Here is a 112,795-nt window from a genome sequence, read left to right as displayed (position 1 = left end):
ATGGGGGCACGTACGCGTGCGTGAAACAGGCAGGAGCACGGTCGTGCGCCATTGCCTCTGATCACTGCACCACACATCCTATATGTCGCGTGTTGTCTGCAACAAGTGCGCGCGCAAGCGTCCTTCGTGGTTCCGTCTGCATGCAACAATGCGCCTGACCGGCCGGCCTGCAGCCAAGCCGGCGGCGGCGGCGGCGGCGAGTAGTCTCCGGACTCCGGGTCCGTCTTGCACGATGCACGGGGAGAGGAGGGGAGGCCGGCCGGGCACCCCACCCCTCAGGCCTCACGTAGTAGTAGGCCGCAGCCCACCCACGGCCGCCGGCGACGCGCTGCCGATCACTCGTTCGCTCTCCGGTTGACGCCCTCACGCGCAAGCGCACAACCGACCAGAGAGACTCGGACTCCATTTTCTCCATTCGCGGAGGCCATGGCGGTCGTTGTCGTCCCGGGATACCTGGCAACCACCACCGGCGATCGACCTATCGATCCAAGTCGAACGAAACGAAGCCCGTCAAACCGCGCGCGCGCGGCAACGGCAAGACGACGTACGCCACGGCCGCGAACCGGCCGGGACCCACTCGCCGAGTCCATTTCTCCCTGCTGTCCTGAGAGGCTTGGACTCGGTCGCGCCGACGGAAACCAACAATAATTCGATGCGATGGGCCGTGTGCGTGTGGCTGCCGTGTTGGCTTTCGACAGCGCATGGATGGACTGGACCTGGACGGACATGTGATGTGATGATATCCCTTCCGCCTCCCGGCCCTGACGCATGACAAGCGCTGTGCAGCGAGCCAGCGACAGCGATTCCGCGAGGCGCCCGACCGATTCAAAGGGGGGCCGAGGACCGCTTCAAAGGGGTTGGCTCTTCTCGCAAGAAATGTGTAGCGGCGGGTTTAGCAGCCGGTTGCCATCATTGGTCCAAGGAAGGAATATTGCCTGTCTGGGTCTGCCGTTGATTTGGTTTTTCCATTTTGTTCATTTCTACGTAAAATGAGACATGGACAAGAGCTACTAGCTCCATCTGGGAAACAGCCTCTTTTTTCAGAGGTTGGGGAGCTTCGTTTAAACTAAATATATCAACTATTTAATAGTATTTTTCTTTTATAATAAATCAGCGAACAATATTTTTACCATTAACCACACTGAGATAACAACACTTCAGTTCTGATTCCCTTCTGGTTGGAGTTTTTTTCGCAGACGAACAATGTAACCACTAGCAACTAAACCTCGCTCGTTTGAAAATTTTAATACAAGTTGTGTCTTGTCCAAACAGCTCAGTGAAACTTTACTTTTCACCGAACTGAGGCAGTGAGGTCCTTGGCACTTCGGCAGAAAAGAGAAGACAGGTACAATTTGGGACTTTGTTGCACAGATTCGTCAAGATCCATCACTCTCACGAGCAGCGACAAACGGAAGGCTTCAATCTAAAGTTTGGAATCGCTGACCACGCGAGTGTTCAGATCACTGTAATTTCATTTCATCCATTCATCAATTCAAAAGATGAATCTTTTTGTCCTTCACTCCTTTTTCTCTTTTCTCCACAATAAAGTAGCTAGATGGGCTATGCAGACTGCAGAGTCTACCTCCGAGATCTCATCTCATTATCAGAGCAACTCCAGCAGTAGCCCCCAAAACTAGGCCTTTATTTTTAATTTGGGTGCTCCCCTACTTTTCGGGGCTCAACTTTTTTACTTCAACTCCAACACTAGCACCCAAATTTGGACCCCCAAACCTATTCCAGAGAGAATGATAGAAGGGACCCACTCGTCAGTGTCTTTTTATTCTTCCTCTTTCTTCTTTCTTTGGACATGGACACAATTAGAGCATTGAGCCGGTTACCGTAGGGTGTCATGCACATGTAAGGGTAGAGAGAGAGGGAGCATGCGCTGGGGCTAGGACACGCGATGGAGGATGGGAGCTGCCCTGTTGGGTCAACAGGAATGGGGTCTGGGGGAGAAATATGAGTGCCCAGCTAAATATGGGGTCTGGAGTAGGGGCCCTGCTGGAGTAATGTTTTTAGACTGTGCACCCATATTTAGCTATTGGGGCTTGAGTAGGGGCCTGCTGGAGTTGCTCTCACGCTAGGAAGAAAGTTCCGATGTGCAACAGGTGATTCGGCAAACAAGTGATCTCGCATCCGTGACGTTTGGAACTGAAAAAGGTTCCTATATTCCAATTAGAATTAACAACCTCGAGATTTATTGGCAAATGTTCTCTTAGTGATCGGGTTTGTATGCGCATGTTAAGAAAAGAAAAAGAGTGTGCATATGTATTTATGGATCTATTCCGTATTTCGGTGTAATTAGAAGAAAAAAAAATCAACACGTACAGAAGAGGTAAACGAAGAAAAGTAAAGTGTCGGCGTTAGCAGGAAACTTCTACTGGCAGTGCTTTTATGGCCTTGTTTAGTTCCAAAAAATTTTGCAAAATAGGTACCGTAGCAATTTCGTTTGTTTGTGACAAAAATTGTCCAATCATGGATTAACTAGGCTTAAAAGATTCATCTCATCAATTCCGACCAAACTATGCAATTAGTTTTTATTTTTGTCTATATTTAATACTCCATGCATACGTCTAAAGATTTGATGTGACGGGGAATCTGAAAAATTTTGCAAAATTTTTTGAGAAGTAAACAAGGCCTATGCCGTGAAGGCGACAACCAGACCGAGCCGTGAGTCCAGCACTTGACAGAGAAGTAAAATCTTTTGTATTGCATAACAAGTTAATTCCATCGCTATTCATCATCGTAACGGATAACCAGATAGAAACGATTGGGCCTCTTTCACCTGTTTTTTCTTATGGTACTACGAATACAGGGACAAATTAAAGGAAGTGGCGTGTGAGAGTTGACCTGGTACACAAGAACACGACGGCAGAAAAGTTGGTGTTCAAGTTGACTAGGAACCGTAGACCGATGTGGCTTGCCTAAAAATCTTGCCTGGTTTTGGCTAAGCTATAGATTAGCAATCCTACTCTCTCCTAGCCACATGATCCGCGTACTAAGGGTCTGTTTGATTCCTCTTGCTAAATTTTAACTAAACTTATCACTTTAGTAGCTAAATTTTCAAACACACTGACTAAAAATGAGCTAAAATAGTATAGTCTCACTAGTCACCTAAGAGTAATTAAAATAATTTTAGCTAATTAAAAATTTAGCAAGACGAACCAAACAAAGCCTAGCTGGAGTGTTGTTATCTTGTTCTCTGCTGCAAGCTTAAGTCAATCATGGTGGTTTAGGTTTGTTAGCACCAACACTCCAACCTAGCTACTACTACTCAAATGCAAGTGTTCATATATATGCTTTATGATAATAGAGAAAAGTTTTTGGTTCATTGCACTAGGTTAATCTTCAACAACCTATACAAGTAGCGGTTCTGGATACATATAATATATCGACCGATTATTCGGCTCGCTGAGAAACAACGCTTTTGTGGCTGGTATATACTTTTTGCTATAAGTGCTTTGTGTCTTGGTATGGCGGCGGCAACAGCTGAAGCACTGTCGTAAAAATACAAACAAGTTGTGTAAGTCACACGGTTATATATGTAGAAATGATGCTTGCATATTTCTTATAACATCACATCCGCTAGTATATTTTAGGCATACCAGTAACCGAAGTACTAGTCAAAGAAATCAATTGGACAATCCAAGTCATCGCTGCACATGACATGCTAACGAGGAAACACCATCAACTACGTGTTATTAAAATAACATGGACGCAAATCAATACGACTAGCTATAGCTTTTGACTGGTTTAAGGTATATATTTTCAGTCAAGATTTCTCACAGAAGATCAAACGCGAAAGAGAAAACATCTGCTTCTGCTCAATCTCGGTTTAACTCCTGTCTCTTCATTTAAACAAACTATCTTCTTCAACTCCATGAAAAAGGAAATATTTGCTGAGTTCATTTGCATCCAAGGCAAGCATGCTATGCTAAAGGCACTGGAAAAAATATCTGATGGAGCACGCTCAATAAATAAGATAGCATGACCGCTGCAATTGCTCTTGCTAACCTCTAATAACTGCGTACACACGGACGGCGACACGGCCGCCGCGACACCGCGTTATGAGCGTCCGCTGCTGTGCTGTGCCTGTGCGTGCGCCTCCTGCGTGTGGCAATAGCAGCAGCGGGCAGCGGCAGTTGGTCACCGTGGACGTGGAGCCTGCAGTGGACTGGAGACTGGACCCTCCTTGCCGCAGCAGCTCCGCTGGTGGAGTGGACGCCCGGCTACTCTGCTCTCCATTCTCCAAGAAGGCATAGGAAGAGCAAAGCTCACCCACCCTGCCCATCGGCCATCGCGTCCTCTCTCTCACTCGCTTCCCCCAAATCCACCGATTCCCTTCGAGAGGTCAGGGCCTCTGCGCCCGATTCCGTGCCGCCTCGCCGATCCACCCGCCGCAGGTGTGTTCTCTCGCGCCAATTTCCTGTAAAAATGCGTTTCTGCGGAGAAAATCTCTGGTTTCGCGCAGAAATTTCGCGCCTTGCTGCTGACTTGGCGCTGTTCTCATGGGTTCTGCAGGTGGGCGGCTTCACTGGTTGGAAGTTTAGTACTGCGGCCGGGACCTTTGTTCCGAGCTGGTTCATTTTCGTGTGGATAGGTTTGGTACGGATGGGAGGCGGCGGCGCGGGGATCAGGAGTGTTTGGGTGCGTGGGAGGTAAGAGCCGCCGGTGGGCACTGGGGGATTAGGGTTTGGTTGGAGAGGGACCAACGAAATGGGGGGCTTTTGCTCCAAGGGGTCGGCGGTGGACAAGTCACCCAGCGACACTACGCTCGGCCCCGGCCGGGTGGTCGACCACCATGACCGTCTAGTGGTGAAGGAGGAGAAGAAAGCTGTGGTGGGGGAAGCTGCTGCCAAGAGGACACAAGAAGAGCAACATCAACAGCAGCAGCAGCCAGCGCCGCCACCACTGCCTGTATCGGTGTCGCAAGCTGCAGTTCGTGAAGCTTCCACAGATACCACTGCAGCACCATGGGATGGGGTACCACTACCACCACTGGCGCGGTTGCCATCGCAGAAGTCAGGGATGGGTGTGGCGAATAAGGCAAGTTTTCAGTACTTACTTGGGTGCATTATAGCTGAATCAATCGTTTCTTTCCTTGTCCACTAAAAAACTGAATTGTTTTCTTATATCAGTGTATTTTGTTCTTGCTGATAATGTTGCTTAGGGATTAGTGCACTTTTCTCATGGGGATTTTGAAGTTTCTTTTTTCTGTAGCATTAGCCTTTCATGATATCTTGAACTAGTGGATTATCTACTAACATCTTTGTGTGAATTTTAATAAGTCTTCTTTGAGTGCTTGGCAGCAAGGAACTTGTTATTCTCTGCTATAATGAATGTGTATGTTGCTTTGGATTTGTGGTCACACAAGAAAGGACCGAGCAACTAACCAATTCAAGCCCAAAAGTTTAAGCTGATGGGGAATAGTGGACAATTCATTTATACTTCAACGCCCCGCGGCCCCGCCTCACGTGTAGCGGTGTAGGATCCCTCAGGCCTCAAACGTGGAAATAGGAATTGGCTGCAGTTATTTTAGGAGTATTTAATTGTGCCTGCCAGGATTTGAACTCGAGAGTCGAGATATTTTGCCCTTATACTGACCTATTCAACTCAAAAGCTTAAGCTAATGGGGAAAGGCGGTCATTTCACTTAACTTCAACATAGGGGCTACTGGTACTGCCAATTGAAGAAAATCTTGTGCAACACCAGTTTGAGATGGTTTGGACTTTCCAACAAAGACCTCACTGGTGCATAGCGGGATCCCTTGATATGGGGGAGGAAGAAAAAAAGAACTTGAAAGGATGGAATATACCTAAAGATTTGTCCCTGGGTTGGAGCGCGTGGGTTCAGCTATTCACCAACATGAACCATTAATCAGCTAAAAGGCATTTTTAGAGTGTTGTTGTGGGAACTGCTGCATACTTGTGACTTGTGAGTGACTGAGAGTGCACATCCTTCAAATCCGATGCAGTTTATGCTGTTTTCATCTGCATCCTTATCACTTTGCCAGGATGTTGTTGTAGTTTTTCCTATTTATCGCCACACTACCATAGCTTCATGACTTCCAGCCATTCATAAAATGAATTGCTATGCTAAACCTAGGAAAGATGTAAATATGTGCGAGCTTTTATCATTGCTAAATTGAAATGTTCACCCTTAACTATTTGTCCATGAAATGTTCAAAAATTCTGTTCGGTCAGAGAGATCGCCAGACCCTATGCCACGTTTGATGTTTTATTTCCTTGTTGAAATAGGTTTCAGAAGTAAGCTCAATTCTGGGTAGAGCTAGTACTGCTGGCCTTGGAAAAGCAGTGGAAGTGCTTGACACACTTGGCAGTAGCATGACAAATTTGAACATAAGTAGTTTTGGATCAGGCACTACAACAAAGGGCAACAGAATATCTATTTTAGCATTTGAGGTTGCCAATACCATAGTCAAAGGTTGCAATCTAATGCGCGCCCTTTCAAAAGATAGCATAAAGCATTTAAAAGGAACGGTGCTTCACTCTGAAGGTGTTCAGAACCTTATATCCAAAGATATGGATGAATTACTCAAGATTGCTGCTGCTGACAAAAGGTTAGTGAATAATCTCTGATGATTTTATAAACTACAACAATTGTCTGAACTGTTTATTTATTTTATTTAAGTAGCTTCTACCTGGTTATATAGAAAAATTGTACTTCAACTTGTTTTTATATGCTTGTAGTTACTGAAGTTTTTGTTTGGTCCAACAGGGAAGAGTTGAAAGTGTTTTCGACAGAAGTTGTTCGCTTTGGAAATCGTTGCAAGGATCCTCAGTGGCACAACTTGGATCGCTACTTTGATAAGTAAAGTTCACTTTGGGCCCCTGCAACCTATAGAGTCAAAGGTTTTAGGGTATTGAAAAATAACTCAACGCTTTTATGCCATCAAACTCTTTCAGGTTGGCATCAGAACGGACTCCTCAACATCAATTGAAAGAAGAGGCAGAATCAGTAATGCAGGAATTAGTGTCCTCTGTTCAGTTTACAGCTGTAAGTAATATTTATGTACCTCGGAAGCAATGCCGTGTAGTGACTTTTGTCTATCAGGTTAATAACTGTAATGCAGCAGACTGTAAACAGCAAAACATAAATGCACAATCAGTCTTAAGATTTCTCAAAAGATTAATTGCATATCCTATGAAGAGGTAGAGAGGTCAGAGAGTGGTCTCAAATTGTTAGTATGTCACTAAGGTTATGCTCGCACTCTTGAGTCTCTGACTAAACTGTTCTTTCAATCAGTTATATGCGTGAAATAGTAATGATCTTAATATTCGTCTGCCTTTAAGCCATAAGCATAGTTTTATCCAAATTTAGCTGTCACTCTCCTGGCATCTATCAGTTCTGTTCTTTTCAGCATTTCTTTTCTCCAATTTTATGAACTTTATCACCTTTCTAACTTTTAGGAACTATACCACGAAATGCATGCCCTGGATAGATTTCAACAAGATTATCAGCGTAAACAGCATGAAGAGGATGGTTCAAGTGTTGTGCAAAGAGGTCAGTTCTTTTACATGACAATATAATGGAGTCATTTAAGAATTACATTGAAAAAGAAACAACTTTTTCCTCCTCTGGTTGGTGCTACTCATGTTTTGTTTTTTTATCATTTGAGAAAAGTTCATCTTGAACAGAACACTCGGGATTCAGGTCATTAGGAACTTTAGTTTGAACATAATATTCTGGATGTCTTCTCGTGACTGACTTTATAGGAGACACACTTGATTGATGAAGTCCATTTGACTTGGACAGTTCCATGCATGTATAAACATGGTCAAGGTATCTTTCTTATGTTGTCATCTATCACTGTCAGCTGTCTCCATATTTGCCGTTAGGTGAGCCGCAGCTAGTGTACTTTGACCAATATATCCAGGGCTAGATGATTCATCTGACAGTCAACTGCACCTGACAAGTCCAAATCAGCCAAAAATTTTTCTTGCGTCCGGCACTTCTTTTAAGGAAGGGATATAATCAAAATTTGTTCTTCTCAGGTTGAACAAAATGAAAATCCAGTAATAGAAGATTGTTCTTCAGGTTTCCTGATATGATGTAGATTTAAAGTACACTTAGCAGCAGAGACTGGATTTGTATTTGCTTATTGTTAACATGAACCTGAGTTGTGAATAAGAATAGTACCTAGGCAAGGCAAAATAACTCTGAATTTCCAGTACCTATTTCTATCTTTGAACATCAAGCATTCAAGCACGAGTATAGCTACTGCTACTACTTGTGCCACTTAATTTTAGTTCTTCCTATGCTACTGATGTAATCTATTCTATTCCATTCCTTTTAGTGGATTGCCTTTATTATCTTTAGCCATGACATTTAGCCTCTTCACCCCTCTTTTTCTTTTGGCAAAATGTATTTTACCCTTTTGGTATGCACCTCTGATTGATACCTGCCAATTCAGCCTGTATGCAGCCATGACATTTAGCCTCTTCACCCCTCTTTTTCTTTTGGCAAAATGTATTTTACCCTTTTGGTATGCACCTCTGATTGATACCTGCCAATTCAGCCTGTATGCTGTTTGATGAGTATACATTTTACAGTGTTTTGTTGTTGTCGTTTGATAACAGTGCTGAATGTGGCTCTGTTAATTTGCAGGTGATAACATGCACATACTAAAGCAGGAAGTGAAAAGCCAACGCAAACATGTTAAAAGTTTGAGGAAAAAGTCTCTGTGGTCTAAGAATTTGGAAGAGGTTGGTATGCAGCTTTATTTAACTGGTTAGTATGCTTGCATAATTGTGTAGTTAGAGTTAACAATGTAGTTTTAAGATTTTAGTCAAACATAATGTCATGGTCCTATTACTGTACATGCGCCTGCTGTTGGCCCAAGTTACTGTAGCACTCGTGGCTGGCGCATGTGGACAGTAATGTGCAAGCTTGTGCTTGGTTACTGGCCTGTTGAGTCTTCTAAAACCTTCTATGTTGTAAGGATCAGATCTAGGGTGAAGTTAGCTCCCTGTTTCATATAAAGAGAGGAGAGTCCTTTGAATGAAAGAAGCAGGAATTAAGAGGTAGTATGCTCTTGCTCTCTCATCTCTTCATGGTGGATCCCTTATCCATGCCTTAGCCGCCACCTAATATCATTTGCTGGCCTCCAACTCCTTCCCCAGTAGACCTAGGCCGTGACACATCTATAGTTTTTCATTTGTGTCAGAACTTTTAGCATCTCTCTTTGCATGTGATTATAGTTGGTTTTAACCAAACTCGTAGCTCTAGGAAAGCTTTCAATCCTGTTCTACTAATTCAAAAAATAATATTTGTTTCTCCTAGGTCATGGGAAAGCTTGTGGACATTGTGCACTTCTTACATTTGGAGATCCATAATGCATTTGGGCGTTCAGGTAATAACCTTTGTGATTATCTTATATGAAACTTTTGTACAGATTGAGCTGTTGGCTAGTTTATCATCTTGATTGCTTTTCTGCTGAAAGCATATGAGCTACGTAATTAACACATCTTGTTACTAGTGTGTCGTAAGTTATACTTCAGTTTCACCTTCTCACTCTAGGGGCACAATTTTGGGCATTGGCGGATACCACAATAGGTCATATCATTTTCGCCAAAGTGAGAACGCCTAAGAGAGGTGTTATGCATGTATATCCACGTGGGTGGCCTGGCCTTTTAGTGATCTTTTATTGCATGATGTGACAAGGGAATCAATTCAAGTTCTTACAAATCAACCTTCCTTGTTTGTCAATCCACTGGCATTTAGCAGGCCTCGTCACACTACCTCTTAAGGGACCATGCTCATTGATTTTCTTGGTTACAAACTGTATGCTTAAGGGACCATGCTCATTGATTTTCTTGGTTACAAACTGTATGATATTCATCTTGCTCACTCAGCATGGTAAATAAAACATGGACGCATTTCATTCCTTGGTTGAGCTGTCACCTGTCGTTCTCTTATCCCAGTTGTGGATCTGATTTACTGTTTTTGCTACCATTATGCCACAGCAAGAGTCTTAGGGGAAACAAGCTCACAGTTGTACTTGCACCTTTGGTCTATGAACATGGTTGAACTTTTTTATTATGTAATTTGCGTATAGTAGAAACATAATCTTATTTAAATTTTAAATATATTATGATTGTTACCAGTACTGTATTTATCATTGACTGAAAGTTGTCATCCTAATACTATGCAGACAGTGAAGAATCACAGGAACCTACCAAGCGACGTAATAGATTGGGTCCAGCAGGCCTTGCACTGCATTATGCCAATATCATCAGTCAGATCGATACTCTTGTAAGTTCACAGGCTACACTGTTCTATTGTTTTCTCTGTGTCCTGGATACGAAATTCAATAGGTCTTTCATTTGTATCGGAAAACAGTTCTGGTGCATTGCTGACACAATTTTGTCAATGTCAAACATCCATTACTCCCCAATATTTTTATTGAAGAAACGCAACTTTTCCATGAGATGGAGGATTAATGTTACAGGCCTACAGTTCATGGGGCAGTACTTGTAGTTTTGTGTGCCACACAAATTGAAGTTGTTGTGCTAAGAAACTCTTTTTTTTTTGCTTCTTTTCTGGTAGCCTAAGAAGGGTTGATCAATTGACAGGTTTCTCGTTCAAGCTCTGTTCCTCCAAATACAAGGGATGCATTATACCAAAGTTTGCCACCAACCATAAAGTCATCTCTCCGCTCTAAGCTACACTCCTTTGGATCCAAGGAAGAGGTATGTAGGATGGCACCCATGGCTTGAGAAATGAAAGTAGGCTGTAGCACTCAACATCATACTATGTTTGTTACATGTAAGCATGTAATTGTAAGTTTAATGCTTGCTGGATTTATGTAGCTTAATGTTTCTCAAATCAAGGCTGAAATGGAGAAGACCCTGCGGTGGCTTGTTCCTATTGCAAGTAACACCACCAAGTAATCTAAATTCTTAACTACCTTCATAACATGCAAAATAAAGGCTTCTGCTTATCCCTTTTTGTTACTGAGTTTTTTATGATCTGTCCATACCAGGGCTCACCATGGGTTTGGTTGGGTTGGAGAGTGGGCAAGTACTGGGTTGGTATCTGATTTTGCTCATTTCTATCAGGAAAGTTTATATGGCTAGAACATAGGAATAATGATCCTTTGTCTTACACAGGTCAGATGTGAACTGCAAGCCAACTGGGCAGATGGACCTGACCCGAATTGAGACACTGTACCATGCTGACAAGGACAAGACTGAAGCATATATCCTCGAGCTTGTTATTTGGCTTCATCATCTTATCAGTCAATGCAAAACTGCAAATGGTGAAAGATCTCCAATCAAGTCTCCTGTTCGATCTCCGACACAGAGAGGGGCCTCAATTACATTGTCTCCAAACAAAAACAGCAGCAATTCCTCACCTCTTCTGACGCAAGAAGATCAAGATATGTTAAGGGATGTCAAGTACAGGAAATTCATCCCTGGCATAAGCAAAAGCCAGGAGTTTGACACTAAGGAAAGGCATAATAAGCAAAGCAGGTTAAGCAAAAGTAACAGCCATTCACCAAGCAGTGGCAACCGTAAAGAGGTGCTATCAATCAGGAGGCTGCTTCCTGTGATCGACTTTGAGATCGACCGGACAAAAGCCCTTGATATGATCGATAGAGTTGACAATCTGAGAGTACAATGATGAATCTAGATTAATCAATGCCAAAGTCTGAAAATGCACCCTCAATCTATGATCCTGAAAATCAAGATTGCTTGAAGGATACAAGTAATCGGCCGAGCTGAGTTGGCATGCTGTCAGCACTTCTGCAGCAATGTGCCTGCTTGAGATGAACCGGCATCACGGTGCCCGTTTGAAGGCACCATGCGGCTAGAGATGGTGGCCATGCGCGCATGTCCTGGCCAACTTTGTATGATATATGGCAGGGTTAATAGGAAAGTGAAATTTTATTGTAAAAAGGGATTTGTTGTGTTACTTAGTTCATGTACAAGGAATGCAAGTTTTGAGAGGGGAGGGGGGAGCATCAAAGATCTGGCTGTGTTTCCTGCTGTTTTTGTTAACCCCAACAAATCCTTAGACATAGTGATCCCGCTTAGCTAATCAACAATTCAACATCGCTCGTAGTAGGCCCTGTTTGGGAGAGCTCTGCTCCTTGATTCTCCGATGAAAATTAATTCTCTGTTGATTCCCAATAGAATATAACACGGAGCAAGTGTGAAGTAGATTTTTTTAGCTCCTAGCTTCTAGTGTAAATGGAGTAGCATTTTAAGCGTTTGGTTGATTGGGAGTGATTCTCTTTGCGGTTTTGCTAGATCTGTTATTACACATATATTACTTGAAACCATATCACTCTCTCTCTCTCTCTCTCTCACCATATCACTCTCTCTCTCTTTCTCATGTCTTCAAAATAGCATTATTGACTAATTGTTAAATCTTTTTCAAGACCATTCTTTAATAAATTTAACAATCGACTATTTTAGAATCTATTGCATATTAAACCGAATGTATCGAGTTGAAAACATATCGACATCTATTTTATCATTATTTTATTAGCTGATTAAAGGCAACCTTATTGTTTTAAGCTACTAAATCACGGCCTAAATGTATAACCCCCGTCTCCTCAAGTTTGAGAGCTAGCCATCGGAAGCTGAGAAATCACGGCAACTTCACTAGCCGGCGGCATGAAACAACGACAAGATGATACTGGCATGCAAGTTTATGGACCACTTGGGAATTCTACGCTTTCACAAATTTCATAAACTGATTTAAAAAAATAAAACTGATAAAGCTGATTTAGGAGAAAGCCCCACCAAGTCAGAGCAGTTATAGACAAAGGCTATGTTTGTTTCCGCATATAAGCGCCTTATCGGAGACGAGGGTAGCTCCGTGCCCAGGGCTGGCTGGCTTCATCTTGATACATGAACATGCGATTCGTTTATGTGCCTTCTTTTTCTTGGCAATCCTTCTTGATTAAGTTTGTTTGACATCTTGTTTGCAGCTAAAAGATTGGAGAATTATGGGCTTATGTTGCTGCTGTTTGAGACGCCCTCTGATTTTGCACTTTTCACTTTGACGTGCTTTCTTGTTCCTTTGGTCTATGCAATCGGCCTAATGTCTCCGTTTTATTATTTGCCTCTTACAGGATATCTGGGCAAAGTTTGCTGATCCTCACCGAGCATCTTGTGTTAGTGCCTCCTCCATTCCTTGCTTTCCCATCTGATTGTTATCTCCTTACTTTCTTGTTATCAAATTAATTAAGTAGTCTTTGCATTTAGGGAAAGGAACGCAAGCTCATTGGCAATCCTTCTTGATTAAGTTTGTTTGACATCTTGTTTGCCGATGGAATTTGAAACTTTTGAGGACAAATCCAGAGCCATAAATGCTGATACTGGTGTTAACAAACGGCTTGCTGATATGATCTACAAGTGGCGCCTCTCAGGGATGAAATTGGCTGTTGGAAAACCTGAATATAAAACAATCATTGAATCAAAGTTGGTGGGTATTTTGCTCCTTGTCTGGTTATATTTTTTGGACAACTTGAGGGTCATTGTTGCTGCGACTTCTTTCAGGGAATACCATGCACGCACAATGCAATTGTGATGGAGGTAATGCGGGGGCATACAGCATCTAATGCACAAGTTAGTGCCTACAGAAAAAGCAGAGGTGGCTAAAGATGACAATGAGCCAAGGACTAAAAATGTTCTTGAGTCATTATGGATTTGATGTCGAACAAGAGATGGTGAGTTCAATGGTTGGAGTTGCCATGCTTTCTGCTTTGTAGCTCCCTGCCATTTAGTGTTACATTATATGATAGCTTATGTGCTGTGCACTTATAATCCTTTATTTTTGACAGACCCAAGTTTGGGATTTAAGTTTTCATAGAAAAACTTGCCTTTACAATTTTCTCTTAGTTATGAAACATCGCTCTTTGTATTTCAGCTCATTGAGCAAATTATTGCGACGTCATGTGCCTTGTTTGATTGTGATGCTGTTTACAAGAAGCATTTTGAATACCTGGGCAATGCTAGTGTGTGCTTTAAGAAGGTATCTGACATTAATTGTGAGAATTGGGGTGCACGGAAGCTTGCAACAGCTCTGAAGGTGGTATGTTGCCCTGAAGAAGAAGATTATTTTCATAAGGTAAATCACACTAACTATTTTGTACTCCGTCCCAAAATAGAAGTCGTTATCGCTTTCCAAGAAGTCAACTTTTCTTAACTTTGATTAACTATATATATAAATACTAATATTTATAATACATAATTAGTATTATCAGATAAATCATTAAATGTACTATCATAATAAATTTATTTGGAGATATAAATGTTGCGAAATCTTCTCCAGACAAATCCCACCTACAAGATCAACGACTTACAGCACATGTCATACATATTAGACGGCCCAGATTAAAAGTATGATCACGACCTTACATCTCTACTCTCCGTCCTCAGCCTCGCGCGTATCTCCGTAACTCCGATAATTGAAATCTTCTCCAGGCAAATCCCACCTACAAGATCAACGACTTACAACACATGTCATACATATTAGACGGCCTAGATTAAAAGTATGATCACGACCTTACATCTCTACTCTCCATCCTCAGCCTCGCGCGTCATCTCCGTAACTCCGTATCTATCGCAACTCCGTATCGCAGAAAACCGACCCCGACCGTGGAGGACCGCGTCGGGCTGCCCTCCATTGGCGGGGCGGCGATGGAGGTGGGCAACCTGCACAAGCTGATGTACCGGTTTGTCGGCTGCCGCGCCGCCAACGCCCGCCGCAGGAGCGCGTCGCCGCCACCGCCCACCTCCTGCTCCTCCTCGCTCCCCACCGCGCACTGCCCCAGCGTCCCGTCGCACGGCGCCGCCCGCAGCAGCGGCGCCCCGCCGAGGTCCGTCGTCGTCGGCCCGGCGCCGACGGCCGCCGCGCCGCAGTACAGGAGGCAGGCCGCGACGAGGGCCACGAGCGCCGCGGTGCCGAGGCGACGACGACCCATGGATCACATGCACGACGAACGCGCAAAGGCGCCGATCGATGTGTGTTTGATGTTTCTTGCTGCTGCGTTTCCAAGGAAAATCTAGGGCGTGTAGCCGGAAGGAATGGCACACCACCACCGCGCTTGGTGACCCTGGTTTTTCTAAGTATAGCTCTAAGCAGAACACTTTTTTTTCTCTGCAACATCCAAACTTAATTCAATGGGAACATCTTTGTCTCTATCAACCTATATGATTATTGCCCCACATCTATCATAGACAGACAACTCTATTTTTTACTTCGTAATGGTTTATACATTCTAGAGATGTTAGGAGTAGAGTGGGGAGAAGAGCTTTACATGTGTTTGCCAAACAATAACGCGAAATGAGGGTATTCAAATCAGAATGGAGATGTAGTGAGGACACTGGACTATATTTGGGGGAAAGTTGAGGCAATTGGCAAAGTCTTTGGAATGGAGTTTTACTTCTGTTGAAATCCTTACAAAAAACAAATGCAAATCCTGTTATGTTTCAGGACCACGGTTTGTATCACTAAATCGATTTTAACTCTGTATTTGGTGACGTGTAAGTTTGAGGTAGCGAAATCTGTAAATTTTTTTATTGTACTTGAGTGAGCTTTGCTGTATATTTGTACCTTATATTTGGTAACTTTTCTACATAGCATTTGTTAAAACCAAATATATGTTCCCAAATGAAGTACCGTAATTTTTATATAGACTTTTTTGTTAGTGGGGTAGGTTTATTTTTTAGTTTTATGATTTATTTTAGTTTTGTAATTTTTTTTCTAAATGTCATCGTAGCGTTAGCACGGGTAATATACTAGTAAATTTAGTTGAGAAAGTTTGACTTGCAGCTGCTCACTGTGCATTTGATTCATGGAAGCTCGTGTTCCATTCAGGTGCTTTCAGAAGATGAGCTATTGAAGTTGAAAGAGGAGGCACCTAAATATAAAGATCTTGTGTCTAAGGTCCATTTGCATGAGAACCTATGAGAAAATTTCCTCTGCTCATCAAGTCAGGGCTGAGAAGAAAAGTTTGTTGGGATTCTTGGTTAAGGAAGCTATAAGGCAGCGTGTGAGAAGGGTAAGCTGCACGGAGAATCGGAGCAAATTCCTGTAGAGCATGTGATGTTTGCTAATCTCTGCAGGATTGTTTTACCTCTGATCTCTGCATTGAAGCCACCTTATGTGCATGAGCTTCCTCTGCCAAAGGGTCTCAAGAGATCCTGGGACTCCTTTTGAGCCAAATGAGCTCAATAAGTCTACCTTTTGTGAAGGCTTTTCACTTGGTGACACCAGTGGCACGAGGATTGCAAGAAGATCAAGTTTTTCTGGAGCCCAGCCTTCAACTTCCAAAGCCATTGTGCCATATAAGCCTATTCCTCATGTGCTGCTGAGAATTTTTGCTGAAAGTCAAAGTCAGAACATTGCTACTGAGTATTAGTCTGGGAAAATCTCCTAGCGTAACAACAATATTCGTGTGAGTTAGTTTTCTGTCTCGTCATAAAATGAGGCGGGAACTGAGGAAGCAACTTTTTTGGCCTCATAAGTTCTAGCTTCTCTAGCAATTATATCAAGAGCCAAAACACCATGGCCTTTGAAACAAGGCCTAAATCTGATTGGAGGATAGGTGGTACATGGTTTGTGAAGTCACGGATTGGTGGGGAGAGGTGTTCGTGAATCGTGATGAGGATCAGAAGAGGCAAGCTTGTAAATTCCCTATTAAAGATAAATAAATAGTGGAGGTCATCTAATATTTTACTATGATCCTTGTCTTGTTTCATTTTCATTTTCTAGCTAAACAAATACTAGCACCAAGAGCACTTCTAATGCAGAAATCATTATAGTTTCTACATACATTAATTATAGTGTCACCTAAGCATTTTGCTGATGTGGCAAGGTAGTTATTGAAGAGAGACCAAAAATCATAGAAACCGCTAAGTTAGAAACCATGTCTACACGAGAACCAAGACATAAAATGATATGACTGGTCGAGAATGGAGAAAATGAATATGATTGGATAAAAAAATAATATATAAAAACTATTCATTGAAACTATGGTTTCTATATGTAGTGTCCATAGAAATTAATAAGGTATAGAAACTACAGGTAGTTGTATTAGGACTGCCCTAATAAACTACTCCTCTCTATCCTAAATTATAAGATGTTTAACTTTTTTGACCTCAAATTTAACCACTCGTTTTATTCAAAAAATTATGTAAATATAGTCAAATTTAAGTCATTCTTGAAGAATTTTTATTAATAAAACAAATCATGTCAAAAGAAGTGATATTTTACACAAATTTTAGAATAAGATGAATGATCAAATTTAGTGTAAGAAAATCAAATGTATTATAATTTGGGATAGATTGAGTAACTAATATAGGGATCAAAGCCCTTGTATTTTGGGGGTTGTGCCATCGCACCGTTGGCACATGCCTAGGGATGGGCCTGATCTCCTGCCGACATCTTCATATTTTCGAAAGTTATTTTCTGTTTAATGCTGCGATTCTAGACATCCACACTTTTAAGGCCATACTCCGTATCTTAGCCACAAAACTATGGCGAAGAAAATAGAAAGTCCAACGAAGTTCAGCAAGAGACGTTTTGAATTACGGAGTATGGCCATAGATAGGGAGTTTGGCGAACAAAACTATTTTCAAAATGGCCTATTCAATATAAGGCGTTTTGAATTACATAAATATGCAGAAAATGATTTTTATCTAAAATATATCTCCACATCTTAAAACCAAACCTATATGACGCTTTGCAGTATAGATAATTGCACAGGCAAATACTCGGCAAAATGCCTGAGAATATATGTCCAGTGAACAACGACCAACATTTATGTAGACAGAGTTAATAAACTTCTTCTTTATAGTATCTTCCTTCTTCTTTCTACCACCGAAGAATAAGAAATACTCATCTTAAACTTATCCTCTCTAGTCCTTTAAATCTAACCACAGTAAAATAGATAAGAGATCGAAGAAAATTATTCCATGACAGCGACAACATCTCCACCTTAATGTTAAACTTATTAAAAACGATAAATCCCCACTCCATCCGGCCTCTGGCGATATGCTAGAGGAGGAAGGGAGGGAGACCACTAGTGGTGGAGACGAGAGCGGCGGCGGCGCCACCGTCATGTCGGAGACCCTAGCGGTGGCTGCAGTAGGTGTGCGTAATTACGCTGAGATCTCGTCTAGAGAGACCGTTTTTGGAAGAAAACAGTTTAGGGTGGATGTATATTTAGAATTGACCATGTATATATAAGAAAATATGAGACCTAATTTTAGGTGAGCTCTTAGGGATAGTTAGGCCCTATTTGGATTTCATAGTTTAAAATTTAGCCACTAAAGTTTTGACCACTTTAGGCCTTGTTTAGTTCCAAAAAAATTTGCCAAAAATTTTAGATTCTCCGTCACATTGAATCTTGAGGCACATGTACGAAGTATTAGATATAGACGAAAGTAAAAACTAATTACACAGTTTATTTGTAATTTATGAAATAAATCTTTTGAGCCTAATTAGTCCATGATTGGACAATATTTGTCAAATAGAAACGAAAGTGCTACAGTACCCAAAATCCTAAAATAATAGGGCCTTAGCTCTTAAGGCTCAAAATAAAATGTTTAAAGTATTTAGACGCCTTGCAAAAATTTTAGACCACATAAAGCGAGCTAAAATTTTAATCATCAACTTTAGCCACTAAACTTTATACAAGAGAATCCAAACACCCCTTAAATATGTTAACAAAGGTGAACTTCGTACTCCCTCGGTACCAGATTTAAAAGTTATTTTTATAAGGTTTAGGTTAAATATTGAAAATATAAATTATCAATAAATTTTAAATTATTGAATTTGTAAATATAAAAACTATATGAATATATTTGTCTTAAAAAATACTTTCATAAAAGTATACATATATTATTTCTTTCTAAATATTTTTATAAAAAAATAAGAGGTTAAAGTTTTGTTTTAGAGACTGTGTCGCTGTCCTACACAACTTCTAAATCCTATATGCAGAGAGTATATTTTAATTAGCTGTAAAAGGCAAATACAAATGTCTAAGTAAATAGTGTAACACTCTTTTCATCCCAAATCATAAGTCACTCTAAGAATTTTGGAGAATCAAAGTATTTTAAGTTTGACCAAATTTATATAAAAAGATAATAACATATATGATGCCAACTAAGTATTATTAAATTCTTCATCAATCATATTTTCATAGTATACATATTTAATGTCAAAAGTCTTTATGGTTTTCTATAATTTTGGTCAAATTTAAGATGTTTTGACTCTCCAAGATTTATGGAATGACTTATAATTTAAAATGGGAGGAGCAGTAGTTAAAAGTGATTATTTTATATATTTCAACGATTTTAGTTTGGTATATGTGAAAAAAAAACTTGAGAGGACTCCCTAAATACACACATATATATATTTTAAAAACGGATATCTTCTATAGGAATTACTATTTACTACTGGAATTGAAAATGAAGCTATAGCATATGTCTAGCTGCTGCCTGCTAGGTGGTGGCCCGCAGCCTCCGACACCGCGAGCCTTCTCGAACCCATCAAACCGCCAAGCAAAACAGCGAGAAGAAAGCTCCGGCGATCGAAGTGCTAGAGCGCCAGAAGCCGCCGCCGGCGAACCGCAAGACGGCGGCCAGCTATGGACGCGCCGAGAGAGCTGCAGTGCGTCGGCCGGCTCGAGATCGCCGCGCCGCCGCCGGCGCGCTACCTTCGCGTCGGCTCCCTCCCCGTCCCCACCGACTCCTCTGCCTGTCTCCCAGCCCTCCTGCCCTCTCCGTCCCCGTAAGCCCCTCTTCCCCCACTCTCGCCTCATCGTGCATGTTCACGCGCTCGTGTTTAAGCCCTCTGGCTACTGTTTGTCCTATTCTGAATCAGGAGGGGCTGATGCTTCTAGGGTTTAAAGCGTCTCGATGCAATTGTAGGTTTTTTTTTTTGTTAAGGGTCGAGGCTGGGAATTCGAGATGGAGTACCATGGAATGAGCACCCTCTACGTTGTGCAATTAGAACTAATTGTGTTTGTTATTTGGTAGAGAAGACCCTGGGGATAGTAGGCTTCAGTTAAGTTCTGCCGATAGATTGCCAATTGGTTATTGGATTTGTAAGTTGTTATCATAGGAAATTGTGATGAAACTGTTATGGTGAAATGAATAGAGATCATGTGCTACAGTTGGTCTGATTGATGGATGCAACCTACCAGAATTCAGTGGCTATATTCATGTAAAATGGAAAGAAATGAACACATATTCTGGTGGTGGGATGCTGGTGGATACTGGATACTGTTTACCCTCTTTTGGTTTTATCTCCCATAATACTGCAATGAATAACAAGCATGTGCACACAATCATATTCAAAGACAAAAATAAAATGGCACCTAGTCCTAATGATCCTATTCCTGTAGCTGGAACTCAATTATGCATGCAAATGCCTCGTATGGAGAATTGCTGTTTAATTCTGCTCTTGCTGCAACAAACCATGTAGGACTGGTGCTCCAAGGTATCAAATGCTGCCACTAGAGACTGATCTCAACACACTCCCTATGATTCCAAACATCCCAGAGAAGGTTTTTTCAAGTGATGCAAAGAGTACTGAAGGTGATCTCTGTTGATCCTTGATAACTATGATCTGATCAGCATAAAAGGAATACTGGCTTGTAGCTAACTTTCTCTGCAAGCTGTTCAGTACTGATAAATTGGTGTTGTGTGTTCTTTTTTTTGTCACCTTTATGACTCTGTTCATACTCTTCAGGACTACGGTATGATAGTGGTCATATCAACCAGAACTTATCAAGGAAGTGTGAAGCATTAGCTGTGTCAGGTTTGGCGGAATATAGCGACGAAATAGATGTGATTGCTCCAGCTGATATCATGAAGCAGATTTTCAAACTTCCATACTCCAAGGCACAAGTATCTATTGCTGTAAACCGCATAGGAGATACACTCATTCTAAACACAGGGTATGTAGCTGGTTGCATAATAATCATCATGCTGAGTATAGTTAATACACATGAATATTTAATCGTGTTGTAGGCCTGATGTTGATGAAGGTGAAAAGATATTCAGAAGACAAGGTAACCAGCCTAAAGGATCTGATCCATCAATATTTCTGAATTTTGCAATGCACTCTGTCCGAGCAGAAGCTTGTGATTGTCCCCCAAGTCATCAAGCTTCGCAGGAGAAGCAAGCAGCGTCTGCAGTATTGCGTGGAACCTTTGGCTGTAGCGAGGGTTCTTTTGATTCATCCCCATCATCTAGTTTTAGCACATCACCTTATCTGGATCAGAATGACAGTAAAAGTAGAAAAGCTCCGCATAGTACTCATGAAAGCCTGTACTTGGGAGCAATGGAAAACAAGCGGAAAGTTAAAGGATCTGATCCTATTAAAAAAACCGCTCGTGTTGGTGAAAAAAACAGCTGTGAGGTGCAAGAATCTGAGAAGAGCAAGAGAGTGGGAAATAATGGATTTCGTAAAGTTTGCTTTTGGCAATTCCACAATTTCCATATGCTTTTGGGTAGTGACTTGCTTATATTTAGCAATGAGAAATATATGGCAGTCAGTTTGCACCTATGGGATGTCTCTAGACAGGTATGCTTTCATTCCTGTCGAATATGGTTACATACTTCCTTTTTTTACCCCTATTGACAAATTGTGTTTTTATAGGTTACTCCATTGAACTGGCTTGAAGCTTGGCTTGACAATGTAATGGCAAGTGTTCCTGAATTGGCAATATGCTACCATCAGAATGGTGTTGTTCAAGGTTATGAGCTTTTAAAGAATGATGATATATTTCTCCTTAAGGGTGTCTCAGATGATGGCACACCTGCATTTCATCCACAGGTTGTCCAGCAAAATGGCCTTGCTGTGCTGAGGTTCATTCAGGATAACTGTAAGCAAGACCCTGGTGCATATTGGGTATGTCTTTGAATACCATCCTTTTTCCCCTTGTTTGCTAGATGCAGTAACTACCGTCAAGATGTTATATTAACCCTTTAGTCCCTTATCATATTGCCTAAATATCTAGCCTCTTTTCCAATGATGATGATCTCGCTTGTTTTCATTAAATCATGTTGAACCTTTGCTTTTTCAGCTGTACAAAGGCGCTGAAGAAGATGTCATACAGTTATATGATCTGTCTATCTTACCTGAAAAACATACAACTGGTGATCATAGATCTCCATGCGGTCCTATGTCATCTTTTATAGACAAGGGAAGGAAGGAGTCATTGTTCTCTCTGGGTACACTCCTTTACCGTGTTGCTCACAGGATGTCCCTGTCAAAGGTACTGGAGTATTATCTTTCGCGCTTTGCTTTCATATTTCTTCTTGGTTGTTAATATTATATGTGCTTTGCAGGTGCCTAGTAATAGAGCAAAATGTGCAAAATTCTTCAGGAAATGTTTGGATTTTCTCAGTGAGCAGGATCACCTGGTATTCTATTCATCTTATCATTCTGTAATCATTTAATTGTATTAGTGCATTAGTAGATTTGTGCCAATATTTGTTTTTGTTTTTATCTTCTAGGTTGTCCGGGCATGTGCACATGAACAGTTTGCAAGACTCATCCTCAAATGTTATGAGGAGCTGGAGCTGACATCTGAATCATTTATGATTGAATCTGAAGTCACCCTTACTGATTTGGATGATGGTTCTCCAGAACTGAGACTTGAGAATTTACCAGCAAAACAAAATGTACTGCCAGAGCTTGGCAAGAATGAGCCAGCAGTGTTAGATGATGTGTTGGAATGCACACCATCAGTGTCTTCTGGTATGACAAATAGTTTAGTGGAACCAAGCCAAGTTGTTGGTGGTTCATCATCTTCAGTTACAAAAGATGTTTCTCTGGACAGCTTGGTCATGTGTCAGGCTGGTATATCAAAAACAATTGCCGATGCCATCTCCTCTAAGTTGGCTGCCATACACCACATATCTCAAGCTATCAAATCCCTTAGATGGAATCGACAGCTGCAGAATAATACTCAGCATGGTTGTGGGGACAATGCAGATACCATTTGGGAGAGATCAGTCGACTTCTCTTTATGCCGATGTGGTGATGTTGATTGTATTGAGGTCTGTGACATCAGGGAGTGGCTGCCAAAATCAAAAATGGATCATAAGTTGTGGAAACTTGTTCTTTTGCTAGGGGAATCTTATTTGGCACTTGGAGAGGCATACAAGAATGATGGGCAGCTTCAGCGCACCCTTAAAGTTGTTGAATTAGCTTGTTTGGTATATGGGTCTATGCCTGGACATATTGATGGTGACGAGTTCATCTCATCCATGTCCAACAGTTTGTTGAGTCAAGAAGATGTTGATCTAAAAACTAAACTTGTACTGGATGAGGCAGATTATTGCAATATCAGAAGATGCTTCAGTTATGATGTTTCTTCCCACCAATTGCCACCAAATTATTTATTCTGGGCCAAGGCATGGATGCTTGTTGGTGATGTCTATGCGGAATATCACAGATTGAATGGTCATCAAGCAAAGTTGGTACCAGAACAGAAGTCTCATGGCGAAGTTAGAATGTCAAATGAAGTTGCATTGGAGGTCAAACGCCTTAAGAGAAAACTGGGAAAGGATAAGCAGAATTGTGACACATGCTCTTTGATAAACTGTAGCTGCCAAAGTGACAGGGCAAGTAGTGGCAGCAGTGCAAGCAGCAGTAGTTCGGAGGCCTCTAAGCTTTATGTCCGAAAGAAAAATAAAAAATCACTTGGCAGGAACCTTCAATCACAATATAGAGAGGCCAGCAAGAACCCCAATGCACAAGAAGCTACGCAAGGTTCTGAAAAAAAGCAGCATGATGTGAATGATACTTGTATTGAGAATAACCCAGTGTTAAATGACGATGTTGGTCATTACAGTCAAGCCAGGGAAAATCAGTCAAGAAATGTCGATGGGGTTCCTGAAAAATCTCAAGCAAGTGTTCCTACTGTGAGGGATGGTGGTATCTTCAAGTTCCTCGGTGGTCCAAAACCTGGAGATATTGAGTACAACTTGTCTTCTGCTATTCACTGCTATGGTGCGGCCAAGGGAGCATTGTACGCATTTCCTGTGCATTCAGTAGAAACTTCCACAGTTCTTAAGAAAAGAGGCTGGGCATTTAATGAACTGGGCCGTTGTAGACTGGAGTGTAGAAATCTGGGTAGCGCTGAGATTGCTTTTGCGGATGCTATTAAAGCATTTCAAGAGGTCTTTGACCACACAAATGTTATACTGATCAACTGTAACTTAGGTCATGGTAGGAGAGCTTTAGCAGAGGAATGTGTATCCAGGATTGATGAATTTCAGAAGCATGATCTTCCTGAAGGCACATATATGCAATCCTTCAAGTCAGCCAAGTCAGAATATTTTCAAGCAATAAACTACTACACCGCAGCTAAGAGGCAACTGAAGTATGTCAATACTGAGGTCGATAAAGTACTATACCATGAGGTTTACACACAGTATGCCCATACCTACCTGAGGCTTGGAATGCTTTTGGCAAGGGAAAGCTTCTTAACTGATAGTTATGAAGGCGGACTTGTCGATGACTCATCTAACAGAACAGTTCTAGAGATTTCAGCGAGTGATGCTTTTTGGGAGGCTTTGTCTACGTATGAATCCCTTGGTGAACATCGCAAACAGGAAGCTGCTTTTGGTCATTTTCAGCTCGCTTGTTATCAGAGGGATTTGTGCTTAAGGTTTCTGGATTTAGTCGACAAGGAGGTTAAACAGAAAAATGAGGATAAATATCGTCAGAAAAGTAAGTGGTATGGTTCACTAGCTGAGAAGAACTGGCAGAAGGCTTTAGAATTTTATGGGCCGAAGACACATCCTACTATGTTTCTTAACATTCTTATGGCGCAGTCTGCCCTTTCTATTAATATTTCTAATTCCTTCCACTCAACCGCGGTATGTTTTTTTTTCTCAGGCCTTGCTACATATTCCATCTCCAGCTTTTCATTGTGCTAGAATCAAGTCAAGTCACTATTCTTAATTCTTATGGAATTTTGAAAAGGGCATACCTGTTGGTCAGTGTGCTGGTTAACCCTATGTTTTATTGTGCAGACGGGGTGCTGTATACTTAGAGGAATAATACCTGGCTTGAGTTTTTTATTTGATGCAATAGTAATTTTGTTAAGTGACTACATTTTATTTCTGCCAAGGATTAACATTTTCATAGAGTTAAACTCTGAAAAAGCCTTTTTTGTCAGTATACAAATCTCATTGATCAGTGCAAACAGGCTAGCATCTAGCAACATAGGTTCATCATAATTTACCTATAGGTACTAGGTAGACTAGCCGAGTTTTTTTCTGCTAAAAGTTCACCTTTTATTTGCACCTTGGTCATGCCCATCTGATATGTGTTTCCTGGAAGCAAATGACCCTTTCAAATTTGTTCAATAATTTGTGCCTCATCCTTGCAGATGCTTGACACTGCTCTGACTCACTTGTTGGAAGGCCGGCATGTGGTTGAAGCAAATGAAGACTACTCCAATGATATGGATCTGGACATAAAACCAAAGTTCTGGAGCCAGCTGCAGAGCCTGCTGAAGAGGATGCTGGTGGGATCCCTGCCTAGCAGCACAGGCAGAGTAGTTTCTTCTGTCAGCCAGGTCAGCACTAACAACAGAACAGAAGCTGCTAAGCTGAAAGAGATGTATCGTTTGTCGCTCAAATCTTCTACTCTGGGCCAGCTGCATGAGTTGTACAAGCTTTGGGTATCTTAGCACCTTCACTTGACAAATGGTTGCTGCTCATGTTTTATGTCGTCGGCATCTGTCTCTTGAATTACACAGTTTGTATCTGGTGATCACGGCACGCTTTTGTTTGTTTTGATTTCTAGTCAAGTTTTGAAGCTAAATACCTGTAGGCTGTAGTGTACATTTAAGTGTAACCATGGTATGTCAGGGAACGGGAAACACTAGCTACTGCAACTGTGTAGCAGATTTGTATAAATAGCAAATAATGGCATCCGATGTAAAGCACCAGTGTATTATATATGTATTGTAGATGTCAGAATATCTGAATGTGTGCCGGCTTCACCGCGAATGGATAAGAATTTGGGAATTTTGATTCTCTGTTTTTTTTTCTATTACTAGGTTCTCACTGAACATGGTTGTCAGTTATTATGACTTCCAGGCCCAGCTGTAAAAGCTACAATGCTGACATTCCCATGGCCATCCCTTGTAAAACTTTAATTTTTTTACTAGTAGTAATAATTAGTCGTGTTTAGAAAATAATGGTGTCAGCAAGAGTTCGCTAAGATTTATACAACTTTTTTCTTATTTATTTCTGGAACTTCTACGTACAGTAGGAGATAGTGTCACGGTGCTGACGGTGGGTCGCTGTATATTAGTGGCGTATGTGCCAACACAGAAAGGCCACGGAGAAACATGGGCCATGGCCCATGGACCAATACGAAGGACCGCAACGAAGCCCAAACAGCAGTTCGTCGGTGCTCGGTGAAGCAACGCGCTGAGCAACAGGCAATCGTTTTGTCCCACCTCGGCTAGTCACGGAGGGAGAACGTAGCTTATAAGCCGAGGCGCAGGCACCGCATCGTCTCTTCGGAGACATCCGATAAAATTGGAACGATACAGAGAAGATTAGCATGGCCTCTGCGCAAGGATGACACGCACAAATCGAGAAATGGTCCAAATTTTTTGCGGATTTGCGTACTGGTCCCTGGTGTTCGGCTTTTCCCTCGGAGATATGCCCTCAGAGTTCTCACTCTGGTCCTCCCGCACTAGTTTTCCTTCACGATTTAGACCTCGCGTTCGCACTAGTTTTCCTTCACGATTTAGACCTCGCGTTCTTTTGCGCACTGGTCCCTGGTGTTCGGGCTTTCGTCGCAGATCTCAGAGTTCTCACTTTGGTCCTCCTGTACTAGTTTTCTTCACGATTTAGCCCTCGCGTCCTTTTGCGCACTGGTCCCTGCTGTTCGGGTTACTTCTGCAGGTCTACCCCTAACATTTTTCCCTTTAACCCTTCAGTTTCCTCTGTACAATTATGCCCTACAAGCCTGGAAAGTCTTCATTTGCCCTTGACGCTCAAGTTTGTTCCCATTGGGCAGTGGCACAGCTGCTTTTATCAGAACTGCTGTGCTAGAGCCGACTAATTTCTGTTACAACCCTTGGGGCCCTGGTGTATTTTGCAACAGCACATCTAACCTCTTTCTCTCTTTATTAAAATCCGTATGTTGCCGCGCGACATAGAATGTAAAGCTTATTATGTGGTCATTTAAATAACTTGTGGGTCCATACTTAACAATTTTGTCTTGCGTTTCTGGCTTTCTGCTCGTCTTGGACTAAACTCCGCACTCTACCTGTGCACACACTACTCAAACTTGTATGGCATGAGAGGCTTGAAAATTTATTATGTCATGTGTTCCAATTGTCTTGGAATTGAATTTTGCACAGTGCCTAGCCACACTGCTTTAACTTGTATAAACACAAAAAATAGTTAAGTACTACAAAAATGCTTGCGTTGCCACAGATTTTTAATACTTCTATGAATTAAAAAATGATATTAAAAAATATTGTGTTTACCTAATCACCGTGACCCATCTATAGTGATAATATTGGCTTGGAGTAGTAATAGAGATACAGATCTTCAAGAGGTCTTCAAACTTAATGGTCACAACTCATCAAGTAGTACATGATGATTTCGATCAAGTTCTTTTATTAGAGCAATTTAAAAGTTTAAGGAAGAGCTTTGCAACCATCTTTTCACGGAGGCCATTCACAAATCACAGCTGCTCTATTTAGATTAACATACCTATTCAAGCTACTACCTTGCATATTTCACATCAAACAAGAGGGGTGTGGATGTGAGAAAGGGCTGTTTCAACAATCACGAAATTAATACAGAATTAGTTAGTGAAGAGCTGGACGAAAAAACATATATAAATTTTGGCTCTTAAAATGTGATAAAATATAGATAAATATTTTTATCAAGTTTGTATTTCAACTTATGGGAGTCTATAGTTTGACTTATTTTTTTAAAAAAAACGGCGGCACATTTTAAAAAATGCTAATATTGCATTTATATATTAGATAGAGTTGAGGAACGTCAGCACTCGGCACAGCAGGGCAAAAAACACAGTCTACGATAATTGTATTATTGTTATTACGAACTGAATACAAATAAAAACATCTCGTCATTCCGGTATAAAAAGTGTCTGCCAATGCATCATTTGGCCCTCGCAGTCGCACACCAAAAAAGAAAAAAGAGGACGCGGCGTTCTTCGCGATGTTTTTTGGACTAGCTTTGACTGCTTGAGCACGTGTCAGCCAAGCTCGTGGTCGTCTCACACCTGCCCGCCGATGCAGCCGCCTCATGCACACGACGACACGCGGCCTCCGCTCACCGCGCCGCCTCTCTCGACGCAGCCTTCTCACTTTCTCTGTAGCCGCCGCGCACCGCCACCGCCCACACCACCTTGCCGGCCTGCCCAACCTTGCCACAGTGCCGCATCCAAAGCCAACTCCCACGGGTATGGATCCTCACCAGGTCGCCGACGCCGGGGTCCAGCACCAGTACGACGACCTCGGCGGCAGTGCCACATCTGCAGGCGGGGGCTGTGACGGTGGCAGTGGCGACAGCTGGGCGCGCGCGCTGCTCCGCCGGGGATGGGACCTGTCCTGGAAGGCCGCCATCGCCGGCGTCGCGGCCACGGCCGCGCCCGTCGTGGCCCCGCCACTGCTTGTCCTGTCCCTCGCCGGCGTCGCGCTGTCCCTACCCTTCGCCGCCTACCTGGCCAGCCTCGCCGCCACCGACCGTCTTATGGGCGCACTCCTGCCGGCGCCTCGTACCCAGCCGTACCACGCCTGCGACTTCGAAGACGATGGATTCTTGAATGCATCTGACGCGCCGGGCGGCGAGGCCCCTGTGTTCGACCACTGGCGCGACGCAGAGAACGATGCCATCACGGCGGAAAACGAGAGCTTTGTGCCGTTGCCGCTGTCACGGGAACCTCGGTTCTCCGAAGAGCCGGTGCCGTCGTCGACCGACGTGGAGGATAAGATGGCTGAAGGTGAATTTCTTACCCAAGAATTGGGTCACGAGTCACTAGTGTTGGTCAATAGGGAACAGGAAGAGGAGGGCACAACCATGGAGGACATTGGGTATATTACCATGGAGGCACCGCCGCGGGGCTCCGATGTTTTCAGGTCATCAGTGCCAGTGTTGCATGATGAAGACAATATGGTTCAGAGACTGATAGAAGCTCCTCTTACAGCCAAGGAATCAGTCCAAGAGTTATCTGTATCAGACAATGAGGATAGAACAGAGGATGGCAAGTTCAAAGATATGGAGGAAATGGAGTCCTTCAAGGAGAATATGTCACTGGGCGTCGACATCATTGAATTAAGTGACATGCCGGTGCTAGTATTGCGTGATGAGGCTCATGAGGGTATTGTGGTTGAGAGAGGAGATGGTGAAAAATTTTCTTTCCGAGAATCAGACCAAGATTCTCATTTGACAGATATTGAGGATAAAATAGAGGGCAACAAAACCAAAGAAGAGATACCACTGCAGGAGGCTAAACCTTCGGTGCTGGATGATACAATGCTGGAGAGAAAGATAGAAGGTGATGTAACAGTGGAGATGGTGGTGAAAGAAGTGTTCATTAACACTGATCCTTTTACAGGGGAGGTGGCTGGTGAGCAAGTGGATTCCATTGCTACTGCCCTACCTGATAGCGAGTCGCTGCAAGCCAGCAACCTTGTGACTCAGGAGTTACAGGCGATGGTGGAAGTTGCAAATATTGATGATGCTATCAATGCTGCTTTAACAGAAGACGTTGTATTGGACATTGGTGATACTGGTGCAGAGGGCATGGAGCACTATGGTGAGGCAGGTATTTCTAGTGTCGCCTCGGTGGTGACCGTGGATGATATTGCAGAACTAGTTTCCAGTAGGAGCCCAGCAGTCTCAGGCATCAGTGATGACATGACGGGTGTCAAGAGTAGGCCAGATGCTGACCGCTCCAATCAAACAACTGGCTACACACCAAGGAACAAGGAATTTCTGGAGAAAGAGGCAACAGAGGACAAGGTGAGTCAGTTCCTCGTTCACTAAATCATCAATATCACCTGTAGGTTTCTTTTGATCAAAGCATGCTTATACATGTCGATGGATACAAAATATTAGGTGTGTTCTAGACATGATAAGTTTTCTTATTTGTCATTAACCGAATAAATTTGGTTAGAATTGATCTCATACCCTAAATAAGATGTGCTTACCAAGTTGTAAAATTGTTTAAATAACTGACATCCATAAAGATGCCCATCTGAATTTTGTTTGTGAAATTTGGTAGCATGTGAAAACAGAGGAGAACAAAACCATGGACGACAAGGTGCCTACAAGGAGCATGCCACCACAGATCACTGATGTTTCTAAATCACCAGTGCCAGTTGATAAGACCAAGATAGAAGATGAAGTAACTGTGGAGATGATGCTGGAAGAAATGACGAGTAATGCTGAGGATCTTGTTACACGGGAGGTGGTTGCTGTGCAATTGAACATTGTTGATAGTGAAAGTGAATCGCCGTCAGTGAGTGACCATGTGGCTCAAGAGTTACGGGCCGTGAGCGAAGCTGCAGTTGTTGATGAGATCCGAGGAAGTACTGTGATTGAAGACATTAAAAATGAATTTAGTGACATAACAACAGAGGTTGTTGAGCACCACAGCGACAGAGGTACTTGCAGTTTTGTCTCAGGAGTTCCGGAGGTAACCGTAGATCATGGTAAGGATCTAGTTTTGAGTAGGAGCACACCACATGCCCCAACCTGTGATAGCGCCTCAAGTGTCGATGGTATGCCAGTTTTTGACAACCCACACCAAACAACTGGTGTTGAATACAAGCCAGTGAACGAAGGATTTAGGAGGAATGATGTAGCTGAGGACATGGTGAGTTCTGGCATATCTGTTTTATTCCATTTGTTCAAATCATTTAAACCAAGTCTGGATTTCCTATTAAAAGGTTATTTATACTGCTGTTCTATGCACGATTACTAAGTGCAGCCTAAACATGTTATTGCTTATTGATAAAAAGATTTTTAATGCAATTAGTGGAATTAAGGTCATAAAAGGTACCCAACCTCAAAACGTTTTGAATGGCTTGGAGATGTATTATACGGATGATAACATGGGAAAAGGATGAATGGTCAATTAAATTGTGTGGGTTCAAGTCATGGTACCATTTGAACCAGTTCAAAGCTTGGTGCAGTGCTACAAGTTACATTTGATGGTTTCCTCCCATCTGATAACATGAAAAGTTGAAGTTACTAACTGCTAATCTTTTAGCATGAACTGTCAGGTTGGGCAGTCTATAGAACTACGAGAAAGTTAATTTTGCCGTGTTTCTAAGCAGTCACCTGCATAGCATGATTCATGTTGCACCTCTATATTCAAATGGAGCTAATACATAATTCACTTATTTCTGCCAGGACAACTATACGGAGGAACAGTTAAGGGAGCAGCTTGATACACTAAGAACAATAACAGGGTACCGCCCCACACCATCTTTGACTCTGGAAGCTGAGCTCGTGGGGCTGTATATATTCGTGGGCGTGGAACCCCCTGTCAGCTCAAGGGATGAATCCGATCTGAATGATCTCAACACAAAACTCCGGTTCTTGAAATCGATCATAGGCGTGGAGTAAAGATCTAAGCGTGAATTGATTTATCAGGAGTTTTGTGCTTGTGGGGTAGTTGTGAACGATGTATCCTACTCTTTTTTTGTGTAAAAGACATTGATGAACGTGCTGTATATGCCTACTTTTCCATGAAAATCAGCCACTAGTGATGCGCATAAGTGATGGCCATTTGTGACCTGTCACTAAATTTTGTTGGCTTTTGTTAGTGTTTCTTTACCGGTTTAATCAATTTTATTAAACGGGCGCACACAAGAATTGTTTCTGAAGCCAAAAATAAGCTGAAAATGATGAAGCCGAAGCCATTTTTAGCCAGCGTTGCTAATTCATTTAAACGGTTATAAATAAGCGATTAAACAAGAATGTTGTACCACTATGCAACATTTAAACTGTGTTCAAACGAGATAAAAGACCGTTTGGCAAACGATGTTTTCAGCTAGATGGTGGGGGAGCGCGCACACAAGCTACTAGGCGAGCAGCGGGATGGGAATGGGATAGGAGATATGCTGGATCACCCCTCTCCTATCTTTCTAATTTTTATACACTTCTATCTCCTATATTTCTACTTTTTAGGGATGGGGGAGAGGATAAGAAATCGGATGGAGTTGTGCTTCAAAGATTTTACAATAAACATGATCAAGGCAAGCAGCTAGCTTGATTTGCTTGATTTCAAAACCTCGCTGAGCTACGGGTTTTACATACAATGCAGAAGCACAAATACAGACCTCTAACACACCAACGGACTGCACAAATATAATACACTTCTGGGACCCAAAAAGGCTTAACTTCAAAAAACACATGATAGGATACAGCAATAGAAAGAAAACCTACATAATTTACACTCGGATGGGGGCAGAAAACACTTCCTACAATATCTTACAAGGCATTGTCAGGCTAGAATGCTAGGTGTTATTGTGGACACTGGCTCAGAAACTGTGTGCTGGTCACAATTTCTACAAAAATTTGGAATTGCTTCGACCTGGTGTTCATGGGTGCACACCAGATTCTGTCTACAACTGCAGCAGAGGGTCTCAGAAAGAACACATGTAACACCAAGCATCCAGGATGATCCCTACACAAAGTAGTCTTGCCGCACAACAGTGATGAATTCGCATGTAAGGGGGTCATCTTCTCTTTGCTTCCCAACATCGCCGTTCCCTTGGATATGCCAGTATATTTTTGGCGGGAGTGGTGCATACAGGTCTGCGGTAATAAACAGAAAAGATAATGAGAATAATTTGGAGAATATACTTGCTCTACCAGGTTGTACCAAACTGAACAAAGATCTACCTGCTGATACAGTTTGATCAGGTTCTCTAGTAGAATGTAGCACAACAGTGCCAGCAAGAACCGTAAGAAATCCACAAATCTCAGAGGCAATGTTGCTTGCTCTCTGCCCAGACCAATCCTGTATGGTCACCAGAAAAGGTTCACTACCAAATTAACACAGCGCTACTGATGTTTTGTGTATACTAAAGGTCGTGAAAACTATTCTCACCTTAAACATTATGGCACTTGCTAAGATGGTGAGGGTCGTGAACATGGCATAGTAGATGGGAGAGACAACTGCTGTATTGAAAGTATCCAGTGCCTGAATTTAACACATATAGTAATATCAGTTCATACTTCCTAGTTAAAAAGTAACATCAGTAAACATCTTTAACTACACACACATTGGACTTAAGTACTCAAATATCACTAATTGAAGCTGCATACTGTACAATCACTCCAGTGGCACTGCTAAAAGATTAGCCAATGTGGATGTGAATATGGCACCTCTGAGACAATTTCCTTTTATGAAACCTAAGGCACGGTTTTTAAATGGCATAGTTTATATATCTGTTCTGCATGCACCCTTTTGTGAAAAATTGAACTGAAACAGGTTCCTTTTCATGTAACTGATGAGACAAGAACTGCACCTTATTCAGGTAAACTAATTGAATAACTATACATGTTGTGGAAACCACTGCAAACACCCACGTCTGGAAATAGCCGGCCTGATTTATTCCTTCGATTGTTAGCTTAATGGCAATGCCCACAGCCTTTATGCTCATTACCTGATAATACCACAACATCAAACAAAATTCATATTACGACACAGATGTCAAGATAGGAAGAAAATAAGGCATGTTTCTACCGTCAGGGATCCAACAACTGAACAAATCCCAACATAAACAATTATGTTTGTCTGTCCATAGCGTGGAGCACAGTATAGCATGAGGAACAGGGACACCCCCACTGCAATGGCAGCATAGCAAAGGAAGGCTGCCAAAATTACAGGACAATATCAAAACATAAGTCCACTGTGATGGCAACTAGCTAAGCTACAGCAACAAGACATAGAAACTTACAAGGCTGTGTTGCCAGGTTCCAAATCTGTTCCACGGAACTAGGAGTCCTCTCCTGGGGGGCATGTAGAATGATCATCGTTGACCCAACAATGCAGAGACCACAGCCCAGCACACCCACCCGATGCAACTTCTCGTTCAGTGTGAAATGAGCTAGAACAGCACTGCACATAACAAAACTCATCAGAAACATAGAAAGACACATTCAGAACAAACCACCTGAGGCATCTGCCACTATATATACCTCACAATAATGCTGAGTGCGCCCAGCGGTGTGACGAGGACTGCCGGCGCAAACATGTAAGCAATGAAATTTGCAATCTCTCCAACAAGCACTATAAAATTCCATTTTTTTTTAATAAAATTTCAGCACAATTCTAGCATAATAATTAAGAATAAAGGAGGCCAAGGGGATCGTTGATGCTTACTGGTGACCATCCCGACCCACCAGAGTGGCTCCAAGAGATAGCCATACCCTCCGACACCTGAAATTTTGGACAAATCAGGGAAGGTTACGTCGTCTGTTACATGAAATCGACTGGAATGGGCATAAATGGACGGCCTTTGTCACATTTCGCGGCATGTAGGGTTCGAATTAGCAACCAAGAACCAGAAAGACCTAGAGTCGCGACGAGCAGCACTAACAAGACAGCAGCAGCTTCGGGAAGCGAGGGCTGGGAGAGGAGCAGGTACCTGCTCGGGCGCCGGCGGCACCCGCGCGTCGGAGGCCCTTCTTCTTGACGATGAAGCTAACGCCGATGAACGCCGAGGAGGCGATGGCGAGGAGCGAGCCCTTGAGGTTAGCGGCGAAGAGGTCCCCGCCGCCGCCGGCTTCCGTCGCGTCGAGGGTCATCGGTGGCGTGCGGCGGCAGTACGCGCCTCGCGCATTTGAAACGAAGCCTCCGGAGTCCGGACTCGGGGTTCGATTTGGAATCGAGGTTTCAGTGTTTTGCTTTGACCGGCGATGTGCGCGATGGGGTTTGGAATTGGACGGCGGAACGAGGGAGAGGAACAGGTGCAGCAGCCAGCAGGGGAGGGGGCGGAGGATTTACTACTGGGATCTACTATTATTCGAATTCCTCATTTCTGAGTTTTCTTGTTCCTGGCTGGGTTTGCTTTGCCATTGCTTGGATTGGAGTAGAGTACATCGGATGCGCAGAGACTGCCACGACCACGATAAAGTGCCGTGTTCGGCTTGGAGTTTGGGACTTGGGAGTGAAGGCGACACAAGACGAGCACGCAAGTTTGCCCTTAGTTTTGATGAAACAAGTTTGCCCTTAGTTACAGCGCTACTGTTCCCCTTGGGTAAGTACAGTGATTACAGTACCTGCTAATCCTAGCCAAGTTTACCTGGGAGTCCAAGGCACAAGGGCTACAAAAGAACACCTCACTCGTGGATTAGCGCGTGTTAAATGAGGTGACATCGACCGTCAAGGATAAGTGTCATGCATGATTTTGCATAATATGAAAGGGAGAGATGAGGACATTGAGAAAGACATTGTCTAATTAATTAAACGGTCTCAGAAGCTTGATACAAGAAGTTTTTCATTGTAAAGGTGTTATCTATTAGCGCATGTCATTCAAGTTAAATGTTACTCTCTCCGTTCCAAATTATAAAGTTGTTTTTAGCTTTTCTAGATATAGGTTTGGCAAAACATCCCTTCCAAAATTTTGAGCTTTACTTTTATATTAACTCTTCGATGGAGTGATTCTGGTCGACGAATAAGTTGGGGACGTGTGAGAATTAATTCTAAAGTGATTCTAGTGGTGATTGAATAGGGAGATTTGGAGAGTGGATTTTTTACTCTCAGCTCATAGTGTAATGGAGAAGTGATTCTCGACGACATTCCACCAAAATATAGCTGTATTTTAAACGTTTTGGCACTTGGATCATAGAATCTACTCCGAAGAAGCTGCCAGCGACTACACTAACCCATAATTTTTTGTTATGCATATAAATAACACTGTCTATATAGGGAGTACATAGTTTTTATTACTAAAAGACCAGAACAATTTATAATTGAAATGAAAGGAGTATTACTTAGATTACTTCTAGAAATTTATACAATAACACGTACCCCCTCCGTCTAGAAAAGAATATAATTCTAGCACAGTATGATGTTTTAGTATATTATTAGTTTGATCAATTATAAATTAAAAATTATTAATATTTTTATATCTAATAAATAATATTATATTGTATTTTCATAATCAATTGATTTGGAGTGATAAATGTGAATATTATTTGCAACTCATAATTGCATTCTTTCTCGGATGAATGTGGTATTTTGTTTGTTTGTGGCTAATATGATGAAGTCTTTTGTCTGGTTATAAACAGCTGTTGTCTGGACCAATGTGCATGCTCTTACGCAATGGGTGATCAACATGAACCTGGCATGGGATGACAGACCACACAAGCGTAGCTCGGGGCTGCCCATAGCGTCCAGCCTGCACGACTGCAGCATACGCTGTCTGTCCTGGAGCGCGCGGTCCAGCGCTCTCAGATGGAATCCCGCCCGGCGCCCCGGCCTGAGCAAAGCAACTGGCCAATGTTCGCCGGATCGGTCGCGCGCGCTTATAGTTGGCCATGTAGCCCGTGGCCCGTTGGCACGGCATTTTGGCCCGGCCCGAGCACGGCACGGCCCGACAACTACCGGGCCGTGCCTGGGCCGCCACCGTGGCCCGTGGCACGGCTCAGGCACGGCCCGACGGCCCGGTGCTTAATGTCCCAGTAAAAAATATAACTTTTTAATTCTAAAAAAGAGAAAATATAGGTCTGTTTTGCCCATCCATCCATCCTGATTGGCTTGTTAAGAAATGTAGCCTACTAATTTTAAACAAAAAAAGAAAATATAGACCTGCTACTGGCCTGGCACGACCTTGGCCCGGTGGCCCGCCGTGCCTTCGGGCCGGCCCGACGGCCCGCGGGCCGTGCCATGGGCCATACCCCCGGCACGAGGCACGGTGATGGCACGGCCCGGCCGGCACGGCGCGGCCCGGGGCAGGCACGGCACGGCACGGGCCGAGCCGGCACGGCCCGATGGCCATCTATACGCGCGCTTGAACTCCGCTCGTTTGTCTCGTCTCATGTCACGCCTTTTGGCCTGATCGTGCCGGCTGTTGTTGGCGCCGCCGTGGCCTCGAACACCTGGGGGGGCTGTAGAGTGGAGAAAATCGGACAACTTCAGGTGGACAGGTGGGATGGCCGGAGAGCCCGGGATGGGCGGCGTCTTGTCCCGCACTCTCGCTCCTGCGCTTTTCGTAGTTTCGTTTGCGGCGCCTGCCGGTGCCAATTGTCTACTGCGCCGCTTCCACGCGATGTGAGGAACCTTTTGCTTTGCCGCTGCGAATCGTGCGTGCCTCAAATTGTCTATCTCGAAGGAATCGAGTGTCACCGAGGAGGCCGGCGTAGATTGAGTGCTAGTATTCCACGGAGCTTTTGAATATTTCTTTAATATAAAAACTATAATGAGTATTCTTTTCCTTAATATAATGTTGTCCATCTTATCAGTCGAATTTGTCTATCGTTTAACAAATTTTTTCTTTGACGACAAATCAACGAATATTATTTTGTCATAGTTTTTTAGCCAAGCGGACATAACGATAAGAAACTTTTCATCCTCTATTACTAATGTCTCGCTCATCTAACATATGTTAGCATTGTGTTGAGTCGCTGCCACATGGGATTGGTGATGTATGTGACTTTTGAGGGTGGGCATAAGATACCTGATCAATTTTCGATGATACCGCAACATGTACCACAATTGACCTAAATGTTTTTCTACTACAATAGACTATGAATACCACCAAAAGTTTTAAAAAATAAGATATACAAGATTGTGAAAATATCATGGTAACGCATTAAAGTTGTTGTGAAAATATGAGATACAAGATTGTAAAATTCTAACTACATATTTTTGTATTTTCCTTATTTAGAATTACATACGTTGATACTATTTTTTTCTACAAACGACTAATTACACAGTTTGCCTGTAAATCGAGAGACGGATCTTTTAAGCCCAATTACTCTATAATTAGACAATGTTTGTCAAATAAAACGAAAGTGCTACAGCGGTGAAATAAAAAAAAATCGTAACTAAACAAGGCCTAAACTTTTGACATTATTTTTATACTTACCTATATAGAACTGTATTTTTTTAATGGACAAAAGGAGTATATACAAAGACTAGCCGACGTGAGGTGATGTAGTGTGACGTGCGGGCGAGAGTGTGGCAAGCCAATACATGCAGGCATCGCCGAACAACGAACATCGGGCTCGGGCGCGTTTAGAATCCAACCAGTAGCAAGCTGTTCCACGACGTTCCAGGGTGTTTGGTTAAGATGTTAAAATTTAATAGATATTATAAAATTTTTATTTTATTTTACAATTAGTGTCTAATTATAGACTAATTAGACTCAAAAGATTCGTCTCGCAAATTATATTATAGCTGTATTTTTAGTTTTGTAAATAATATATATTTAATATTTAATGTATATATATAAACATTTGATGTGATGTGAGTTAAAAAAATTACCCGAAATCAAACATGACTTTATGGCTCTATTTATTTGAGTTCATCTGCTAAACATTAGTTTCTCTTTTAGGCCCGGTTTAGTTTGCCTCTCAAAATTTTTTCATCCATCCCATCGAATCTTTGGACACATACATAGAACATTAAATGTACATAAAAAAATAAACTAATTACACAGTTTGGTTGAAAATCGCGAGACGAATCTTTTAAGCCTAGTTACTCCATAATTAGCCTTAAGTGCTACAGTAACCTACATGTGCTAATGACAGATTAATTATGCTTAATAGATTTGTCTTGCAGTTTCCTGACGAGCTATGTAATTTGTTTTTTTTTTTCTAAAAACCCCTCCCGACATCCTTCCGACACATCCGATGTGACACCTAAAAAATTTTTATCAGCAATCTAAACAGGGCCTTAGCGAATCAACAAATAATACACGCCTCGTTCCCTGTCCGCTCCCGTCACCTTTTGTGTCGTGCAAGTGCAACTGTGCAAGGATATGGACGACGTGATCGAGCAAAAGCTAGCCGAAAAAAAGTTCTGACGCCGCGCGGATGAGGCGCGGGCTGACCACCACCCGACGTCCCGAGTGGCGGTGAGGGGCTGAGGACGCTCCGCGACACGCCGCCGGGGCACTTGATTCCGCGACGGGGACTCGCCACGGGGTCTGCGCCGTCTCTTCGCGTGTGGCCTCTGCGTGCCCGTTCGCGTTGCGTGTGGCCTCTGCGACGCGAGAGGGGAGGTGGAGCGGAGGCCTAGCCGTGTGTTTAGTTGGAGAGCTGAGCGAGCTGGGTCGGAGCGACGTTTCTCTAGCTGTTTGATTGAAGAATGAGAGGGTTAGGTTAGCTCTAGGAGGAAATATTCTTCTCCGATGCGGGTTGGACTCGTCGGTCAAAATCTGGCGAACGGAGCCGCTCCAGCCGGGTTGGCTTCTACCAAACACTGAATTCCTTCAACCAAACACCGAACGGAGCCGCTCTGTCCCTAATTCTTCAACCAAACAATAAAATACGTTGGCTCCGTCCTCAAAAGCAGAAGTGCAACCAAACACTGAACGGGTTGACTCCGTCCTAAAAAAACTAGGTTGGATCCAACCCAACCCAATCCCCAACCAAACACACGCTAGCCGAATGGCGAATGCCGAGAGGAATCACGCAACGCGCCGCCGGGGATTCCAGCCGGAACCAGATCCAATTCCAGCCACGCCGACCAGCAACGGACCGAGTGGCTGACGTACGTGCTAGAACTCTCTGCCCGCGGTTGGGGTAGATTCTGTGATTGGGCTAGAGCTTCGGATTCGACCGTGACTGGCGTTCACAAAACTACAACACGTAGATGTGCTCGAACAGCTGCGGCTGATGCCCTTTCAGCAACGATTGCTGACCTGCGTTGTGACTTGGGCCTTGTTTAGTTTCGAAAAATTTTGCAAAAATTTCCAGATTCTCCGTCACATCGAATCTTTAGACGTATGCATGGAGTATTAAATATAAATAAAAATAAAAAATAATTGCACAGTTTGGTTGGAACTGACGAGACGAATCTTTTGAGGCTGTTTAGTCTCTAATTAGATGATATTTGTCAAATACAAACGAAAATACAATATTTTTATTTTGTAAAAATTTTTAAAAGTAAACAAGGCCTTGGATTGGACGGCGAAGCAAGTTCTTCCGCCGCTACAGGTGTACTGTACGTACGGTGTAGTATCCCTGTGCACAGGGACTAGGGCCGTATATGTAGGCCGTAGTGAGTGGTCTAGCCTCTAGCCATTCTACCGTTTTCTGGGCCGTATCCTGTTTGACCTACTCCATCATCATCCGCCGTCGACGGGGCCGAGCTTTATGTGATGAAACTATGAAAGCAGCACCATGGCCCACTACGTCCACTTGGCTGGGACCCCATGCAGGCTGCAGACCTGCTGCTTCCTGTAGTAGTCAAGTCGGCTCAGTGGTGGGCCCAAGTCAAGTCGGCTCAGTGATGGGCCCAAGAGTCGGCCTAGTGGGCCCGTCGCCTCGAGCCCACCGGCCACCACAGGAGTAGCCATCCGGAATTGGAAAGCGTGAAGGCGGCCTCAGGCCACTCGCGCCGACTGTATCAGTCTAAAATTATTTATTATCTTAAACAATATAAATTGAGAGTCTAAATAAGACTTAGAGTCTTATTTTTTCTACCTCTTTCTTCAATAAATATACTACCATATTAACAAAATACCATAAATAATATGTAATTAATTATTTTAGACTCTATGATAGAGTCTTGCATTGTGACTATCCTCACCAAAACAAAACAAATGCCACTCCTCCAGTCGTCAGCGCTCATGGAATCCCGGGGCTCAGGATCTCCGGTGGCTGCGTCCTTTGTGGCCAATAATACTGAACCCTGTTGAGAACGCAGAAATTTTACATGCATGCTATAGAAATTTCATAGGAATCATATAGAAACAAACAAAAAAAACACGACCAAACAGGGCCTGACGCTAACACAACGGATTCAGAAAGTCAAAAGCCGGTTTGGTTTTGTTCGAGCACCGCGGCTGCTTGGATGTTGTCATATTGAAACCTTAATCAGCGACCAAGCGAAGAGAAAAATTTAGCCCCAACTTTCTCAATTTTATTGTATTTCGTTCACCCTGAAAACCAAAATCTTTTCAAGATTCTCCGTCACATCGAATCTTATATCACATGCATGGAGTATTAAATATAGACGAAAATAAAAACTAGTTACACAGTTTACATGTAAATCACAAGATGAATCTTTTAAGCCTAGTTACTCTATGATTGGATAATGTTTGTCAAATAAAAACGAAAGTGCTACAGTTCTGAAAACTTTTCAGTTTTCGGAACTAAACAAGGCCCATGTTTTGAGACTTATTACATTAGCAAATATATTTTGATTTTTTTTGCGAGCAATATATTTTGAATTTGAAAATGGATTAATTTGAGTCTTTGATTTTGTCGTGTAGGAGCTGTACCTTGGTGAACCGTGATCATTTAGTCTTAGTTGATCAAACTAGACTATAAGGTGAGACGCTCACACTACTGGAGTATTCTTTAGCAAATCAACACGAATTGTGTGATCCAATACTTTACTATTTGGGTTCGTAATAAGAAAGCCATTAGTCACGCTTCTCCCTGCTGGATCCAATCATATAATTATTAACTGGGTTAATTAGGAGAAACCAACTAATAGCTAATTGTTAGCTGGGTGGTAGGTAGGACATTAGTTAAACTTATTGGTTGTCTCATATAATTTGTAGCAGCTAATATTAGTTGTAGAGATCCAGATAAACCATAATAAACAAGACAAAATGAGAGTGAAACCAAATATATAGAGTGCTATGCCATATTGTAAACATGGCAATAATCCACATAAAATCTGTGGGTAATCAATATACACCGATTTTTATTAGTTCGATATCTTACCCCATATATGCACACAATTGTACGTATTTTGATTTTCATGAGATTCTTATTTGGATAGGAGAATTACCCACGTCATTTTTAACCTGATAGAGTAAGAAAGTTTTTAATAAGAAGCACAAAATCAACATAACGCTCTACTAATAAACTTTTTAAGTATGTTCTCAATTCAAACTTTCAATAGAAATATCTAAAAAATCAGCCTATGAATCGGAAAAAGAAACAATGAGGCTACGAAGAGTGGAAGACATGTAGACATTTCATACTCAGTAATGCCTTTGGCTAGAACAAGCGAATATCTCCTGCGTAACTTTATGTTTATATTTGAATGAGTCTCTAGAAAATAATATTGATATTGATATTTACAAATAAATTTATTGTAGAAATACATTCCATAATTAATATAATAACACATATTATATACATTATAAATAAGAGTAGTTCTACTCCCTCCATCTCAAATTATAAGACATTTGACTTTTTAAAACGTAAGTTTGATCATTCGTCTTATACAAAAAAAAATGTACAAATATAGTCAAATTTAAGTTATTTTTGAAGAACTTTTGTTAATAAAGTAATAAACCAAGTCACGACAAAAGAAGTAATATTGTGTAATTTTTTTAAATAAGACGACTAATCAAACCTAGTGTTGAAAAAGTCAAATGTCTTATAATTTGAGATGGATTAAGTATATATTATATATAATTAAACTTTTAAAAACTAACGATTCCAAAAAAAACTTTTAAAAAATAACTCTTCGATGAGAGCAATATATTTTTTTCCCAGCCGAATTGAAACTCGAAACACGGAATCCACGGTCCACACGCCCGCCCGCCTGCTTAAATCCTGCCCCTTCACGTGCGTTCGGGAGGGCATCCTCGAAAGCCCTCACCTGCCCCAAAGGCCCAAACTCCCACACCGCCGCGAACCACGCATGGCCGCCACAGCCGCCGCCACGGCCGCCGCCGCGACGACCTCCACGCCATCCACCCCCCTCCTCCGCCGCGCCGCTGCGGCGCCGACCACAAGCCACCACTACCAGCTCAGGTGCTCCACCAAGCCCTCGCAGTTCGTGCTGCGGCACCGCGCCGCGCGAGTCGCTCCCGCGCGAGCTCTGCTCCCTGACCGCGTCACGCCGTTTTCCTTCGACGCGGACGGCGACGACCATCCCCGAGAGGAGTGCGGCGTGTTCGGAGTCATTGGCGACCCGGACGCGTCGTCGCTGTGCTACCTCGGCCTGCAGAAGCTGCAGCACCGCGGGGAGGAGGGCGCTGGCATCGTTGCGTCGGACGCCGACGGCAAGCTCAATTCAGTGACGGACCTGGGTCTCGTCGGGGACGTTTTCCGCGACCCGGCGCGCCTCGCCAAGCTCCCCGGAAACGCCGCCATCGGGCACGTGCGCTACTCAACGGCCGGCGCCTCTTCCAGGCGCAACGTGCAGCCGTTCCTCGCCGCGTACAGGTTCGGGCAGCTGGCTGTGGCGCACAACGGCAACCTCGTGAACTACCAGGCGCTGCGCAACAAGCTGGAGGCGCAGGGTTCCATCTTCAATACCTCGTCTGACACGGAGGTCATCCTTCACCTCATCTCAACCTCACTCTCGCGCCCGCTGCTCTCGCGCATCTGCGACGCCTGCGAGCGCCTCGCCGGCGCGTACTCGCTGCTGTTCCTGACGGCCGACAAGCTCTTTGCGGTGCGCGACCCCTTCGGCTTCCGGCCCCTGGTGATGGGCCGCCGCCCCAACGGCGCCGTGGTGTTCTCGTCAGAGACCTGCGCGCTCGACCTCATCGACGCCACCTATGAGCGTGAGGTGGAGCCCGGGGAGGTGGTAGTCGTGGACCGCCGCGACATGTCGGTGTCCTACGCCTGCCTCGTCCCGCACCGCCCGCGCAAGTCATGCGTGTTCGAGCACATCTACTTCGCCCTTCCAAACTCCGTCGTGTTTGGGCATGCCGTCCACGAGCGCCGCAGCGCATACGGCCGCGCGCTCGCCGAGGAGTCCCCCGCCCCGACCGCAGACGTCGTCATCCCCGTGCCTGACTCGGGGTTCTATGCCGCGCTCGGCTTCGCGCAGGCGTCGGGGCTCGAGTTCCAGCAAGGCCTTATCCGGTGGCACTACAGCGGCCGCAGCTTCATCCAGCCATCGCAGGCAATCCGTGACCTCGCCGTCAAGCTCAAACTCGCGCCCGTACACGGCGTCATTACCGGCAAGAGCGTGGTCGTCGTCGATGACTCCCTCGTGCGCGGCACCACCTCGAGCAAGATTGTGCGCCTGCTCCGCGATGCCGGCGCGCGTGAGGTGCACATGCGCATCTCCAGCCCCCCGGTCGTCGGGTCCTGCCTCTACGGCATCGACACGCCGAGCGAAGGCGAGCTGATATCCAACAGGATGGACCTCGAGGGTGTGAGGAGGACCATTGGCTGCGACTCGCTCGCCTTCCTCTCGCTCGAGAAGCTCCACAGCATCTACGGCAATGAAGCACATGAGTTCTGTGATGCCTGCTTCTCACGGAACTACCCGGTGCTGCCAACCGTGCCGGAGCTGGTCCCAGAGCTGGTGTCTGCCTTCGAAGACTAACCAGAAAGGGGGTGGCTTTATACTCTGCATGCTTTACTATTACTATAGAATCTGGACTAAATTTTGGGCATAGCATTTTCGTCTTTGCAATTGCATTCATCCATCTGAATTTTGAGGTTACAAGGTTTAGACACTGATCGAACTGCTATTGTGAGTTTGATCTAATCTATTGTATTGCTATATGATGACGATGACAATGAATAACAAGAAAATTATCTCAGCGGTTACCTTTTCACAAATTCAGGTTTAATGTGCTACTGTTTTGAGTTTCTTCAGAGGCCGTTCTCACCTTCCTGGATACTGCTTAGCATTCAGGTTTACCTTTTCACAAATTCAGGTTTAATGTGCTGTTGTTTTGAGTTTCTTCAGAGGCCGTTCTCACCATCCTGGATCCTGCTTAGCATTCTTGCATAAGTTCCGTATTTCGTTGAGTGTCTATCTCTAACATTGGGCCAGTTTTGGATGTGCCAACTGTGCATTCAGAGTTTAAGTTTGACCCATATTAGTGGCGTTGTAGCTGATAGTATAGTCCTAGGCTGATGTGTAAAAGTGAGTGAAAGTTTATGAATGCAATTTCCTAGCATTTTTACTTTTCATCCGATGTTCCTTTTGTTCTAGACTGGGTACAGAGATAATTTAAAATTCTTAGTTGGTACGAATTAGTTCCAAACTTTGCATCACTTCTTTAGAATCAGGGTTTCTGAACCTTTTTCTGGAGTTGGGCTGTCCATAAAATTTTTTGACCAGGACTTCCTCTTTCATGGTAAATGGACATGCCAACCTCAATCACTAGTGAAGTGCCTTCTCCAAGGTCTTGTTGAATTACAGTGCCTAGTATCTGCTACATATATTCTCAAAACCAAGTCAAGCAAGAAAGTTCCTAGGACCTTACTGCATTAGCACTAGTGGTATGATACCCTACACATTGTAATCAAGCCTGTGACTACATGCTTCATACCAATTGCCTGTCTTCCCAGTCCCACGATAGTCCTTTTAGATGTTCTTTTTGACAACAGTCCTTTTTAGATGTTGATTTGCATTCAAGAAGAAGGTAATCAAAGGTAAGCAGAATGTCATGATGTTGACATGATCCTTGTTTTTTATTTAATACTGGCCAAACAAAACACGGTTTTGGCAGGGTTGTTTCTCATCTTATGTTGGTGCTTGCGGTCTTCTGTCTAGTATAATATGTTGGCTCAAGCTGGTAACATGTGCAGATTTGATCCTTGAAATATTTGCCCCTCCTTATCGATGCTCTGATCCCATCATCTGTTTCGATCGAGACATGTACTACTTTCTTGATAATGGTCATCTTTGTATTGTTCCTCTGAATATATGAATGTTATCCATGTCTTCTTGAGAACGTGAGCTATCAGCTACTCCTTCCTTTCCAAATTATAAGTTGCTTTGACTTTTTTAGACATTGATTTTGCTATGTATCTAGATATAACGAATGTCTAGATACATATATATATATATATATATATATATATATATATATATATATATATATATATATATATATATATATATATATATATATATATATAACGACTTATGATTTGGAACGAAGCGAGTACTTCTGAACTATGTGATGTTGCTCATACTCATCTGTTAAAGTACTCTTCCAAATCCATGCATTTGTTAGGTGAACCGAACTGCAGGACCCAAGTTTTGAATGGTCAGGAGAGACTCAGCAGTCTTCCAGTGGATGAAATGGATGAGTGGCATTGTGTGGACTTTGAGGTCGCCTTCTTTCGGCAGGGAATATGTGCTGTTTTTCCTAGTTCGGGGTAGGCATAAAAATAAGTGCTCAACAGGATAGGTTATTCATTTGCACCGAGCATGTCTTTCAGTGATGCCAGCTATCTGAGAATTGATTCCGGTTATCTGAGAATTGGACATGCGTTAACTCTTTCAGTTGTTCTTCCTGCGTTAACAGCCGCGGAGCAACGGTCATCAGAGGATTGGATGTTTAACTCTTTCAGATGTTCTTCCTGGGTTAAAAGCCGCAGGGCAAACATGTATGCAAGTATTCTGTAACTGTAACTGCTGTCATGGGATAACCTTGACATTATCTCTTGTCATGCTGTTTGGCTCATATCATATCGGTCATTAGAATTAAAGGAACTGGTTATAGCATCTCCAAGAGATTTTCATATTTTGTTTCTCAAAATATGATCTTTGTCGACTCCTAAATTAGTATGAGAAGAAAAAAAAAGAAGTTATCTCCAAGAGTTTTCTATATTTCTATCCTAAAATTTGTTTTCTCGGTACTTTTTTCCTACAACCTGATCTTATATTTTGTATTACGAACCCTAAATTTATTTCTGTACGCGTTTAAGCCTTTCCATCAGATTTTTTTTCTTACGTTTTTCTCACTGGAACCATGTTTTTCTTTCTACTTACTTGGGATGGGCCGCGAAACTCCAGATGCACGCTCATACACCACGGGCGTGCTCGGGATAAATTTTTGCGAGGTTAAGAAAGATGGGGAGAGAAGATGCCAAACTATTGGAAAGAGTTTTTTTTTTCTTATTTTGCCAAAAAAATTAAGAAAGAAAAAGCGAGATGATAAATTGTTGGAGATGCTCTTATCCCTTGTAGCTGTAGCTGTGTTAGTTCTTGATCATGCAAAATTACTTATCCTTTTAATCAAACATCGTTGCTACTTAGAGACTTATTCTAATCTTCGTTTTGTAGACCGCATCTCTTCTCGACGAATAAAAACAGTTTTTAATCTTTGCCCCCCTGTGGCTAGCAGGACACCAACGAGGAAGCATGAACTGTAATCCGGACAGGGAGTAGGAACAGAACTGTACGTGGATCATGGGACTTATGTACCCGTCTTAAATTTTGATTTCATTGGATCCGATTGAAACAGCAATACCCGGACGTTCCGTCCACCCATCTTCTTGTGTTCTTGTCTTTCAGCACCAGGGAAGCACGCAGGCATGATGCATCCACCCGGAGCCCCGGAGCGCGTCGTGCTGCGTCCCCGTTCGATCCTCTCTCGCATCTTTCCAGTCTTGGGCCCGGCTTTTCCCCAGGCGGCAGCGACTTTTTTTGACCCGCAGGGAATTTCTCGGGCGCACAACGCAAACAAGGAAGCCGGGGGCCATCAGTGCTGCTTTCCGCAATGTGGCGCGCGGGCCAAGGAGGCCGACACAGCCGGGAAAGAATCATGCCCCTGGCCGTGCCGCCGTATCATCATGCTTTCTTTCATGGCCGGAGGGGGCCAGGGCCCTACCGGCCCACAAGAGTGGAGAGTGACCAGAGACGCTGCCGTGTCGCACCGGAACGTATCATTTCCTGCTTTCCGTTGATGTTGTAGTTGCCGGGCAGCCGTAAGAGGATGCTGTACGTGACGACAACAGAGGAGGCCGCTGGTACAAACGCACTTGCGAGTTGGGACACATTTTGCAGGGAGCGTGACTTAGCCCTGTTCGCTTCAACTTAGGGTTTAGTTCACACAAAAAAAACTAAAAACTTTTCAATATTTCTATCACATCGAATTTTACGGCATATACATAAAGCATTAAATATAGTCAAAAATAAAAACTAACTAAACAATTTATCGATAAATCACGAGATAAATCTTTTAAACCTAGTTAGACCATATAATTAGATAATAGTTATCATAAACAAACAAAAGTGCTACAATATCCTAAAACTTTTCATTTTGCCAACTAAACAAGGCCTTAAACTTATTATCATCAGTCGAATGTGTTAATCATTTAACAATGTTTTTTTCCTCACAACAAATCAACCAACAATACTTTCTACCATAGTTTTAAAGATTTTAGGGTGAATAGAACACTAAGATTCTTTATTATAAATTAATAAATACTCCCTCCATCATAAATTGTAAGTCATTCCAAGAATCTTGGAGAGTCAAAGCATTTTCACGTTTGACCAAAATTATAGAGAGAAATACTAAGATTTTTAACATAAAGTGAGTATACTATGAAAATATAATTAAGAAAGAATCTAATGATACTTAGTTGGTATCATAACAATTATTATTTTATCATATAAATTTGGTCAAACTTAGAAAAGTTTGACTCTCCAAAATTCTTGAAATTACTTACAATTTGGGATGGAGGGATTATCTTTCAATTGTAACTTGATAAATTGTAAAGTAGTGCTAGTCAGATTTGTAACGTGAAAACAACTTAGTTTGGAGCTTTATTAAGATACGTCCTCTGTCAACAAATTTTCCTTGGTCACGGGTATTGTGGTAGCTGAATGTTATTGGTGATAAAAAAAAAGGTATATTGGAGTGGTAGTACAAGATAGAGCTTACATGTGTGTACTAGGGAGAAAAAAAAAGATGGCTGAAAAGTTGTGGTTGGGAATTGGGGGAGATACAATCGGCTTTATTTAAAGGAAGATTAAGAAAAATATTGGTGATAAAAAAGGAGTATATTGAAAAATGTTAGAGAGGGAAAAAAAACTGCTGGAGAGTGGAGATGCTTAACTAATCTTAAACAGAGTCACGAAAAAGACGCCGATGAGCCCCGTTCATCCCATCCTTCTTCCATCATTCGATCACACACCCCCACGCCAGAGGTCGAAAGCACACGAGACAACCGCAAGGCACCAACAGCAGAAGAGGAACCTCGCCGGCCGCACCACTCCATCTCTGATCTCCCGCCCATTCTCATTCGTTCCCCTCGCGTCGCGTCGCGTCGCGTGATTCGATCGATCGGACTCCAATTCCTCCGCCCCGTTCCGTTCCGTCCAGGCCGCTGCCGCTGCGCCCAGGCCCCAGCGAGCCCCCGACCCCCAAAGGCTGCGGCCGTCGCAGTCCCATCGATTCCTCCCGCTTCGCTTTCCCACCCCTCGAAGCCGAATCCGATGGTTCCACCCGTTGACTGCCTCCGCCATCGGAGGCCGCGCCGCCTCCTCCCCGCCTTCTTCCTCGGTCCCCGCGCCCGCCTCCTCCTATAGATACACCGCCCGCGCATCGCCCCCATGGCGGTCGGCGGCGACGACGACAGCATGGAGCGGGACTTCGCTGCCAGGCTGCGCCTCGCGCATTCGCCCTCCCCGGCCTCGCCTGCTGCCGCCGCTTCCTCCTCCCCCACCGCAGCCGGGGGGATCGCCTTCCGCGCGCCGCAGGAGCAGTTCACCGCCGATGACTTCGTACTCGGCAAGATCTACGGCGTCGGCTCGTACTCCAAGGTTCTCTTACTGCCACTCGCTTACTGCATGGGTGTACCGTGGCCTGCGCGGCCGCCGCCTGGATCGTGGGAATTGCGGTTATTCACAGAGGGTGGGATGATGGGAAAAAAAAAAATGGCAGGTGGTGCGGGCCACGAAGAAGGACACGGGCCGCGTCTACGCGCTCAAGATCATGGACAAGAAGTTCATCACCAAGGAGAACAAGATCTCCTACGTCAAGATGGAGCGCATCGTGCTCGACCAGCTCGACCACCCGGGCGTCATCAGGCTCTTCTTCACTTTCCAGGACACATACTCCCTCTGTTAGTGCCCCTTCTCAACCAACCAGCAGTAGTCAGAAACTCAGAACTAACGGTGAAGAGCTACTAATTCGATTGTAAAGTAAATGCCACCCTTGGATCAATACCATGTCTCTTTTGCCGTGTAGACATGGCGCTGGAGTCGTGCGAAGGTGGGGAGTTGTTCGACCAAATTGTCCGGGTTAGTGTCCAGCTGCTTACAATGTGGTTCATTCCTGTTCTGCCTTTGGTTCTTGTGCTCATAATTCGGTTGCAGAAAGGTCGGCTCTCTGAGGACGATGCACGGTTTTATGCTGCTGAAATCGTTGATATATTGGAGTATTTGCATGGGGTCGGCCTAATTCATCGGGACGTCAAGGTAGGTGTGAAATGAAATCAGTTGCTCATGATGCTGTATACTGTTTGATATTTGACAAGGACTGCATTGGTCTTTCAGCCAGAAAATCTACTGCTTACTTCTGATGGACACATCAAGATCGCTGACTTTGGTAGTGTCAAGCCTACAAGGGATACTCCAATCAAAGTTCTCCCAAATTCAACTAGTAAGACAAAACATAAGCTGCCCTGAATCATGATAGAATTCTATATATCCCACTTTTTAATTATTCTTGTTTTCCAACGTTTATGTACAGCTGAAAGGGCATGTACATTTGTTGGAACCGCTGCATATGTACCACCTGAGGTCCTGAACTCTGCCCCAGCAACCTTTGGGTGAGTAAACCTATATCTGGTAAACACACAAGATATCATTACTAGTAGGATGTTCTGTTTTCTTTCATTATACTCGAATTATTCATTTACCATACATTTTTTTTTATATCTGTGGGACTTATTTACTGGATTATCATGAATCAGCATCACACTATTATTGACTACACTATACATGAGATATTCAGACTAGTCCTCGCTGTCAGCAGTAATCTAAATGCACATTCGTTCATAAGATGCTGAAGAGTGAAAGGTCTGGTTGCACATAACTAGAAACATTCATTGTCCAAGAGACGAATGCACGCCTTGAAACTGCACTTTGTGGTGATATGAACAAAGAATAGAGACTCATACTTATATTTGTACTATGAACTTCATCACAGAAATGATTTATGGGCATTGGGATGCACACTGTACCAAATGCTTTCTGGCTCGTCGCCGTTTAAAGATGCCAGTGAATGGTTAATTTTCCAGAGAATCATTGCAAGGGACCTCAAATTTCCAGAGTACTTTTCAGCTGAAGCAAGAGATCTTATTGACAAATTGCTGGTATGTACAAATACCTATTGCTTCTATGGATCATGTGCCAAGTTGCTCATTTATTATTTATGCAAATGAAATGCTGTTTTGTTTTACTTAAATACCACAAAAAACGTGAAATGTGTTTCCAGTGGAAATAATGAGTCCACGACAAAGTGTGTTCAAATTCCAACTACCTACCTTGGGACAAATGAGTGAGTTTGTACCCTGTGGACTGTATCGAGAAACCTATAAAAAAACCAGGATTAGTTTCAAAAATGACAAGGATGGTAAGAAATAAAGAAAGTAGCCTAGCCATGCTTTGCCTGGGCTATCTCTAGTTTGGTAATAGAAACTGCAAGCGTATATAAGTCAGATTCTGGAAAATCAGTGGATGCTCAGTTATGCTTACTGTCCAAACACAAAGGTGACTGTTTTTCTTTGAAGACCAGTGAATTTGTATTCGTTTCCCTAAAACAGTTTCCATGCCTTTGACCTTTTATCCCAATTTCGAAAACCATGAATTTGATGTTTGGCTTCACTTTATCTAATATTTATCTTATGAATATGTAGGATGTTGATCCAAGCAAAAGGCCAGGTGCAGGACCTGATGGTTATTCTTCCTTGAAGGCGCATCCTTTCTTCAGAGGCATAGACTGGAAGAACCTGAGGAAGACACGACCACCTAAGCTTGCATTTGATGCAAATGTATTTTTTGTTACTCACTATGTCAATTAAATCTTTACTTTATTCCCGCCTTCATCTTCCTAAGTCCTAACAATATCCCCAATCAGGCAAATGAAGATGAGGATGGCCAGGATTCAAATTGGTTGGCACACATGGGAACTGTGGCAGTCAACCAACAGTCAAATACTGTTGGTAATAATGGTGCCCCATCATCATCTGAAGTGCGCTCCCATATATCTAAATTATCTTCCATCGACTCCTTTGACTCAAAATGGTAAATCTTGTATATCTTGAAATCGATTATGCCCTACAAAAGTCAAATGCAATGTGGAAATGGTAGACACTATACTCTCATTTTTTACACAAGATATTTATGTTGATGGATATATTGCTTAAACAATGTGGCAGGCAAGAATTCCTGGACCCTGGTGAGTCTGTAGTCTTGATATCAAAGCTGAAGAAGATTAATAAGCTAGCAAACAAGAAGGTCCAGTTGATCCTCACTGACAAACCTCAATTGATATGTGTTGACCCTTCAAAAATGGTGGCCAAGGGAAACATTATTTGGTCTGATGACCCAAGTGAACTTAGTGTGCAAGTATCAGATTCTTCACATTTTAGAATATGCACGGTATTCATCTCAGTTACTGTTGCTTCTTTAGTGTTGTGCTGGAATTTGCATGCTTATCACACCTAATTGAGTTGTCTTACAGCCAAAGAAGGTGTCAACGTTTGAGGATGCGAAACAGCGTGCCTGGCAATGGAAGAAGGCAATTGAAGACCTCCAACGCGGCCAAAGGAATTGATTTTCAATTCAAATCAAAACCCTAAAACCTCAAATTAGGCATTACAGCAACAGCACATCCTTTTCACTTGGAGGAACATGTGAGGGGGTTTATTTCTCCTGCCGTCCTGATCCCGTGCCTGGATGCAAGGAATTTGCTACTCGCTAATTCACACAACTGAATGGTGGCTCCCAAAATTTTCCCCTTTCCATCTATGTTTTCATATAGCACACAATTTTGTTTCACTTTTGCGACGTTGCAGCAGATAGCGTCAAAACAGGCTGCGGTCTGGAAATATTGACACAGGAAACTATTTTGTCTAAACGACTCTAACAGTCTGCCATACTTCATTCTCTCTGTTGTCTTCTGTTCATCTATATCAAGAGTAATTCTTTGATTCCCAGGATATTGAATACTATGTTCATTACTGTTGACACATAAATTTTCCACAGCCTGTTGGCTCGAAACGCTTGGGCTCTAAGGCCAGTTTCAGTGGAGGTTTCACCAGGATGTCATGCACATTTATTAGAGTGTCATATCAGCAAAACTGTACTTTTTGCATGAAACGAAGATGAGAGAGAAGAAAGTAGTTTCACTATGGTGAAACTCCACGGGCGTTCTTTTCCACGCGGTGAAACGGGATGAAATTCCCATTGAGGGCTAAATTGTTTCACCATCTTACATGTGATCCAATCATTTTGCAGCAATTTAATGCTTTGCTTAGCCTTGGAAACAACAAAGTGAAATGCTCATTGCTGGGGTTATTTCATAGATGGTTTCATTTCAATCTCGATGATGTGTTGGTATGTGAAACCGTATAGTGACACTGTCCATTGAGACTGGCCTAATCTAATCTCAATATCCTGATTTCAAGTGACAATGTATTGTGAACCAATATTTATATGAACCAATATTTATATGGTTTCCTAATATGCAACAAATCATTATTCTTTTTCCTTCATCACATTTGGAGTGCTTCGCAGAAATCTTAGTTCTCAGATAGCACCGCAGTCTATAGAAGTATATGCTACTCCCTCCATGTTCCTAAATATATAGAGTCATTTCGAGATTGTCTTAAGTCAAATATTTGATTATAAATATTTTTTTGAGTTTAAATAAAAATATGAAAATGATGCAAGTAGATTCATCTCGTAATATAGACTGTCGATGTCATGGAGGGAGTATCCGCTGTATATAACCTTTTTTCAATTTCCATAGCGTTGTAATAAATACCAAAAACATTGGTTGATGTATAGGCAAATGTTATTTTGGGTGATATCGAGACAAATTCACGACACTTTTAAGCATGCATCCAAAGAGATTCACGACCAGTCAATGCCACGCGCCTCTGTTTTTTTTCCCCCGCTCGGGAGGCCCGCGCGGAGGATTCAATGATTCTCCCTGTGGAGCGTAGGTAAACAATGCCAAGCGGTCTGCGCTGCGCCGCAGCACACACTTCCTGTTCGACGGAATGCCCCGTTAGACCAGAACGCCTGACGCCATGACCTTCCTGAGGCTCGGTCGCGGCCTCCTCTTCCGGGACATCTCCGGGCGCTGCACGCATCGGCCTCAAAGGAAAGGTGCATCCATTTCTCCTCGTACCACCTCCACCCCCGGCATAGAAACGCCGTGGAGCACTTACGCCGCTGTGTTTTCTTGTTGTTCTTGTTCATGGAAGCAGGAGATTGTGCCGCGTGCTTCCGGCGGTACAGGTCACAACACTTCTCCCTAGATGGAGTTGAGGACGTGGCAGAGCAAGGCGTCGAACTGCTGCCGTTATTATCTCTGGCGAAGAACCTGGCTTGTGTCGCCGAGGAGTCGGCCGCGGCCGTCCAGAGGCAGAGGAAGCCACTCACGCGTATGGAGCGGAAGCGGTTGGCTGAGCTCCGCATCAAGAAGAGGGTTAAGGAGCAGTACCTTAATGGCAAGTTCTACAACCTCATGGATATGGTCGTGAAGAATGCTGAGACACTGGAGGATGCATACGATATTGTCCGTCAGATCTAGCGTCTGCGAAGGATGATGTCTGCTTTGTCACGCTGGCAGAGCAGCTGAGGAGTGGGGAGTTTGATGTCCGAGGAAAGGCGAAGAGAAAACGTGGAGGACACCTTGTTCTTCCTAGGCTGAACCTGAAAGTGGTTCAGGAAGCGATAAGGGTGGTGCTTGAGGTTGTCTATAGGCCTCAGTTCTCAAAGATATCACATGGTTGTCGCAGTGGGTGGGGATATCACTTAGCTCTCAGGTTCATATCTGATGAAATCGGAGTTCCAGATTGGTGCTTTACTGTCCGCTTGCACAAGGAAGTTGATAGTAATGTAATCTCTAAGCTTATTTTGCTAATACAGGAGAGGATCGAGGACACCCAATTAGTTGCATTCATGCAAAATATGTTTGATGCCAAGGTGATCAATTTGGTATTTGGTGGGTACTCCAAAGGTCATGGGCTGCCTCAAGAAGGTGTACTTGCACCAATCGTGATGAACATATATCTTGACAATTTTGACCATGAGGTATTCAGGATTCGCTTGAAACATGAAGGCCTTGGTTTAGAGCCAACAAATGTTTCAGAAGACCATGGCTCAAATTTGAGGCGGTGGTTTTGGAGTCAACTTAAGGACAGGGATGAAAATAGTGAAGGTCAAACAGATTGTCAGACAAAGACAAAGCTATATGCTTGTAGATATATGGATGAGATTTTCGCTGCAGTTTCTGGATCCAGAGATGATGTGGAAGATATGCAATATGAAATGGTTTCTTGCTTAAACAAATCACTTTACTTGGATGTTGACAATAAATTTCATCTTAGACCAATCAGAAGGAACCCACGAGGCTTACAATTTGCTGGTGTTGTGGTCAGAGTAGAAACGAAGGAAAATGCTAAACTGAAAGCTGTGCATAAGCTGAATGAGAAGATTGATTTGTTTGCATCTCAGAAGCAAGAGATTTGGGACGCTATGAATCTTAGAGTAGGAAAGAAGTGGTTGACATATGGCTTGAGAAGAATAAAAGAGAGTGAGAGATCAAGTCGATTGGCCTTAGCACCCCTTTGCTGGATCACATTTCACAATTTAGAAAAGAGGGAATGAAGACAGATCACTGGTTCAAAACTTTGCTAAAGGTATGGATGCAGGATGTTGATGCCCAAAATGAGCTAAATGAGAATGTTCTCTTATCAAAATACATTGCTGAACCAGCACTTATGCAAGACCTTAGGGATGCATTCTACAACTTCCAGAAGCAAGCTAAAGATTACATTTCATCAGAGACTGCTGCAACTGAAGCATTGTTGTCCAATTTAAAGAGTGAGGAATCAACTAGTACCTGCACTACTGGCAGTGTCATTAAAATTAATGCACATCTTAGCTATATTCAGAAGTGCCTTCATCGCTATGGTATAATTAAATCTCGAAGGTTTCCCTAGGCATGTTTCAGCCCTTGTCTTGCAAGATGATGAGTTAATAGTAAGTTGGTTTACAGGGATAATCCATCGTTGGATAAGATGGTTTTCTGAAGTTGATAATTTTATAGAACTTCAGCTTATGTTTGTCGAATGTGTTAGAAAATCCTGCATCAGGACACTATCTGTGAAGTACAGGATGTATGAAAAACTGACAGAAAAGCGGTTTGAATTTGATCATGGCATTCCGATGGTTGAGGATTTTGAGGAAATAATTAAACCTTTAGAATCTAGTTATTCCGTGGCTTCTACTGATGAAGCTTTGATGTATGGCATTTCTAGTAGTGGTTTAGTTGTACTAACACTGTCAAGAGTTAGAGTCCCTACTCGACAATTCAACTGCTTTGTCATGGGCTGCCAATCTGCGTCACCAAGTATGTATGTGCTTCATGTGAAGGAGAAACAGCGTTTCCCTGGATGGAGGACAGGTTTCTCATCATCAATCAATGGGATTTTGGATGGTAAACGAATTAGATTGTGCACCCAGCATATTAAAGATCTATATCTAGGACACATTTCCCTTCAATCAGTCGATTTTGGTTCCCTGCTTATAGATGACTCAAAGATGATACGTGTGATTTTCTAATAGTAGAAAAACGCTTTGTAAGTTACATGATAGTAGGTCAGTACTCGTAAATCTGAACATGGTATACAATTATAATATGATTTTGTAGAGACAACTTGATTGGTATGCTTGTGGACTATTTCAAATAGAAATTTGCCTCCAATTTGAAGTTACTCCTTTGCGGTGAGTGGTTCAGATTTTCAGAGTTCAATTTTAGTTGGCAGTTCTTCAGTATTCTAAAATTTTGTGTGTTGTGCGTGTGTTAGGGAGTTGGTGCCCTCTCCCCCTGCAACTTATTCTCTCTTCTTAATGAAGTGACACACTAGGTGAACCATGGGTGGCGCCTAAGCAGTACCTAGGTAGACTAGATGGCCATTAGGCACTAGGCATTGTCTATCCTAGGTAGTTGAGGTGGCTACTTTGTTTTTTCTTTTCTTTTCTCGGACACGTAGGAATGTTGGAGAAATGCGTTTCCACTCTTATTTTATAACAATTTCAATGATCCACTTATTTATTTGGATCAACAAAGCACAAAAGTTTCTACTTTAATTAGGAACCTTATCCCCAGAGGGCGTGATCTGATGGACAAATGCAGGATCCAGATCCTGGTTATATTTCTAGTTAATCAATATGAAGAGAGAGCCCACAGGCACTTGAAGCAAGACTTATCAGCTCTGTGCAGTTATTGTGCTGAAATAGAAGCCTTTTTCTTATGCACATACATCTGTGCAAAGTACATGTAAGCAGCCAGGCCAAAAGCACTGAGGACGGCAAGAAACCAGTAGAAGTAATCCAGATGCGCTCGGTTTAGGTTGTTGGAGAACCAGCTTCCTCCGGTGCTACTGGTCACCTTGTCAATGGTGTACACAAGAAAGCTACTGATGAAGTTCCCTGTCCCAACTATGCTGAAGTATAAACCCAAGCCCAAGCTGCGTATACTATGAGGCACTTGGTCATAGAACAGTTCTTGCAATCCAACAATGGCGAAAGCATCAGAGAATCCAACCATAATGTACTGAGGGGCAATCCACATGAAGCTCATAGGAATAACATCTTGAGGGTTATCCAGTAGGCCATAGTCACTAGCCACCTTGAGCCTCCTTGTCTCCACGAGTGCAGCAATGACGGCCATGGCTGTCGAAATAGCCAACCCGACACCGATCCTTTGCAGCATTGTGATGCCTGAAGGGTTCTTGGTGTATTTTCTGGCCATGGGCAGGAGGATCCGGTCATAGATTGGCAGGGAGACCATGACTGAAGCACTGATCAAGTTTTGCAGGGAAGCAGCTGGGACTACTATGCTACCTATCCTCCTGTCCAGTGTGCTTGCCTGCTTAGTGAAGAAAGTAATGGACTGTGCAACAACAACAGCGTAAATCAGGCATGTGGCCCAAATAGGGAACAGCTTGAGCAATGCCGTGGCTTCATCATGAGGAAAATTTGAGCTTCCGATGTTGCTAGTATCGCTATCAAATGACAATGGCAGAGAGTTGTGAGAATCATCAGGTAATCTGCAAGACAAAAGAGAATGATTTTTTTTTTCAGAAGAATGGCTGGCCTCAACGGAAGAAGGTCGTTTGATAATAATAAGCTCACTTTGCGCACCATGGCGCAAGCCATGCCACAAGCGATCTGCCGACTTGTTGAAACAGGCCTCCACTGCCACTGCTCTTGAGAGGATAGAAGCGGTAAGTCTTGGTCCCCATAACAAAGAGAACAAGGCCAATTATCATGGCAAGGCATGGGATCCCAAACCCAAACTGCCAGCTTACGCTTTCTTGCACGTAGTTCAGTATCGACACGGTGACGGCGTTGCCACCATATGCAGCGAAGTACCACCAGTTGAAGAAAGAGCTCCTGGAGGCCAGTTCTGCAGGGTCATTCTCGTCGAATTGATCTGCTCCAAATGCTTGGGCGCAAGGTTTATGGCCACCCTGACCAAATGCCACCACATAGAGGGACAGGTAGAAGAGAGCCATAGGAACAGAAGACGAATACTTCGGCCTGCCCACAGACTCTGATGGCAGAAGAACTGATGAGATGGTGAGCATCCCTAGCCCCTGGAGACAGTTAAGCAACAGTAATAATTCGATCAGGTTCAAATACCCCATATCCAGAATTCCAGATTCCAGAATTCAGTTGTTTGCGTTTCATACTATGATGTAGAGGATGGACGCGCAGACGATGGTACGGTACCGACCGAGCCAGGAGTCGGCGACGGCAGAGCCGAGCAGCGGCAGCAGGAGCGCGGTGCCAAGCCACGCGTTGACGGCCGCGGCGGCCGACGACGTGGACTGCCCGAGGGGGCCGGTCAGGTAGATCATCAGGTTGCCCATGACGCCGAAGAAGGCGAACCGCTCCGCCGCCTCCACGCCTGAGTCACGGAGAGCACGAATCACTAAAAGTGTTGCGCAATTTCGAGTAGCGTAGGAGGAGTACCGTACCGATGATGAAGAGCGCAGCACGCCAACGGCCGGAGTCGCCGCGTGAGGCCGGACGGCCGAGGTGGTCCACCGCGCAGAGCGGCGACTCTGGCCGCGGCAGGAGCGCCGCCTCCATCTCCTCTTCCATCACGCAGCCTCGCTGTTGCTGCTGCGCTGCCTTGTTGCACTGTTCGAAGTCAGCGTGCTGTCTGTGTAGCTGAACCTCGTCTTGATGATACAACTGCAGAGCGTGTTCCATCCTGACAGTGATAACTGATAACCCTCTCCTACCTGCCATTGCCGTGAACAGTGAACACCAAACGCTCTGGTTGGTGTTTGCAGGATGATATCGCTCTGCACGTTTCAATAAAAAAAAAATATCGCTCTGCACGTAAACCCCTGATATTGAGTTAAAAAAAAACCCTTATGTTGTGGCTGTAGTCTCTGTAACCGGATAGATAATAAAAGGCTGCTGCATTGTATTTGTCGTCTCCTTATTTATGCCGCTCATGGAATAAATTTTCCACTCTCAAATAATTCACTACACCCTATACTTGTTCGTTTGACCTTATCTATCGAATCTGTTAGCTATTCAGCAATATTTTTCATAATAAATCAGTAAACAGTTATAAAGCACACCATAGAAACCTAGCATAATAACATACAGAAGCAACACAGGCAAATCAGGAAAAGAAGTAATGGTTGAGTTCACTGCTCGGCCATCTGGTCGACCAGGACAGAAGCTTCTCGCGCAGTCCTTGCTGAAAAATAAGATTGCACGACCATAGTATAGCTGACTTGAAGCAGATATGCACAGGGAAAAAAATAGTACAACAAGTGTGTCCATGACAGACAGTATTCTCTCCCATGATAGGTATTGTACAACAATATAACAAGCTGCAACCCCCCTTCGAGCCTGAGGGCTTTTGCTGAACTTCCACCAAAATTAAATAGAGAGAGAGAGAGGCATCCCCATGCATTGCTCAGGCACAATTTATCCCTGATGGGAGTTACCAGACAATCACTGTGCTAAAACACCCTTTCTCTTGTGAGTATACACTTGTGAAAAATACAGGTATGCAGCCAAGCCAAGAACATTGAGCACAGCTAAAAGCCAATAGAAGTAATCAAGGTGCCCTCGGTTTAGATTGTCAGAGAACCAACTGTCTCCTTCCCTACTGGTTACCTTGTCGATTGTATACACAAGGAAGCTACTGATGAAGCTCCCAAGTCCAAATATGCTCAAGTATAGAGCAAGCCCCAAGCTGCGTAAACCATCTGGTACTTGATCATAGAAAAATTCTTGCAAGCCGACCATTGTGAACACATCTGCCAAGCCAGACAGAATGAATTGAGGGACCACCCACCAGAAGCTCATAGGGATTGTCACACTGGGTTTGTCAACCAGGCCATAATCTCTTGCTACCCTGAGCCTTCTCATCTCCACAAGGGCTGCAACAACCATCAGGATCACAGATATAACCAACCCAATCCCAATTCGTTGCAATGTTGTGATACCACAAGTATTCTTTGAATATTTCTTGGCCAGTGGAATGAGGATGCGGTCATATATAGGAACAAATACAACAATTGACACACTGATCAAGCTTTGAAGGGTAGCAGCTGGTACTTGTAAGGTACCTATCCACCTATCTAGTGTACTTGCTTGCTTAGTAAATAGTGTCATCCATTGAGCAAAGACAACTGCATAGATCAGGCAGGTTGCCCCTATTGGGAGCAATTTAAGCACTGCAACAGCATCATCAGGGAAATATTTAGTTTCTCTGTTGTATTTTTCTCCCTTGGATGATGATGTAGTTGCAAAGTGAGACTCGTCAGATGATCTGCATGCCCAGAAGAAGAAAAGAAGAAATAAGATAATAGTTCGAAAAGAAAGCTCAATGGTAGTTAAAGTGGACTTACTTTGGACACCAGCATCGAATCCATGCAAGAAGTGATTTACCAATATTTTCAAATAGGCCTTCATTACTCACTGGAGGATAGAAGTGGTACTTCTTCGTACCAAGCCAGAAAATTGCAAGAGAAACAGACATGGCAATGCATGGGATACCAAACCCAAACTGCCAACTTATGTTATCTTGAATGTAATTCAAGATTGAAACTGTAATAACATTGGCTCCATATGCCCCAAAGTACCACCAATTGAAGAAGGAGCTCCTTGAGGCACATTCTTCAGGATCATTCTCGTCAAATTGGTCAGCCCCAAATGCTTGGACACATGGTTTGTGGCCCCCTTGAGCACATGCCACTATGTAAAGTGACACATAGAAGAACGCTAAATGGATGCCCATCGAGGATATGGAGGAACCTATGCTGTCTCCAAATTGTGCCGGTTGTTGTGGCACAAAAATTGATGATAAGGTTAGCATACCCAGTCCCTGAAAGGTTGACACAATTCAGTGAAATTTGCATAAAATCCAGCAAACTAAATATAATGATATATGTCATGTCAATGGGTAATCTTTCCTAATCCCAGGCTCTATCAATGATTACATCAAGCACTGATTAAACAAATTATCAATTTCTCTGTGCCTCTGTGGTAATGTTCTACACGTTTTGATTCTTCGAAACAGCACAAAATTCAGTAATTCGGTCCAAATGATTTGGCTCAGGGCAAATTTTATCCAGTGAAGTTCAGTATTGACAGTCCATTCAAGATTCAGGCAATTGGACATAATTAACTGTTGATAGTGGTTAGTGGAGTCCTATTGTTGCTTAGTGGAAACTAAAGGACTGGAAGCAACAGGTGCTCTTATCTGAACACGCAGTCAATTAAAATGGTAAAAGTTACATGGAGCAGGTCGTGGATAAAATGACAAGATCAATGAGTTATGGAACAGCATAAACTCCATGAAGGATCAGGGGTTAACCGCAGAGGAACCATTCTTAGCAATATTAGTGTTTAGTTCACGAAAAATTTTGGCTTTGACTACTGTAGCACTTTCGTTTATATTTGACAATTATTGTCCAATCATGGACTAACTAGGCTCAAAAAATTCGTCTCGCAAATTACAGCCAAACTGTGCAATTAGTTTTTGTTTTCGTCCATAATTTTTTTGGGAACTAAACCAGGCCTAAGCATTCCTGAATTCTGAAACAAATTCCAGGGTACACATGGGTAATGGGTCACTCCAGTAATCAGTGCATGCTAGTACAAACGCGTAGTGCCTACTGGTATAGTTGAGATATGACTACATGAGGAAACTGTCAACAGTCGGTAGCTTTTCTTCCTCGTTTGAGTCGTACGGGAAGCCTATAATTGCTGATGTTCGTTAGGAATCGAAGAGGCTGAAGAGACGACACCGCGACAGAGCAGTACTAGAGCATACCAGGATGTAGAGGAGGGAGGCGCTGATGATAGTGCGGTAGCGGCCGAGCCATGAGTCAGCGACGGCGGCGCCGAGCAGCGGCAGAATAAGCGCGGCGCCGCTCCACGCGTTGATGGCCGCGGCGGCCGAAGCCGTGGACTGCCCGAGCGGGCCCGTGAGGTAGGTGATCAGGTTCCCCGAGATGCCCCCGAACGCGAACCGCTCCGAGATCTCCACCCCTGCGGCACACCGACGGCGGCAAGCGGGTCAGAGAGGCGGAGATGACGGCCGGCCCTGTTGACTTGCCTGCAGGCTGCAGCCACGGCCTTCGAGGGCGTGTTTTGGGTAGTACGGTACCGATGATGAAGACGGCTGCGGACCACCGGCCGGTGGTGTGGCGGGAGACCGGCCGGCCGAGGTGGTCCAGGGCCGTCGCCGGCTGCGGCAGGAGGGGCTCTGCCGCTGCGTCCATGGTGAGCGGACCCCGCTTCGTGGGCTTTTGGCTCCTGCTCGTGCACCGTCAGCGACCTTGCAGCAGCAAGGCCGTCCTGTTCAAAAAAAAAAAAAAAAAAGCGAGGCCGTCCCGACTCGCAAACAGGGCCGACGGATGCTCCGTGCTCGTGTCGAAAACCCAATCCGATTCCGGTCCCCTGAGCCCAATTATACCATCGTCGTCGTCTTCTAGCTCTAATCCCCCCAATCCCATCGTCATCGAATCGGAACTATTCCGCTACCCGCTCCTATCGGATTCGGTGGGACGCTGGCAATATACCCGCCGCGCTTCTCGCACCAGAGCTCACCAGCAACCTCCTCCGGAAGCGCGATCCGCCGCCTTGAAGTCGAAGGAGCTGAGATCCACCATCCGTTCTTCTGTGGGTCGAGGGAAGTCGAAGCCAAGATCTAGGTAAAAATGTTTTACGGGGGATATGCTTACCATCGCAACTCGTTTGCGCAAATCTACCGTTGTTATCCACCATCCTTTGTTGGTAAGCCACACCTAGAAGGCGGTGACAAAGTAATAATGCCACAGTCTGCCCTTGATTGTCTTGCTTCCTTGCACATCGAGTACCCTATGCTCTTCGAGTTCGAGCTGCACAACGATGCTGCTGCTACCCAGCAGCGGGTTTCACACTGTGGCGTTCTGGAGTTCGTAGCGGAAGAAGGCATGATCATCATGCCCTACTGGATGATGCAGAACATGCGTCTTGAAGAGGGCGACATCGTCCATGTCAAGAACGCGGCTCTTCCCAAGGGAACATATGCGAAACTGCAGCCTCACACGAGTGATTTCCTGGACATCTCAAACCCGAAGGTCGTCTTGGAAAAGACTCTGAGGAATTTCTCCTGCTTAACCACGGGAGACACCATCATGGTATCCTACAACAGCAAACAGTATTACATCGATATCGTTGAAACAAAGCCTGCTTCAGCAGTTTGCATTATTGAGACAGACTGTGAAGTGGACTTTGCACCTCCTCTTGATTATAAAGAACCTGCTGAGAAACCACGGCAATCAACAGTTCTTCCTGCAAGCAACAAGGCACCTGCGGCTGGAGATGGCAACACTACTGCTGTGGAGGATGAACCGAAATTCAAACCATTTACTGGTTCTGGAAAGCGGTTGGATGGAAAGGCCTCAAAACTGCAAGCATCTGATCAGGTTCCTAACACTGCAATTTCTGCACCTTCAGGTTCAAACAAAAGAGCAAATCAGCAAATCTCGGCACCGGCAGCTTCAGTAGGTAGCAATTACAGTCGACAGAAAGCTGGAAAGCTTGTTTTTGGTTCAAGTGCAAGCAACAATAAGCAACTACAAAAGGCTCCTGCTAAAGAGGAGGAACCCACGAAAAAGGACGAGCCCAGGTTCCAAGCGTTCAGTGGGAAGAGCTACTCATTGAAACGTTAGCTGCTATAGTTTTTTGACCGAATATAGCTGCTATAGTTATACTTGTCAAGTTGTCATAGGCTCATAGAGTAGGTAATTTTTTCGATTCTTTATTTTGCTAGATTAAAATTCTGATGCGCAGTAAGCAGAAACAAAAACAATCAAAACGTTTGGTGGAGTTAGCAATTACTTTTACTAAGAATAATCAGATTTTAAGCTAAGTTCTCTGTAAGGCCAGTCTTAGTGGAGGTTTCACCAGGATGTCATGCACATTTTTATTAGAGCGCCATGTCAGCAAAACTGCATTTTTTGCATTAAACGAAGAGAAGAGAGAAGGAAGTAGTTTCACCATGGTGAAACCCTGCGGGCGTTGTTTCTCACGCGGTGAAACGGGATGAAATCCCCACTTAGAGCTAAATCGTTTCACCATCTTGCATGTGATCCAATCATTTTTGCAGTAATTAAATGCTTTGCCCAGCCTAGGAAACATCAAGGTGAAACTCATGCATTGTGGAGGTTGTTTCATTATTCATTCCATTAATGTCCTATCAACGGATTTGTTTTGGAAACAGTGCATTGAAATGGGCCACTGAGACTGGCCTTAGTGGAAGGTCCAAAAACAGAGCAAAGGGGTCTGATTTTCTAACGAAGCAAAAGTTTAGGGGCCATTTAGATCTACTCCTCTAAACTTTAGAGCTCTAAAAACTTTAGAACAATTTTGTCCACTTTTGAAGTCTAAATGAGGTGGACTCAATTTAGATATAACTTTAGACCATCTGTTTAAAATAATTCTAAAGTTTATAGAAGAGAATCCAAACAGACCTGGCTTAACACCAAGCCTAAGTTTAGACACTCAAAACATCTGTACTACTGTACTTTTGCCGATAACTTAAACAAATTTATATTAGCATTTATTAAAAAAAACAGATTTTCGTGAGGATGTAAAACCGTCACGAAAGACAAAAAAAAAAAAGAAGCCACGACCCTCACGAATCAAACACCACGTAAATTTGATTTGCTTGATGGTCAAACATCCTGAATGTATTTTGTAGTGGCCACCATCAACCATCATGAAACATAGAACATCACGAGGTTTGTAAAATACTCATGGAGGTGCCCAACACACGGAGGAAAATATTTCATGACGGTGCATGACTCGCACAAAAAATAATTCATGATGTTTTGCAACAGCAATAAAATTTAGTCTCGACAGACACGAACACATCTATATCTATAATCTATAATTTGTTTCATTCAAAAAAAAATCTATAATTCGTATACAATTCATGCCCACTAAGAACAGTAAATTCTTCAAAAACGTAGCTCACACTTCCATGTCCCCTCTACAATTTCTTCATCTTTTTATCTAAATCTTTTTCATCAAGTTCATTATAATGTAGCACTCCGGTGCGGGTGGGGAACCGGCGGCCACATGCTTTGATGGCCTTGTGCCGCGGCTCGAGCCTGTTCGCTTGAGCTTATTTGCCAAATCTGTTAGTCATTTAGCAGTGTTTTTCTATTACAATAAACTAGCAAATAATACTTTTAGCCACGACTTTTCAGCCAAGTAAGCCTGTACTTGTTGGGATCCTTAAAGTTGTACTTGTGTTGTAGAATTCCAAAATAAAAAAGTAGCAAGGAGCCAAAAAAATTAAGAATCACGACTCGCAATGCAAATGTTTTGAAATAATGATCCTCATGTTGTGTGTTGCATTCCTACTATTTTTCCATTAATCAATTAAATTTCACCCCTTTCTAGATGTCTATTGCTGTGAAGATGATAAAGCCAATGACACTGAACCAAAACATCCTTAGTTTCTCTTATTCCTGTTTCCATCAAATTTGTTGTTGAGTAAGCGTGGAAGCTAAATATCATTTAAGACAATGCATTTTATGTCTTATTATTGTTATTTAGTATTGGCATGAGACTTGATGCGAATGGTTTATGCAGTTAACTATGGCCCGTAGGCGTGAAATCCACCAGCTCATATACTGTCTCTTTCGTGACTCAAAATCACAACTTGTGTTTGTATACAATCCAATCATGCTATAGAATCTGATTTCTTAAATGTATTGTTTGGAAATAGACGTGTTCATAGTTGCCATTTTTTTTTCTAAAGCCAGAGGTGGAGTAGACTTCCTAGAGCATCTCCAACAGTTTCCTAAAACACTTGCTATCTCATAAATTTTGGTAAATCAATGATAAAAACTCTCTCCAACATGTTTGCCAAAAACCTGGACTTGCTATCCTACTCATCCGCGCGCGCACTTCTACACGCGCGGACTCGCCGCGTATCTCATCCGCGCGCCGTTCGTTGCTGCGAGCTGCTGCCGTGCTTGCTGCTGCCCTGCTGCTGCTGCCCTGCTGAGCTGCGTGCTGCTGCTGCTGCCCTGCTGAGCTGCATGCTGCTGCTGCCTGCTGCTGTGCTGCTGCTGCCCTGAGCTGCGTGCTGCTGCTGCCGTGCTGCTGCTGCTGAGCTGCTGACGTGCTGCTGTCTTCTTTAGTTCCAAAATTTTTTAAGATTTTCCATCATATCGAATTTTACGTCCCATATATGATGCATTAAATATACATGAAAATAAAAACTAATTGCACAGTTCATATGTAAATCGCGAGACGAATCTTTTAAGTCCAGTTACTCTATAATTGGATAATGTTTGTCAAATAAAAACGAAAGTGCTACAGTGTCAAAATCCAAAAAAATTTGCGAACTGAACAAAGTGAAAGAGTGTCCAAAGTGTTCGAAAGCTAAATGAAATCTGCTGCCGCACGGAGGCGACGTCTAGACGTCAGGCACGGGCCACAGATAGATGGGTGTTGGTAGTTGGGGTATGGGCCTTCTTTTCTTTTAATTTAGCAAGTCTAAATGGTAAACTATTGGAGATAGTCATTTTTTTCACTTGCCAAATTTTTTACCAAGTTGCCAAAACTCAAAATATGGCAAATAAATTTTAGCAAACTGTTGGAGATGCTATGTTTCCACCGGACCGCGTAGAGGATATGTGAAGGAGAAAGACTCTAGTCGGACTCCATGTATTGGTTTGGAGTTAGAAACAGAGCCGGACTCCGCCACTTGGATTACTTACTTGTCAGGAGGAAAAGATGAATAGATTTCATGGTTCATTTTAAGTAGAACACGCATCGCCCATCTCTCCTCCTCCATCCATCACCAATGCCGCAACGATCAGAAACAATGCCGCGCAGAAAGGTTGGGCACATCCCACCGAACGATGAGACCACGCATCGCTCGCCCCTACTTCTCCCCCGATTTCGCCATCGATCATCGCCTCTACTTCTCCATCGATCAAAGGCAGCGCCCCGCAGAAAGATCGGGCAGATCCCTAATAACCGCACGGATCTCGCCGCGAACCACGCGAAGCGGAAGGATAGGCCGAAGAAGAGGAAGGCACGCGGGCTCGCCACACTCCCACCGGCGGCTGCGCTCGTCTGCGTCGACGACGGCGGCGACAATGCGGCGGCCCCGGCGGATGTGTGGAGGTCGGAGGAGGGGCCGGACGGCGGCGCCCTTGGCCAGTACCCCGCGCGGCACATGCACGGCAGGTACGCGGAGGAGGTGGCCAACCTGGACGAGGAGTGGCAGGAGGGCCACAGGGAGCTGAATCGGTGGGACGAAGCGCTGGAGATCTTCACGCGGGAGGAGGCGTACCGGATGCGCCGGTTCGTGGACAAGGTTTTGCAGCCCGTGAGCGAGAGGAGGGAGACGATGGGTCTATCCGTCCATGATGTTGACAAGAAGGGCGGCGACGACGTGCTCGATGGGACCGCGTCGCCGGCCGGGTCCAGTGCCGTCACGCAGCCGGGGCACGGCGGCGTTCCCTACGTCGGAAACGACTTCGTTATGGGTGTTAACAGCGACGTGCGCGTGCCGGGCAATGGCGGAGATCGTGTCATGCAGCAGGACAATGGCTTCCTGCAGCCGTGCAGCACCACCACTACGCATCCTGACGCGTCAGCCATGGGCGGCTACCAGCAGCATAAGGAGGCGATGGACATGTACGACTAGGTCTTGTTTAGATTTAAATTTTTTTTGAATTTTGATCTCGTAGTATTTTCGTTTTTATTTGATAAACATTGTCCAATTAAAGAGTAATTAAGCTTATAAGATTCATCTCACAGTTTATAGACAAACTATACAATTAGTTTTTATTTTTATCTATAAAAATATATTTTATACATGTTCCGCAAGATTTGATATGATAAGAAATCTTTAAAAGTTTTTAGTTTTTGCATGAACTGAACAAGCCGACTACCAGAGCACGGCGCAGCATGAGTATGGTTTCCAATGCACCTGCAACGGAGGAGTCCAGCCTACCGACGGCAACTTGGCTGGTGCACCACTGCTAGACCTTGTTCTATTTAGGGACATAAGCAAATATTATTAAATTAATCTTAAACTTTTTTGAAGGTCTATCTTAGTATAAAACAGTTATGCAAAAAGATTCATGATCATAGGATATATATATTATTCTACAAAAATCATAGACCATGTATTTATTAATTAAAAGAGCTAATTTTTTAGTATCCAGAAAATACTTACTTTCATAGTTTCACGTTTTTTCTGCATAGAGAACATCATGACAAGGCTACCTAAAAAATTTGATGAATTTACCATGCTCAAACAATTCACTATGAAATTCACAGGTTTAACCATAGAAAAGAAAAAAGAGTGGCTCAAAACCGCCCTGTCATCTCTCTGGGTGCTAAAAGTGACCGTTTTGATAGTTGAGGGTGAAAAACAAACGGTTTTGTAGTTGAAGGCTAAAATTAAACTTGACCAATAGTTGAGGGGCTAAAAGTGGACTTAATCCTATATTTTATAGGACAGAGGAAATAGTACGTTCTACTCAAAACACATCTGTACAAGAATGCAATTCATGTAGGCCTATTCGGTGCCTATAAATCTTTCTGTTGCAGTATGCTTGCTCAACGATCTCAATTGTAGCTTCATAGCTAGACTTTTCTGTAGGCGTATCTGCTTGCAAAATGCAAGAAGGTGGCCACCTCCAAAGCGGCGAGCCCTGCCAGGAGCCAGTAGAAGTAGTCGAGGTGTGCTCGATTGAGGTTATCGGAGAACCAGCTCTCGGCGCCCCAGTTCCTCGTTGCCCAATCGATCACCGAAACAAGCACGCTGCTGGCGTAGCTCCCCGCGCCCATGGCGCTGAGCGACAGCGCGAGCCCGACGCTTCGCATCGTGTCGGGTACCTGGTCGTAGAAGAACTCCTCGAGCCCGACCTCAGCCAGCACGGCACGCGGTCGTAGACTGGGAGCATGGTGATCATGGTGACACTGACGAAGACCTGGAGCGCCGCGGGCGGCACCACGGGGCCCGTGGAACCGCCGAGCCGCCGGTCCAGCGTGTTGCTCTGCTTGGTGAACAGGGTGTAGACTTGCGAGTAGATGGCCGCGAAGACTAGGCTCGTCACCCATATCGGGAGCAGCTTAGCGACGAGACCTGTACTTTCCTCCTCACGTTCTGGAGCTACAAGCAGCCTTCACAAATCACAAGTCAAGAACGTGCATTATGATGATGAGAACCTCTATGTCACATTCACTGCAACAGAAAGTAAGCAGACGTTGATGCTCACCGTTCGGTGGCATCGGTGGCGTCTTTGCGACGGAGGACCCTGGCTGCCCAGTCCCATGCGGTTTCAGTGAACGATCTGCCGCTGATGGATTTTTGGGCACGGTATGTTCCTGTGCCAAGCAAGAAGACTGCAAGATATAGCACCATCGTGACCCAGCACGCGGCGAACCCGACGGTCCAGCCGACGTTGTCCTCGACCTAGCTCAGGCCCGCGGTGGCGATGGCGTAGCCCCAGGATATGGAGAAATGGAACCAGTTGAAGTAGGAGCTCCGGGACGCGGCGGGCGCACTCCGGCCGTCCTCGGCCTCGCTCGTCGTAGCGAACTGGTCCGCGCCGAGCGCCTCCGCGCACGGACGGTGGAAGCCCTGCGCCAGCGCCAGCAGGTAGAGCGCGATGTAGAACAAGGCGAGCCGGGCAGAGGAAGGGGAGGGGGAGCTCCCGGCGTGAGGCTCCGGTGTTTGCAGCGTGGATGAGACCGTCAGCATTCCCAAGCTCTGTCACCGTTGCAGTTTGGTAACCGATGTCAAGTGGAGTACAGAATGAAGTGCTGCAGATCAACGGCTAATTTAGGATTGTAATCGTGGGTGTCTGCCGAACTGAATTTCTGATGAAATTGATACTTGCAGGTGACATCTTTAAAAAAAATTAAAAAAAAAAACAGCACGGCACCGGCGTGACATACTGTTTCAGAGTTCGGCATGAACAGTTTGTCAGTCAGTCTAGAGTAGACAGCACTAGCTAGGATTCTAGGAATGTTGGGTCTGTTTTGGCAAGAGACAACGCAGATTGCATCCAGGTACGAAAACAAATGGATGTTACTTAACGGCAAAATCTAATCAAGCTAAGATAAGATCGATGCTAGCGAAAGTTTTAAGTGTGGCTTGGCCCGAAACAACTGCTATGCTATACTCTACAGTATACAGTACACAGTCAAACGTTTTTTTAGTTGATAAGTATGGTTGGCTGATTTATTGTGAGAGAAAAACACGGCTGAATGGCTAGCAGATTCGGCGGATAAATCATCGCTTCTAGAAATATTGTAGGCCTTGTTTAGTTTCCTAAAAATTTTGCAAAATTTTTCAGATTCTTCGTCACATCGAATCTTTAAACGTATGCATGGAGTATTAAATGTAGATGAAAATAAAAACTAATTGCACAGTTTGGTCGGAATTGACGAGACGAATCTTTTGAGCCTAGTTAGTCTATAATTGGACAATATTTGTCAAATACAAACGAAAGTGCTACTATTCATATTTTGCAAAATTTTTTAGAAGTAAACAAGACCTAAATTGCAAGATTCTACAGTACAACTGGACCAGAAAGCAAATCAAATAATAATCTGTTTCGAAGAACGAAGACTGACCAGCAGATAGAGCACGGCGGCGGCTAGGACCGCTCTGTACCGCCCCAGCCGTGAGTCCGCGGCGAGCGCGCCGACAAGCGGCAGCACCTGCACCGTCCCGGCCCACGCGTTGACGCTGGCGGCGGCGGCCGCCGTGGACATTCCCAGCGGGCCGTTCAGGTACATGATAAGGTTCGCCTGCACGCCATAGAATCCGATTCGCTCCAAGAACCCGACAGCTGCAAAGGTAAGCCGAGTTATTAGTTGATTAGTAGGAGTAGCTTATGAGTGATGAGGCGATAAAACTGAATCAAGATCTTGAAGATTACCCAGGAGGAAGCGCGCCGCGCGCCAGCCGCCGCGGTTGTCGGCTGGTTCGGAACCGACGGACGGAACCGGTCGCGGCAGGAACCCGCCGGACTCCATGGCCGGGCCGCCGGGAGCGCTGCCTCGATCCGGCTGGCGAATAAAATGGCTCGCGCTGCTCTGTTGACCCCCAAAACATGATCACGTGCATAGGCGTGGGCAATATATAATCAATTGATAGTTTCCATCGTGGGCTGTCTATTGAGATCTCGTATATTTTAGTTTAGTTTAGTTTATTAATTTATATATTATTCATTGTACCGTTTGGTGGAGCATCTTCATCCCTTCCATCAGCTGCCTCACTCCAGCATCTCAACAAGACAACCACCAAACGGGACAACAGCAACTTCACCCAGATCTGTACGAAAAGTCATACAATACGAAAGAAGATTCCACCTGCTCGCGCGGGCTTAAAAAATTCGTCTAATAAATTACTATTAATTAATTAAATTATATAACTAGTTATTTTTATTTAATATTTTATATATATGTGTTATAAGATTTGATGTGATGAAGAATTTTGAGAAGTTTTTAAATTTTGTTTGTAACTAAGGCCAGTCTCAATGCATAGTTTCACGACACAGTTACCAAGACTATAAACTACGTAACCGAGCCACAAGAGTTTCATGGGGATGAAACTCCTCTCTCATCTGATGAAACTCCTTCATTTAATGATCCTGCCAAGTCAGCAATTTTGCTTATGTGGCACCCTATTTAATGTGCATGACACTTTCATGAAACATGCATTGAGACTAGCCTAAATAAGACCATAGTAAGCTGATACTGTGGCTTGAGGGTGTCGGGGAAGCCAACAGTGAGAGCGGCGGCACATGAAAGCAGGGGCAGAGGGCGCCGAGGAGGCCGCTGAGAAGGGCGGGGGTGCATGCCGCACGTTTGCTGAAGTGTGGGGAGACCGTATAAGGTGGAGAGAGAGAATAGAAGAAAATAGGAAAAAAAAAAGAAAAAAAAGAGTATCATGAATATTTCACCCATTTCAAACAAATAGGAGAAGCCATTTTACTAAACATGTTTTTAACCCGGGAATCTAGAGCAAGGAATTGTTGTTTCGTCAAAGAAGCCATAACTAGAGCTATTCTGGCGGGATCTGAAGTTTTATCAAATACGCTCCATATTTTATAAAGCTCTAGCTCCTACTAAATTGAATCTGCTTTTGGCTCCTTTGGTGGAGCAGCTTCTCTAGTAGAGAAAAAGACTTGAAAAAAATATTTGGTAAAAGAATAAAACGACTTTTCGAGAGAATAAGATGGTACAAATGCTAAAAATTCTGCCTTCATCTTCTAGTTCAATAAAGGATCTAGATTCCTAGTGGCTTTTGAGGCGAAGCAGTGTTTTACCCAAATTTGTATGATTTCTTGTGAAAAATAGAGCCTAAATTATTTTAGGAGCCCTATCAAGGCCTTCAGTAGGGCATCGTCCTAAGGGGCTTCAGTTGTGATTTCTCTAGCTTCTTACACGAAGTGCTGCTAAACACGCTAACTCAAGAAACATCTTTGTGAGAGAAGACAGATGAGAAAAGTCACAAATTATGGCAGCGTTTGGTTGCGCTCCGTGAGCAGCTCCGAAGGGAGAGGAGTCAAAATTCGGCCAGACACCCTCTTGATTCCCATGGGTCCGACGCGATGCGATGTCCGATTTGCCTCGACAGCTAAGAAGAGGGAGCTTCGAGCGCCACTCGGGGTAACGCCTGCTCATGGCATTGGTTGACAGTGAGGATATCATCATCTTCGTCGTCGAAGGCAGCGATAACGATGACGAATGAGACGCCATGTCCCCTGCACGTCCTCTTTCTAGCCTCCGGCCGGTGTGGAGCTCCTCCAGGACATCGTCGTTGAACGGAGACTTGTTGTGCGGTGGTGGGCTAGCTGGTGGCGTGGGAGAGGATAAAGTGGTGAGAGAAGGAGAAGAAAAGATTAAAGTAAGAGCATTGTGGACAGTACATCTTTTTCAACAACTCGAAGAAGTTGTTTTATCAACTATTTTCTTACTAGTGAAACTGGAGCTAGAAACAATTGTTTCATCAGAGAAGATATCACTGCTGTTTTAGTTGAAGTTGAAGCTCTACAAAACATGCCCAAAGAAATAGTAGGAGTACCGCTCTACGAAGTGCATCCGTGGCGTTCCATGAGTACTTGCGAAGTTTGAAGAATCACAGATTCTTCACAGCTCGGCTTTGTTTATGTAGACGTACCGATTTGCAAAAAACAAGAACGCGGCTACCTCCAGAGCCGCGAGCCCTGCGAGGAGCCCGTAGAAGTAATCAAGGTGCGCTCGGTTGAGATTGTCGGAGAACCAGCTATCGCCCTTGCTTCTCGTCGCCCAGTCGATCATGGACACAAGCAAGCTGCTGGCGTAGCTTCCAACGCCAAAGATGCTCAGGCACAGCGCGAGCCCGACGCTGCGGAGAGTGCCGGGCACCTGGTCGTAGAAGAACTCCTCGAGACCAACCTGACCCAACACTCCGGCGAGGCCCATCAGAACGTACTGCGGAATCATCCACCACAGGCTCATCGGCAGAGCCACCTCCGGCAGGTCGACCAGGCCCGCGTCTCTGGCCACGCGGAGCCGCCTGACTTCGACGAGCGCCGCGACGGCCATGGCGACGCAGGACGTGGCCATGCTTGCGCCGATGCGCTGGAGCATCGTGATGCCCGCGGCGTGCCCTGTGAGGCGCCTCGCCAAGGGTACGACGACGCGGTCGTATAAAGGGAGCATGACGATGAAGGTGATGTTGGTCAAGCACTGGAGCGCAGCGGGCGGCACGACGAGGCCCGTCGCCGTGCCAAGGTGCCTGTCCAATGTGCTGGCCTGCTTGGTGAACAGAGTGGACACTTGAGAGAAAATGGCCGCGAAGACCAAGCTCGTCAACCATATCGGGAGCAGCTTAGCTACGAGTCCACCTCCGCTCTCAGGTTGTGAATCTAGAAGCCTGCAGAAGTCAAGAAGCTCCATGAGGACAAGACCCCCTCCGTGACGTACACACGTGCCAGCAAAATACAACGTAAAAGTGTTTGCTCGATCTTGCTCGTGTTCACCTTTCAGTTGGAGTGTTGTCCTTGCGACGGACGAAGACCCTCGCGGCCCACGCGCGCACGGTCTCAGCGAACGTGCCGCCGTCAGCGGGTTGCTTGGCACGGTACGTCGGCGTGCCAAGTAAGAAGACGGCAAGGCACAGCGCCAACGCGGTCCAGCACGCGCCGAAACCGATGGTCCAGCCGGCGTTGTCCTGGACGTAGCTGAGCCCGGCCGACGCGATGGCATAGCCCCAGGATATGGAGAAGTGGAACCAGTTGAAGTAGGAGCTCCGGAACGCGGGCGCGGTGGGGTTGTCGCTGTCGCTGGGCGTGAACTGGTCAGCGCCAAAGGCTTCACCGCATGGCCCGTACAAGCCTTGTGCCAGAGCCAGAAGGTAGAGCGCCACGTAGAAGAGGATGAGCCGGGCAGGAGACGACGCCGACGGCGGCGAGCTCGCGGTTGGCATCATGGATGAGGCCGTCAGCATTCCCAAGCTCTGGAATCATTAAAGTAATAAAACGTTTGATTTTTTAACGTCAAGTGTGACCACTATTATTCACAATTTGTATAGAATATGACTTTTTTTTGTCGTGCTTTGGTTTATTAATAAAAATTCTTTAAAAATAACTTAAATTCTACAGGGTTCTCGTCCTCCACAGCTTTTCTGTACTCTTTTTTCTCTTTACAAATTTTAGCCTATGTGCCAAGTGTGATGGACTTGTATATCTCAATTAATGTTGTGTTGCTATCACTATGTGCTGGAATACGTGTGCGTAGTCTTGTTCGTTTGGTTAATAAATCATGGCAGAAAATAATGTTGGTTGATTTGTTATGAGAGAAAAACACTGTTATGACAGATTTGGTTAATAAGCTTAAGCGAACAAGCTATACGATTTGACTGATAAGTTCAAACGAACAAATAAACTTCTAAAGGATCCTGATACTGTTGGTGGGGAATCATGGACGATTCAGTGTGAAGTCCTTAGGAGCAAGCCTCCGGGGTTCTTCCCTCCTCCTGCTGACCCTCTATCTGAAAACAACATCTTAGAACATGCCATGCCGTTTGATTTCTTCGGGCTCGGGCAACCAGTTGCTGAGGAGAATGAACAGCATCAAGGGAATGATCTTGGACAGAACCAACAGCAGAATATTGAGCACATTCAGGGGCAGCATCAGAACATGGCAGTTGATCAGATGGACCAGGGAAATGATTTTGAGGAAGTCAACAATGTAGGTCAGTGGCTCAATCAACAAGTCAATCCCTGGGATCCTGCTTGGCCCAATCAGCAGCAACAACATCCTGGAGCCCAACAACAGGCAGCCCAACAGCAGGCCCATCAGCCTCCACAGCAACTTCCCAATGGTCAGAATATAATTGATCTCAATTTAGACCCAGCTGATCCTCAAGAGGTGGTCATTAACCCTGTTCAAGTTGCAGAAGAGGATGGGTTTTTGGAACTTAATGATTTGATCAATGACGATGAAGTCAACATCCAGCAGCCCCAAGTCAATGATCAGATTCTCATTCCAGATGAGAATCCCAACCATATCAATGGCATTCCTATGCCAAATCTTGTTGATGTTCTGGGGGAGGAAATTGAACCTGAGCATTTGATGATGGAATAGGAGAATCTTGAAGCTCAGAATGGGGATGGAGATGATTTCAATCCTGATCTGCTTGTAGGTCGAGGGGAAGAGGGGTTTCCAAACCATGAGATAGGGGGTTTACAGCTCCCGGTCAATGAAGATGAACAACTTTTGATGAATCTGGCTGATGGGGGACATCTGCAGGAACTTCAGAATCACCAAGAGATGATTCCCAACCTTGCAGTAAATCAAAATGCAATCAACCAGGGCATTCAGATTCAGGGTCAGGATATTCAGCTTCAAGGCCTTAACAATGATCTGAACTTGGGAAGGGTTCAAATTGCAGAACATGTTTGGGGCACCTGGAACTCAGCCAATCAGCAGATTTTTCAGCAGTCCTCCTCTAGCTCCATGCCCCCAGTCATGGGAAAGTTTGAGAAAACAGGGGTTTTATCTCTCTGGGAGAATAAAGCTGGAACCTCTCTAGAGAACTGTTCAAGATACCAATAGCCTGGGTTCCTTTTTTCTCATCTTGTGTCTTTCCTACAGAAAACAACCTGAAAGCTGCAGAAGTCATCTCATCTGGGATGACAGAATTCTTGGCTGAAGAGGGAGGTAATGTTATGCTCCCTATCCCTGTTTTTGCAACCAAAGAAAATAGATCCTGTGTCCAAATCACTGAATTATTGGCTGATGATCATTCAGAGCCAGATAAGCTTACAGGGAGCCAGGTGCAGTCAGAGAACCCAACCGATGCTGAGGCAGACAAGCCTTCAGAGAGCCAGGTGACCTCAGAAAGCCCAGCAGATACCTCCTCCAAAAAAAGACACTTGAGATCTTCCCCTATTGTGGACTCAGAGGTACGTCGTAGTGAAAGGCTAAAGGCAAATAGAAATGGTTTTAAAGCTAGCTCCTGCTCTAATAGAAAATGCACTTCTTGCAATCCCCCTATTCTGTCAGTCAAAGTGATCAAAAACCTGGGTACTCAGTTTTGCAGTCTTGATGAAGAAGAGCTCTCTGATGAAAAGCTCCTGAAGGTTGAGGGGAAAAAGGAACCTGTGGGGAGAAAGAAAAATAAGACCCAGGGAAGCAGCAAGGATGATCAAGAGCAGCAGAATGAACAAGAGAAGAAAGAATAAGATGCAACAAGAGCTTAGTAGATGCATATACCTTTTGCTTGCTATGTATCAGAACCATGTATTGGGTTGTGCTAATCTTGTACTCTGTATCTGTGGCCCCTGTTGGCATCTTGTTGACAATTGACTCTCAGAACCTTGTGAACTTGAATGTTTTTTATGCTGTCAGTTTGATTATTGTCTTTATCAGCACAGAGTTTGCTGTGGTTTTCAGTTCTGTGGGATTACTCAGCTTGATTATTGAGTCTGCTGTGGTTGCTAGTTCTGTGAGTTCGGTTCTAAGTCTTTCAGTCAAATCAGTTGTATGGGCAGGCAATTTGCTTTCTGTGTTCTGCCTTTCCGTAAATCTTTGTGACCTGAGGATTTAAGTTTACAATGAATCATTCACAATCAAGAATCTGGAGAATTATGTCATAGAACGTTAGAGGTCTGAACTCGCATTGGAAGTGGGACCCTGTGAAAAACAAAATTACTGACTCTCAATGTGATATCTTCTGCTTGCAAGAAACAAAAAAGGACAGCTTTGATTCCAGCTTTGTGAAGAAAATCTCATCAAATCAATTTGACAGCTTTGAATTTCTTCCTTCAGTTGGAGCTTCAGGGGGAATTCTGGTTGCCTGGAAGAGTGCTTCCTTTGCTGGTACTAAGACTTTCAGTAATGAGTTTGCTTTGAAATTAGAATTCACCTCCAAATGTGATAACTGGACCTTGATTGGAATCTATTGTCCCTGTTCCTCTGAAGGAAAAAATGCCTTTCTTGATTGGTTCAAAAACTTGCAAATCCCCTTAAATGAGGACTGGATTTTGATGGAAGATTTTAACATGATAAGGAAGATTGAGGATAGAAACAGACCTGGGGGAGACCTTAATGAAATCTTCAGGTTCAATGCTGCAATAAATCAGCTAGGCCTTATTGATCTTCCCCTGCAGGGGAAAAAATTTACTTGGAGCAACATGCAGCATCCACCCCTCTTGGAGAAAATTGACTGGGTCTTCTCTTCTGTAAACTGGAATATTACTTATCCTTCTTGTTCTGTCAAGGCCCTGGACAGAGTGCCTTCTGATCACTGTCCCCTTATTGCTCATGTGTCTACAGATATCCCAAAAAACAGTATTTTTAGATTTGAATCTTTCTGGTTAAAGCACCAAGGCTATCAAAATGTTCTTAATCAAAATTGGATTTGCTCTCCTAGCATTTTAGACCCAGGCAAGTTGATTACTGCAAAACTCAAGAATTTAAGAAGAGGGCTCAGATCATGGCAAGCAACAATCAATACCCTTAAGGATGCTATCTCCAATACCAGAATTGTCCTGTTTATGTTGGAAGTCTTTGCTGAATTCAGAGACCTTAGTGTTCCTGAATGGAACTTTCAGAGAATTCTGGAAAAAGCACCTCATTAGCCTTTTAGAGAAGCAGAGAATTTATTGGAGGCAAAGAGGGAATGTGAAATGGGTTCAACAGGGTGATGCTGGAACACATTTTTTTCATGCTCATGCCACTATTAAACATAGAGCAAATATGATCAGTGAGCTTGCTCTAACCAATGACCAAGTTATTTTTCAGCATAACCAGAAAGAAACAGCACTGTGGATGGAATTCAAAAATAGATTGGGGATTTCTGATTTTAGGGGATTCACGTTTCAGCCATCTATTCTGATTGAAAGGAAAGATTTTCTTCAAGACCTAGAAGAGCCTTTCACAGCTCTGGAAATTGATTCAATCATCAAAGGCTTACCAAACTTCAAATCACCAGGTCCTGATGGGTTTAGTAATGAGTTTATAAAAGCATCCTGGCCAGTCATCAAGTATGATTTCTATAACCTCTGCAACAGTTTCTTTGAGAGCTCTTGCTGCCTTCAGAGCATCAACAATTCTTACATTACCTTGATTCCAAAGGTTGATAATGCAATGAAAATTAATGATTTCAGACCAATCTCCCTGCTCAATGGATCAATGAAACTTCTGACAAAGATCTTGGCTTCAAGGTTGCAGCAACAAATCCTCTCTCTAGTGCACAGAAATCAATATGGATTCATCAGATCAAGGACAATTCAGGACTGCTTAGCTTGGGCTTTTGAGTATCTCCACCTGTGTCACCACTCCAAGAAGGAAGTAGTAATTCTGAAGCTTGATTTTAAAAAAGCTTTTGACAAGATAGAGCATCAAGCTATTCTGGACATTCTTCATGCTCATGGCTTTGGTCAAAGGTGGATAAAATGGATTAAGAACATTCTGAACACTGGTAGCTCTTCTATCCTCCTAAATGGAGTCCCAGGAAAGAAAATTATTTGTAAAAGAGGACTTAGACAAGGTGACCCTCTATCACCTCTCTTATTTGTCCTGGCAGCAGATTACCTTCAATCACTCTTGAATAGAGCCAAAGATATGGGATTAATTAACCTACCCATTCCAATTTCTTCAGAAACTAGCTTCCCTGTTATTCAGTATGTTGATGATACCCTTATTGTCATGGAAGGAGATGCCAAGCAGTTGTTCTTTCTTAAAACCCTCTTGCAGAACTTTTCAGAGTCAACTGGCTTGAATATCAACTTCAGTAAATCTTCAATGCTGCCAATCAATATTTCTGAAGGGAAACTTGATCTACTTGCCAGAACTTTTGGGTGTGCTAAAGGAACTCTTCCATTCACATACTTGGGTCTGCCTCTAGGAACTACCAAACCAAGGGTCATTGATTTTCTTCCACTGGTTAACAAATGTGAGAGAAGACTAGGAGGTGTCTCATCCTTCCTCAATCAGGCTGGAAGATTGCAGATAACTAATGCAGTTCTTTCTTCCCTCCCCACCTTCTACATGTGCAGTCTTGAGATTCCAAAGGCAGTGATTAAACAAATTGACAAGTTCAGGAAAAATTGTCTTTGGAGAGGCAATCATATCAATGTTGGCAGTAAACCAAAGGCAGCTTGGGAGCTGGTTTGCAAACCTAAAGAGGAAGGAGGATTGGGTATCATCAACTTGGAATCTCATAATCAAGCTCTGCTCATGAAATTCTTAGATAAATTTTTCAACAAAAAGGACATCCCCTGGGTTAATTTAGTTTGGGAAAAGCATTACAGAGGAGGAAGGCTTCCTGGAACTGTCAAGAAGGGATCCTTCTGGTGGAGGGATGTCATCAAACTTTTGCAGAAATACAAAGATATGGTATCAATCAAAGTAAACAATGGCTCCTCCTGTTTGTTCTGGCTTGACTCATGGGACTCTACCATCCTGAAGGATTCATATCCCCAAGCCTTCTCTTTTGCAAAGAACAAAAACATCTCTGTTTATAATGTCATGAATGCAGAAAATATTACTGAGTTGTTTCAACTTCCTCTGTCACAAATTGCTTTTGACCAATGCTATGAGATTGAAACTAGGCTGAACTCTTTGCCTTGGGATCAAAATATTCAGGATCAGTGGAAGTTAGGTATGAGCTCCACATCAACTTTCAAATCTGCAACAGCCTATAAAGCTCTAATGGGGTACCAGACCATTGAACCAACTTTCAAGTGGACTTGGAAGAGCTTTTGCCAGCCCAAACACAAAGTTTTTTTCTGGTTGCTTCTTCACGACAGGTTGAACACAAGAAATATTCTGAGAAGGAAACAAATGCAGTTGCAATCCTTTAATTGTGAGATTTGTCTGAGTCATAGGGAAGAGACTTTGCTACATCTCTTTTGGGAGTGCCCCTTTGCCAAAGATTGCTGGGGGCTGTTCAATTTAGAAACTGTTGAGCAAGGATCCACAACTGCTAACATCCTGGCCTTAAAGAATCAGCTGAACTCCCAATTTTTCATGGTAATGATCATCCTCTTGTGCTGGACAATCTGGAAATCAAGAAATAATCTAATCTTCAACAACATTGATGTCAATCTTCAAAATTGCAAGGCCATCCTCGTCAAGGAAATTAGGCTCATTGCCTTACGAGTGAAGCAAAGCTAGGGAGCTAATTTTGAACAATGGTTGCAGCATATCTTGTAAACCTTATGTGGACCTGCTCTATTTTTTTATTTTTCTCTTTTGATGTTCCCTAGTTCTTTTTTTTTCTCCTGGCTTGTAACCTTACTGCCTTTTTTATTTAATTAATAAAATTTTCTGCAGGGGCTTCGGCCCCTTCAGTTTCATCAAAAAAAAAAATAATAATGTGTTGTCGACTTTCTAATGACTGCTACATTTAAATTATGTGTATGCGATTTACACAGGGACGGAGTCGGGGACGAGAACCCTGTAGGGTCTAGGAAGCGAGGACGGGGAGAAAACGTCTCCTATGATCATTTAGGAAGAGGTACTACCAAAATGTTGTTTTAAATAGTAATAAATATTATCTTTAGTAAGAAAAAAATATACTAAAAATTGAATAGTAAAATACTAGAAGAATCTCATCTCATTAGGAGAACTACAAAATTCTGATTGTGACACAACATAGAGTTATTTTCCCCGTGGGACAGGGAGATGAAGTGATCTCCAACGGGAAATTTTTTCGTTGCTATATCGTTCTTGCTTTCCAATAAATAAACTTTTTTTAAAACTTTGACCAATTACACATAAAAGATATTAATATTTATAATATATAATTAGTATCATTAGATAAATCATTAAATATAATTTTATAATAAATTTATTTAAAGATATAAATATTACACGTATTTTCTATAAAACTTAATCAATGTTGAGAAACATTGAGCTGCACACATCCCATATCTTCCTTTCTGGGATAGAGGGAGTAGACATATAGCCGCTAGACCAGTGGCCAGTGGGACAGTGCATAGACAATGGCACCAAGGGCGGATCGAGAGTGTAGGAATGCACAAATATGTGAGATGTTTTCGGTAGTATGACTTTAAATTATTTCAGCTTGATGGAGAAGACAGAAACATTGAAGCAAAAAAATAGTAATTTTATTAGCTCCTTGTTGATTTCAGGAACATAGATAAAAAAAATATAGTACATTTTAGGAGTGCGTGATAAGTAGCACACTCGTGGATAGTCTTATGTGATAAAATATAGTACATTTAATTTTCAATTGCCATGAGTTAAACTATTCTAAGTTTGATCAAATTTATTGAGAAAACAAGAATATTGATGATCTCAAATGAGCTTCAATGGATATATGTATTTTTATAGTTTATCTTTTTGGTATCATAATAAACATTCTTATTATTTCAACAAATTAGGTTATAACAACCAAAAATCCATTGTATTTTATGATGCAGCGAGCATGTGTGCTCTTTCCAATTGAAGAAAAAAAAGGCTTATGCATTTGGCAACGGGAAACATTTTAGATTATCATTATAATCACTAGAATCCTTACTAAACGCCAAAAAAAGAAATGTTTCATGGAAAATCATTTGAAACTGATTCTTATTTTTGTACTAGCTAGTCCAGAGAAATAGCTAAAAAACCTAGTTTCTTCTGAGTTTAGTTCTAGTATTAAGAATCTAGCAAGCTAGCTAAACGTCTTGACAAAGCGTGACTCGTCAAAGAAACGTTTCTAAAGGAAATCTAAATCCGAACGTTTAAACGAGAACCAAATGCACGTGAGAATGATGTGAAGTGCGTACGACATGCCTTCTTTTTCATTGCAAAAGTTTTTGGTTTCTTTATTCATGAAATCCAAAAGGAAAAAGTGGGTCGGCAGAATATATCCAAAGTGGAAAAGAGCGACTTGACAGAATAAATGCCAAGACCATTTTGTACTGGAAAGACCTTGGCACCGTCTCATTGTAGTTTTATTGTCATTCATTCATGAGGTGCAACATGAGCTTTGTCATGTGGTTAGGTCTCTTGTAAAAAACTAACATTTACCGATAATAGTTAGCAAATGTATAAACGGTAACTTTTTTCAATAATATTTTCATTTTCATGTAGATCCAAAGTTTGAGGATGAATTGTGAGAACTGGTCTTAGTATTCTTTTATAAGGGTCCTATATATTGAATTCTGACTTGTCCTTTTAGACATCGACGCCTCATAAAACAACATTAATACGGGCGGTGTATAAGCCATTTTCAGCGGCCCCATGATGTATGTAATGTTCACACCTCAATAACACAAAGACTCTATATTGTGGCCAAAATTACCAACTGCGAAGATAGTAACGTTGATGTCACCTCATTAAGGGCTAAATTTAAACAACCGGGTTAAATATCAATTCCTATAACAATTATACACGATAAAAATCATTGCCAATTTATATATCAAAATTCGCTTAAAATTTCAATCATACTACTATATTTACTAGTATTACTGTAAACCTCATAATCATTACATGACGCAGTGTAGAACGCTAGGAGGCGTATAGATAACAAGCCAACTGAATTTTTTTCTAGACTTTCTTCTAAGTATTCTTATACTCCCTCCATACGCATAAAGAAAAGTCGTTTAGGACAACAATACGATCTCCAGAGCCTAACTTTCACTCCTTATGTTTTATAAAAAATTTTATCAAAAAGTGGTATATGTATATTTTTATGAAAGTATATATTTTTCAAGACTAATCTATTCTTATGGTTTTCACATTTTCAAATTCAACAACTTAAAAGTAATTTATGATTTATACTCTTAATGTTTAACCTAATTCTTGTCCAAAATAACTTTTTTATGGGTATGTAGGGAGTAGTAATTATTATTAGAAGGTCTAAACTTCAAACAAAGCTATGAGCGGAGTGCCGGAGTCAAAGTATTATTTTTAAAATCAGTTATTTTAAAAATTAAAAGAAAACAAATATAGTCAGATCAAACTTAAAACGAGTCATCGAGTCGACTCAAACGAACTTTTAATCGGGAAGTGCAAGGTCTATCAATGCAACTTCATGCAGGGCAAGATGTGAGAAAACAAATACAGTACTACGTACTTTTGGAATGCAAACTAACCAGAAGATAGAGCACACAGGCGGCCAGGAGCGCTCGATACCGTCCAAGCCGCGAGTCAGCGACGAGCGCGCCGACGAGCGGCAGCACCTGCACTGTCCCGGACCACGCGTTCACGCCGGCGGCCGCGGCAGCCGTGGACATGCCGAGTGGGCCGGTGAGGTACGTGATCAAGTTGGCTGACACGCCGACGAACCCAATACGCTCAAAGAATCCCATCGCTGCAGGAGTATGGTAGTAGCAACAGCAACAGTGACAGTGAAGCATAAAAACTCTGCCGACGAACGAACGAGGGGATTTGAACGACTTGCAATAATCTGCATGATTACCGACGATGAAGAAGGCGGCACGCCAACCGCCACGGCCACCGCCGGCCGGTTTGGAGGTGACGGGCAACCTAGGTCCGGGCAGAATCTCGCCGCCGCCGGACTCCATTGCTGATTGCATGCTCTCCCAGAGCTCCGGAGGATACGAGCACGTGCAGCGTTGTCTCGCGACTAATAATGGCCGCAGGACCGGTTGGAATAAAGGACTTGTTTAGTTTACCTGAAAACTAAAAAGTTTTTTTAAGATTCTCCATCACATTAAATCTTACGGCACATGTATGGAGTATTAAATATAAACAAAAATAAAAACTAATTGCATAATTTACTTGTAAATCACAAAATGAATCTTTTAAGTCTAGTTAGTCTATAATTGGATAATATTTATGAAATAAAAATAAAAGTACTACGATACCAAAATTCAAAAATTTTTCGAAACTAAACAAGGGCCTTGTTTAGTTCCCAAAAAATTTCAAGATTCCCCGTCACATCGAATCTTGCGGCATATGTATGGAACATTAAATATATATATGAAAACAAAAACTATTTGCACAGTTCATCTGTAAACCGCGAGATGAATCTTTTGAGCCTAGTTACTCTATAATTAGACAATATTTGTCAAATAAAAACGAAAGTACTACAGTGCCGTTTTTCACAAGTTTTTGCGAACTGAACAAGGCCAAGGCCAAATACTGACGGGGACAAGCTCAGGTATGCAAACCAAGTACGATCAAGGGCGCACTCGTGTCATACGCACGCCCACATATATATCCATAATTCTCTGAATTCGAGAGAATTCCTTGTGAGCTATGGTAAAAGATTGTAATTTTTTGGGAGTCACTGAAAAAGTTTAACGAACTTTAGCGCTATTACTCTAAAGTTTTTTTTGCCCTCTAGGCCACTGCCGGTTGATTAGGCGGGTGTCAAAACGCAGGGGTGAAAAGTCAAAAATACCCTTAGATGAAAATATGCTATTAATTTTTTTGAATATCTTAACGACTTCAAACGAAGAAACTCAAAACTAGAAAGTTGTAGATCTCGTCGAGATCTACAATTTTTATATAAAAATTATTTTCATTTAGTTTCGCAAAAAAGATGTTTTGATATAGTTAATATATAACTTAGAAAAAACATATCTTTTTTGCGATATTGAATGAAAATAATTTTTATATGCAAATTATAGATCCCGATGAGATCTACAACTTTTTAGTTTGAGTTTTTCCATTTAAAGTCATTAAGATGCTCAAAAAATTTGTAGCATATTTACACCTAACGATATTTTTGACTTTTCACACCCGCGGTTTGACACCGGTAGAGTCTAATCTAACGAACAGTGGCCTGGAGAGCAAAATTTTTTGGAGTAGTGGTACTAAAGTCCGTTGAACTTTTTTAATGGCTCACAAAAAATTATATTCTTTTACAGTAGCTCATAGGGAATTCTCTCAATTCGCAACCAGCTGTGTCTTGATCCTGGCATCTTGAACTCTTTTGTAGGAGTAACCAAACACGCGACGATTTGTTGTAAAAAAACATGCTACGACCCGCCGAATGGCAAATCAGCTGTTAAACTTTTTATATGTACTTCTCAGTTTTTGAAAAGTCATATGTGCTCAATCTTAACTAAATTTATACAAAAAGAATATTAATATTACGGTATATAATTAGTATCATTAGCATTGGGAGGTACGCTAGTGCATTAGTGATTAATCCAGGAGAGCAATGCCACCCTTAGACACTTGTGGAACTTGTTCATCGTTAAGTGAAGCGTTTGTTATTGTTGGAGGTGAAGCCTCTCCCCGGTGAACTTAGGGCACTCACAATGCAGACTCTATCATAGAGTCTAAAGTTATTTATTATCTCGAACAATATAGACTTAGAGTCTAAATAAGACTTGGAGTCTTATTTTTTCTATCTCTGTCTTCAATAAATATGGTGCCACATCAGTAAAATACCATAAATAATATGTAATTAATTGTCTTGGACTCTGTGATAATAAATAGCTTAAGACTCCATGATAGAGTCTGCATTGTGAGTGTCCTTATACGCTTGTGTGAAGGCCCAACTTCAGTATTGCGAGAAATCAACTCAAAACATATCTAGCAACCTTGGGTAACAAGTAGATTCAATTATATAGGTGTAATCCTAATTGATTTAAGATTTAATGTTACCCAGGTCAGAATTTTTTATCCCAAATCAGAATTTCCGACCATAGGAGATTCCGAAATTCCAAGCCTGTTATCTCCTGCAGATTTTATAGTTTTAGAAATGTCTGTTCACTGTCTTTGGGCGACTTCTCGGTCTATATTTTGAAAACAATACAGAAGAGTTTCATTCCATGAAACTATCTCTACTCTCATAAATCTTTTAACATATCTCTCTTCATTAATATAGTACCATATTAGCATATTTAATATGTATAAAACTCCATTAGGACTGGCCTAAGTTTTCTAATAATTCCTCCATCAAGCAGCTCAAGTGACAAAACCAACCCACTACACTAAATCATGTTGTGGCGGGCTTGACCCGAACTTGTGCTCGGTCACTTCTTGGTGGCGGCGTGTGTGCCGCTTTTTACCTCTATCAACTTCGCAACAGTGCTCTTTGGGACTACTACACCAACCCTTCTCCACAAACTCCATGATAGAGCATCTCCACACACACAAAAAAAGTTTCTAGAGCACTCATTTGGGTGTTATCTCAACTTCACTCTTTTAGAGTTTGTGAAGTTGCACCTGTTTCGCCAAGAAACATGAAGCAGAGCTGAGAAACATAGAGCGAAACTTAAAAAAAAGTGAAGCAGGTGTTGGGGAATGGCCGCATCGTTCCCCCTGGTAGCGTCGAAGGATATCCTTCACCCGAGGAACCTCCGACATATGAAGCGTCGAAGGATATCCTTCACCCTAGGAACCTCCGTGCAAATTCCATGCGGAGGATCCTGAGGAAGACTAACATTGACGACTCGTTTTGTCGTGCCAAGTGTATGCAGGGACAGAGACACCCGCGGAGGCTCACAAGCAGAGAAAGGAGTAACCTCCGATCCTCCCAAGTCCGAGGATGGCGAGGGACGCGGCGGAGGAGAGGAACCTCCGACACGTCCAGGCTGAGGAACCTCCGACGCGGAAGCGTCGGAGGATCGGTGGCCATGGTGGCCGGCGAACCTCCAGAGCAGCCGAGCCGAGGAACCTCCGGCACGGCCAGGCTGAGGAGCCTCCGACAAATGGGCGTCGGAGGATCGGCAGACGAGCGGAGGATCCGAGCCTCCGACCAGCTGAAGCCCTAGACAGGAGACGCACGCGGGGTTCGCAGTGTGAAATTACACGAACGACTCAGGGTCAGTAGACTGTAACAAAGGAATATGCTGGGATATTCCCCCACCGTCACGGGGCATTTTTGTAATCATGTTAGGTCGGTTCCCGTGCCCTATATAAAGGGGGTGTAACCACACTTGGGAACAGGGAGAGCATTCATTGTATTCACCTACTGTTGAGCCCACTGTTCGTTACTGTTCAGCCTCTCACGGCACCGAGTGAGAAGGTTCTCGTTTCACTGTGTTGCTGGGGAGTGCGGTGCGCTACTTCCCAACATTGGCGCCCACCGTGGGGCTCCGAAAAATCACCTACGATGGCTAGAAAGAGATCAAGCACCACAAGACCTCAAGCGGAGTCCTCCAAGAGAGGAAGGCCAAGGAGGGCCGTGCGGAGTGCGTATGCGACCATGGAGGAGGAAAGCTCTGAGGATGTGCACCCGGAAAACGTGCAGCCAGAGGCCAGCCAGGATCCTCCTCCAACCGCAGGGCCGGCACAACCCACAGCTACGCAAGAGCTTCAACTGCTGCAAGCGCAGCTGCAGAACCTTCAGCAAGAGCGAGACCGGATCGCCGCAGCCTACGCCGCCAGCCAGGAGGCAACGCTGGCAGCAGCGCAAGCTACTGAGATCAGGCAGCAGCTTTCAATCTTGCAGGCAGAGATCCTTAGCATGCAACCTCCACCTCAGCCGACGATCCAGCCCACTGTTCTACCCAGCGCCGGTCCGACGGTAAATGTGCCGCCGGCAAGCTACGGTGGCACGCTGCGGAGCACCTTGGACCTTCGTTCCCCTCTGTCCGAGGGATTAAAGACCTCACCCTGGCCAACTACCTACAAGCTGATCACGCTCCCCAACTTCAACGGAACGACGGACCCCCGCCAATTCTTGATGAGTTTTGAGGCGGCCGTGGCTTCAGCTGGGGGGAATGAAACTGTGATGGCAAAATCCTTTGTAATCGCGGCTGAAGGAGATGCCTTGGCGTGGTACTCGATGCTCAGACCTGGGTCGATCTATTTATGGGAGAACCTTCGTGACAAGATTTTGGCAAACTTCCAAGGATTTGCTGTTGAGTCACTGACCTCCACGGACCTGTTCCAGTGTCGCCAGGGTCAGGGAGAAGCACTGCGGGACTACTTCTAGAGGTTCGTGCAGACTAAGGTGAGAGCCCCCGGCGTGCCGAAGGAGGTTGCCATTGAGGCAGCCATCAAAGGCCTTCGCATAGGACCCTTTGCAGCCCACTTGGCTAGAGAAAAGCCAGCATCCATGCACGAGGTGTACCATGAGTTCGAGAAGTATTGCAAGTCGGACAACGACTTCCGCAAAAGGCTAGAGGAGCAGAACTCTTAGAAGAAGCAGAGCAATGACAGAAACTCGCAGAAGAGGAACCTTAGCCAGGATGAGCGCCGTCCACAGCGAGAGGCCGGTGGGCAGATGATGAATATTGAGCAACCAAGGGACGACAAGCCGGGGCATAACCGTCCGGCAATAGAACCGCGAAACTCAGAACGCGGACCCAACCAAGCCGGAGGAGGAGGTCAGAACAGAGGATGGAAAAAGAATCAGAAGCAGCGGCAGCGGAAGCAATATTGTTTCTTCCACGGGGAGGAGAAGGGTCACTCGACCAGAGATTGCCCGGATGCAAAGGAAACTCAGGAGAGGATCAAGAGTAAGTCGGCTCCGCAACCTCCACTGTCGGTCGCTCAGCCTCGGGAGGTGAATCACACATTCCCACAGACCTTCTACCAATCATATGTCGGAGGATCGGGCCAGCAGCACCCGGCTCCAATTCAGCCTAGCGCGCTAGCCTCCGCTTACTATCCCAGCTTCCTACCAGCTTGGCGCCCAGTGCAGCAGCCCGCAGAGCACAACCTGCAGCCAACCCATGCACCACCCCGACCTCCACAAATTACATACATCGAAACCCCACAGCCCCACCAGCAGTCGCTACCTCCTCCACCAAACCAGCTGCAGCTAATCCAAGCCCCACCTCCCCCAAAACCAGAACCCCACCCTAACAATCAGATCGGCCCCCATACACCGCTGCCCACGATTGGGATGATCTTGCCAATAGCTGGAGGGTCCTCAACGGAGTTCCAGACAAAGAAATAGAAGAAGGATCACCTTCGGCTCGTCAACAATGTTGCAGTTCAGAGGTCGGTCCGCTGCACCGGTTGGTCCAGAACCCCAATAACCTTCACCGAGGAAGATCTAAGGTTAGAAAGCTACCCACATACGGATGCAATGGTCATAACAATGAATATTGCGGGTTGGGGAGTCAGCAGGATACTAGTAGATTCAGGAAGTTCCGCAGACATAATATTCGCTGGAACCTTCGATCAAATGAAGCTCAGCAGAAGCCAGCTCCAACCTTTGGAATCACCTTTGGTCGGGTTCGGAGGAAAGCAGATACACGCTCTGGGCAAGGTCGCCTTACCTGTATCCTTTGGCACTTCGGAAAACGCAAGGACAGAATACATCACCTTCGATGTGGTAGACCTGCATTACCCATACAATGCCATATTCGGGCGGGGGTTCTTGAACAGATTCAACGCAGCTCATATGGGATACCTGTGCATGAAAATCCTAGCTTTGCACGGGGTGATCATTGTTCACGGAAGTCAGAAAGAAGCAAGGAACATAGAGAAAGCAATCTACAAGTCTTTCCGGAACATAAACTCCGTGGACTCCACGCAAGAAGAAGCTTGCCAGCCACCAGACATGCCAAGGGGGAAGACAGACCTGGCCGATCAGGAGGAAACAAAGAGTGTCCCTCTGCAGGAGGCGGTACCAGATAGGAAGGTCACCATATCTGCTACCCTTAGCCTGGAGGAGGAGCTTGAGCTGCTGGACGTGCTATAGAAGAATCAGGATATCTTTGCCTGGAGTGCCACTGACCTGCGGGGAGTAAGCAGAGACATCATAGAGCATTCACTGGACACCGACCCAAGAATGAGGCCGAAGAAACAAAGGCAGAGAAAGATGTCTGAAGAAAGAACCTTAGCGGCGAAGGCAGAGGTGCAGAGACTTCTGAACGCAAATGTCATCAGAGAGATCATGTACCCAGAATGGCTGGCAAATGTGGTCCTGGTCCCTAAGAAGAACGGCAAAATAAGAATGTGCATAGATTTCACAGATCTCAACAAAGCGTGTGTCAAAGACTCCTTCTCCTTGCTAAGGATAGATACCTCTGTCGACAAAGCCGTCGGTTTCCAGAGATTTTCACTGCTTAATTGCTTCTCCGGATACCACCAAATTTGGCTCAAGAAGGAAGATGAGGGAAAGGCAAGCTTCACGACTCCGTTCGGCACGTATTGCTATACCAGAATGCCAGAGGGTCTCAAAAACGCTGGAGCAACCTTCTCCAGAATGATGGGGAAGGCTCTAGGAAGTCAGCTGCAGAGAAACATCATAGCCTACATCGACGACGTTGTCGTCATGAGCAGACGCAAAGAGGATCATATCAAGGACCTACAGGAAACCTTTACCAACCTCAGATCTGCCGGACTGAAACTCAACCCGGAAAAATGTGTATTCGGGGTCAGCAAGGGAAAAATGTTGGGGTACATCATTAGCTCTGAAGGAATCAGAGCTAACCCAGACAAGACAAAGGCAATCATGTCAATGGCAGAACCTTCGAGCAAGAAAGAAGTGCAAAGGTTAACTGGTCGAATAGCAGCCCTCAATAGATTCATCTCAAGATCGGCGGAGCGAAGCATACCATTCTTCAAAGTGCTAAGAGAAGATGGCAAAACTGAATGGGGCCCGGAACAATCAGAGGCCTTCAGGTAGCTCAAAAACTACATTGTGACGAACCTGGTAGTAACCGTGCCCGAGCCGTACACTCCCTTGCTACTGTATGTGGCTGCCTCCGAGCACGCCGTCAGTGCTGTCTTGGTGCACGAGGCAAGTGATAGTAAGGGAACAGTGCAAAGACCCGTCTACTATGTGTCCGAGGCTCTGTCAGGAGCAAAGTTGAACTACACGGAGATAGAAAAAATCGCGTACGCAGTCCTGTGCGCATCAAGGAAGCTCAAGCATTACTTCCAAAGCCATGAGATCAAAGTACCCACTACACAGCCCTTGGGCGATATCCTTAGGAACAAGGAGGCCTCCGGACGAATAGGGAAATGGGCAGCTGAGCTATCACAGTTTGACATCACCTATGTCCCTAGAACTTCTATCAAGTCTCAAGCTCTGGCTGACTTCATGGCAGATTGGACACCTTCGAACAAAGAAGAGGAGAAGGTAGTAGACCAGCCGTGGACACTCTATACAGATGGCGCCTGGGGGCAATCAGGAGCGGGAGCAGCAGCCGTTCTGATCGCACCATCCGGGCTCAAGCTGAAATATGCTGCGAGACTCGAATTCAAAGCAACAAACAACATAGCTGAGTACGAAGGACTCATCCTCAGGCTGAACAAAGCTAAGGCTTCGGGAGCCAAAACCCTGCTTATCAAAACAGACTCCCAGGTGGTGGCAGGACAAGTGGAGAAGGAATACTTAGCGCACAACCCCGAGCTGGCAAAATATTTGGCCGTCGTAAGGGGCCTAGAGAGAAGGTTCAAGGGGTTCACTCTGCAGTACATTCCAAGAGCCGAGAACTACGAGGCAGACGAGCTAGCCAAAGCAGTAGCCAACAACACCCCCTTGCCAGAAGGAACCTTCTACCAAATCATTGGAGCACCCGCAACTGAATCGTTGCCCAAAGCTTTCCGCTCAGTCCTGCTGACAGAAGGCGAAGATTGGAGGTAGGCAATAGCTGACTCCCTCAAAGGCAAAACAGCCGCAGATGACGAAGCATTAACCAAGAGAATGGAAGCAAGAGCAAGGAACTACACCATCATTGACAGAAACCTGTACAAGAAAGGTGTAGTCCAACCTTTGCTGAAATGCATATCACAAACCGAGGGCAGAGAACTCCTGCAAGAGATACACTCTGGGATGTGCGGGTCTCACATCGATCGGCCCCCGCGCATTATCTGCAAAAGCATTAAGACAAGGCTTCTACTGGCCAACTCACATCAAAGATGCTGAAGAGATAGTGAAGACATGCAAAGCCTGCCAAACCTTCTCACCAATTCATTCAGGACCTTCAGCACCAACTCAGCTCATATCAATATCGTGGTCGTTGCAAAGATGGGGAATGGACCTGGTAGGACCGATGCCAACTGCCCAGGGGAAACAAGTTCGCCGTCGTGGCCATCAAATACTTCACAAGATGGATCGAAGCTAAACCACTGGCAACCATAACCTCTGAAACAATCAAGAAATTTTTCTGGCAGAACATAGTCTGCAGATTCGGAGTTCCAAGCCTGCTCACAGTTGATAACGGGAAGCAGTTTGATTCAGACAGTTTCAAGGAATTCTGCCATCGCATAGGAACCAAAATTGCTTTCGCATCCGTCTACCACCCAGAGTCAAACGGGGCAGTAGAGAGAGCAAACAAAATAATATTCTCCGCGATCTCCAAAACTCTACTCAACCTACGAAAGGGGAAATGGGTTGACGAGCTACCCAGAGTTGTGTGGTCTCATAACACAACAGTCTCGAGAGCAACTGGGTTCACTCCATTCAAGCTCTTGTATGGGGAGGAGGCAATGTTGCCAGAAGAAATCAAACACCAAAGCCTACGTTCCACGAAGCAGCTCTTGGCTGAAGATGAACAATACTGCAAGGAAACCCTGGAATCAGTGAGATTGGAAGCGGTAGAGAACATTACCAAATACCAGCAAGAAACCAAAAAATGGAGAGACCGCAAGGTAGTACGGAAAGACATACAAGATGGGGACCTGGTACTCAGGAAAAAAGGAGATCACCCAAATGCTGGAAAATTGCAACCCAAGTGGGAAGGACCTTATACAGCAATACAAGCGGGAAGGTCGGGATCCTTCTACCTCAAAGACCTCGAAGGAAGAACCTCCACCCTCACGTGGAATATCGACAATCTACGAAGATTTTACATTTGAGTATAAGGATGACCCCTGCAAAATAAGCGGCTGCATCCATGTTTTTAGATACACTTATTTCTCTTTTTCTCTCTACTTTTTTGCAATCCGAGGTCTGCACTCTTTTTCTCACAGGGGTACTCCTCCTAGGAGGTGAGCTTTTTAACGAGGCAGAGCCTATGTAAAAACCTCTAAGATATAAAGAGGAATCCACCCTAGAAGCAAAACTCAAAAGTCGAAAAACAGCCAGCAACAAGGCTGTAGCATTCGACGACACTTCACGTGATTACAAGGACCCTCCGCAGCTTTCAGCCAAAGGCTAAAAAAGCTCGGAACGTCCTCAATGGTGGAAAAACACCACATCCTTAGCAAAAGACCTAGCCAAGAGCCGGGCAGCAAGGACAGTACGGCCAAAAGTGAAAAAGCCCTGTCCTTCTCAGGCATCACAACACGGCCAGAAGGGACAAAACCTTCAAACCTGACAAAGTCCTGAAGACAATCAGGCATCAGGGGCTATACAACTTCTGCCAAAAGGTAGCGAAGGTTTCACATTCACAAGGCAGACCTCGCCAACAATTACAAAACCTTCGCCAATGTAATGTCGAAGGTATCCTGCTAATCCAAGCAGGCCTCTAACACACAAAGTGTGAAAATAAAGCAAAGCTTACAATCATCCTCAGTCAAGTAAAGCAGGATCAACTACTACAACAATCACAACAACCAATAATAACTCAATAGTAAATCCCAACCTAACAAAGTACATGCAATAAATGCATGAAAGCCTATAAAACCAGGCTCACCTTGCCCCCACCCTCAGTCAGGACCAACACACACAGACCCAAACATCCAGTGCAAGCCCAGCACTCACAAAGGAAAAAAACCTAGGCCACCATGGAGGCAGGAGTTAGCCTCATAGCAACACAAAAAATTGGTATTGCACGAAGCTTCATAAAATTAGAACCGCGGCGTTGTGATGAACATCGACCACAAAGTCATGTACAGCCAAAAAAATCACCGCAAGCTAGAATCGGAGGTCTCTGAAGGGTATCGCACGAAGTCTCGTAACATCCCCTCAGAACCTCCGACTCAAGTACCCGAAGGTTACCCTCGACAACACTCCACGGGAGTCGAGCGGAGGCAAACATGAGCTCAATTCAATAGAGGCTCCTTCGCACCAAAACAAGCGAAGGTCCTAAGGTCAAGGGACAGCAAACCTGCGCAACCTACGCGACCACCAGCGCCTTCGCAACATCGAACACCAAGCATGCAAACGCTACAGCAACACAAAGATCCTTAGGATCAACACCACTATGATGTTGTGATGTATTCAACAAACAAAAATAATCACAGTGCGAAGGTTGAAACAAAAACAACACTAAGGTCGCGAAGGTTGCAGCAAAGCACTCAGAAAATTTGTCTTTATTTATAATAAGCAGTATGTACAACAATTGTTCACATCAAATGAAAAATCCCTCCCTATCTATGATAAGCTAAGTGTCCTAAGATCCTTCGTCAATATAACTGACGAAGGATCTAAGGGTCACGTACAAATCTCACGTACGAGTCACCAAAGATCCTGAAATCGCTACAATAATCTTGAGTAACGTATTCGACCAAATCATCCATATTGTGCAAAGGACGCGCGCCTCTCCACCAGTCTATCAACCAGCCACTCGCGTATAGGTCGCCGCACTTGAACGTTACCGGAGTCACGTAGCTTCCTTCGACAAAATCCGGAGGAAGAACGTCACGTCTAGGAGGAGACCGAACAACCTGCGCAGATAAACCCGCTTAAAAACCACTGAACCAAGCGAAGGACCCAAACAACCTAGAAAGCTTAAATCCCGAACCTCCGCGCGCTCAGGTAGAAAACGCTCATACATGTCGTCAGGATCCTCCAGCCAGAAAGATTCGTCCACCTCCTCACCAAAGATGCGAAGGATCGGGTACGACGTCTGCAGATATACATCAAATCAAAATCAAATCAAACAAAACAACACAATCTGAGACAAGGCCAAACAAAAACCCACCTAGGCCGGAGGCCAAGAACCTCGGCACGCAAGCGACCGGACGAATTCAGATCGTTCGTCATCAATGTCAAACTCAACAAACTCAAACATATCCACCGCGCTCATGTTAGGAAAGGTACTTCGCCAATATTCCCACAAGTCCCCCGAAACATAAATTCCATTGGAAAAAATGGAAAGCGGAGCTTCATATGTATCCTGCGTAGGTCCTCCGCTAGAGACCTACGCAGGATAAAAGTGTAAAACATTCAACAAATTCCAGGCCATTATATTACACACCCAACAAGTCCTTACAAGCCAAATAGATCCTCTGATATTTTTACAATAAAGCGTCGCATGAGAAGCAGACGCAAGAAACAAAGAAAAACCTACAAACTAAAAACCCTCACACCTGTGGCGGAGGAGGGGCAGGAGCTTCGGGTTCCCCTGGAGCCTTGTCACCAGATCTCTCAGGAGCTTTGGCACTGGCCTCAGGATCCTCCGCGCCAGTCTGAGCCGAAGGACGTGACGGACCAGCTTTGTCAGCCTTTGCCTTCTTCTTAGCAAGATCCTGCGAAGAAAAAGCCTCAAACCAAGGAAAAATAAGCACAATACAAAAAGGGCAACGAAAAAATGCGTACCTCAGCGCGGCGAGCCTCCGCCATTTTCTTCGCCTCAGCCCGCCCAAACCTAATCCAGAACGAACTGATAAAGTTCCGGATTGATTTGCGCAGGCTCGAGGTGCCTTCACCAACGTCCTCCGCCGACGCAAATTCCTCCTTGGCAACCTCCTCCGCTTGAGAGCAACCTCCGCGCCGCAGAAGCCTAGCGAAGGAGCTAACCGCAGCCAAAGCCCCAAAATCAACTGCTCCCCCGACAAAATCGGGAAGCATGCTGATATGAGACTTGAGCCACGCAAGGCTAGCCCCAACGTCACTGCCGGTCGGAGAAGCAGAGGTGCTACCTCCGAACTGCGCCATCAAGCCGCAGTAGAGCCCGATGACAGCCGTAGCCTCCTCCTCCGCCTTCTGCATGCGTGTTTGCACCACAGCAGCAGACGTCCGCTCGGCATCAAGCTCCTTGCGGAGGCGGTCAGCAATGCCCTCAGCCTTCTCGGCACGCTGCACGGCCAAGTCCTTCGCCTTATCAAGCTGGGAAGCGCTCTCACGGAGGGCAGCGGATAAAGCTTCAGCCTCTTCCTTCCCCTTCTTAAGAACCTCCGATCCAGCCTTGAGCTCATCCCTCTCCTTTCTTAACGCCTCAAGCTCCTGTCGGGTCGAAGAAAACCCCCGGACTTCCTCCGCCAAACGAGCCTTCTCAGCTTCCAAGGCCTCGTTCTCCTTTTTCAGAGCCCCAATGGCTTCATCACGGCAAATAACCTCCCGGGAGCAGCGCTCCTCCAAGGCGGCAGCCATGTGATGACCCTGTGCAAAAAGCAAATTAAAGCAAACCTCCGAACAAAAAACGGCGAAGGAAGATAAAACACATTTCAAACATACAAGGCTATGGTGCTCATATTGCACGCGGAGAAGCGTATCAAAATCCATACTGCGGAGCTTCTGACGAAAACGATCTGTAAAGCAAAAAGAAGTAAGGAAAAAGCGTAAGAACAAAAATACCAATAGCGGAGGCCAGGTAACGAACCTCCGACCAAAGAATGAACCTCGCGCAGTGCATCGGTCCAACCTGTGATCGAAGGATCAGAAGCATCTGCACAAAACCAAAACCAACCTTAGCACAAACCACAAAAAAAAATTCACTGAAATAAACAAAAAAGAAGAAACTCACCAGGACCAAGCACATCAGCGGGCGAAGGCATGCTGGCCAGCGCAGAGGGCGCAGGATCACGACGCGGAGGAACAACAAGGCCTTCCTGCGCGATGCTGGCGCCTTTAGCCAACTCCTCCGCGGTAGCCAGCCCCACAATAACATCCTCTGAAAAATATACAAAAATATAAGACCAAGACAATCAAAGTATGCAGAAATACCAGAATCAACCAAACTAAAATCTTTACCCATGTACAATGAGTTTATACCATCTCCAACCGGACGCGAAAGATCCTCCGTCCTCTTTATCCTCCGAACAGAGGCAGACTCAGCTTCGTCGCTGGACTCCCCCTGCCTCTCCTTCGGCGGAGATCCTCCTCCAGCAGAAGCCTCCCGCGCAGGACTCACAACCCGCGCAGGACTCGCCCTAGGGGCCTCAGCGTCGGAGGACTCCTCCCTAAGAAGCGACGCAAAAGGCGCGCACACAGACGAGACCGCACGGGAAACCTGGGCCCCAGCAGCAGGCGCAGCCTTCGCAACCTCCAGCGGGGCAAAATCCACCGAGTTGGACTCGGCAGCGGAGGACCGAGCGGAAGAAGACCCCACCGGAGCTTCAAGAGGAACCTCCGCCTTGCGCTTCTTCGCAAGTGCTTTCACAGACCCACCACCCTTCCTTTTCTTCGACTCAGCTGCAGCAACAGCCTTCGAAGAGTCCTTCTTCTTCTCCAAGCCGAGCAGCACGTCTGGAGGAATGACGTAGTCATTGTACTCAATGCCCAACTCCTCAAAGACGCGATTGAAGCGCGGCATTGTACCCAGCGCAGATTTCCGCTGGAGATACTCCTTCTCCGAAATCTTACCAACTATCCTCCGGACAGAAGCCTCCACGCGGTCGAGGAAAGACTCCTTTGTCTCACCCTCAGGCAAACCCGCGTGGAACCGGGGAAACAGCAAACCCTCCGGAAGACCAAAGACTGGCACTTGTACCATCTCAATGGTGAACTCGTCTGTCCTGCAGCCAAGGGGCCAGTAGTCGGCAGCAACCATCTCCTCAACCAAATCGCGACCTCCGGAATAGCGGCAGGCCAGCGCGAAGGCTTGGTCGCATAACCTGCGCTCCTCCGACAACGGAGTCGAAGGATCAACCTTGTATACAGGCTTGAGCTCCTTCATCTTTGAAGCGTATGGATAAACCTTGTCAACTCGACCATCGTCTAGAGTCTTCGACGCGGCGGGGGTCCTCACATAGAACCAATCCTTCATCCAATCCTTCTCCCACTTGCCCTTTTGGCAAAAGGAGATCTCGCACCTTGCTCCAGGCATCGTGCGGCGCGGCATAAACGCGCAGCTTCCAAACTGCGCAATGCAGTCCACTCCTTCGGCATCCTTCACCTTCTTAGGCTGGCGCTGGAGTTCGAAGTAGGAACAGAAAGTATCAATGTGAGGCACAACTCCGTAGGATTCACAAGCCCAAGCAAACTTGCTAAGGGTGAGAATCCCATTGGGGCTGAAATGCTACAGCTCCACGTTGAAAGTCTCCATCACCTCACGGAGGAAATGATACGGTGGCATCCGGAGTCCGCAGGTGAAAAAATCTCTAAAAACAACCGCATACTCCTCCTCAGGCGCCGGAACCGTCTGACCCGCAGGAGGAGCCTTCGCACGGCCTTCTTTGAAGAAACCAACTTCAACCATATCAGCAATATCCTCCGGCCTCACTGTTGACTCCCCAAACTCAAAAGTAATAGTAGCCATCGCCTCAAACTCCTTCGCACTAATCAAGTCCCCCACAGAAACCTCAACGTCAGACAACGTCTCCTCCAGATCTTGAGCTGCAACAACCTCAAGCATCCAATCCTCAAACCTACGCAGCCAACCTCCGGACCTCACGCCAAGAAAATTGCGCAAAGGACCAGAAAAATCTGACCTTGACGGATGGGGCGAAGGAACAAGAGCCACCTTAGAACCTCCGCAAACACTTAGGGGCTAAACCTAACTGCGACTCACGCGAGCAGCTTAGAGAGCAAGAGTAACGTGGCGAAGGCAAATGCACAGGCAATGAGCAGCATGGGTGAGAGCCCAGAGCTCCCCCGCACCTCCTTTTATAGGGGGGGCCTGCGACCGCGCGGCTGTTGCGATTCCCCGTGCCCAACGGCTAAAAGCGGAGGACTCAGCCTGACCGTTGCGATTCCCCAACACTAACGGCTAACCCCAACGGCTAATCGCACAATTTCAACAACAACTCGATATCCTCCGCAATCTAATGTGCGAAGGATAGCAAGATCTCAGAACAACAAGGATCGAAGGACCCTGGAAAAACAAACAAACCAAGAAAATTTATGGCTAAGTACAAGAAACATTTTTCCGACAACGCTAACAAACACATCCTGCGCACCAGGGGGAAGGCAGCAACCATGCTCGCAGCCTCCGCAGCGTGGCATGTTTTTTAGCACATGGACCGCAGGAGTGCCATTAGCCCAAAAAGGGGGGGAACTGTTGGGGAATGGCCGCATCTTTCCCCCTGGTAGCGTCGAAGGATATCCTTCACTCGAGGAACCTCCGACATATGAAGCGTCGAAGGATATCCTTCACCCTAGGAACCTCCGTGCAAATGCCATGCGGAGGATCCTGAGGAAGACTAACGTTGACGACTCGTTTTGTCATGCCAAATGTATGCAGGGACTGAGACACCCGCGGAGGCTCACAAGCAGAGAAAGGAGGAACCTCCGATCCTCCCAAGTCCGAGGATGGCGAGGGACGCGGCGGAGGAGAGGAACCGCCGACACGTCCAGGCTGAGGAACCTCCGACGCGGAAGCGTCGGAGGATCGGTGGCCAAGGTGGCCGGCGAACCTCTAGAGCAGCCGAGCCGAGGAACCTCCGGCACGGCCAGGCTGAGGAGCCTCCGACAAATGGGCGTCGGAGGATCGGCAGACGAGCGGAGGATCCGAGCCTCCGACCAGCTGAAGCCCTAGACAGGAGACGCACGCGGGGTTCGCAGTGTGAAATTACACGAACGACTCAGGGTCAGTAGACTGTAACAAAGGAATATGCTGGGATATTCCCCCACCGTCACGGGGCATTTTTGTAATCATGTTAGGTCGGTTCCCGTGCCCTATATAAAGGGGGTGTAACCACACTTGGGAACAGGGAGAGCATTCATTGTATTCACCTACTGTTAAGCCCACTGTTCGTTACTGTTTAGCCTCTCACGGCACCAAGTGAGAAGGTTCTCGTTTCACTGTGTTGCTGGGGAGTGCGGTGCGCTACTTCCCAACAGCAGGCTAGTCCCAAACAAACCCTAGGTTGAGTTAACATTTAGCCATTCCACGTGAGACTAACACTTTATTGCACCAGCATTTTATTCAGGCTTTAGGATTTATTTTGAACTTAGTTGAATAAAATTGGGCCAGCCCCAATTAAAACCGAAGATTTACATGTTCTTTTAACATATGCAAAGTAATTTTCTACTTGCAAAGTCGTTTCAAGAATTACAGATTCACAGCTCGGCTTTGTTTGTGTAGACGTATCGATTTGCAAAATACATGAACACGGCTACCTCTACAGCCGCGAGCCCTGCCAGGAGCCCGTAGAAGTAGTCGAGGTGCCCTCGGTTGAGATTGTCGGAGAACCAGCTCTCGCCTTTGCTTCTCGTCGCCCAGTCGATCAGGGACACAAGCAAGCTGCTGGCGTAGCTTCCCACGCCAAAGATGCTCAGGCACAGCGCGAGCCCGACGCTGCGGAGAGTGCCGGGCACCTGGTCGTAGAAGAACTCCTCCAGACCAACCATACCCAGCACTGCGGCGAGGCCCATCAGAACGTACTGCGGAATCATCCACCACAGGCTCATCGGCAGAGCTACCTCCGGCTGGTCGACCAGGCCCGCGTCTCTGGCCACGCGGAGCCGCCTGACTTCGACGAGCGCCGCGACGGCCATGGCGACGCAGGACGTGGCCATGCTTGCGCCGATGCGCTGGAGCATCGTGATGCCCGCGGCGTGCCCGGTCAGGCGCCTCGCGAAGGGCACGATGACGCGGTCGTATAAGGGGATCATAACGATGAAGGTGACGTCGATGAAGCACTGGAGCGCAGCGGGCGGCACGACGAGGCCCGTCGCCGTGCCAAGGTGGCTGTCCAATGTGCTGGCCTGCTTGGTGAACAGAGTGTACGTTTGCGAGTAGATGACCGCGAAGACTAAGCTCGTCAGCCATATCGGGAGCAGCTTAGCTATGAGTCCGCGCTCCTCCTCAGGTCGTTGTGGAGCTAGAAGCAGCCTGCACAATTAGTGAAGAAGCTTCGTCAGGACAAGACCCCCTCTGCACAAAGCAACAGAAACATGTTTGCTCGTGTTCACCTTTCATCAGTTGGAGTAGTGTCCTTTCGACGGAAGAACCTCGCGGCCCACTTCTGCACTGTCTCAGCAGTGATCGTGCCTCCGTCGACGGGTTGGTTGGCATGGTACGTCGGCGTGCCAAGTAAGAAGACGGTAAGGCATAGCACCATCGCGGTCCAGCACGCGCCGAAACCGATGGTCCAGCCGGCGTTGTCCTCGACGTAGCTCAGGCCGGCGGTGGCGATGGCGTAGCCCCAGGACATGGAGAAGTGGAACCAGTTGAAGTAGGAGCTCCGGAACGCGGGCGCGGTGGGGTTGTCGCTGTCGCTAGGCGTGAACTGGTCGGCGCCGAAGGCTTCCCCGCATGGCCCGAAGAAGCCTTGCGCCAGAGCCAGCAGGTAGAGCCCGACGTAGAAGATGATGAGCCGGGTAGGAGACGCCGACGGCGGCGAGTTCGCGGTTGGCAGCATGGATGAGGCCGTTAGCATTCCGAAGCCCTGTAATCAATCATTGAAGTATATGGTAGAAGAGTGTCAAGTGTCAATTGCCAAACATGGTTGCAGTTGCTGCCTATGAGGCTGAGTGCCCAATTCAGGATTACCATTATGATCGCAGAGTAGGAAATTCCTAGTTCGTGGGCGTGCAAGTACAAATTCCGACATTTTTTTTAATAAAGGTTAGAAAGTCTATCCGGCTTCATTCACCCTAAACTGGGTGAACTCAGGCCAAATTATTACAAAGTTTAACCAAGGTATGACAAGTGTCATGGATCAACATAATCGTGGTCCTATACAAACCCACGACGCAAAGACTAATTGCAGAAAAACTCTCTCAAAGGTCAATATGAAGAAACTCTAAAAGCAGATGACCATCCAAAGGATAAAGTATGACAACAAGTGACATCTCTAATCTCACTCCGAGAGTATTGAAAACCCTATATTTTAAAATAAATTGACAAATTTGGTATTGCCTCGGTCCTAGAATATACCTACTTTTGGTTATATGTCTGCCCAAAATTACCAACTGCGAAGATAGCAACGTTCATGTTACCTCACTAAAGGCCAGTTTTTTTAAAAAAAGAAAAACTTGAGTAAAATATCAGTTCCTAATAAGTACTCCTATACACGATATTACTATATTAGTATTACTATACCGCTCATAACCACAAATTACATGATGCAGTGCTGAACGCTAGCTAGGAGGGATGGATCAAAAAGTAAATGAACATTTTTCTAGGCTTTCTTTGAAATAATATACTCTACTTTATTAGGAGGCCTAAACTGTACTAAGCCACGTGTAGAGCCAAAGCTGAATTTTATCTAAATCAGCTATTTCTAATTTTCAAAAAAGTTAATATAATCAGATCAGATTTAAAACAAAGCCACCAAACCAGCTCAAATGAACTTTTTATCCATAACTATGAGGTCCACCAATCTGCACACCAACAGTTAACGGAGGATTGGCTATCATAGAGCCGGAAAAATTCAGTAGAGCATTGAGGCTACGTTGACTATGGTACTCTTGGGACAAAAGAGGAAGACCATGGAGGGGGATGTAACTGCCTTTGGACGCTAAGGACAGAGCGCGATTCAATGCCGCAACAAGAGTACATTTGGGCAATGGACCTCACGCTAGTTGGAAGGAGATGCATCCTGCGCATGCAACTCTCTTCACAGCCTTGCTGAAGCACAGTAAAAGAAAGGTCTGGGCAGTAAAGGTTTTAGAAAGTCAAAGTATTTTAAATTTAATCAAATTTATAAAAAAAAATTAAAAAATATGATATCAAATAGTATACTATAAAGATATAATTGATAAAAAAACTCTAATAATATTTATTTGGTACCATAAATGTTATTATTTTATATATAAATTTTGTCAAACTTAAAATAGACTCAAAAATTTATAATGATTGAGAATTTGGGACAGAGAGAACACTTTCTTTGGAATGCAAACTGACCAGAAGATAGAGTACACAGGCGGCCAGGATCGCTCGATATCGGCCAAGCCGTGAATCAGCGACGAGCGCGCCGACGATCGGCAGCACCTGTACGGTTCCGAACCACGCGTTCACGCCCGCGGCCGCGGCAGCCGTGGACATGCCAAGCGGCCCGGTGAGGTACATGATCAAGTTGGCCGACACGCCGACGAACCCAATACGCTCAAAGAATCCCATCGCTGCAGATATGGTAGTAGCAACAGCAACAGTGACAGTGTAACTGTGTAAGCATGCAAACCTGCGGTCGGACTAGGCATTTTTGAAGACTTGCAATCAGCATGATTACCGAGGATGAAGAGGGCGGCACGCCAACCGCCACGGCCACCGCCGGGTTTGGAGGTGACGAGCAACCCAGGTCCGGGCAGAATCTCACCGCCGCCGGACTCCATTGCTGTCCCAGCCCTCTGGAGAATGGCCGCAGCACCTGTTGGAGTATTTATTCCGACGCCCTATTTGGCTATTAATTAATTGCTGCCGTCAGCGAGTGTTTCTTGAGGGAAAAAAAAACGTGCCATACGTATTATTGACGTGGACGAGCTCAGCTATACAAACCAAGTTCGTTCAAGGGAAAAATGTTATTTTTATGTCGGGACGCATAAACGCACTCGTGTCATACGCACGCCCACATATCCACGCCCAACCAGCTGTGCTTTGATCCTGCCATCTTGAAGTCTTTTTGTAGGAGTATACCAAACACTCAAGCACGTGAAGTCTTTTGTAGGAGTACCAGACAGTCAAACATGCTAGGACCGGCCGAATGGCATACCAGCCGCTAAACTTCATTCTCGCTCTCTGTCAAATATACTCAACTTTAATTAAATATAGAGAAAAATCATTGAATTTATTTATCACATTGAAAAAGCGATTGACACATACACGTTTTATATATTTATAAAGTGTCATAACCAGCACTAATAATATAACGACCCGTAAGGTCGTTTGGCTGATAAGCCATGGCAGGCTGTTTTGTTGCAGTAGGTTCTAGTTAAAAAGTCTAATTAAGAGCAGATTAGTACTTTTTTCTACACTACATATTCTCGACTCCTTAAACCAACTCTCCATGAAAGCACGAACTGCTCCGTACCGCTAAACTGCATCGCCGCCTGCCCTACTGCTAGGAGTAAATGAATCTTCAATCGATAGATGCAACAACAACGTATATTCTTAAGACCTGAAAGCTCACCATTCGCCAATGTGGATGCCTACGGCTGAAGTTTGGGCATAGACTACAGTGCTTGCTTGCTCGCGTAGACTTGTAGGCTGAAATTGAGCCGATGACTTGAGCTGGAGCAGCAGCAGCCACCGCTCACTTGGATGTGCACACGCCACTGCCTGAACTCGAGGCCTGAAGCAGCGTGCTATGAGAGGGAGGGAGCTGGGGGGCCACGCGCTGGTGAGCACTACGTCGCTGCTAGCCTCGCCACCTCCTGGGTCGCCGACTCAACACGCGCCTCACCGCCTCCTAGGTCATCGGCTTCGTCACCCGCCTTGCTGCCAGTCGCGTCGGCATTGTCTTCACCACCGTGTCTCCCTAGGGTGGTCGACCGCCTTGCTAATTCTCTAGGTCGTTGTTCACTGGTCAGCTCCACGCGCTAGGAGAGGGATGGAGGTGCGAGGCTTGCCCACCGGGGGGCGAGGAAGGGAGGTGCGAGGAAGAGAGCCCCCACGCCAGTCATCGGGGGCCGCGCGCCGATAACCACTCGCGCCAGCCCGGAGCTCTGGGAGATGATAAGAGAGACAGAGATCACACGCGCGGACTTGAGAAGCAACTCGTGTTCCCGTGTAGATGAGAAACAACTCCTATTCCTATGCAGATGAGAAGCAGACAAGCAGTTTATTTTGTGATTCAAAGAAGTAGCATCGAAAATGTCAAAAATACTAGTGTTATACCCTCCTTATTTATTTATAGACTAGTTTCGGATCCACTTATTCTTTGGTTCTGACCTACAACTTAAGTTCTTTTCGTCTGGTTCTTTCTATTTTAAAAGCATCGGATCTAACAAAACAGATGGCTCTCATTTATTCTAAGCATAGTAAAATTTCTCTCTATATTGAAATAAATTTATGTTTTATTAACTGAAAAGAACCTTGCTGATACTTATCTTTTGTTTAGTGAAAATAATACTAATTTGCAATGTGAGGTTGTTTCTCCTCTGCACTCTGTTTAGTGAACTTTTCTCCTGAAACTTTGTTTAGCGATTAGAATCCATGTTCTATCATCTTGCTATTAGTTCTCATGAAACACGCAAGAAAAAAAAAGATAAATCATATTAATTCTTTTAACATACACAGAGTATTTCACAGATTCATAGCTCGGCTTTGTTTGTGTAGACGTATCGATTTGCGAAATGCAAGAACGCAGCTACCTCCAGAGCCGCGAGCCCTGCCAGGAGCCCGTAGAAGTAGTCCAGGTGCGCTCGATTGAGATTGTCGGAGAACCAGCTCTCACCCTTGCTTCTCGTGGCCCAGTCGATCACGGACACAAGCATGCCGCTGGCGTAGCTTCCCACACCAAAGATGCTCAGGCACAGCGCGAGCCCGACGCTGCGGAGAGTGTCGGGCACCTGGTCGTAGAAGAACTCCTCCAGACCCACCTTGCCCAGCACTTCGGCGAGGCCCATCAGAACGTACTGCGGAATCATCCACCACAGGCTCATCGGCAGAGCCACGTCCGGCCGGTCGACCAGGCCCGCGTCTCTGGCCACGCTGAGCCGCCTGACTTCCACGAGCGCCGCGACGGCCATGGCGACGCAGGACGTGGCCATGCTTGCGCCGATGCGCTGGAGCATCGTGATGCCCGCGGCGTGCCCTGTCAGGCGCCTCGCGAAGGGAACGATGACGCGGTCGTATAACGGGAGCATGACGATGAAGGTGGCATTGATCAAGCACTGGAGCGCGGCAGGAGGCACGACGAGGCCTGTCGCCGTGCCAAGGTGCCTATCCAATGTGCTGGCTGGCTTGGTGAACAGAGTGGACACCTGCGAGTAGATGGCCGTACGTGAAGACTAAGCTCGTCAACCATATCGGGAGCAGCTTAGCTATGAGTCCGTCCTCCTCGTGTTGTGGAGATAGAAGCAGCCTGCACAAGTCAAGAAGCTAATTAAGCTCCGTCAGGACAAGACCCCTCTGTCCGTGACGTTGACGTACACGTACCTGCAGCAATACAATGGAGAAGTGTCTGCTGGTGTTCACCTTTCATCAGTTGGAGCGGTGGTGTCCTTTCGACGGAAGACCCTCGCGCCCAACGCCCGAACGGCCTCAGCGAACGTGCCGCCATCAACGGGGCGTTGCTTGGCACGGTAGATCCGCGTGCCAAGTAAGAAGACGGCAAGGCATAGCGCCAACGCGGTCCAGCACGCGCCGAAACCGACGGTCCAGCCGGCGTTGTCCTGGACGTAGCTCAGCCCGGCCGTGGCGATGGCGTAGCCCCAGGACATGGAGAAGTGGAACCAGTTGAAGTAGGAGCTCCGGAACGCGGGCGCGCTGGGTTCGGAACGCGGTTTTTTTTTTTTTGCCCTTAAGGGCATATGCCCTCACTCTCTCACTCATTGGATTCGCATTGAGAAGTGTGCAAACACACATCTCAAAGCAGATTCGCATTGAGATGTGTGTTTGCATACTTTTCAAAGCGAATCCAATGGGTAGGAGAGTGAGGGCACATACCCTCAAGGGGCAAAGAAAACTTTACCGCTGGGTTCGCAGGTGTCGACGCTAGGCGTGAACTGGTCCGCGCCCAAGGCTTCCGCGCATGGCCCGTAGAAGCCTTGCGCCAGAGCCAGCAGGTACAGCGCGACGTAGAAGAGGGTGAGCCGTGCAGGAGACGCCGACGGCGGCGAGCTCGCGGTTGGCGTCATGGATGAGACCGTTAGCATGCCCAAGCTCTGTACGTATGGTAGAAGAGTGTCAATTGTCAAACAAGTAAAAAATATGATCCCGAGTAGGAATTTCCTAGTTCGATGGCGTGCAAGTAACAATTCCTACATGATAGAAAGTGACATATCTGTTTCTCTGATCTCACTCGGAGAATCACTGCGCCAAAAAGCAACAAAGAAGACGTGACCTTAGTTTCAGCGTCACTAAGTGACATCACAAACCGTCACTAATTCGTTTCTGTAAGCGTAGTGATTTTTGAAAACCCTAAAATGTTTATATTATATACATACATATATATACACCTAATAAAAAGTATATCAACCGATAATATCGCCTGCGCAGCCCATGACATCGCTAATCGCCCAGCTCGTGCAAACAAATACACGTCGGGCTTTCCAAGGCCCAGAATACCCCAGGCCCCAGCTGGCCAGCTCCCATGTGCATCGCACGATTCTAGTTCTTTTTTTCTCCGGCCTTTGCATCGACGCCCTCGTAAAACAACATTAAGCCACGCAGTTTTAGTCCATGTCACATTGGACAGCTCCATGTTAACTAGAAAGACTAAATATAAACTAATTATAAAACTAATTTCACAGGATAATTAGCAAAATAAATCTATTAAGGCTAATTAATTCATAATCATGACATGTTTATTGTAGCACCACTTTATTAAATTATAGACTAATTAGACTTAATAAATTCATCTCCAAATTAATCTTCATTTGTGCAATTAATTTTTAGCACCACTTTATTAAATTATGGACTAATTAGACTTAATAAATTCGTCTCACAAATTAGTCTACATCTGTGCAGTAAAATTTATAATTAGTCTATATCTAATACTCTTAACTACAGTTAAATATCCAATGTGACAGGGGAAGGTATACAAACATCAGGAAGGCGTGTATGCTATTTTCAGCGGCCCAACCACATATGCACTAATGTTCACTCACGCCTTAATAGTGCAGAGCCTCTTTATTGTGCCCAAAATTGACAACTGTAAAGATAGTAGCGTTTGATGTCACTTGTTAAGGGCCAATTCTAAACTACCCTTGGGTTAAATATCACTTCCTAACAATTATACACGATAAAAATGATTGCAAAATTTATCTATAAAATCCGTTTAAAATTTCGATCATACTACTATTATTACTATATATATACCTCGTGACCACTACATAGATGACAATGTGGAACGCTAGGAGGAATGGACAATGAGCTAAGTTAATTTTTTTAGACTTTCTTCAAAATTAATAAATTATTATTTATTAGTAGGCACAACTTCAAATTCATTAAGCTAAAACCAAGTCGAAATTAAATTTCATTTTAGTCAATAATTTCAGTTCTAAAAGAAAATAAATGTAATCGGATTGGTTTTAAAACAAGCCACCAACACAATTCGAGCAACTTTTTATCTAAAAGCATTTCCAGCAATGCTACCCAAATCATGTCTATTTGGATAGCCCCCATTTTCATACTACACATATTTTACTTCCAACTTCAGTAATACTACATAAACCATGACCCTCAAATTCGTTTTAGTAGTCAATGACATGTGGAACCTACGTATCATCCTCCTTCCTTGTCGCCAGAGATGAACTCGTCCATAGGGAGCGTGCCGCCGAGAGAGTGGCCAAAGGAGGTTCCGCGAAGGGAGGGGAGTTGCCAGGGAGACCGTCACGTGCCATGGAGGCTATCTCGTGTCGGGGAGCGTTGTCTGCCACAGTTCCCAATAGAGATTCCTAGCTATCGTTGTGGTTCTTTCTCATGACCCCATCCAAGCACCCCACACCCTTTCTCGCCTGAACTGCATCCGCAGCGCCCCCTCTCCCTAGTCCCCCCCCCCCCTTGCCGGAGCGACGACGATGGCTTTCCCCATCGCGGGTGCCACCTAGTGTCATTGCCAGGCTGCCACAGTGTGGGTGTGGCCGGCCACTGCTAAGCCCTCGCGGCCCCATGTGTGCCATCTCTGGCTGTCGCACCGCTAGAGAGCATGCAGTGGATTATCAGCGTGACCAAGAATCGTGCGGAGAAGTAAGAAGGGGAAAAGTTTAATTATTCAAGTAGGGGGGGCAACATAATGGACAATAAAAGGGTGAAAATAGGAGGCCAATAGTCTGCTGGAGTTTGTTTTTTTCCCTCCAATATATAAATCGGGGATAGGGGCCTAGGGGGTCTAGTAGGGGTGTTAATGAGATGCTCTATGAACTCCCAATTGCAAGGTCACCAATGCAACTTAATGAAGCAGGGAATAGAAAGGCGAAGACGTGAGAAAACCAAAATACATTTTTTTGGAGTTTGGAATGCAAACTGACCAGGAGATAGAGCACACAGGCGGCCAGGACCGCTCGATACCGGCCAAGTCGCGAGTCGGCAACAAGCGCGCCGACGAGCGGCAGCACGTTCACGGTCCCAGACCACGCGTTCACGCCGGCGGCCGCGGCAGCCGTGGACATGCCGAGTGGGCCGGTGAGGTACATGATCAAGTTGGCCGACACGCCGACGAACCCAATACGCTCAAAGAATCCCACCGCTGCATGGTAGTACCAATAGCAAGTTAGCAACAGTGAAGCATGATGCAAACCTGTGGACGAACTAGGGAATTCGAACGACTTGAAATCTGAACGATTACCGACGATGAAGAGGGCGGCACGCCAACCGCCACGGCCACCGCCGCGTTTGGAGGTGACGGGCAGCGCTGGTCCGGGAAGAAGCTCGCCAGCGCCGGACTCCATATCAGCCCTCCGGAGGATCCGACTATCCGAGGATAGGAGCGCCGAGCACGTCGAACCTCTTGCGGCTTTGTGTGGTCGCGGTGCGGTTGGTGGTCCGGGACTGTGCAGGTGCTGCCGCTCGCGAACGCGTGGTCCGGGACCTATTGCTACCGTTAGCGTGTGTATTTCTCGAGGAAAAAAACAGTACTGCTCCACTATATATTAATATTATTACTGACGGAACCAAGGTCGGTCAGGACGCGTAAAGTCGTTCTCAGCAAGACTTTTATGACGTCTTTTAAAGTTTTGACATTGGATATAATGAAACACAGATAAAATCATCGTTCTTGATGCATAATTTTATTTATTTATTTTTGCTTTATAAGACATTTAATTTAATAATTCATTTTAAGTTGGTAATCGAGCAATAGAGTTTCACCTCATGATAGTCATTTCTTCTTTTTTCTGAAAAATGTTGTCCCCGTCATTAAAAATATTACTCCCTTCAAGTTTGGCCTATATCCAAAATAATCCATCAAACTAATATTTGATTTAATTTACTCCCTAAAACTATTTAAGTTGGTTGCCCCAACTAACACCTTAAAGAGATTTTTTCTTTTTGTTTCTCTATGCACAAATTATTTTAGTTTCAAATTTTGTGAGGTAATAAAGGATATTGTATTTTGTGTTAGAAAAATGCACTATGATTTTTCGTGATTATGTTTTATATGATATTGTATCTCTACTGTTATTTAATTGTTAAATTTCCTAGATATCAAATTTTTAGTAAAAAGTTAAGATATATTTTTTTTTCTAACATAACTTATGATGTTCTCTATAATATTGCAAAAAGTTGATAATAAGACTCAACTAATACATGGAAAAATGAAAATAACAAATAAGGGGTAAACTAGACAAACTAAAATAGTTGGAAGGAGTAAATTGAACCAAATGTAAGTTTAAGAGGCAATCTGGACATATGCCAAATTTGAGGGAAGTAATTTGGAATTTTTTATGTTTATATTTGACCAAATATATACAAAAATATACTAATATTTATCATATGTAATATGTATCGTTAGGTTGAGCATGGTATACATTTTGATAATATACTTATTTGTAGATATAAATGTTGATATTATTTGATATATTTTTGGTCAAACTGAAAAAATTGACTTTTTGAGAAGCAAGATGTACATTTATTTGTGAACGGAGGGAGTAACTTATTAAATACAAATGGAACAAGTTGTCAGTCAACGAGTGACTACAGACACTTCTCCTAAATATGTGTCTGTGATAGTTTATCTCAGACGCCAGTAATTTGGCTGGTGAATTTGGCCTTTTTTTACATAGTATCTAGGAGTTTAGTTTTGCCTTTTTTTGTTAGAGTAACACCCAGTGGTATTTCCAAACCTAAGATAGTGTTAAAGAGCAATCTATAATCAAAATGTAACCAAATAAATTAAGGGTAACTATACAGATAGCCCAAACATTGAGAGGAAAACTTCCATGAAGAAGGAAATTACGAGCTGATCCTTGAAGCTGACCAGAATATCAAAGGAATTCCACACTTCTGCCTTGTTTAGTTCCGAAAAGTGAAAAGTTTTCGGTACTGTAACACTTTCGTTTGTTTGTGACAAATATTATTCAATTATAGACTAACTAGGATCAAAAGATTCGTCTCGTGATTTACAGTTAAACTGTGTAATTAGTTTTTATTTTCGTCTATATTTAATGTTTCATGCATGTGCCACAAGATTCGATGTGACGGAGAATCTTGAAATTTTTTTGGTTTTCAAAGTGAACTAAACAAGGCCTTCATCTTCACATGTCAAGACATGAAGAGGCTGCATCTCCTGGCTGACAATTCCGCTAGAATGTCCAAACAAGCTGCAGGCTGCCATCGGTTCACGTCTCGGATCATCAACATGCCAAGTGTCCCAGGTATGGCTGATGCAGCATCCCGCTAGCTAGCATCTGATTGCCTTGTTGCGACATCTCCTTCGACCACGCTGCAGCCACATATTCCTCGATATGTATTGTCACGGCGTCTCCTCTGACATTGCTGCACCCACAAGATCGTTCTTTGGAATCTGTGGGCAAGCAGTTGACCCTTACGTTGGTCAGCAAAGCATGAGGCAAAGGGCACCCTCAACAATAGAGTCAACTTACTAGCTCATATGAATTTAAAAAAATATAAAAATAGAGTAATATAACATTCTAGTATAAAAATGTGTAAACATAGAT

General features: G+C 44.6%; 10 protein-coding genes and 4 pseudogenes across 13 annotated transcripts; 8 read left to right on the top strand and 6 right to left on the bottom strand.

Moving 5' to 3' along the window:
- Positions 4,023–12,195, top strand: LOC8060999. 2 transcript variants are annotated; one of them, XM_021456452.1, is made up of 13 exons: positions 4,023–4,403; positions 4,522–5,046; positions 6,258–6,580; positions 6,739–6,831; positions 6,927–7,017; positions 7,431–7,524; positions 8,629–8,726; positions 9,304–9,373; positions 10,175–10,275; positions 10,596–10,712; positions 10,833–10,909; positions 11,006–11,050; positions 11,138–12,005. In XM_021456452.1, the coding sequence occupies exons 2-13, from the start codon at positions 4,717–4,719 to the stop codon at positions 11,181–11,183; spliced, it is 1,485 nt and encodes a 494-aa protein (XP_021312127.1). In that variant the 5' UTR covers positions 4,023–4,403; positions 4,522–4,716; the 3' UTR covers positions 11,184–12,005. The 2 variants fall into 2 exon arrangements, with proteins under 2 accessions (XP_021312127.1, XP_021312126.1); XM_021456451.1 differs by having other exon boundaries at positions 4,025–4,403; positions 11,133–12,195.
- LOC110434213 lies at positions 14,213–15,484 on the bottom strand. Of its 2 annotated transcripts, none has more exons than XM_021458032.1 (2): positions 14,541–15,484; positions 14,213–14,470 (listed from the first exon to the last, which is right to left on the bottom strand). In XM_021458032.1, the coding sequence occupies exon 1, from the start codon at positions 14,957–14,959 to the stop codon at positions 14,576–14,578; it is 384 nt and encodes a 127-aa protein (XP_021313707.1). In that variant the 5' UTR covers positions 14,960–15,484; the 3' UTR covers positions 14,213–14,470; positions 14,541–14,575. The 2 variants fall into 2 exon arrangements, with proteins under 2 accessions (XP_021313707.1, XP_021313706.1); XM_021458031.1 differs by having other exon boundaries at positions 14,546–15,484.
- Positions 19,493–26,048, top strand: LOC8060997. Of its 2 annotated transcripts, XM_002458799.2 has the most exons (9): positions 19,493–19,773; positions 20,470–20,582; positions 20,737–20,944; positions 21,018–21,573; positions 21,649–21,900; positions 22,076–22,267; positions 22,341–22,415; positions 22,509–24,881; positions 25,397–26,048. In XM_002458799.2, the coding sequence occupies exons 1-9, from the start codon at positions 19,631–19,633 to the stop codon at positions 25,697–25,699; spliced, it is 4,215 nt and encodes a 1,404-aa protein (XP_002458844.1). In that variant the 5' UTR covers positions 19,493–19,630; the 3' UTR covers positions 25,700–26,048. The 2 variants fall into 2 exon arrangements, with proteins under 2 accessions (XP_002458844.1, XP_021310919.1); XM_021455244.1 differs by lacking the exons at positions 19,493–19,773; positions 20,470–20,582 and having other exon boundaries at positions 20,590–20,944; positions 21,035–21,573; positions 25,397–25,981.
- Positions 28,271–31,782, top strand: LOC8063112. The gene is made up of 3 exons (XM_002458798.2): positions 28,271–30,029; positions 30,292–30,885; positions 31,425–31,782. The coding sequence occupies exons 1-3, from the start codon at positions 28,311–28,313 to the stop codon at positions 31,638–31,640; spliced, it is 2,529 nt and encodes an 842-aa protein (XP_002458843.2). The 5' UTR covers positions 28,271–28,310; the 3' UTR covers positions 31,641–31,782.
- LOC8060996 (probable magnesium transporter NIPA6) lies at positions 32,259–35,196 on the bottom strand. Its single transcript, XM_002456673.2, has 9 exons — positions 34,673–35,196; positions 34,408–34,464; positions 34,224–34,314; positions 33,983–34,143; positions 33,769–33,896; positions 33,551–33,688; positions 33,130–33,222; positions 32,922–33,039; positions 32,259–32,834 (listed from the first exon to the last, which is right to left on the bottom strand). Exons 1-9 carry the CDS (start codon positions 34,830–34,832, stop codon positions 32,704–32,706), a joined length of 1,077 nt encoding a protein of 358 aa, XP_002456718.1. The 5' UTR covers positions 34,833–35,196; the 3' UTR covers positions 32,259–32,703.
- LOC8060995 (amidophosphoribosyltransferase, chloroplastic) lies at positions 42,787–44,744 on the top strand. The gene has a single exon (XM_002458797.2). The coding sequence runs from the start codon at positions 42,862–42,864 to the stop codon at positions 44,503–44,505; it is 1,644 nt and encodes a 547-aa protein (XP_002458842.1). The 5' UTR covers positions 42,787–42,861; the 3' UTR covers positions 44,506–44,744.
- Positions 49,021–53,132, top strand: LOC8060994 (3-phosphoinositide-dependent protein kinase 2). Its single transcript, XM_002458796.2, has 11 exons — positions 49,021–49,692; positions 49,814–49,994; positions 50,120–50,172; positions 50,248–50,349; positions 50,428–50,533; positions 50,624–50,702; positions 51,083–51,248; positions 51,792–51,926; positions 52,013–52,179; positions 52,314–52,536; positions 52,619–53,132. The coding sequence occupies exons 1-11, from the start codon at positions 49,483–49,485 to the stop codon at positions 52,709–52,711; spliced, it is 1,515 nt and encodes a 504-aa protein (XP_002458841.1). The 5' UTR covers positions 49,021–49,482; the 3' UTR covers positions 52,712–53,132.
- LOC8063111 lies at positions 53,930–56,819 on the top strand (annotated as a pseudogene).
- On the bottom strand, positions 57,292–59,704 carry LOC8062441 (protein NRT1/ PTR FAMILY 5.10). The gene is made up of 4 exons (XM_002456672.2): positions 59,157–59,704; positions 58,869–59,086; positions 58,309–58,772; positions 57,292–58,223 (listed from the first exon to the last, which is right to left on the bottom strand). The coding sequence occupies exons 1-4, from the start codon at positions 59,431–59,433 to the stop codon at positions 57,395–57,397; spliced, it is 1,788 nt and encodes a 595-aa protein (XP_002456717.2). The 5' UTR covers positions 59,434–59,704; the 3' UTR covers positions 57,292–57,394.
- Positions 59,898–63,073, bottom strand: LOC8060993 (protein NRT1/ PTR FAMILY 5.10). The gene is made up of 4 exons (XM_021457935.1): positions 62,822–63,073; positions 62,486–62,703; positions 61,059–61,534; positions 59,898–60,979 (listed from the first exon to the last, which is right to left on the bottom strand). Exons 1-4 carry the CDS (start codon positions 62,934–62,936, stop codon positions 60,157–60,159), a joined length of 1,632 nt encoding a protein of 543 aa, XP_021313610.1. The 5' UTR covers positions 62,937–63,073; the 3' UTR covers positions 59,898–60,156.
- Positions 63,373–64,490, top strand: LOC8060992 (annotated as a pseudogene).
- LOC8062400 lies at positions 68,956–84,804 on the bottom strand (annotated as a pseudogene).
- Positions 90,158–90,775, top strand: LOC110433765. The gene has a single exon (XM_021456334.1). It carries the CDS (start codon positions 90,158–90,160, stop codon positions 90,773–90,775), a length of 618 nt encoding a protein of 205 aa, XP_021312009.1.
- Positions 101,052–110,726, bottom strand: LOC8062398 (annotated as a pseudogene).

This window comes from Sorghum bicolor, chromosome 3 (assembly GCF_000003195.3).
Source record: "Sorghum bicolor cultivar BTx623 chromosome 3, Sorghum_bicolor_NCBIv3, whole genome shotgun sequence".
NCBI classification, from domain to species: domain Eukaryota; kingdom Viridiplantae; phylum Streptophyta; class Magnoliopsida; order Poales; family Poaceae; genus Sorghum; species Sorghum bicolor.
The sequence above is the reverse complement of the archived record's forward strand: the minus strand, read 5'-3'. Positions and strand labels throughout refer to the sequence as shown.

Bases quoted from the DNA above. Each gene is read 5' to 3' on its own strand.
- LOC8060996 (XM_002456673.2), bottom strand. From the start codon at position 34,832: ATGACCCTCGACGCGACGGAAGCCGGCGGCGGCGGGGACCTCTTCGCC. The intron at 33,897-33,982 runs GTAAGTTTCTAT...TAATTTTGGCAG, and splicing joins GAACCTGGCAACACAGCCTT to CCTTCCTTTGCTATGCTGCC. The intron at 33,040-33,129 runs GTGAGAATAGTT...GTGACCATACAG, and splicing joins CAAGTGCCATAATGTTTAAG to GATTGGTCTGGGCAGAGAGC.
- LOC8060997 (XM_002458799.2), top strand. From the start codon at position 19,631: ATGGACGCGCCGAGAGAGCTGCAGTGCGTCGGCCGGCTCGAGATCGCC. The intron at 19,774-20,469 runs GTAAGCCCCTCT...CAAACCATGTAG, and splicing joins CTCCTGCCCTCTCCGTCCCC to GACTGGTGCTCCAAGGTATC. The intron at 22,268-22,340 runs GTACTGGAGTAT...TGTGCTTTGCAG, and splicing joins ACAGGATGTCCCTGTCAAAG to GTGCCTAGTAATAGAGCAAA.
- LOC8060993 (XM_021457935.1), bottom strand. From the start codon at position 62,936: ATGGACGCAGCGGCAGAGCCCCTCCTGCCGCAGCCGGCGACGGCCCTG. The intron at 61,535-62,485 runs GTATGCTCTAGT...TCAACCTTTCAG, and splicing joins CCTCCCTCCTCTACATCCTG to GGACTGGGTATGCTAACCTT. The intron at 60,980-61,058 runs GTAAGTCCACTT...CTGGGCATGCAG, and splicing joins ATTCGATGCTGGTGTCCAAA to ATCATCTGACGAGTCTCACT.
- LOC110434213 (XM_021458032.1), bottom strand. From the start codon at position 14,959: ATGGGTCGTCGTCGCCTCGGCACCGCGGCGCTCGTGGCCCTCGTCGCG.
- LOC110433765 (XM_021456334.1), top strand. From the start codon at position 90,158: ATGGTCATAACAATGAATATTGCGGGTTGGGGAGTCAGCAGGATACTA.
- LOC8060999 (XM_021456451.1), top strand. From the start codon at position 4,717: ATGGGGGGCTTTTGCTCCAAGGGGTCGGCGGTGGACAAGTCACCCAGC. The intron at 5,047-6,257 runs GCAAGTTTTCAG...TTGTTGAAATAG, and splicing joins GGATGGGTGTGGCGAATAAG to GTTTCAGAAGTAAGCTCAAT. The intron at 6,581-6,738 runs GTTAGTGAATAA...TTGGTCCAACAG, and splicing joins ATTGCTGCTGCTGACAAAAG to GGAAGAGTTGAAAGTGTTTT.
- LOC8060995 (XM_002458797.2), top strand. From the start codon at position 42,862: ATGGCCGCCACAGCCGCCGCCACGGCCGCCGCCGCGACGACCTCCACG.
- LOC8063112 (XM_002458798.2), top strand. From the start codon at position 28,311: ATGCACACGACGACACGCGGCCTCCGCTCACCGCGCCGCCTCTCTCGA. The intron at 30,030-30,291 runs GTGAGTCAGTTC...GAAATTTGGTAG, and splicing joins AAGAGGCAACAGAGGACAAG to CATGTGAAAACAGAGGAGAA. The intron at 30,886-31,424 runs GTGAGTTCTGGC...TATTTCTGCCAG, and splicing joins ATGATGTAGCTGAGGACATG to GACAACTATACGGAGGAACA.
- LOC8062441 (XM_002456672.2), bottom strand. From the start codon at position 59,433: ATGGCAGGTAGGAGAGGGTTATCAGTTATCACTGTCAGGATGGAACAC. The intron at 58,773-58,868 runs GTATGAAACGCA...AACTGTCTCCAG, and splicing joins CGTCCATCCTCTACATCATA to GGGCTAGGGATGCTCACCAT. The intron at 58,224-58,308 runs GTGAGCTTATTA...TTTGTCTTGCAG, and splicing joins CTTGCGCCATGGTGCGCAAA to ATTACCTGATGATTCTCACA.
- LOC8060994 (XM_002458796.2), top strand. From the start codon at position 49,483: ATGGCGGTCGGCGGCGACGACGACAGCATGGAGCGGGACTTCGCTGCC. The intron at 50,534-50,623 runs GTAAGACAAAAC...GTTTATGTACAG, and splicing joins AGTTCTCCCAAATTCAACTA to CTGAAAGGGCATGTACATTT. The intron at 52,537-52,618 runs GTATTCATCTCA...GTTGTCTTACAG, and splicing joins CACATTTTAGAATATGCACG to CCAAAGAAGGTGTCAACGTT.